General features: G+C 62.2%; 10 protein-coding genes, 1 long non-coding RNA gene and 1 other non-coding gene across 26 annotated transcripts; 5 read left to right on the plus strand and 7 right to left on the minus strand.

Annotated features, from left to right (window-relative positions):
- The first annotated feature begins 2,399 nt into the window (after positions 1-2,399).
- On the plus strand, positions 2,400-8,528 carry RAB26 (RAB26, member RAS oncogene family). Of its 3 annotated transcripts, XM_055341122.1 has the most exons (9): positions 2,400-2,678; positions 3,693-3,803; positions 6,199-6,240; positions 6,327-6,393; positions 6,788-6,840; positions 7,139-7,204; positions 7,305-7,361; positions 7,454-7,530; positions 7,619-8,528. In XM_055341122.1, the coding sequence occupies exons 1-9, from the start codon at positions 2,520-2,522 to the stop codon at positions 7,719-7,721; spliced, it is 735 nt and encodes a 244-aa protein (XP_055197097.1). In that variant the 5' UTR covers positions 2,400-2,519; the 3' UTR covers positions 7,722-8,528. The 3 variants fall into 3 exon arrangements, with proteins under 3 accessions (XP_055197097.1, XP_055197096.1, XP_055197095.1); XM_055341121.1 differs by having other exon boundaries at positions 7,139-7,361; XM_055341120.1 differs by having other exon boundaries at positions 7,139-7,361; positions 7,454-7,697.
- On the minus strand, positions 6,939-9,344 carry LOC129520124 (uncharacterized). The gene is made up of 3 exons (XR_008666492.1): positions 9,217-9,344; positions 8,920-8,993; positions 6,939-7,080 (listed from the first exon to the last, which is right to left on the minus strand). It is a non-coding gene; the product is annotated as an uncharacterized LOC129520124 (long non-coding RNA).
- On the minus strand, positions 9,093-9,176 carry LOC129520345 (small nucleolar RNA SNORD60). The gene has a single exon (XR_008666578.1). It is a non-coding gene; the product is annotated as a small nucleolar RNA SNORD60 (small nucleolar RNA).
- Positions 9,345-9,631: 287 nt separating the features above from the next.
- On the plus strand, positions 9,632-26,905 carry TRAF7 (TNF receptor associated factor 7). Of its 5 annotated transcripts, none has more exons than XM_055339866.1 (21): positions 9,632-9,766; positions 17,099-17,217; positions 17,463-17,520; positions 19,177-19,268; positions 20,818-20,934; positions 21,260-21,352; positions 21,563-21,596; positions 22,283-22,466; positions 22,553-22,687; positions 23,323-23,540; positions 23,616-23,689; positions 23,915-23,963; positions 24,046-24,173; positions 24,349-24,431; positions 25,182-25,221; positions 25,308-25,424; positions 25,512-25,634; positions 25,829-25,948; positions 26,037-26,168; positions 26,256-26,375; positions 26,528-26,905. In XM_055339866.1, the coding sequence occupies exons 2-21, from the start codon at positions 17,137-17,139 to the stop codon at positions 26,540-26,542; spliced, it is 2,013 nt and encodes a 670-aa protein (XP_055195841.1). In that variant the 5' UTR covers positions 9,632-9,766; positions 17,099-17,136; the 3' UTR covers positions 26,543-26,905. The 5 variants fall into 5 exon arrangements, with proteins under 5 accessions (XP_055195841.1, XP_055195842.1, XP_055195840.1 ...); XM_055339867.1 differs by lacking the exon at positions 9,632-9,766 and adding an exon at positions 10,686-11,073; XM_055339865.1 differs by lacking the exon at positions 9,632-9,766 and adding an exon at positions 15,061-15,197.
- Positions 26,906-27,101: 196 nt separating this feature from the next.
- Positions 27,102-43,812, minus strand: CASKIN1 (CASK interacting protein 1). Its single transcript, XM_055339864.1, has 20 exons — positions 43,666-43,812; positions 38,618-38,669; positions 38,402-38,499; positions 38,045-38,190; positions 37,859-37,954; positions 37,610-37,740; positions 37,035-37,143; positions 36,845-36,953; positions 36,646-36,740; positions 36,339-36,456; positions 35,245-35,346; positions 35,054-35,142; positions 34,893-34,977; positions 34,715-34,806; positions 33,857-33,967; positions 33,675-33,776; positions 32,289-32,427; positions 30,174-32,213; positions 29,103-29,517; positions 27,102-28,766 (listed from the first exon to the last, which is right to left on the minus strand). The coding sequence occupies exons 1-20, from the start codon at positions 43,757-43,759 to the stop codon at positions 28,667-28,669; spliced, it is 4,323 nt and encodes a 1,440-aa protein (XP_055195839.1). The 5' UTR covers positions 43,760-43,812; the 3' UTR covers positions 27,102-28,666.
- A 5,805-nt stretch (positions 43,813-49,617) lies between these two features.
- Positions 49,618-53,473, plus strand: MLST8 (MTOR associated protein, LST8 homolog). The gene is made up of 9 exons (XM_055340915.1): positions 49,618-49,662; positions 50,152-50,349; positions 50,509-50,560; positions 50,644-50,806; positions 51,209-51,284; positions 51,367-51,519; positions 52,378-52,502; positions 52,628-52,791; positions 52,901-53,473. Exons 2-9 carry the CDS (start codon positions 50,221-50,223, stop codon positions 53,017-53,019), a joined length of 981 nt encoding a protein of 326 aa, XP_055196890.1. The 5' UTR covers positions 49,618-49,662; positions 50,152-50,220; the 3' UTR covers positions 53,020-53,473.
- Positions 53,394-55,789, minus strand: BRICD5 (BRICHOS domain containing 5). Of its 3 annotated transcripts, XM_055340914.1 has the most exons (6): positions 54,904-55,789; positions 54,613-54,732; positions 54,248-54,403; positions 54,073-54,174; positions 53,692-53,845; positions 53,394-53,593 (listed from the first exon to the last, which is right to left on the minus strand). In XM_055340914.1, the coding sequence occupies exons 1-6, from the start codon at positions 54,952-54,954 to the stop codon at positions 53,499-53,501; spliced, it is 678 nt and encodes a 225-aa protein (XP_055196889.1). In that variant the 5' UTR covers positions 54,955-55,789; the 3' UTR covers positions 53,394-53,498. The 3 variants fall into 3 exon arrangements, with proteins under 3 accessions (XP_055196889.1, XP_055196888.1, XP_055196887.1); XM_055340913.1 differs by having other exon boundaries at positions 53,692-54,403; XM_055340912.1 differs by having other exon boundaries at positions 53,514-54,403.
- A 1,815-nt stretch (positions 55,790-57,604) lies between these two features.
- On the minus strand, positions 57,605-58,793 carry PGP (phosphoglycolate phosphatase). The gene is made up of 2 exons (XM_055340911.1): positions 58,093-58,793; positions 57,605-57,975 (listed from the first exon to the last, which is right to left on the minus strand). The coding sequence occupies exons 1-2, from the start codon at positions 58,730-58,732 to the stop codon at positions 57,650-57,652; spliced, it is 966 nt and encodes a 321-aa protein (XP_055196886.1). The 5' UTR covers positions 58,733-58,793; the 3' UTR covers positions 57,605-57,649.
- A 3,862-nt stretch (positions 58,794-62,655) lies between these two features.
- On the plus strand, positions 62,656-71,796 carry E4F1 (E4F transcription factor 1). 4 transcript variants are annotated; one of them, XM_055341290.1, is made up of 14 exons: positions 62,656-62,908; positions 64,917-65,068; positions 66,011-66,116; positions 68,390-68,583; positions 68,717-68,837; positions 68,951-69,103; positions 69,196-69,365; positions 69,712-69,921; positions 70,040-70,145; positions 70,236-70,453; positions 70,655-70,853; positions 70,937-71,079; positions 71,158-71,220; positions 71,307-71,796. In XM_055341290.1, the coding sequence occupies exons 1-14, from the start codon at positions 62,740-62,742 to the stop codon at positions 71,661-71,663; spliced, it is 2,361 nt and encodes a 786-aa protein (XP_055197265.1). In that variant the 5' UTR covers positions 62,656-62,739; the 3' UTR covers positions 71,664-71,796. The 4 variants fall into 4 exon arrangements, with proteins under 4 accessions (XP_055197265.1, XP_055197264.1, XP_055197263.1 ...); XM_055341289.1 differs by having other exon boundaries at positions 62,657-62,908; positions 70,037-70,145; XM_055341288.1 differs by lacking the exon at positions 62,656-62,908 and having other exon boundaries at positions 62,963-65,068.
- Positions 71,797-72,264: 468 nt separating this feature from the next.
- On the plus strand, positions 72,265-75,108 carry DNASE1L2 (deoxyribonuclease 1 like 2). Its single transcript, XM_055341291.1, has 8 exons — positions 72,265-72,572; positions 72,769-72,961; positions 73,043-73,131; positions 73,235-73,318; positions 73,388-73,488; positions 73,554-73,666; positions 74,209-74,460; positions 74,769-75,108. The coding sequence occupies exons 1-8, from the start codon at positions 72,448-72,450 to the stop codon at positions 74,820-74,822; spliced, it is 1,011 nt and encodes a 336-aa protein (XP_055197266.1). The 5' UTR covers positions 72,265-72,447; the 3' UTR covers positions 74,823-75,108.
- A 1,058-nt stretch (positions 75,109-76,166) lies between these two features.
- Positions 76,167-84,461, minus strand: ECI1 (enoyl-CoA delta isomerase 1). 2 transcript variants are annotated; one of them, XM_055341294.1, is made up of 7 exons: positions 84,443-84,461; positions 83,938-84,051; positions 80,805-80,932; positions 78,696-78,842; positions 78,103-78,224; positions 77,842-78,020; positions 76,167-76,839 (listed from the first exon to the last, which is right to left on the minus strand). In XM_055341294.1, exons 3-7 carry the CDS (start codon positions 80,919-80,921, stop codon positions 76,673-76,675), a joined length of 732 nt encoding a protein of 243 aa, XP_055197269.1. In that variant the 5' UTR covers positions 80,922-80,932; positions 83,938-84,051; positions 84,443-84,461; the 3' UTR covers positions 76,167-76,672. The 2 variants fall into 2 exon arrangements, with proteins under 2 accessions (XP_055197269.1, XP_055197268.1); XM_055341293.1 differs by lacking the exon at positions 84,443-84,461 and adding an exon at positions 84,132-84,226.
- A 5,030-nt stretch (positions 84,462-89,491) lies between these two features.
- RNPS1 (RNA binding protein with serine rich domain 1) lies at positions 89,492-99,094 on the minus strand. 3 transcript variants are annotated; one of them, XM_055341295.1, is made up of 8 exons: positions 98,997-99,091; positions 96,225-96,412; positions 95,830-95,985; positions 94,992-95,183; positions 94,572-94,674; positions 94,137-94,290; positions 91,123-91,264; positions 89,492-90,403 (listed from the first exon to the last, which is right to left on the minus strand). In XM_055341295.1, exons 2-8 carry the CDS (start codon positions 96,293-96,295, stop codon positions 90,304-90,306), a joined length of 918 nt encoding a protein of 305 aa, XP_055197270.1. In that variant the 5' UTR covers positions 96,296-96,412; positions 98,997-99,091; the 3' UTR covers positions 89,492-90,303. The 3 variants fall into 3 exon arrangements, with proteins under 3 accessions (XP_055197270.1, XP_055197271.1, XP_055197272.1); XM_055341296.1 differs by lacking the exon at positions 98,997-99,091 and adding an exon at positions 98,460-98,616; XM_055341297.1 differs by lacking the exon at positions 96,225-96,412 and having other exon boundaries at positions 98,997-99,094.
- Positions 99,095-105,743: the final 6,649 nt, after the last annotated feature.

Consider the following 105,743-nt stretch of genomic DNA (forward strand, 5'->3'; position numbering starts at 1 on the left):
AATTCACTTTATACTTTAGCCCTCTCCTGTGTTACAGGCTGGATTTCCTCCACACAACTGGACCACAGTTTGGCCTCTTCCGCTCAAAATGCCCACTTACTGTCACTGGGAGCTTGCAAGTTTCTCTTCCTCTTCTTCTATTGGACTCCTGTTCAACCTTCAAAGCCCAGAACAAATGCCTCTCCTCCCCGAAGACCTGCTCTCAGTACCTGATTATACAGGCCTTGCCTCACTGCACATTGCAGCACATTCGGCCTCAACCTTGTGTGAGCAATGACGTGTCCTCCTGAAGTGGGGCCCATTTCTAACTCATATTTCTTTCACCAATTTAGTAAGTTTATTGAGGCCTGGAGCCAGCTGCCAGGGATATGGCAGTGACCAAGACAAGCTGCTTCCTGTACCCAGAGAACTTACACTCCCGAGACTGAGACAGATGGCAAACAGAGAAAGCAAGGGACATAATGATCAAAGATTAGGAGGAGTGCTGGAAGGCAAGAGAGGCAAGAGGAATGCCGTGATCCAGGGACCTAGAACTCTCTCTCTTTTTAAATTTTTTTTTGAACTTTCTTTTTTTGAAAGAAATCAGAGACCTAGGTTTTTTCATGTATTCTCCTAGTTTCAAAGGTTTCGAGTTTCAAAGTATTTCTCCTCTGCTGCTCAGCTTCCCTCCTCTCCTGGCTCCCCATGGTCTCTGAAATGCCTGTCTCCTCTTCTCTTCCTGGTCACCCCATTAGCACTAGCCCTCACCCTTGACAGAGGCTGCCTTCCTATAGCCCCCACCCCTAGAGCACTCAAACTCCTTCTGGTTTCCCTTGGGCAGGGGGAAGTAGGGAGCCCAATGCCTAGGACGTGGGGTCAGGGGGTACTGGCTGAGACCCTGGGCCAACCACCCTGAAATTGGCCTTTTGGAGCATAGGACACCTGGAGTCCCCAGGGCCCCGGCAGTGGGAGCTCAACACCCCCACCCCCAGGCCCTCTACCCACACAAGTGGGCATTGGCCAGGAAGGCGGTGGGGGTCAGAGGAGACAAGAAAGGAGGCCAGGGGGTCCTCAGAGGGCTTCCTCAGGTTTGTCTCCCAGCTCCCGAGGACTCCCGGGCCAACCCTGCCAGGGAAGTTCATGTTCTCTGGAGCGAGTTCCCAGGTACAAATCCCGGCTTTGTCACTTTCTAGCCTGGCGATCTTGGACAGCTCCCATCTCCTCTCTGGGCATCAGTTTCCCCACCTGATCCTGGGATCACAGCACCACCCACCTCACACGGTGCTTTTGAGGAAGACTTGTGCCTGACACACAGTGATACGCAAGAAAGGCCAGCTTCCCACGGCCCATCCCACACAGGGCCCCGCCAGACCCTGAGCCCTAGAAGCCCCAGCTTCCATCCATTTCCATTATCGTTATTTCGGCTCTGGGAATGCCAGGGAGAGGGCTCAGGCCTCTGAAAGGGCTCATGTGACAGGTGTCATATCTTGGGGGCACAGCCAGCCCATCCCTCCAGCTGCCAGAGGAGCGTGCAGCAGAGGCTGATCCCAGCACTGCCCAGAAGCACCTACACCTGCTGCTCCGGGGCGTCTAGGCTCACCACTCCCCAGGTTCCAGGACCATCTCAGCCTTATTCTCCAGACCCAGAGACCCGTGGGTGGAAACAGACAGTCCAGTGGAGGTGTCAGGCTATGGAGACTGGTCAGCCAGGGACCAGCATGGGGTTCAGACAGTCAGCACTTTGGCCTCTTCGGGGCGGTCAGAACGGGGCACCAGAAGGTCAAGGGGCTAGCCACATCCTGGGGCGGGGCCTATCGCCTCCTCCTCCTCCCAGACTCCCAAGGGCACAGCTCCAGGGGAGCGGCCCCTCAGAGGGCGGGATGCGGGTGTAACTCGGATTTCCCTTCACCCGAGGATCCTGGGGCTTCAGCTCGGTGGGCAGCTTGGGGGAAGAGCGGCCTGCGGCTCTCGGTTGCTGGCTTGTCCCGCCTCTGGTAACCAGCTGTCAGCTGAGCCGAGCGCCGGGAGCACCCAGTTTGCTTCCTGCCCTACAGGGAGAAGTGGGGGCACAGCAGGCCAGGTGGCGTCTCTGGCTGAGAAGGGCCAGAACCCCCAGGTGTCCGCCCCACGCAGTCCCACTGCCTCAGAGCCCCCGTCCCAGGCCCAGGGGCCATCCCGGGAGGGTCCCCAGGCGAGGGGCAGTGCAGGGAGGGGGCCGCGGAGCCAGGGGCAGAGGCTCCCCACCCCGCGCACCTGGGGCAGTGCCCCGGCCCCGTGACCCCGCCCCCGGACGGCCTGCTCATTTGCATGCGCCCGCCCCCGCGCGCCCATTGGCGGAGGCGGAGGGAGGCCGGGCCTGAGTGGCTGCGGCGCGGGGGCGGGGCTGCGGGCGCGGGGCGCGGGGAGCCGGGCGCCCGCGATCCCGCCGCCGTCGCTGCCGCGGGACGGGCTCCGGTCCGGGTCGCGCTCGGCGGGCGCGGGGAGCAGGGCGGCCCGGGGCGCGGCGGCTGCAGCGGGAGCTCCCTGAGCGCCCGCCCGCTATGTCCAGGAAGAAGACCCCCAGGAGCAAGGGGGCCAGCGCGCCCGCTGCCTCCGCGCCGCCCGCCACCAACGGGTCCCGGCCGGAGCGCCCCATCGGGCCCCCGCCGCCCGCCCGGCCCTCGCTGGGCGGCGGCGACTTCTACAACGTCGCTTTCAAGGTGAGCCGGCCCCCACCCATGCGAGCGCAGCAGGTGGCGCTGGGCCCGAGCGGGGCGCGGAGGGGTCGGCAGGGGACGGAGGGCCCCGCGGGTCCTGGGCCGGGAGCCCGCCCGAGCGGCGCCCCGCAGCTGGCACAGCGCATCGCGTACAGCACAGCTGTCAGACCCGGATTTCAGGGAGCCCACGGCTGGCAAGGCCTGCCCCCTGACGCCCCAGCTGGCGGCGGGACAGGGGGTCCGGACCTGGCCGGGGCTCCCTCCCCGCTCCCTATGCCGCCGCACCCACCCGGCCCCCGGCTCACCGTATCCCATATGCTCCCTTCCCTCACCCCAGGGGCTGTAGGTCTCCTCTTTTTGGGGGAAGGAGGAGACTAGGAAGAGGTCTGCCAGTCTGGTGGGCAACACTGGGGCCTCCTTCGGGCCTAGGCAGATGCCTTTGGATTGTGGAGGGGTTGTGGGGACTGTCTTTGGGTTTTGGGGCCTTTGACAACAGGCTGGGGGAGGGGTGGAGGAGGGGGGCCCTGATTGCCGTTCCTTGTCCCCAAACCAACCTGGGCACCTGCGCACGCCAAGATCTGACCTCACGTGGCAAATTCCTCCAGTCTTACTGGGGTTAGAATAAGCCCCTTGGCACAGTGACCCCCAAAGGCCTCTCAGAAGGTCCCCAGCCCCCAGCCTCTGCTCCCCGCCAAGCCCCAAACGCTCCCCTTCCAGATCAAGCACGGTGTACAGGGCCTGGGGTGAGGTTAGGTAGGGCCCTGGAGGGAGGCAGCTGCCCCCGTTCCCCACTGATGGAGAGAGAGGCACAGAACCTTGTGGAGGTAGACCTGGAGGCCCAGGCCGTCAGGGATCCTGGCTGCCCCAGCGCTCCCACGTCCTTCCTGCGAACCTGCAGGCCTGGGACACTTCTCCACTCCTGCCCAGGCCAGCTCAGGAAAGAGTAGACAGCCTGCTGGGCGGGCCAGCGCCTTGGGCCCCTCGGTCCCTAACACCTGACCCTCCCGCTCGCTCTAGGTAATGCTGGTGGGGGACTCAGGCGTGGGGAAGACGTGTCTGCTCGTGCGCTTCAAGGATGGGGCTTTCCTGGCAGGGACCTTCATCTCCACCGTGGGCATCGACTTCCGGGTGAGAGCAGAGGCTGATGTCCTCAGCGCTGAGCTGACCCAGCTGTGCCCTGGGCCCCTGCCACCAGCTCACGGAGTTCTGACAACACCCCTGGGACACCCACAGGCTCATGGCGGGGGCAGCTCCTGCCTGCACCACCTGGCTCTCAGGCTCGGGGTGGTTGAGGTGGGATGCCTGGAGATGGGTGATGGCTGCATCTGATTGGAGCAGGGGTGGCACCCAGGTGCCTGGGGCTGTATTCTGAGCCTCCGGGTGCCCTGGGTTGCAGCCATCAGAGGGAAACTCAAGGCCTGTGTTCACCTGGGAGGCTAACGTCACAGCCCCACCATACACAGGTGCCAGGCAGCCTGCAGAAGGACCTGAGCTGGGGGGAGGTCTCTGCCCTTGGGCGAGGAGGCTCACAGGAAGTGCTGCCACCTGGCTGTTCCCCCTGCCAGAGCCCCCTCCCATACTGCCCCCAACAGGAGGGCTGTGTCCCTGGGTTTCAGGGCTCCCCACACTCCGACACCCTAACAGCCTGTGGGGTTGGCAAGGAATGATGAGGGCCATAGCCTTAGGCCTGTGGGGCTCCAGCATCTGAACCCCCACCTCTACCCACCAAGTCTGAATTCTGAGTGCCTTGCCAAGGTGCTGGTATGTTCTAGACAAATCCCAAATTTGCATTTTTCTCACCCTTTAATTAGACCCAGTTGGCGGGAGGCTGGGAGGGAGGCCCATCCTAGGAACGGAAAAGGGGCTCCCACCCGTCTGGGGGCCATTTACCCTGCTTGGGGGCCCAGGTCCTCTCAAGTCTTTTGAGATTTAGTAAGGGGTCAGGTGTCCGAAAGGCACAGTGTGGGGTGTGGACAGTTTGCCTGTACTGGCCCCACCTCCCCCCTCTAACCTCCCTCTTGGCTCTGGGGCAGGTGGTGGGGGAGGTGAGGCCGCTCAGTTCACACCCCTGCTCAAGGGTGCCAGTGAAGGCGGGTGTCCTCCCCAGCCTCCTCAGCCTGGCAGATGGCTGTGCCATTGGTTCCTGGGAGACCTAGAAGCACCCGGACAGCAGGAGATTGGGGAAGAGGGAGGTGGTGCCATTCCAGCTGCCAGGAGCCTCCGCTGGGGGTTAACAGGCCCCCACCCCCACCACAGCAGATGGGAACCGTGGGGTTGGGCCACTCCCTGCCACTAGCCCTGAGCTGGGAGGGCCTAGTGAGGGACCATGACCAGCCAGCAAACAAGGAGCACTCACTGCATACCAGGTAGTTTCGGGCTCTGTGGTTACTGCGCTGGGCCCTGTCCTCAGGGTGCTGCTCTCCCCTGGGGAAGAGAGGCCTTTATTTTAAGGTTTGTATTCATTCGTGAGACAGAGAAACGGAGAAACAGGCAGAGGGAAAAGCAGGTTCTCCGCAGGGAGCCCCACGTGGGACTGGATTCCAGGATGGGGGTTCACGCCCGGAGCTGAAGACAGATGCTCAACTGCTGAGCTGCTCAGATGTCCCAAGAGGCTTTTAAATTAGAACAGCTATCATCCTAGGCCAGATATAGTTCTCAATGCTCTGCGCATACTAGCTCATAAAGCCATTGAAACAGCCACGTGCTGGACGCCCTGGTTATCCCCATTTGTGGATGGGGAAACTGAGCCCCACGTTAGTAATGGGCCTGGGGTTACACCACAGTAACTTTAGATTAAGTTGCTCTGGGGGACTGAGCAAAAGGAGCAGCACATGTAGAGCTGTGAGGAGCTGATGGCCCATCAGGGGGGCTGCGGCGGAGGGTCTGTGGTCTGCCAGGGTATAGGGAGTGGGTGTGGTTGGCAAAAGGTGGGTGGCTGGGCCAGACCAAGATAGGTGCTGGGTAAGGGAAGGGAGGGCCAGAGCAACAGGACTCCGTGACTGAGATGGGTGGTGGCAAAGGGCCTATAAAGGCGGTAGAGATGGTGGGGCTGTGTGCCAGGCTTCAAAGGTGGGCAGAGAAAGCACACCTGGCCCAGATAACTGGCCATGAAGGGCAACCACCTCCCAAGTCCATTAGGATGGCCGTCAGAGTGGAGCGGCCAGGTGTCCTCCAGGCCCTGGGCACCAGAAGGGGCTCACCAGGGGGCAAGTGTAGGAGCTGCAGGGGTGGAGAGTGAGGGTGGGGAGAGCTGGATCTCAGGACTTGGGTTCCAGGGGAAGGCTTATTTGTAAGTACAGGGAGGCAAAGGAGTCCAATGGGAGAACCCAGCCAGCTGAGGGGCAGACAGGATTAGAGTGGGCCCCTCAATCTCAGGCTCTGTCCCAGCCTGCTGGTCTCCCCCCCACCGCGGGGGCCCTGTCCCCAGTTGCTGCCTGGGGCAGTGCTGGCGGCTAGGCTCAGTGGAGCTGGCTGGTTGTCTTTCAGAACAGTTTTTTTTTTTTTATTTTTTTATTTTTTTCAGAACAAAGTTTTGGATGTGGATGGCGTGAAGGTGAAGCTGCAGGTGAGAGATGGGGGTAGGGGTGAGGGTAGGTAGGAACACCGAGGAGAGACTGGCAGCCCAGACTCCTGATGTGCCTGTCGCTGCAGATCTGGGACACAGCTGGCCAGGAGCGGTTCCGCAGCGTCACCCACGCCTACTACCGCGACGCCCATGGTGAGCCTGTGGGCGTGGGATGCCAGCCCTGGGGGAAATTGGAGGCTATGCTCTGTGGGTACCCTGTTCCCCTGGCTTCTGCTCAGAGGAAGGTGCCCTTGGGATGCCCAGGTGGCTCAGTGTTTGGACACCTGCCTTTGGCTTAGGTTGGGATCCCGGAATCTGGGAACGGGTTCTGCACTGGGCTCCCTATGAGCCTGCTTCTCCTTCTGCCTGTATCTCTGCCTCTGTCTGCATCTCATGAATACATAAATCTTAAAAAAAAAAAAAAAAGGGGAAGGTACCCAGGGATTGAGCATGTCCTTAAGTGTAGAGGCTGTGATGCACGAGGGTTTGGGTGACAGGAAGCCGCTGTGTGCCCTGGAGATGTCCTCACTGGCCCTCTGCCCCCCAGCACTGCTGCTGCTCTATGATGTCACCAACAAGGCCTCCTTTGACAATATCCAGGTCAGTGGTTTCCTTCCTGGGGGGCGGGCAGAGGCTGAGGATCCTGGGGACAGTGGGGAAAGCTGGCCCCCCTGGTGGCTCAGGGTCCCTGTAGGCTGAACGGGGTCTGGGGACCTTCCAGCTCCATCAGTCCAGCACCTTGGGTAGTAAGGTCTTTGTCAGTGGTGCCTCGAACGTTCCAGGAACTGTGTCTGGGCCTGGCCTGGGAGTCTGAGCCTAACAGGCACTCTGCAGCACAGCCTGGAGGGACAAGGGACAAGTGCCAGCCTCTGGGCTGGTCTCAGCTTTTCCCCCACAGGCCTGGCTAACCGAGATCCACGAGTATGCCCAGCACAATGTGGTGCTCATGCTGCTGGGCAACAAGGTGAGCACCCCAGCCTGTCGTCTCCACCCTGGCTCTACAGAGCAGGTGTGGGGAGAAGAGGGAAGCCCTGGGCCAGCTCTCACCAAAACCCCTATGCCAGGTGGACTCTGCCCAGGAGCGTGTCGTGAAGAGGGAGGATGGGGAGAAGCTAGCCAAGGTGAGCCAGGGTAGGTGGGTGGCCGGGGGTGTCTGTCCCTGGGGCTGCAGGGCTGGGGCTGTCCCCACCAGGCTGGCAGCGGCTGTTTGCAGGAGTACGGGCTGCCCTTCATGGAGACCAGCGCCAAGACAGGCCTGAACGTGGATTTGGCCTTCACAGCCATAGCAAAGTAAGTCCTGGCACTCAGCAGGAGCCCTCAGACCCGGACCCCTTGTTGGGGTAGAGGCTTCTGTTCCACGGTCACCCCCACCCCACAGGGAGTTGAAGCAGCGCTCCATGAAGGCCCCCAGTGAACCCCGCTTCCGGCTGCACGACTACGTCAAGAGGGAGGGCCAAGGCACCTCCTGCTGCAGACCCTAAGCCTGGCTGGGCACTGCCACCGCACATCCTCTGGGAGGCCCCTGCAAGGCCGAATGGAGGGTCTACAGGGTCCCCCTGGTTTAGTCACCCCAGGGTGTCTGTTTCTTGGCTCCCAGACATACCGAGCCTTGCCTTTCCCAGAGCCTCAGTCCCAGTGGGCTTCTAGGAGCCACTAGGTCTGCAGCCCCCCTAACTTGCTGCTGCCCGAGGGCCTGGCCAAGGTTGGGCAGAAGAGCCGCGGTCTTCTGTACCAGGGTTGGGGGTGGGGGCTCGCCATGCACAAACGGTGAGGGGTGCCAGTCCCAAGCGGGGCGCTCTGCTGCCCCCTCCTGGACACGCCCAGCTCCGGAGCCAGGCCCCAGCGCCAGCACCACGTGTGCAGTGCCTAACCCCTTAGAAAGCCATGTCTTCAGCTGCACACTTGCCCAGGCAGGGTAAGGCAGGACTGCTGTCCACGCCTGGGGCAGAAGGCTTCGCCGCAAATCATCGCATTGTGCATTTGTGCCGCAAGGACCAGAGCCATCTGCTCCCAGCTCACCCGCCAGGAGACTCTGGTTCAGACATCAACGGGGTCTTCCTTCCACACGACCTTGAAGAACGCCACAGTTGTGGCTTTGTGATACAGAACAGCATGTGGGAAATCACAGAAAAGTCAGGGAAAACTGCCAGCCCCGGGGAGGCCTGTGCTCAGCGAGGGCAAGCCAGGGGGCTGGTAGCACGCTCCACCTTGTATGGAAATCTTCAAGTCAGTCTTTAGAATAAGAGCCTTTGTTTTCAGTTCTAGTGAATAAAGTTGTGTTTTCTGGACTGCTTGTCTCTTCTGTTGAAAGAAACCTGTCCTAGGCCCCTCAGCAAAGTATGGGTGGCCTTTAACACTCAAGAGTCCGCCCCAGCCCCCATCACTAGACTGCTTGGAACCCCAAAGCGGTCTAGAGAGCACAGGGGAAGAAACAGGACTCCAGCACCGGTTAGTGAGTTATTAAAGAGTTCCTGACCCACCCAAGCCACAGGCGAAACAAAAGGAACAACAACAAAAACCCGTTGTTTTTGCCCTTCGGGACAAGCATGGATTAGTCCCTGTACACACATCCCTCTCTGCCCTGTCTCAGGCCTGCCCAGGGGCGAGCAGGTTCCCCACCCGGTCCCCTGGGGTCAAACGCGCAGGAGAAGAAAGACACCTGCGCGCCCATTGACTCACCACCTTTATTGCTGAGCGCTTCAGATACAGACCTGGACTCTGGGTCAGGGCCTCCAGTCGGGTCACCCGCCGCCCTGGAAGAAAAGAGACAGCGTCCACATGGAGACAGAGCCCATTCCCGGCCTTTGGACAAGGCGCCCCCGGCCCCCTCCCGTCACCCAGGGCACGCCCCGAAGCCTCAGTTTTGCAAAATAATCAGACTGCACGTGCAGTTTTCATACGAGGTGTCAGAAATAAAAAGCGACTCATCACAGGCTCCAAGGGGCATAGGGGACAGCAGGCCCGGCCCGGCCTCACCTGCAGGGAGAAGTAGGTCTGGGGGGGTTCGCACCTTCCGCCGGGACGGGAGAGGCCAGGCCCCGCCGCAGGCTGGGGGAACCTCCCCTCGGACCCACCGGGGGCCCAGCGAGGACACGACCTCAACCCACGGCGCCCACGGGAAAGAATAGGAGGGCGCGAGGCTCAAGCCTTTATAGAAACAGCCCTACTGCTGCGATTGGGCCTTCCTGACGGAAGTACCGCCCCCCTCGCCGCTGATACGCTCCCGGCCCGAACAGAACCGTGAGCGACAGCTGCAAGCAGCCAATCAGACTCCGACCTGCAACATAGAGTGATTCTAAAGCTGCCAATCCCGCCCCTGACGTCAAGCCGCCGGAAGTCGTAGTTTCTGAGGAGCCGCGCGTGAGGCGGCCCCACGGACATTTGCGAGTCGGGGAACTACAAGTCCCGGCGGGCGCCGCGCCCGGGCGCTTCCGGCTCGCACGTCCTGTCCCTTTCCCGGCCGGCGGCCGCGGGGGCACGATGAAGCGGGAGGGTGGCGCTGCCGCTCCCCGGTGGCCGCGGGCGGGTGAGTGTCGGCGAGGCGCGCCTGGCCCGGGGCTCGTGCCTCGGGGCCGCGCGGGGGGCGCGTCGGGGCCCGCGGAGCGGGGGGAGCGGCCTGGGGGGCGGGGCGGGCGCGGGCCCGGGTCTCGCGCCGTCGTTGCTCGTTGCCTCCTCCCCGCCGCGTTCGTGGAGCGGCGCCGCGGCCCCGGTTGGCGCGGGCTTTGCTTCTCCGGCAGCTTTTCTGCGGCCCGCCGCTGTTGACACTGGGCGCCGAGTCTTCCCCGCCGTGCTTCGGTGGACGTGGAGCAGCATCCCCGGTCTCCACCCGCTAGATACAGGGGCCTCCCCCCCACCCCGTGACCACCCGGAATGCCTCCAGGCATTGGCAGGCGTCTCCTGGGGGCTCAAGCCGGTGATCCCGGGTGCGGAGCGCTGGACAGCACCCGCGGAATCCTGAGGAGTTGTGATAGGTGTCGTGGGAGAAGCAGGACGCTGGGGGGGAGCCCTGGGCGCTCCCACCGCCTTGGTGAGGGCGGAGGTTCCTCCCGCAAGCAGCCTGTCCTGGGAAGTTGCTGGAAGATCATGCCTGGCAGAGGGAGCAAGGTGTGCAAAGGCCAGAGTGAGGAGAAGGGGCCAGGTGCACCAGGGAGTGCTGGCAGAGGGGCGACAGGCAAGCCCCTGAGGCCGTCGCAGGGTGGCAGGGAGGCACTCAAGCCACGAGAGCCAGCGTCAGATCCAATTCTAGTAAGGAGCTCCTGGCCATGTGTGGAGGACGGACTGATGTTCCCCGGGAAGCAGGAGATGGTGAGGAGGCTGGCCTGTGCGTGAGGGACAGCGGGCTGGGAGGGGGCTCCCACCCCTCAATGGGTCTGCTGTCTTGACCAGGCAGGGGCATGCAGCTGGGGCTGAGCCTGCAGTTCTGGATCCCACCCTGCTTTGGCAGGACAGGGGTGGAGGCTAGGGCTGGGGATTCCGCCCTTTGCAGCCTCCTCTGCTTGGAGCTCCAGGCTGCCCAGCCTTCTCCCCATCCCACAGGCCTCCCCACGCGCACACAGGTCCCCTCTCCTGGTGTCTGCCCACCCCCCTGGCCTTTGCCAAGCATGTGGCCTCTCTCTTCCTCATTCCTTCTCTTTGGGCCCCTCCCTTCCCACACCCCTTCCCTGAAGGCCTGAGTAGCAGACACCACCTCTGTGTCATAAACCCCTACTTGCACTGCTCTGGGGATTCACGTCTCTCCATGGAATCCCCCAGCCCCGGTGTCTCGAGGTTCCTGTGTGGTATCTCTGCATTATCCCCCCGGCAGCCAGAGCCTCACTGTGAGGGGAAGCGGAGGTAGGTAGGGGCAGCCTGGATGAAGGAGGTAACCAGCTGAGAAGGAGGGGGAGTCCTCCTTCCTGAGGAGTCCCTGTGGAGTAACCCCCACTGTGGCTGTGGGTCATGGTATTTTTAGAAACCAGTGGAACAGACCAAAGCCTGCAGTATTGACTTAGCCGGGACAAGAACCCACAGAAAAGTGCCTACGGGGATCAGTAGTACTCTGGAGCCTCGTCCACCTCTCCTCCCAGGGCCCCCAGCAGCTCCAGCTCACATTCGCGCCCCCTCCCCAGCATGGGGACTGGGCCGTGGTGGCTGTGAACTTGGCCATGGGAACGGCAAGGCGCGATCCGGGAGATGGGAGCAGTGTGTGGAAGGGCCCGTGCTGGCTGGGGGGCCCCAGGCAGGCTGGGCGCCGTGGCTTGGTGGCTCGGGGCACAGCTTGGCCTGGGGCTGCCTGGCCTCAGTGACGGCGGGCTCCTCAGTTTGCTGGCAGAACAGAGGAAGCGAAGCAGGAGGAACAGGGCTTCGTTTGGCCTCCGCGTGGCCTCCTGCGGGCTCTAAGTCCTGGGATGGCCTCTCAGCTCCGTTTCCGGCTCCCGAGAGAGGCTGCTGTTGGTGGGGCCTTAGATGGTGCCTTGAGAAGCGTCTCTCACAGTTCCTTTTGTTTTTTTGTTTTGTTTTGTTTTGTTTGTTTGTTTGTTTTTAATTTTTATTTATTTATGATAGTCCCAGAGAGAGAGAGAGAGAGAGAGAGAGAGGCAGAGGGAGGCAGAGGGAGAAGCAGGCTTCATGCACCGGGAGCCCGACGTTGGACTCGATCCCAGGTCTCCAGGATCGCGCCCTGGGCCAAAGGCAGGCGCTAAACCGCTGCGCGACCCAGGGTTCCCTCACAGTTCCTTTTGGACGTGGGTACATCCACTCCATTTCGGGGCTGGGAAATCGAAGGCCCAGGAGGGTGAGCAGCTTGCCCAAAGTCACGCAGCTGTTGTGTGGCAGAGGTGGGATTTGAATCCAGGCCTGAGTCCCGCGCTCGTGGCCTTGACCGTGATGCTATTCCATCTCCATAAAGGACATTTGCAGGGGTCAGCGCGTGTCCAGCCTTGGGCGGTGTCGGCAGGACGTAACCTGCTCTGAACCTGGGTCCCCACTGGCCTGACCTTGCTGTTGGGTGGGCCGCTGGGGCTTCGCCAGGCGCTCAGGCTGCCTTAGGCAAGAGGGGCCCGCCAGCCCCCCGCAGCCGTCCTGTGTGCTCTGGCCCTGCGGCAGAAGGCATTGGTTTGCTCCGTGGAGGAGTGTGGGTCAGGCAGGCAAACGACAAAGGAAATGGGCCCCTGGGGTGGGGGGGGGCAGCTGGTGCTAATGTCACTCGGGGACCTGCTGCTTGGCCGCCCCCAGCAGGGGAGGCATGCTGTCTGGAAGTCTAGTTGGGGGGTGAGCCAACCCCAGGAGCCCCCAGGCAGAAGGAGCAGCCTTGCAGAACCAGGAGGGAAGGGATGTGCCGGGAGTGGGGTGGACTTCGCATGCACTCCTCGCTTCTGCAGGGAAGCGAGAAAGAGGAAGGCAGAGGGACAGAAACCGCATGGGGAGCGGTGAGAACCGGCCAAGTGGCCTGGAGGTGTAGCCTGGGCCTAAGCCACTGCTGGCCACTTGGCTCTTGGGCACAGGCCCAGGACCCGTCTCCACAGGTTTAGACTCGCTGATCTAAGGCAGCGTGGGACGTGCTGCAGCGTGGGACGCGCTCCCATTTGTACCCCTGCCGCTGGAGGTGGGCCAGACCCTGAGTTGGTGGGAGAGTGTGGGCAGGTAAGAGTGGGCCCTGCAGCCAGGTGCTGACAAATACCACCTTTTCCCAGAATGCTCTCTCCCTGCTCCGGATCTGGCCAGCCCCTTCCTCCAGGAAGCTCTCCAGGAGTACCCCCCAGCCCCGCCCCCCCAGGCTGAGTCTACAGCTTGTATGTGGCCATCCATCCTATGGGAGGGAAAGAGTTGGAGATGAGTCTGGCCCCAAGGGGCAGGTGGAAAGGCAGAGGCATTCCCCTTGCTGAGTGGGGGTTAGAGCCAGGCTGGCCCAGCAGGAGGGATGCTCTCCCTCCAGCAGAGGGGCCTGTGGGTGCTGGAGAGGCTGGGCCTGGATACCCAAGGTGAGAGGCCAGGCGGGGGTGTAAGGACCCAGCATCCCAGGGACAACCTTGGAGCTCCTGTGGATTAGGACTGTGGGTACAGAGACAAGGGTGGCAGGTGAGGGCAGGGAAGCCTGGCCGGCCTCGAGCCAGTGCCTGCTGAGGTGCTGAGGGGATCCCTGACATCACACCCTGCGTGTCTGGGATGGAAAAGACATGCCAAGAGGACGTCAGGGAACAGCAGGGGGAGTGTATGTGGCTCTGCTATGGCAACGCAGCCTGTTTCTATAGGATTTGGCTGCCCCGCTTGGGCTTGGGCCCGGGGGCCCTGGGCAGAGGCTGACCCAGGGGCTGGATGGTCCGTGGGTAGTACGGGGCCTGTGCCTGGAGCTCCGGCTGTAATCCAGCCGGCCACCCACAGCTCTGTGCCAGGCAGGGCTGCGGTGTCCTGAGTCACTGGTACTCCCCCCGGAACCGTCACCACCAAATGTCACCACCAAATGTGCGGCCTGATGGGGTTTCCAGGGCACGCCTACCCCTTTGCTGGCTCAGCACAGGCTGTTTGGGAGACCCTACCACGCCCTCCGCCTGGGGCAGCTGGGGGAGCTGCCTCAGGGTGGGGCTTGGCTCTAGTAAGACCTGCTTCGCCCCCCCCCCCCCACGGGATTCCAGCATGTGTACTGCTCACTCCACTGGCTGCTGGCCACACGAACCACGCTGGGGGACCAGTGTCCCACACTCCCAAGGGTGACACCTTAGCAGATCCCGATGGCTTCTGTCCAGGGCATGAGCTGGGGAGGGGTCCCCCAGAGAAGGGGGCTGGTGGGGGGGGCTTTCCCGGCAAGGAGCTAGGGGTAGGACCTTGTAGGTGGATCTCTGGTTCCCCCTTGGGCAGGGAGTGTACCCCAGAGCCCCAGAAGTCCTTTGGATACAGATGTGGGTGGACAAAGATCCCTGGGCCTTGACCCTAGGCTCACGTGAGGGGCTACAGGGGGGCTGGTTCTGCACTGACCCTGAGCGCACTTGGGTACCACGCCCCCCCCCACCTGAGGCAGACAGACCACCCATCTCCGCCGGGACTTGGGGTCTTGTGTCTCTAAGAGAATTCTCAGGTCCCTGCCCTGGGCTCTGCTGAGACACCTGGAAGAGGCAGGGTAGGGACCTGGCTGGGGAGGGGGAGCTGGTGGGGGGTGTCCGTCTCCTCCCACCCCAGCTGGGCCTGGCAGGTCCAGCCCACACAGCTCCTCCCAGTTTGGGAGAGTCCGGTTGTCCAGTTGACAGCTCCCTGTCAGCCTGCTTACAGGGTAATGTGGAGTGGTGAAGGGGCCAACCCCCGGGGGCTGGGGCACACCCCCAGGACAGCTGGGCGGCCAGGGGGTGTGGAGCTGTGCAGGTCACTTCCCGGGTTTGGCCTGCAGAGCTGGAGGATGCCAGAGAAGACTCTTCTTGCAAGATGCAACCCCTGGGGAGGGAGCAGGGCTGAAAGCTCAGGGCATCTTGCTCAATTCCTGGATGCTTAGGGTAGGATCTGATCCCTGTGTTGGGGGTGCACAGCTGGGCGGGGGCAGTGGCCTGCACCCTGGGGCTGCGTGCCAGCCTGTGTAAATGGGGAAGTGGTTCCCTCCTCCCTACTCTGTCCCTACTTCCGCCCTTTCTGTGGCTGGGTTTTGCTCTCTGCCCCCACCCGCCGCCGCCCTGCTGCCCTGCGTCTGTCGAGGCCGCTATTGGCCGTTGGGGGACTCTCCAGCCCATTTGCATGTTGCCCTGCTAGCCCTGCATGCCTTTCTGTTTACTTCACTCCTGAGCGAGGGAGAGCCAGACGCCTGACGCCTGCGCTCTCAGACTTCAGCAACAGGCACACAGGCCCCATGGGGGCTGGCGGGCTGGCCGGGGTCCTGGGGAGTGTCCCTGCTGGGGTCGCGGCTGCCCAGACCCCGGGTGCTGCTTGCTGGAGCTGGCGGCTGGCCTCTGGGCTTTGGGAGCTTGCAGCAGAGGGAGCAGATGGATTGTAAAATCCAGGTCAGTGTGGGCCAGCCGCCTCCCTGCAACCCACCCCCACCTTCCTCCCAGCTCACCCGTGGTGCTGAGGTAGGAGCCAACCTTGGGCTTCCCGAAAGGTGAGTCCTGGAGCTCCTCTATTTGAGCTGTATGGACCTCACCCCGGCCACAGTGGCCATAATCCAAGCAGGGCAGCACCCAAGATTTCCTGCTTAGCACGGAGACCAGCAGTGGCGCTGGAGGTTGGGCTTCTGGACACGCCACATTCATACCTCTGTCCTCAGGCCTGATACTGCCCACTCCCAGGAGCCCCTGCCTGCCTCCCCCCCCCCCCCAGAGGACAAGCCACTGGAGAGCCTGGTCTGGGACACACAGCCAAGTCCCTTGAGTCACAGCAGGGGGAGTGGTGGGCAGGAGGGGAGGCTTTGGCCCACCTCGTGCGTCCCTCTATCTAGCTGGACCCGTAGGGCACACTGAGCAGGGCTAGCAGTACCTTGTGGGTGCCAACTTGGGGGCTGAGAGTCACCCATTGAGGCCTGAGTCTAGAAGCCTGGGAGGGGAGCTTGAGGGTGACATTTGAAGGGGCAGGCGGGAGAGAACACAGGGTGAGGGCCGGACAGATAGCTCAGGAGCAGTGTGGGGACAGAGCTTGAGGGCCAGCTCTTTCCTGGAGACCGCAGGCTGGGCCCGAAGACCCCTGTGTGGCTCCGGGGTGTGTGAGGCAGACGTAAGTGGCCAGGTGTGCTGGGTCACAAGGGCCTGATGGAGAAGGTGCTGCAGCCAGCTGACCGTGGGAGGGGACAGAGAGCATCCCCTGCCTTCTCCCACAGTGTGGGAGGCTTAGCAGCCCACCCGCCAGGCGCCCTTCCCAGTCCTGGAGGCCTTCAGACCACGGGGTGGGCCCCAGCCTGCCACACCCCCTTCCGTCCCATAGGAGCAAGACCAGCTGGTCTCCCGGATAGATGCTGACACTTGTTCTGGTGGCTGGGCTGGGCAGCTGGTGATGAGCTCATGGTGTAGCATCCCAGGGGGGCTGCTCAGGGGTCTCCCGGGGCAGAGAGCTCATGTCCGCCAGGTGGAGGCAGTCCTGGGGATGCAGCCTTCCTCCTCGTGGGGAGCCTGGCCTGACACTGGGGCCCTGTGGCTACGCTGACTCCGGGCCATGGCAGGAGGTGGGGCACAGGCCACGACTGTGGACCCTGACGCTGGGAGGGCCTCTGGGAAGGGGCAGTGGAGCAGCTCTCCCCGGCCCATCCATGGTCTGGGCAGCCGCTGGCCCTCTCCTTCCAGTAGCCTGTGCTCCCCTCTTCTGTTCTCGGAGGCCCAGGATGGTTCCCACTGTGCCCTCTCCTGCCACCTCCGCCCACGAGTCCTCAGCTAAGCCTGGGGAGTGAGTCAGGGCTCTCATCTCTTGCCCCTGCCCCCAAAATGGCTTTATCTGCATTTCGAGGCTGAGTGTTGGGCGCCAGGTGTGTCATGCATAGGTTCCCTGGGGTGTGGCCATCGTCCCCTGTCCACAGGACGGGGACTACCCAGGGCCTGACACACCTACCCTGGCAGGAAGCCGGCATATGGCTTGATCCCGCCCCGGGCGCCACGGCCCAGTCTCGGCCCCCAGGACAGTTGCCCTCACACCTGGGGGGTCAGATGGCACCGTGGGGGCCTCCACCTCTGGGGCGGAACTAGTGGCTTTTCTGAAGGGCTAGGCCTTAAAGGAAGGTAAAACTCAGGGCCTGCTGCCTGCCTACAGCCGGGGCCTCCTCCCTTCCTGGGGCCTGTGCACACCTGGGGCGGGAGGTGGGCAGGGAGAGGGACTTTGCCCATGTGGCCGCGCCTCGTCAGGACCAGTGGCGGAGAGGCCGAAGTGTGCCTGCGGGGACCAGGCTACTGTCTGAAGCCCACCCCTTATGCCGCCCGCCCAGGAGACGCTGCCAGAGGACCCTAGATGCCTCTCTAGAGCATGAGCTCGGGCAAGAACGCCCGCTACAACTGCTTCTCCGGGGGACCCGCCAACCTTCCCACCCCAGACGTCGCAGCTGGGGTAAGAGGAGACCTCATGGGTCGGGGTCTGCCCTTTACGCCTGCTACACATGCGCGGCCCTCCAGCAGAGCTTCTGGAGCCGATCCCTCCCGACCTGGGTGGTCCATGCATACGCACACATACATGCCCACAGGCACACCGGCATGAAGGCATGTCCGTGTGTGTGTGTGTGTGTGTGTGTGTGTGTGTGTGTCCCCACATCCACTTCGGGGGCTGGGGTCAAACCTCCTGCATTCTCTCTCCAGACCAGGATGGAAACGACCTTTGGGCCCGCCTTTTCGGCCGTCACCACCATCACGAAAGGTGAGTGTGCCAGCCCCAGCCGGTCTGGGCTGGCAAGACTGGGTGGCACTAGCTCCCGCCAGGGTCTGTGGGGTGCTTCCGGTGGGGCAGGAGCGGCACCGGCGTTGGAGGGGGGCTCCCTGCTGCTCTGCTGCTGCTGCGTCCCCGTCCCGCACCCTGGATCCCCCACCCATCCCTAGGGAGCCCTGGCCCGTCCCCGCCCCAAGGTCCTAGCAGCCCCTGCAGGACCGGGACTGGGGACCACCCAGGACACTGGCAGGTGAGAAGGACTCATAGGGTCCTTCCTCCAGCCTGGTTGCACCCCTGGGCCATTTATCGGAGGAGGTCATCAGGAGCAACAAACGGGGGCACAGCCTCTTTCCCGGGTCACGAGGGTCACGAGGGATGTGGGCAGGGGGTTCAGGGGGTACCTTTCTGCTGCACTGTTCCTTGCACAAGTAGCTAGTTTCTCAGGGCTTTTCTGGAGGTTCCTCCAGCAGGTGGCGGGGCTGCCTCGCACATGTGCTCACGCAGGCTCCTCTGCCACTGGGTGACCCAGCCCGAGGCTCTGAAAGGGCCTTTTTTTCTTCTTTGACGTTCAGTCCTGAGCAAAAGAAAAGAAACGTCCCCTGTCATCCCAGCACCTGAGGTGCTCTCCTCAACGCTTCGCCACCCTCAGAAGCTGCAGGGCTCCGGGCCGAGTCTGTCTGGCACTCGCCCCACCAGCACCCTGCTCAGTGGTGGGGAGGGGTCAGAGCTGGGCGTGCCTCACCGGGCCCCTCACAGTACAGATAGGGAAACTAAGGCCCAGTCACAGGCAGCTGCTCAGACCTGGAATCACGAACCCAGGTCTTCGGGGCTGGGCATGACGTCTGGGCTTGGCTGGGGCCGGAGGCTGGTGCCTGCCATGCCAGGGCTTCCCGCTGCTGCCCACAGGGCCTGTGAGGGAGGTTCTCGGGCTCTCACATGGACCCCTGGCCAACACCTTCCATGCAGTGGGCTGAGAAGGCCGGAGGCTGGGCAGGGTTCTGGCCAGGGGAGCAGTGGAAGACGAGTGGACCCCACAGTGGCCTGTCCCAGGCCCCACCACACACCAGCTGAGGGGCCTCTCTGCTTTTGTTACTCCCGGGTGCACGGAAGCCATCAGAGCCCCCGCCCCCACCCTGGCAGGGTCTCCTTGAGGGCAGACAAGACCGTATCCCAGATCCAAGCACATGGCATTGGGTATGATCACTCATGCGTTGGCCTCGTGCTTCAGCCAGACACAGGGCAGCCCCAGGAGCAGGCTGGCAGAGGCGAGAGGCAGAGAAGACCTTCCACCCTCCCTTCAGCCCACCTAGGGAGTGCGAATGTGGGGGCTCCTCCCTTCCTGGACCACCACGGCCCTAGCTGGGGGCTCAGGCCAGCTCATGCCCTTGCCCTTGCCATGCTCCGACTCCTGCCGGGGGCTCCTAGCTGCCCACGAGCCCAGCCCTGGCCCAGTGTCCCTCAGATCAAGAAGGAGGCCAGGGAAGCGGGTGGGGGCAAGGAGACTTGCCAGAGAGAACTAGCCCCATGTCAGGCCCAGCTCCTGTCGCTGCTGGGCCCATCTGCCCAGGGGCCCGCCTCCCACAATGATGGGCCAGGCACAGCCCCGTGACCCCCACTCATGGCATTCCAACCCTCTTTGCTTGGCAGCTGATGGGACCAGCACGTACAAACAGCACCGCAGGACGCCGTCCTCCTCCAGCACCCTCGCCTACTCACCACGAGATGAGGATGACAGCATGGTAGGTCTGTGCCGTGACCACCTCTCCCCACAGCCTCCTGCCGTGCCCCCCTTCCCAAGAGCCTGGTCCCTGGAGTAGCTGAAGAGGGCGGCTCAGCTGCGAGGCATGCCCCAGTGTAGGTCTGCAGTGGGTAGTGGGCCAAGGAGGCAGAGGGCTGGCGTGTCCGGACACCCTAAGGCCTCAGTACCCATGGCTGGACTGCGTGGAAGACGAGTCCAGAGAGGGCAGCTGGGCTGTAGGGTGCAGGGCCTACAAGCTGGAGCGACGGGAACCACGGACTGTTCAGCCCTGCGGGTGACAAGATCAGATTTCCATTTTTAAAGGTGCCTCTGGTGTGGAGTGGAGGATGGGGGGTGGGCCACCGGGTGGAGATTGGAGGCCCGAGCAGGTGCCTGGAGGCTGTGAGGGCTGCACGGGTGCGGGACAGCCAGAGAGCTTCCTGCCACTGGCGCTGCAGAGTGAGGAAGGGGCTTGGGGCAGTGTCGGGTTGGCTGTCCATGCCCAGGCCGTGTGGCCAGCGTCAGGGTGGCTGTGCTCTGCCTGTCTGGGCCCTGGCCCTGCCAATGGAAGGGAGGACCTGCACTGGCCCGGGGGGTGGCTGGGTCCCTCCTGCCACTCGCCTGTCCCAGGCCTTGTTTTCTGCCTTCCCTCGGCGGGACCTCACCGGTGCATGCCTGGCTGACTCCAGCTAGTTCTCCTGCCCTCCCAGCCTCGCAGGACCCACGCCTTCACGTGCTGGGCTGCCACGCCTTGGATTCTATTTAATCCAAAGATAAACGGTGTTTGTACGCATTGAAACGTGCTACATGCTAGGCGTTGCACCAGGCCTTCTCCAAGCACAAAGCAGATGCTTGGCGCCCCACTCCCTGTGGCTGCACCTGCCTCGGGCTCCATGACCCCTGACTCCCCTGTGGCTGGTGGGGAGGGGATTTTCCTGACCTTGTTGAGACAGGGGCAGCCGCGGGCCCATGGGCTGTGGAGGCTGGAGGTCTGTGGTTCATGAATGAGGCCTCTGGGTGAGCCGGGAGTGTGGGGAGCAGTGGCTCTTACAGGATCCCTACTTGTGGGGGGACAGAGCCCCCCCTGGCTCCCCCAGACCCTCCCCCTCTGGCTTAGGCATCTTGGCCCGGGGTCAGCGGGGGCGTCCCTGCCCTCCATGAGAGCCTCAGTGGCCTGGCCGAGGGGACCCAGGGACCCAGGGCCCTGTAGCATCCACCAGCTGTCCCTCCCTCTGGCGGTCTGGGCACTGAGGCTGACCCAGGACTGGCTGATGGAGGCGCCCTGTGCGCAGCCCACACTCCCTCACGGGAAGCAGGAAGCGGACCAGGCGAGCGTGTCCTCCTGGAATTCAATAGCAGGAAGTCTCTCCATTTACACAAAGAAAGTTGGCAGACGTGCGCGGGTGGCCCAGCAACAGGGCCGGGACCGCCGGGCAGGCAGGGGCCCAGGCACCGCACCGGCTTCCCGGGCACACGCGTGAGCGCCCACCGGGACCAGGGGGCCCTGCCCTCCCCGCGGCTGACGGGCTGCCCGCCCCCGTGCCCTGCAGCCCCCCATCAGCACCCCACGCCGCTCCGACTCAGCTATCTCCGTCCGCTCCCTGCACTCAGAGTCCAGCATGTCCCTGCGCTCCACGTTCTCGCTGCCTGAGGAGGAGGAGGAGCCGGTAGGTGTGTCCGCGCGGCAGGGCGGCCCCTCCGTCTGTGGTGGCAGTGGCCGCAGGACCTTCCCCCTTGGGCCTGGTGAGAGGGTGTGATCCCGCCCAGTCCCCCCAGGCACGCTCTTCGCCTTCTCAGCCCGGGCAGTGAGGGTGGATCCCGGTGGGCGGGGTCCCTTCCAGTCTTCATCAGGTGGACGGTACGCACGGGCGGCCAAGGGCGCAGCTAGAGGGACCGTCCCCATCCCCTCCAGTGCAGGCCCAGCCTGGGGCCTCAGCAGGCCCTCCCTGGGCCAGGGCGCAGCAGCCCCCTCACCCGCCCGCCCTGCTCTAGGAGCCGCTGGTGTTTGCTGAGCAGCCCTCGGTGAAGCTCTGCTGCCAGCTTTGCTGCAGCGTGTTCAAGGACCCTGTGATCACCACGTGTGGGGTAAGGCCACCGCATCCCGCCCTGCCCGTCCCTTCCTGACCTGTGCACTGCCACGAGGCCAGGCAGGCTGCCGGCCACTGTGCTGCAGAACTTTAGTCTCAGTCGCGGGCCCAGCAGGTGTGGCTGCCCTGCAGGTGCCCCTGTAGGGGGCCCGGGCGGTTGGGGGGCAGCTCTGTGGCTGTGCTCCAAGCTCACCCGTCATCTCCACAGCACACGTTCTGTCGAAGATGCGCCTTGAAGTCAGGTAAGGCCCTTGCAGGCCCGGGCCCGGCCACCTCGTTACCCAGGGTGGGGTGGGGGTGGGGTGGGGGTGGGGTGGGGGTGGGGGGGGTCCCTCCAGGGGGTCCTATCCCGCGCCCAGCACTGATGGTGCCCCTGCTACACGGGGGCTCCTCCCTCATCCTGCCCCCAGCAGTTCTGCCATGGGCAGCAGCAGCGCCAGGTGCACGCCGGCCAGCCTCTGAACCTGACGGGCAGAGCAGTGAGACCCACAGCTCACAGGCCCCGGGCTCTCTGACGGGGGCTGCCCACCTCACTCTCTCAGCCTTGGCACTCTGGCCCAGGCCTGGCCCCTCTCCACGCTGTGTCTCCAGCTCTCTCCACCCCGTCCCAGACTCCTGAGTCAGCTGAGGGGCCTCTGTCCCCTCCTCCTCACCCAGTGGTCATTCCTGGTGGCCCAGCTATGCACCCCTCCTGTTCCAGGCCTCTCAGCAGGGCAGGTAGATGAGTGGATCAGGCCCCAGACACAGGCTCATTCCCCCAGCGTGGGGAACATGCTCCGGGCCTGCCACACCAGGCCTCAGTTTCCCACCAGCTGCTCACCAGGGAAGAGTCCTCCCCCAGCACAGCCTGGCCACAGTGCTCTGAGCAGAGGTGCCAGGGGAGGGGGTGGCCAGGTGGACCGTGGGGTCAGCACGCCCTTCCCTCCAGAGAAGTGCCCCGTGGACCACGCCAAGCTGACGGTGGTGGTGAACAACATTGCGGTGGCCGAGCAGATCGGGGAGCTCTTCATCCACTGCAGGCACGGCTGCCGGGTGGCAGGAGGCGGGAAGCCCCCAGTCTTTGAGGTGGACCCCCGAGGGTGCCCCTTCACCATCAAGCTCAGCGCTCGCAAGTAAGTACCCTCCACAGCCCCTGGCTCCCCAGCTCCCAGGGTGCTGAGAACCGGCACCCCTGCCCGCCGTGTCCTGCCTCCCCCAGGGACCACGAGGGCAGCTGTGACTACAGGCCCGTGCGATGCCCTAACAACCCCAGCTGCCCACCCCTCCTCAAGATGAACCTGGAAGCCCACCTCAAGGAGTGCGAGCACATCAAGTGTCCCCACTCCAAGTACGGGTGAGTGGGCGGGGGCGGGCGCGCGGGGGCTGCCCTAGGACGGTGGTGGGCAGGCAGGAGGGCAGGGCGTGAGGGCCGGGCTGGCATTCACAGTCCCTCCTTCAGCAAACCTTTGTTGAGATCCACTTGTGTGCTGAGCGCTGGGGAGACAGCCAGGGTCCCCGGGGAGACGGACCCTAGCGGGAGCCACACCACCAGCTGTGTAATTACAACCTGAGGTACAGGTGCTGTGCAGGAGAGACCCAAGCCCTACAGGAACGCAGAGGGGTCGGAGTGGCTGGGGCGCGGGGGGCCAGGGAAGGCGGGCCCTGAGAACTAATGCATGTGCGGGTGTGCGCCAAGGACCAGCACAAGAGCTCTGGGCAGCTGGACCCATGGGGGCGGGGGGGGGCAGCTGAGGTGTGCTGGGCAGGAGGGGCAGGAGCTGGGAGGCGGGCCAAGGGCCCTCGGAGGGCTGCGAGCAGGAGCAAAGTGACTGGATTTCCTTGCAAAGCAGCTGCTGGGTGCTGAGCGGGAGCAGGACACATAGGCGGGGAGCAGGTGTGGGGAGGACTGGACAGAGACTCCTGGGGTGAGGGGCTCCCGCCAAGTGGGCAGGTGAGCCGGTGGGCAGTGCAGCCATCCTGGCCCTCCAGGTGCACGTTCATCGGGAACCAGGACACGTATGAGACGCACCTGGAGACCTGTCGCTTCGAGGGCCTGAAGGAGTTTCTGCAGCAGACGGACGACCGCTTCCACGAGATGCACGTGGCGCTGGCCCAGAAGGACCAGGAGATCGCCTTCCTGCGCTCCATGCTGGGCAAGCTCTCAGAGAAGATTGACCAGCTGGAGAAGAGCCTGGAGCTCAAGTTCGGTGAGGGCATGTCCCAGAGAGGCAGGGTGGCAGCCCCTCCTCCTGGTCCCTGACACCCTCTTCCCTGTCACCCAGACGTCTTAGACGAAAACCAGAGCAAGCTCAGTGAGGACCTCATGGAGTTCCGCAGGGATGCGTCCATGCTGAACGTGAGCAGCAGTCGGGGCCCAAGTGCAGGGGGCAGTGGGGGGAGCGGGGGGGGCTCAGGACTGCCCCTCATGTAGGTCCCAGCAGGAGGCCCATCCCCACTCAGCGTCAGGTGCCTGTGCCAGGGACAGCTGCCGCTGCACCTGCTCTGCCCCAGCTGAGCGCTGCCTGGGGGCAGGGAAGTAATGGAGCCACAGCCAAGTGCCTTCCGCTCTTGCCCTTGGCAGGACGAGCTGTCCCATATCAACGCAAGGCTCAACATGGGCATCCTAGGATGTGAGTACCAGCCTGCTGCTGCCGCTCCTGCCCCTTCCCCCGGGCGCCGCCAGGCCCTCACCAGCTCCTCCCGTCTCCGCAGCCTACGACCCGCAGCAGATCTTTAAGTGCAAAGGAACCTTTGTGGGCCACCAGGGCCCCGTCTGGTGTCTCTGTGTCTACTCCATGGGGGACCTGCTCTTCAGCGGCTCCTCCGACAAGACCATCAAGGTGAGTGGGGTCTTGCCTGGGGGGTCGTCTACAGCCTGGGGCAGGGTGGGCACTGCATGCCAACCTCTCCAGCTCTGGCCTGCCTGTGGCCGAGGCTTTTCCCTGAGCACACCTTCCATCCTTGCTGGCATTGGGCTGACCCTGCTGGGACCCACCCTGACCCTGGTCTCTGCAGGTGTGGGACACGTGTACCACCTACAAGTGCCAGAAGACCCTGGAGGGTCACGACGGCATTGTGCTAGCGCTGTGCATCCAAGGGTGAGTGGAGGCATGTGTGCATCTACTGCCCACAGTGCCCGTGCAGAGCCAGCGACAGGAGACCCCATGCTGCCACCCCGTGGGCCATAGCTCGAGCCTGTGTGGCCCCATGTGTCCTCAAGTGGCTGTGTCTAGCCCTCTTGTGGGGCACCCTCACTCTCGAGCAAGGCTGGATGGCGAGGTGGTGGCACACGGGCCCTCTCTCTCTGAAGACACAAATTCATGACGTATGGAGCTGGTGTGGGGGTGCCTCAGGCAGCCAGAGGGCATGGTGGAGGCGGGAGTTCAGCTCCTGCTCGCTGGCCTGTAGCCAGAGCCCTGGGCACGGTTCAGGGACAGGACAACCGAGTCGCTGTCCTGGCGACCCCCTTGCCCCCAGGGTAGCCCCTTCTAGACCTTTCCTCTTGTCTCGTATCATGAGGTCTCGTGTCATGGCATGAGCGCGAGGCATGGAGAGAGAGAGGCACATGCTCGCTCCCAGAAAGCAGCAGCTTCACTGCCAGCAGCACTGACGGGGTCATTATCTCCCAGCTCACTGTCAGACACCTGCCAAGCAGGTGGCAGGGGTCAGGCTTCCATTCCCAAGGTTCCCTTGCCGAGACAGGAAAACCAAGGACTCAAGAGAGCAGGTGTGGCCCTGGCGCTGGCCCGAGCTGCCGATTCCTGGTGGCTGCTGCTCCCTCGGCCTGGCAGGGCAGTGTCAGCAAGCATGGTGGCTTCTGCCCTGACACCTTGCCTCCGCTCCCCCAGGTGCAAGCTGTACAGTGGCTCAGCGGACTGCACCATCATCGTGAGTGGGGCAGGCAGGTGGGCGGGAGAGGCTGGGGCCACACTGGGGTCTGGGAACCTGAGGCCGCCCGTTCTCCCTCCCACCAGGTGTGGGACATCCAGAACCTGCAGAAGGTGAACACAATCCGGGCTCACGACAACCCGGTGTGCACGCTGGTCTCCTCACACAACATGCTCTTCAGCGGCTCCCTGAAGGCCATCAAGGTCCGGCAGGACATTGCGCATGCACATGTGGGGCAGCGGGGTGCTGGGTGCCTGCCCCCCTGCCTGTGCTCACAGCTGTCCCCGCAGGTCTGGGACATTGTGGGCACTGAACTGAAGCTAAAGAAGGAGCTCACGGGTCTCAACCACTGGGTTCGGGCCCTGGTGGCTGCCCAGAGCTACCTGTACAGCGGCTCCTACCAGACAATCAAGGTATGCCCTGCGTGCTTCCCGTGGGAGGACCGCCCCCTGTGCCAGCACCGCCCAGGCCTGCTCCTGGGGGCTCCATCTCCCCTGTCCCCTCACATATCCTGGGGGATGGGGAGGCTGCTCACGCGTCCAGAGCCTCAGAAGCCCTGGGGGTGAGGTGCCTGGCCGGGGACCAAGTGGCCTGAGCTTGTCCGCAGATCTGGGACATCCGGACCCTCGACTGCATCCACGTCCTGCAGACATCTGGCGGCAGCGTCTACTCTATTGCTGTGACGAATCACCACATTGTCTGTGGCACCTACGAGAACCTCATCCACGTAAGGCGGACGCCTAGGGGCAGGGCCTAACTCTGGGCCCCTGTCCTCCCTCATCTGTGGCTCTGACCTGCCTGTGCCACTCTCTCAGGTGTGGGACATTGAGTCCAAGGAGCAGGTGCGGACCCTGACAGGCCACGTTGGCACCGTGTACGCCCTGGCCGTCATCTCCACACCAGACCAGACCAAAGTCTTCAGTGCGTCCTATGACCGGTCTCTCAGGGTGCGTGCTGCGCTGGCCTGATGCTGCTGGGAGGCTGAGGGTGGGCGGCAGGGCCCGGGTGAGGCCTCATGTTCCGTGTGCCCCCAGGTGTGGAGTATGGACAACATGATCTGCACGCAGACCCTGCTGCGTCACCAGGGCAGTGTAACTGCACTGGCTGTGTCCCGGGGCCGGCTCTTCTCAGGTGCCGTGGACAGCACTGTGAAGGTCAGCACCTTGGCTCGGGCCTTCCCGGGGCTGCACACCCGGAGCAGGGGACGGGGGCTGAAGACCTAGGAGCTAGAGGGCCAGGACGAATGGCAGGTGGTGGTGAGGCAGCAGGGCCAAAGGGCACCTGAGACAGAGCCCTTCCTCTGCAGGTTTGGACTTGCTGATGGAATCCAGGCCAGTGTTGGCTTCCTCTGGGACCTCACAGGCCTGTCCCAAGCAGGCTGGCCATGTGAGGGGCCTTGGGGGAGGGTCTCTGCCTGGCCCATGGGGACAGGCAGGCAGGCTCACTTGGCCAGGCAGTGTCCTCCCCACCCTGTGCCTGGCGAGCCTCCCTCTGCTTGGCCTTGTGATCGTCGCTGCCGGGACCGCGCCCAGCCTCCACTGGTGCCAGGTACGACGCTCGCCCGGCCCACGCTCCATCCCCCCCCAGATGGACTGTGGGCCTTTTTACTCACCTTTTCTACTGTTTTTAGACTGTATATAGATTTGATTACTTCCTGATTGAAATAAAAACTGCACAGACTATGGCTGTGAGTGGGGACAGTCCTTGCAGTGACAGAGAGGCCACCCCAGAATGCCAGCAGGAGGGAGGCTGGGGAGGAGCCACAGAGGGCTCCTCTGGTCAGCCCCATGATGTAGCCCCCTGACCGACTTCCTGCTGCCAGGAGCAAGCTAGACCCCCACTCTCCCCAACACACGTCCCCAAGAAGTGAGCCAGGCAGCTCTGTTTTCTGCTGTTTATTGACAGCTGACAGCAGCTCCCTGCCCGGAACCCCCCTCCCCACTTGCTGGAGCCCCGGCCCGGGCCGCCCACTGAAGAGAGGCCAGGCGCACCCACCTGGGGCAGCATCAGGGCATGACAATTGGAAGGGGCCCCACATGCCCAGATGCCACGTCGGCTGATCCCCTCTGCCCGCCCACATCACAACCGCTGGTTTTCGGCGTTGTTGTTGTTGTTTTTTTTTTTTTTTTTTTTTTTTTTTTTTTTTAAGAAACGTCAAAGTTGTGCCCAACACACGTGGATCAGCAAACACAATAGAGGAGGCCAGTCAGTACTTTTTGGAGAGAGAGGAGAGAGGAAAAGAGAGGGGGCAAGGACCACACGACATAGCCTGGGACCATGAGCAGAAGCGTCTGTGGGAACTTGGATGGGGGAAGAGTCCCGGGAAGGAGGGTTGGGCACCCCCCCACCCTGCACGCGCCACACGCAGCCTGGCATGCACACCCTGCACCCACCGCTGCCCCCGGGCTGATGTGCCCATGTCGCACGCACAGCTGCCCCAACGCCCAGGCGCACCTCCCACCAGCACCCCTGGGAGGGCAGGGACCCTCCCCACCAGCTCCACAGTGTGGAGGACACAGCCCAGCAGCAAGCAAGGCACATCCTTCGAGTTCTTCAGATGCAGAGAAGTTAGGAGAGAGGGAGGGGGAGGCCCTAGTGGAGCATGGACCCTCCGGGACCCCAGCCTCCCGTTTGTGCTACTGGGCCAGGGGTCCTGGACAGAGGGAAGGATGGGCAGACAGACGGCCAAGGCCTCTAACAGCTTTTGTCTTGAGCTAGACTTCAGTGTCCTTACAGTTGGTAAATGGTTTTCTATAGAATCAATAATATTTTTTCTTTCTTTAAATATATATTTGTTAAAGTTATACTTTTTGTTTCTCTGGGGAAATCTGCCTCAGCTCATTCCCAATAAATTAATACTCTCGATAGCTTATATTCTGGGGGGTACAGCGGGGCAGGGCACGACCCCGCCCCAGCCCCTTGTGCTGCGCTGGAGCGGCTGGCAGAAGGTCCCCAAAGGGCAGTTCTGTGCTGGGCATAGGCCTGTGCTCTGCCAGATGGGGAGGGGGCGGAAGAGGCTGCCCCCCTCCTGCTGCCCGCCAGGCAGGCCCTGCCTGGGCTCAGGCAGGGGCCCGGGACTGCCCCTCCTCCGCCCGCAGCAGGCTGAGCCTGGCATAGGTAGGTGGGCGGGTGGCCCAGCAGTTATTGCACGGGGAGCAGCAGACGGGAGCGGGCACCCAGCGGGCAGCAGCGTTCACCCAGAGCCCTTGGGCCCCCTGGCCAGGAAGTCCTCCAGGCCTGCGCCCGGGGGCAGTTGTGCTTGTGCAGGGGACGGGCAGCACGGGCCTGCCGCCCCCCCCCGCTGGCCGGCCGTCCCCTGCGCCTGGCCTCCGCCGGCCGCCGCCCTGCCCGCTCGCGCTGCGCCCAGAGGTGCCCACCCTGAGGTAAAGGTCAGTGTGCGGGCCGGGCCCGGGCGGCGCCGGCAGGCCCGACGTGAGCGGCCGCGTCACTCCAGCATGGCGTCCAGCTGGTCGGCCAGGTCGTCGAACATGCTGCCGATGTCGTCCAGGATGCTGCCGGTGCTCTTCTCCTCAGCGGACGAGGGGCTGCGGGCCGGTGGGCGGGCGTGGGCGGGCGGGGCACCCCTGCCCGCGTCCCCCCAGGACCCGACCGCGACCCCTCTGCCCCCGCCCCTTCCCCGCCGCCCCGCAGACCCCACCAGAGCCCATCCCTTCCCTGCAGGCCCCGCCCCCCGCAGCAGGCCCCGCCCCCGCCCGACCACACCCCTTCCCCGCAGACTCCGCCCCGACCCTTCCCTGCAGCCCCCGCCCCGCAGTCGCGTCTCCCCACAAGGCCCCGCCCCCCGCCGGACCCCACCCCTTCCCCGCAGGCCCCGCCCCCGCCCCCCCTTCCCCCGCCGCAGCCCCGCCCCCCGCACCTACCGCACGCCCTGCGCATCCTCCTGCCGGATCTTTTCCTCTACGGCTTGCAGCGCTGCCGCTAGGCACGCGCTCGTCTCCTCCAGCTTCTGCCGGGCGCTGTCTCCCGGCGAGGCGCCCTCGGGTGCGGCGGGGGCCCCGGCGGCGGCGGCGGCGGCGGCGCGCGGCGGCTTGGCGGGCACGTGCGGCGCGGGCGCACCGGGGGACGGGGGTTTGGCGGGGCTGGCGCTCAGCGAGGGCGGCGTGCTGGCCGGCTTGGCGAGGGCGGCGGGCGGCTGGCGAGCGGGCGAGGGCGCTGGCGACGGGCTGGCACTGCCCGACTGCAGCCCCGCCGCGGCCTTGGCCGGCTTGGGTGCCGTGGGCGGCGGCGGCGGCTTGGGAGACACGGGCGGCGGCGTGCCTTGGGCGCGCTTCACCTCTGCGGGGAGGAGGAGACTCGCACCGGGGGCGGGGGGCGGCGGGACGCACACCTGCCCTCGCGGCGGGAGTCCTGCCGGGGCCCCGCCACCCACCCCACCCCCGCCCCTCCACCTCCCGCCCCCCCCTTCCCCGGACTCCCCGCTGCCGCCAGGGGGCGCGCCCCTCTCTGCGTACCTGCTGGCGCACCGCTTCCAGACCCCTCCCGGTCTGCCCCCCAGCGCCATGCCCCTTCAGGTGTGGCCTGCCACCACCATTGGCCTTTGAGTTGCTTGAATACCGCAGGGCCTTTGCACCTCTGATCCTTCTGCTTGGAAGCCTGCCCCCTCCCTCTGTGCCGGGGTCACTGTCCAGCCTGGGCAGGGTTCTCCGTGACCCAGCATCATGCACCTGTCCTCCCTCCACGGGTGCTGTTATCCATGGCTTTCTGTGCCCCCTTCACTGAGCAAAGTGACCGACATCCACCCTCCTCCCAGTTCTGGGCCGGCAGAGTTGTCCCATGGGTGGGGGGGTGGGTGACAAGGTCTGAGGACCCTTTCCCACCCCATTCTCCCTAGCCTTCCTCCAATTCAAGGAGAGGAAAAGCCCTCAGACCCTGGAATGGGCAGGTGGGGAGGCAGGGGTGGGGGCCCTTCCCCAGCGGGCTCCCGCACCTACCTGGGCTGCCAGGACCTGGCAGCGGCACCTTCTTGGAGGCAGGCGTGGGTGAGCCCTGGATCTTGGGCACAGGCTGGGCCAGCACGGGCTTGGGAGACACTGGCGGCTTGGCTGGCTTCCGGGTGTCGGTGTCAGGCGGGGGCAGCGGGGGCAGGTGCAGCAGGTCGATGGGTGGCGGGGGTTCTGCCGGTGGGGGTGGCGGGGGCAGCTCCGGGGGCCCAGTCTGCTCAGAGGCTGGTCTGCGGCGCACGGTGCCCGTGCCGTTCTGGTACACGGACAGTGGCAGTGGCGGCTCGGGCCCTGCCTCCCGCTCCTTGGCCTTGGGCCGGCGCTTGACCGTGTCAGACTCAGTCAGGATGAACTTGACGTTCTCCTGCTGGCTCTGCTTGGCTCGGATGCGCCTCTTGAGCGTGGCACTGGCCTCCACCCTGGCCAGGGGTGGGCCCTCCGCACTCGCCTCACCCTTGGCTGGACCTCGAGACCGCTGCCGGGTGGCACCATCCTCCACAACGTGGCCATGATCTGCAGGCCCCCCCGAGTCCCCAGGCCCCCGGCGGGCGGCGGCCAGAAGTCCCGTGACGGGCCCACTGAGCGTGCGGCGCCGGTTCACCACCTCCCCATCGGGCCCGATGGCCTCCTTGTGCTTTACTGATGCCAGCACTGTGGCTACCCGGCCCGGCTCCGGGCTGGCAGGGCGAGGCGTGGGGTGGCCCTCGGGGGGCCTGCGGGCTGCTCGGCCCCCACCACCGATGGAGGACAGCTCCAGCATGGCCGCGATGCTCTTCACGCTGCCCGCGCTGCCTGTGTCCACGCTGCCCGCCAGGTCGCTGGCCCGCCGGCGCTGCGCCCGGACCCCTAGCCGGCCGTCCTCGGCCCCAGCACCCTCCGTCTCGGCATCTGGCACCGACTCGTCGGCCAGGTTGGCGCTGGCCATGGCGGAGCTGGAGCGCTTGGGCGGGGGCGGCGGCGGCCCCTTCTTGCGGGGCCGCACGGCAAATGACTGGCTGCGGTTGACGTTCTTGTCGGCGCCAGCGGGGGCTCGCACCGAGTGGCTGCGGCCCACTCGCCGCTGGACGGTGGCATAGGGCCCCACGGCGGCTGGCACCAAGAGCTCGTCCCGCTCCGGCTCGCTGTCGGATGCCGTGTAGCGGTTCAGGCTGTGGGCGCGCTTCTTGGGCCGCCCCGGCTCCACGTCGGCCTCCGGAGGCAGGCACAGGGTGGGCACCGGTGGGGGTGCAGCCGTTGGGGGCGGCGGCCCTGCGTCACTCTCCACAGGCTGGGGTAGCACGTAGGCAAAGCCACGGTGTGTGGGTGACTGCGGCAGCGAACGGGGTGACATGGGCCGCTCCATCGGTGGCAGCAGCTGGGGGGTAGGCTTCACCTTAGCTGTGGCTGGGGTTGGACCCTGAGGCCCCCCCAGGGCCTGAGGGGAGCCTGGCTGGGCCTTGGTGGGCGTCTGAGGGGGTGTGAAGGGGCTGGCACCTGGCGGGAGGACCTGCCGTGGCTTGCCTGGCACTGGGGGCACGCTGGCCCGCTTGACGCCGTGGCCGTGCCGGCTGGGCCGGGTCTCCTTGGGCGGGGTGCCGGGGGCCGGCCCCTCATCCAGCAGGTACTCCTGGCTTCGTGACAGGGGGCTGCCGGGCCCCGGGGGCCCCTCGCCCAGCAGCTCCTGAGAGCTGCTCATGTGCCGTGCCTGTCCACCCAGGCAGGGCTCCTGCCGCAGGGAGGCCCTCGACGTGGGGGGCAGGTGGTTGGAGGGCTTCTCGGCAGTGGTGGTAGGGGCGGAGGCAGCGGCGCCCTCGGCTGGGCCGGTCATGGCAGCCTGCAGCTCACCACTGAGCTCGCTGTCCTGGAAGGTGGTCATCTTAGGAGACTGGCAGTCAGCTGGGGCTGGCTCAGGCGGCGTTGGCGACTCAATGGCCATCACTTCGAGCGACTGTGGGGCCTTCCGGCGCAGGGGTCCCCCCTCATACTTGGCGTACTCTGCCTTCTGCAGCTCTGCCAGTTTCCTCACCGCCAGCATCAGCTTCTTCTGGTGTCCTGGGTGGACAGGGGCAGGTCAGGCCAGGGCAGGCAGCAGGGACGAGAAGACAGGCGGCGGGGCCGGGGCCTCACCCAGCTTAGTGATGCCGATCTCCTGCAGGTCCTCCCAGGTGATGTCGGTGATGAAGTCTATGTTCTCATAGCCGTTGTCCACCAGCACCTTGTAGTACTGGGCCAGGCCGATCATGGACAGCCACACTGCCAGGTTTGCCTGGGGAGCAGAGGGACAGACAGGGCAGCCCCAGCCGTGGCCACACCCTGCCTGCCGCTCAGAGCTTTCGGGGGAGAGGGAGGGGCACCGGGCCAGCCTGGCACAGACAGACAGAAGGACAAATGGACAGGCCAGAGGTGTCAGCTTTGGAGACAGCGTGACCTCAGGAGGAGCCCAAGGCCAGCTCCCACGCATGTGCGAACACACGCAAACACACACACACAGGGATGACCCTATCCTCAGGACACCGTTGGGGAAGGGGAAGGACATGCCTCCTCACCCTCATCTGCTACGGCAGCCACGTCACAGACACAGACACACGGCGCCACTGACCAGATACACGTAGACACGCACCCTGCGTCCCAGCCATACACGAGCAGCAGCACCCTCCAGACACGCTCACGCCCATTTCCACACCATACTGGGCACAGGTCATGCAGGCACAGCACGCACACACGTAAATACCCATGATGCTCTCCACTCACATGAGTCATGTCCACCTTCCACACTCCCAGCTGGACACCCGTCGCTCACTCACCGACACGCAGCACACATGGTCACCCCTAGGTGCCCAGAGCAACGTGAGGCCCATGGGACAGGGACGTGCTCATGGGGAGAGGTGAGCATGAACCTGCCCATCACTGACCCACAGCCCTGGGGGCTTTGGGTGTCCTCGTAGATGCAGCAGGCCTTGGGCCCACCTTCCCCGGGCAGGCCCAGAACCTGTCGCACCACACTGGTGACTGTTGGTGACAGCACAGCGGTGTGTGTGGGTGTGTGCATGCAGTCGTCAGCCGGCACCTTGACTATATTTGGTACACGCGTGCTGTCCGTGTACACGAAGCAGGCACACGTCCTCCCTGGACACGTGCCTGGATGTGTGCAAGCACTTCCCATCAACACGGGGTCCTCTTGGCATGTGGGGGGGGATGCGGTGGGGTGCTGTTGGGTGCCAGGTGGTGTGCCGGTGTGGCTGCCTCAGTGTGGAGGGCCTTTGTGGGAGCATGTACTGGGGGGGCGGCACTCTCCTGGCTTCAGGCTCTCCTTGCCCTGACAGCCCCCAGAGGCTGTCGCCCCTGCCCCTGCCCCAGGAAGGCTGGCTCCAGTGCCCGTGACAGACAAACAGAGGCCAGCCTCTGTTCTCTCCCTGGAGCCCCAGAGGGCAGGTGAGGGCTGTAGCCAGAGGGGCAGTCTGTCTGTCCGTCCGACTACCCTGGGCACAGCCACCAGGGTGCCGGGAGCCTTACGGGTTTGTGCTCTGGGAGCCAGTCGGGGATGCTCAAGCCGCTGATCTCTGCAGTGATCTTCTTCCGGTGGCCTGGCTTGGTGACCCCAATGGCCGTGAGGTCCTGGGAGAGGAGAGGCCCGTGAGCGGGAGGCCGGGGGCCCGTGTCGGCCACAGTGGGCCGCCAGCCTCCGGGCAGCTCACCTCCGGGGTCATGCGGCTGATGGTGGGCAGGTCGTAGCCAGCGCTGATGAAGTTGGAGGCGTAGAGCTGCAGCTGGAACGTGGCGAGCCACTGGCTCACGGCCTCGGCGCTCTGGAAGACACAAGGGATCCGCTGCAGGCTCGCCTGCCCGCTGGCCTGCCAGGCGTGCACCCGGGCCGCTGTGCCAGCTCCTCCTCCGCTCATCCGCTCGGTCTGCCATCCACCGGTGCCCCCGCGGCCAGGCCTGGGACAGCCTGGCCCCCGCGTGCCTCCTCACTCTGCGGTCCCCACTGCCGGTGCGGTGAGCTCCATCGGCGCTGCGACCGCCTCCCGTGGTCTCCGCCGGAAGGGTCCAGCTGCTGTCTGCTGTGTCACAGGCTCCCCTGACCAGCCCCCCTGTTCCCGCACCGGGGACACCCGCGCCAGGGGCTCGGGAACGTGGCCTCCGCTGCGCCGCGCGGAGCAGCCCCCGCCCCCCGGCTGGGGCAGGTGGGCTCCATCCAGAGGTGCGCAGGAGAAGCAGCCAGCCGCCAGCACCGTGCCCACAGTGGGCCCCTCTCAGCCCCACACGCGGCCGGCCTGGCCTCACACACACGCCTCCTACGCACAGCACACGCGCGCACGTGCCCGGCTCGCAGTCACCGCCCACACACAGGCACGTCCCCTGCTCACCTCACGCCCACATCACACTTGCCGTTCGCACCAGCTCACACGCACAACCCACACAAGAGACAACACCTACACGCACAGACTGACAAACGGACAAAAGTATGGGCCTGGCCTGTCAGGGCCCCCCCCCGCCCGCGCCCCAAGCAGGCTGCCCAGGAGCCCCTCCCCGCTGCCAGCCCGGCCCGGTACCTTGCCCTCCGAGGCCGGCTCCAGCTTCCGGGGCGGCTGCTCCCCATACACCTGCCCCGCGTGGGCCGCTGGAGGCTGAGACCGGGCCGCACCTGGAGACAGACGGTGTGCTGGGGCAGGGGTGCTCGGGAGGGGGGCACTCCCCGCCAGGCCAGGGCTGTGGCAGCCTTGCCCTTACCTGTGGAGCCCTCTGGAGGCTTGACAGGGCTGTCCCCGGGGCTGGACTCAGAGACCGACTTCTGTGAGAGCACCGTCGCCAGGAGCTACAACCCAGACAGGCATGCTGGCCGGCGCTGCTCGGTGCCCAGCCACCCCGGCCCTGCTCCCCAGACCACCTACCTTGACCCCTTCGGAGCCTGCGTGCAGGGCGTGGCCCCCGCCACTTCTTGCACCGGCCGCGCCGCTCAGGCTGCCACTGCGGTCCCCACCTGCCAACACAGGGAGCACCCTGAGCCGCTGCTGGCTCTGCCCGCGCGGGGTGCTCCCTCACAGAAGCACTGCCGCCCTGACCTCCAGAGGTCAAAACCTACCTGCAAAAGGCTTCCTCAGCACCCAGATCTCCTCGGGGGGCGCGGAGGGCCCCGAGGAGCTGCCCGCCTGGGGTGGGCTTTGTTCGGCACCTGCTCGAGAACCTGTGGGACAGCACGGCTGCCCTGAACCCCGGGCCGGCCAGGCCTGGGGCCCCCACGTGGTGAGGGGGCATCCTTGGCCTGGCCCCAGACCCTGGGCAGAGCAGGGGCCCCTCACGTCGACGCTGCAGCCTCCTCTGGCCCCGGCTGTCTCCAGGCAGTGGTGAGAGCCCCAGAAGACCCCTCCCTGCCCTCTGCATGTGAGAGCAGGACACCGTGGCGACACTCTGGTCCTGGGTGGGGCATGGGGAGGGCAGGAGGTGCACCTCCTTTCTGCCAGGGGAGAGGCCCCCAGAAGCCTAGATGACCCTGGGTGGGCTTCCCATGCCTCCTGACGGGCCCCCTCTGTCCCCTCCCCTCACCTGTCGACGTCCACATCATCTCTAGGAGGTAACCCATCTCACCAACCCCCCTGTGGCCCGGCCACACGCCTTTCCTGCTCCTCACACTGTGCCAGCTGTGCTGTGTGGGTCTCCTTCAGGCCCTTGACATCGTATGCCCTGTTCTGCCCCAGGGCCTTTGCACATGTGGTTCCCGCTGCCTGGATGCTCTGTCCGGGCCAGCCTCCCCGTCCCAATGCTTTTTCTGACCACCCTGTCTAGAAGCAGGCCTCTGTACACCTGATGAATCACTGCATTTTACTCCTAAAACTAATAAAAATAAGTAAAAAGCAGGCAGGCCTCCGTGCACATTCTCTTTAGCATTAGTTGGCACATTTTTGTATTTACTTCATTGCCATTCTCCCCGCTGTCCCTAGGGGTGAGCTTGAGAGCAAGAATGATGTCCATCATTCTTGGGTCACCATCGATTCCTAGCGGCTGATGCATGACGTCTATTGAATAATTGAAGGAATAGGCGTGGGGAGGCTGACGAGCCGGCCGGCAGGAGCCCACTCTGGACCCCACGCCCAGCCATGGCCCTGCCACCCACCACACATGGCCACGTGCTTCCTTCTGGCCCCCAAGCCGAGGCCCGGGGGGTGGGGGGGGACTTGCCTGCTCGCTTCACAATGGCCTCGCCCAGGGAGGACGGGAAGTAGCCCACACGGTCGTGGCCGGTCCGGTTGTCGTGGATACAGCCCTTCCAGCGGCCATCAGGGTGCTGCTCCAGGACCTGGCCCGAGGTGTCGGGGCGAGCTCAGGGAGATGCCCCTCCAGGTTGGGGAGGGTGTGTATGTGTGTGTGTGTGTATGTGACCCAGGCCTCCCGTCCAGACCCCCGGGGTTCCCAGTAGCCACATGGGGGGCTGCGGGGTGAGCACCTGGGCCCCCCCATCCCCCTGCCCTCCCCAGGCTGGCCTTACCGTGATGATGTCCCCAGCTTTCACGTTGAGGCTGGTCAGGTCGTAATTGTTGCAGTAATCCTTGGTCGCCCGGACCTGCAGAGCCGCTGAGGCCTCTGGGGACACAGGAGGGAGACCCCCCCAGTCCTGCCAGCCACCGGGCCCAGACCCCCCAGCCTCCACGCCTTCCCTGGCCTCCCCGCCCCACCCCCTGGCCCACCTCGCAGCAGTTGCTTGATCTCCTTGCTGGCCTGGGACGTGGTGAACTGGTGCACGATGTCCAGGGCTGTCTGGCTGTAGGTGTTCCTCACGTGGGCATTAATCCCGTTCTGTAGGTGCCAGACGGTGTGGCCTGTCAGGAAACCTCCTGCTCCCTGCCCCCGCCCCAGCTCCCACGGCCCCTGACTCACGTCCAGCAGGAGCCGGACCACTTCCGTCTTCCCACAGAGCGCGGCTTCGTGCAGGGCTGTGCCGGACTTGGTCTGGCGGTTAATGTCAATGCCAGCCTGGAGGAGGAGTCTGGAAGGAAGGCGGCGGTGGCAGCGGGCAGCCCCTGACAGCAGGAGCCACGCTCCTCCGCAGTGGACGGGCATTCCCAGGCCCCGCCTCCTGACTGCAGTGTCAGCCCCTGGCCCAGCATCTGTGGAAGTGACCTCCACAGGGCTGACCCCCCACGGGCTGACCCCAACGGCCATTAGGTCACCCTACCAGGGGCCGCTGCCAAGATACCTACTTCACAGAGGGGAGAGCTGGGTCTCAAAGAAGCTGAGTGTCTCCACAAGGTCAGCCAGCGAGTGGCAGGGCCACGACCTTGCCGGGGCTTGGGGCTGTAGAGGCCGGGGCTCCGGCCTGTCTACTGCATCCTTTACACGGTGGCCAGAGGCGTCCTGCACACCCGGAGGCCTGACCACGTCCCCGGGGCCCCCAGGCCAGAAGCAGGAAGCCCACAGTTGGGCCGCCTCCTCTCGCCCCCACGCGGCCATACCTGATGATGTCAATGTGGCCATTCTTGGCTGCCAGGTGCAGGGGGCTGGTGCCATTGGGGTCGGTGGTATCTCCGGGCCGCGGCTCCAACAAGGCCGCACACATGTTGCTGCTCAGGAGCAGCTGGACCACCTTGAGGGAGGGGCCGGGGCCAGGGCAGAGGGTCACAGCTGTGTCTCCCCACTCCCACCCCTCCTTGGGGGGGGAGGCAGAGCACACGCAGTCCCTTCAGCTCTCCAGGGACACTTACCCCGACACGGCCAAACTCACAGGCCAGGTCTAGGGGTGTCTTCCCCGAGTTGTCCACCATGCACGGGTTGGACTGGTGCTGCAGCAGCATCTCGGACTGCAGGGCCACGGGCTGCCATCAGACCCCGGGGGCGGCCACCTGGCTCCCGCCGCCCCGGCGCCCGGCCACCCCTGACATGCTCCTTACCACATCGTAGTGACCGTGCTGAGCCGCCAGGTGCAGGGGGATGTGGCCCTCGTCCGAGGGGATGTTCACCGCTGAGCCTGCCTTCAGCACCAGCTTCATGGGCTCCTTCCGGCCCTGCCAGGCTGCGTAGTGCAGCGGCCGCATGCCTGAGAGAAGGCAGGGGAGGGTGGGGGTGGGTGGGGGGCACCGTTGGGAGCCAGCCCTCAGCCCTGAACCTGACCCGGCCTACAGGAGGCTGATCCCAGGGGAACCTGCCTCAACCCAGACCGAGACTCTGGGTCGGGGCCTCCGTCGCGGCACCCCCTGCCACTCGCGAAGTGACCCCTGCCCTGGCGCTGGGGTCCCTGACCGCCTTGCCTTTGTTGTCCTTGATGTCCACGGCGGCCTGGGCCTCCAGCAGCAGGGCGATCAGTTCTGTGTTGCCATTCAGGGCCGCGTGGTGCAGGGCGGAGAAGCTGCGGCGGGCGGCAGGCATGAATGGGCGGGGAGGGGGGCACCCGGCCTCCTGCAGCACGGCTACCCACGTCCACCCGGCCCCCGAGCCACCCTGGCCTCTCCCGTCTGCGAACTCACCCATCCGGGTCCTGGAAGTTGACATTTATCTTCTTGGTAGAGCCCAGGAGCTCTAGGGGTGGGAAAGGGACCGTGAGGGCGTCTGTCCTGCCCCTCCAGGCAGCCGCAGAGCTGGCAGGCGCTCTGGCTCACTCCCCGGCAGGCTCAAGAAACAGTTTTTCGTTGGGTCAAGTCTGTCCCCTGCACTCAGCCACAGGTACCAGCTCTTGGGCCCTGGTTTCCCCACAGAACTACGGTGTTGGCAAGTTCACAGAGCCAAGAGCTCCGGGCTCATCCCCACCCAGGGACGGACGCCAGAGCTGTGCACCCACACAGGCACACACATGCGCACATGTACCCCCTCCTTTGGGACGCTGGCTAAGCACCTACCGATGGCGGGAGGGAGAAAGCCGGCACAATCTGTTTCTCAGAAGGACCCAGATGGGGCCGGGGGTGGCCTGGGAAGGCTGGAACGCCCGGAAATTGGGGTATCTCTGGGGGAAGATCTGCATTTTCAGGGTGCAGCCTCCCCCCATTCCCAGTCCTGGGCCTGCCCGTGTGGACGAGTCTCAACTGGCAAGGCAGGAGGAGGGGGAGCCGGGCGGGCGGGCGGGTGCCCCTGAGTGACCACGCAAGAACGGCCACCACAGCCTCAGGGGCCCACCTGGGTCCCAGGATCAGTCCGCCCGAAGCTCAAGGGGCCCAAACCCTCCCTTTGGGGCCCCAGTTTCGTCCGGGGCCTCCCCAGTCCTGGCCTCCACTGCTGAGTGCCGGAGGAAGGGAGCCCACCGATGCCCTCCCTGTGGGCTCAGGGCCAGCCGGACTCAGGCCAAGCCCCTGCCTGTCTGGGCCATGGTTACATAACCCATTTGTGGGTCAGTCACTCTGCGAGGGAGGGGCTGGCAGGACAGAAGCCCCTTTGTGCAGGCCCAGGACAGGGTGGGGGCAGGGGTCCCCAAGAGCAGGAACCCAAGAGAGTCGAGTCACAGAGGGGCTGATCCAGGACCCACTTGGGGACCCACAGCAACCCCGGCTGCTCCAGTCTCGGCTCTCCAGCTGCTGGATGCGGGGTGTGAGGCCCCGCCGGTCCACGGGGCCCACGAAGGCAGATGGACCCAAGTTCAAACTCTCACCGGGCCCTTACTAGTCCTATGGCCTCGGCCTTAGCTCAAAGGGGAACCAACCGTGGGGCCAGGCTCCCAGGCCTAAGGGCGTGTGCATCCTCAGAGCGTGAAGGGTCTGGCGCAGAGTCAGCTCAGCAAGTGGCAATTACTGACATGAGCCCTGTGGGAGCACCAAGCCCACCCTCTCCCTTGAGGGGCTTCTCTGTGCAGAGTGGAGCAGAGGCTCCGGGGAGAGGCATCTCCACCACCCCACGTCCCCCCTGCTCAGACACTGATGGCCATCTAAGGTGGCAGCAGTACCACCCTTCCTCGGTGGTCCATGCTGAAACCTTGGAGTCAGCCCTAAGTACCTTATAGGGTCTGCGCCAGCACATCCTACTGGCTCTATCTTCAAGGCACACTCAGAATCCTACCACTTCCCACCGCTGCCACTGTCACCACCAGGAGCAGACCAGTGTCTCCGATAGGGTCACTGGCATCCCTGCTTCCCCACCAGCTCCCCTTGCCACTCAGGCCATCCTCCATGCAACTGAGGTCAGGGGGACCCTGTGAGAACACGAGTCAGATCCCACTGCCACTGGTCCTCTCCTGAAGACAGCTTCTGTGTCACTGGGGCTAAAAGCCAGCGCTGGACAATGGCCCACAGGACACAGCCCTGCTTCACTTTGACCTTCCCAGCACCCTTCTTCCAGCCACACAAGCCTCCTCGATGATGGCCCCACACACCGGCCGCCCCTGCCACAGGGTCTTTGTGTGTGCTGTGGGTACATGCGGGGTGCTGTTATTCCCAATTATCCCCGTGACTCCCTCCTTCACGTCCTTCAGGACTTTATCCAAAAGTCACCTGCTTGGAGAAGCCCCGCTGGGCTCCCCATCTAGAACGGCAACCCCCATCCCATCCTGCGTCTATCGCAGTTCTCTCTCCAGCTCCTATCACTATCATTTACCTTCTGTGTCCATCTCCATCGCTACAGCACAAGCTCCAAAATGGGCAAGGTCTTTTTTTTTTTTAATCTATTTTGCCCATGCTGTATCCTTGCTGGCTGAAACAGTGCCGGGCGCGTGTGAGGGGCCGGGTATGTTGGCGCCTGAACGGATGTCCTCCCCCCCCCCACACTGCGGTCCCATCATCCCCTCCCCCACCCAGGGCCAAGCTCAGGGTGTTCTCACCCCGAAACACTCAGCCTAGCTTTGATATTTGCTGCCCCTTCTTCTGAGCTCCAGTGTGGCCCCCGTCTCCCCTGCCCCCCTACCTGGCCACACCTGCAGGCACTGAAACTTTGGAGGAGCTGGAGGTCAAGACCCAGGGAGTGGCACAGACACCAGTGGGGGAGGGGAGTCTCCACCCTGGAGCACCCCCTGATGCGTGTGGGGGACCCTGAGCTTCCAGGAGGTCATACGAGGGAAGCCTGCCTGGTGCCAGCGAGGTGCCCCTCGCAGAGACAGGTGCTCTGGATGGAGGTAGACCAGGCATGGCAGGAGCGGCCAGAGCACCTGGGGCGGAAGGGGGCGAGTGGGTGCCACAGGGAAGAGCCCAGAAACTCCTCCAGGAGCCTCCTTCTCTTTCCCACGAGAGCACTAGGTCCTGCAGCCCCCATGTGGGCAATGGACATAAACCTCAGCCCCAACCCACCCCACACCTTTGGCTCTCCCAGCTCCTGCCACTCAGTCCTCTAACCACTTTCCTGGGACCATCCCTGGCCTTGGGGTCAGCCCCAAACTCCAGGCTGCAGAGACCGAGGGGGAGGCGGCCTCGGGCCCTCTCCCCACTGGCCTCTGCCCCCTGCCCAGATGCTCCTCTGCCCCCAAGGCCACTGGTGTGCCAGCCCCACAGAGCTACGGCTGTCCCCCCCCAGGGACGCGGTCCTGGCCTCTGGTGCTGGCACAGGGCAGGGCAGCCTCTCAGCCTCCCCAGGGCAGGCAGGCAGGGCGGTCTCCTCCAAACCCCCCTGGCAGGGAGCTGGGCCACACGCCGCACGGCAAGTATTAGTGGGCCAAGGTGAGAGGACACAGGCATGCTGGACTGCAGTCTGCAGAGAATTTGGGGAAGGGGAGGTGAGGCCCAGAGGAAGGCCGCCCCTCGCCTTGTGAACTCCCTCCAGAGCAGTCTCCTTCGTCTCAAGGGCAGCTGCTGAGGGTCCGGTGCCCAGGCTTGTGAGGGGGGCTCCCTTCCAGGAAGGACGGCAGTGCTAACAGACCCTGGGGCAACTCAGAGGTTGGGGTGCAGGGGGGGTGCCAGCAGGGGCTAGAGGTCTTGGAGACAAGGGTCATGGGAAAACCTCCAGAGTGGGGGGACCCTGAGAGAGCACCGCTGGATGCCCCCCACCCCATGCCCCAAACTCCAGCTGTACTTTGCTGAATCAAAATACATCTTACTCCAAAGCAGGCCAGTGTTACCATGACAACTGAGCTAATTCATGGAGGGATTTCTCTGTCTGATTTATTATGCCCGCCCCTGTGAGTCACAGAGCCCAGATACGGGGGCCAGGGCAGGTGCCTCTCCCAGAAAGCAGACCAGGCAGGGACAGGTGCAAAGATCCAGGTGGACACCAGATAGAGGCACAACCCCCACACCTTCCCTGGATGGCCAGATCCAATGCCCCACTTCCCTGGAGGCCATCCCGGGCTGCCCAAGGAAATACTCCTGGTTAGTACTTCCTGGGCACTTAGGAGGTGCCTGGGCTTCCTGTGCGCTCTCCCGCTGTTCTTCCAACAGTCCTACAAGCAGGGACTGCAAATGTCCCCATCCTACAGATGAGGAAACTGAGGCCCGGAGACCTGGAACCGGCTGTGCCCAAGGTCACTCGGCCACTAGGTGGAAACCTTTACCTAGCCTTCCACCTCTCACTCCCTCCACCTGCTTTCAAGGCTCCTCTACGGCTGCCTCTGCCTGGAAGCCCTCCCTTTCTGAACCCTGAAGCCCTGAAGCTGGTCCCAGGGGGCAGACCACCCCGGGCCTCAGGCGTAGAAGGCAGAGCAGCCTGTATAGGTGATCCTGCCAGGCTCTGGAACTGCACAGAGGGGATGGGGCTGCAGCGGGAGGGGTCTTCCTGGGGCTGGAAGGCCTGCCCCCACCAGCAGTCCCAGGCCGGTGGAGTTCTCAGCAGCCTTCCCCGCGAAAGGGGAGGGGCCTCCCTGGGTTACCTACAGTCCCTGGGGGTGGGGGGGAGTGGGGCACCCGGACCCCACGTGCCATCCTGCAGAGCCCTGCCCGTGCCCGCACAGGTGCCCTGACACACTGACACGGCCCTACGTGCGCAGCCGCACACGCAGCTGGTCCGCACACCCATCCATCCATCTCCAGCGGCCCCCGGGGAGGCTCTGGGCTGAGCTGGGATGAGTGCTGGGATCAGGACTCCGAGCTCCCAGCCCTTCCCAGGGGCCCTCACAGCGCACGCTCAGGATGGCCAGGGGGAGCCCCCTCCCCCCCTCCCAACCCCTTTCCCCGCAGGGAAGCCGGAGCAGCGCGGGGTCCCCGCAGGGTCTGTGTCTGCCTGGAGCCCTGCCCGCGCTGGGCGGGCGACCTTGGGCCTCTGCCCCCCGGGAGTAAAGGGCCCCCAGCGGGCCATGCCTGGGCAGCCACACCCCCAGCATGGTCCTGCCCCCCATTCCCCGCAAAACGTGTTATTAAACGTCGGGCGGGGAGGGGGGCGGACAGGGACCGTCCGCCCCGTGGCCGCCCCTCGCCGCGCGGCCTCCTCCCTCTCTTCGCGGCGGGGAAGGTAGGCGGCCTCGCCTCGCCCTGCGACGGTCCGCGGTCCAGCCGAGCCCTCCGGCCGCCAGCCCGGAGCCGGGAGGGGCGGGGGCGCCCGCGGCCAGGTGCCGGCTCGGGCAGGGGCCGCCCCTCCTCCAGCGCCGGGGGTCCGCGCGCGCCGGCCCCGCCCCGCCCCCGGGGACACGGTCGCGCCCGCACCCCGCGCCCCGTGCCCCGCGCCCCGCACTCACTGGCCTTCCCGGGCCGCGGCCTCTGCAGCAGCCTCTGCGCGGCCCCCACGTCCTCCGCCTTCACCGCCTGCACCAGCTCCTGCTCCTTCCCCATGGCGCGGCCGGGCCGCAGCGACGCGGCTGCGCTCCGTGCGCGCGGCGGGCTCGGCTCAGAGGCGGCGGCGGCCCCGCAGCCCCGGCCGCATCCCCCCGCCTCCCCCACCGCCTCCGCCGCCGCCCGCGCCCCGCGCGGTCCTCGGGCTCGGGCTCGGGCTCGGGCTCGGGCTCGGGCTCGGGCTCGGGCTGGGGTTCGGCTCGGCTCGGGCTCCCGGCGCCGAGGGGCGGGGAGCGCGTCACGGGCGGGGGGCGGGGGGCGGCCCGGGGCGGGGGCGCGGCACCTGGCACCGCCTCCCGGACGCCCGGGTCCCGCTCCTGCGGCCGCCGACCTCCGTCCGCCCGCGCGGCCGCGCGCCCCGCTCGCTGGCTCTGCCCGCAGGCCCCGAGCGCCGGGACGCCCCCTCCCCACGTGCGGGCCCGGCCGGGGCCTCTGCGCGGCCGGGGCGGGGACGGCGGTCGCCGGGGCGGGGGCAGCGCGCGGAGCCCGGCTCGGCGGCGGCGCGAGGCTGAGCCTGCGAGAGGCTTCCAGAGGCTGCGGGACCCACGGGGGAGGGACGCGGCGGCGGCGGCGGCGGGCGGCGGGCGGCGGGCGGGGGACGGGCGCGAGGGCCCGGGCACCCGCCGCGCACGGGAGCCGGCCCGCCAGAGACTGTCAGACATTTCAGCCCGTGGTTCCCGTGGGAGGTGTCGAGGGATGGTGAAGAGGAATCTCCCAATAATGAATTCGGTGTCAGGGAACCCGCACCCCCACCCCCAACTGCCGCTCCTTCCCCTGCAGCCTCCCGCTCAGTCCGTAAACAATGCAGGCCACGGCTCCCCGCCCCCAGCCTCAGTCCGAACCCTAACCCCAGCCCGGCCCCCCAGCGCTCACCGGGGTGCAGCCCCACAGACCTCCCGTCCCCCATCCCCAGCCCCATCCCCAGCTGCAGTCTGACCCCCCACCAAGTCTGTTATCCAGCCGCCTCCAGCCACCAACTGGGTTCCTACTGACCAGTCCCTACTCCCTCCTTCCTGTCCCCCCCCCCCCCCCCCGCCTGCCACACACACACACACACACACACACTCACACACACTCACACACACACACACACAGGTGTCTCACCCCTCTGACCCCTTCAGACCATCACCCCACCAGGGCAAGGCTGGCAGGAGCTTTTGCAGGGGTCTGCACATATGATGGCCTGACACCCCTCTTCCCATGGCCAGACCATCAATCAGGGCCAGGAAGAAGGTGGCCGCCTTGGGGGTGGGGGGAGCAGCAGGCACCAGGACCTCCTGATCCAAACAGCTGATCAGTGCCAACAAGGGGTCTTCCTTGGGATTTAGGGAGCAAACTTAGGTCTCCCAGCACATGCTGGGCTCCCCAGGGGTGGTCCCTAAACACAAAGGCCTGGGCCCCCCCATGCTTTATCGTGACCAATTTCTAGGCATCTGCTGGCTCAGGCACCATGCTGGTCACTTTGCAGATTGTGCCCATTTTACAGATGAAGAAAATGGAGGCTCCAGGAAGCCAAGTGACCTGCCTAAGGTCTCAGAATCTCAAGATCGTGAGTCTGAGCTTTGAACCCCCACTCACCTCAGCATTTGTCCCAGTTCTGCCTTTGACCAGGTTTGTTTTTCTGGTCACGTGGTCTTTCTGAGCCCTGGTTTCCCCTCTGTAAAATGGGGTTGAGAAGGATAGCTTTCTCTAAGTTGTCTGAGGATTAGTCGTGATGCTGCTATCCATAAAGCGCTTCGCAGTAGAGCTTAATAAGTGCTCAATAAATGGCTTTTGCAGATATTGTGATATTCTTGGCTCTCCCTACCTGGGAGCGACTGTATTTTACTCGTCTTTGTAGCTGCAGAGCCTAGCGGTGTGCCTGGTGCACAAGAAGCATTGCAAAAAAGACAAGTGAAAAGACAGCTATCATCCTGACCATTATTTTTATGTTTCGGCTGACTACGGCAAACCACTCCAGCCTGAGCCCAGCATTTGCGGGGCCTGGGGCAAGGGCACAAACAGAGACCCACACACCTGATGTCGAGATATTTCAATGTCATAAACCATGCTAACAACTCATTAAGTAAAAGATGTCCCATCCTCCTACCTTTGCAAATATACCTTCACCATGACCTGAAAGGCTAAGTTCCAAATTAGAATTCTCTAATTCCTCTGGGTGATGAATTGGTCCCGCCGCAGCTGCCCAGCTCCAGCCCTATCTATACCCTGCAAACAGGCACCCCATGGTCACTCCCCAGGCCTACGAGGGGGTACGTTGCTGTGGAGTCCTTCTTCAGGAACACAGACCTGGGAAGAGAGCTCCACAGACTCTGCTAGATTCATTCACTCTGCCACGTGAAGGTAATGGCCTGGGGGGGGGGGTGTCAAGAAGTCCTAGATCTGCCACCAGTCAGCCCAGTGACTTTGGACAAGCCCTGAAACCCCGCCGCCTCATCTGTAAAATGGGCCAGCAGCTCTGCCTGCAGCCCAGGGCCGATGGGAGGGTCCACATGAAAACAGAGATGTGCATCTGCCTGGGGTCCCCCCAGCCTGAGGATGGGGGTTGCATGGCAGGCCAGCCGCCTGGGCTAGGGGATGTAGATGCAGAGGCGTGGGGCTTGGGCAGCGGTCCAGGAAGTCAGGCATCGGAGGATCCCGGGAGGAGGGGCTGCTGAGCCAGCAGAATTGCAGAAGCCCAGCCTGGAGGAGGGCTGGCGGTGCTTCACTGCAGCCCAGGCTGGCCCCCTTCCCAGCTGCATGGCCATCTCCACCGGCGGCCTGCGCCACCCCTGCTCCTGCCCGGCAGCTGGAGATGCCCCTGGTGTTCCTCCCTGGTGCCCCCGCAGCCCCCAGGGCCTGGCGCCTGGCCCCCTCTGTATAAAATGACAGATGTACCCTCCCCAAGGGCTGCTGGGAGCACGCAGCACAGGTTGGCAGGCCGGGCTGTGGTTTCTATTGTTCTCGCAGACGCTGCCCCTGTAGAGCGCTCAGCTGGTGCTTGGTACATAAGAAGGGATCAACAACTGGGCGTCCTGGCCCCTCTCCCCGCCCCAGCAGAGGTGCTGAGGCTGCTCAGGCTGGGTAGGGGGCCCCCGCCCTATCTGTCAGTTAAGCCCAGGCAAGGGACTTGTGCGGTCCCCAGGCTCTACCCAGAGCCCCGCAGAAGAGGCCAACAGCCCAGGGCCTGGCCTCCAGGACACACGTGGGACTGCACAGACATGTGGGAGAGCCTTCCAGCCTTCCCTGAGCCCCCCCTCTCCTGCTCTCAGGCTCTTTTGTGTGTTCGCACTGCTCCGGATGCCCTTCCGATGCTGGGGTGCACAGAGCTCTGACTCTCCCAGCCTTCCGACCCCACATATGCATCAGAGCTGCCTCTGAGCCCAGCAGGGCTCCTGTGCTCAGAAAGGAGGACAAGGAGGAGGACATGCGAGGTGTGGGGGCGGCCCCGAAGGGGCAAGGTCAGGGGAGCTGAGCCAGCAGGATGGGTTCTTTCACGTTCCAGCTGCGTCCTAGAACATAGACTGCACATCTCTGAACCTCAGTTTCCTTGTCTCCAAAATGACGGTGGTTTCTCCTTGGCAGGGCCGTTGTGAGGACCTGGTGCGTAATGCAGTAAAACGTTCAGCACGGTCTGGCGGTTCCTCCAAAAGTTAAACATAGAGTTACCATGTGACCCAGCAGTTCCACTCCTAGTACACGGAGAGATGAAAACAGGTACTCAGAGACACACTCGTCCGGGGATGTTCACAGCAGTATCCTTCGTAATAGCCAAAAGGTGGAAACAAGTCATGTCCATCAGCAGGTGAGTGGGTGAACAACACGTGGTCCAGCCACACAACAGAATATTATTTGGCCACAAAAAGGAATGAAGCTCTGACACCTGCTACCACCTGGCAGTAGCTTGGCGAGAGACCAGACACAAAGGTCACATATTGGAAGGTTCCCTTTCCATGCAACATCTTGAATAGGCGAATCCATAGAGATAGAAAGTAGCTTGGTGTTTGCCAGGAGTTGGGAGGCTAAGGGGGGACAGGTAATGGGGAGAGACTGCATAGAAGTACAGGGTGGGGTGATGAAAATGTTCTGGAACTAGGCAGAGGTAGTGACTGCACAGCACTGCTCATGTTTTAAGTGAATTGTTCACTTTAAAAAGGTGAATTTCAGGGGCGCCTGGCTCAGTTGGGAAGGCATGCAACTCTTGATCTCAGAGTCACAAGTTCAAGTCTCACATTGAACAGATTACTTAAAAAAGTAAATGAAAAAAATGTAAAAGTCATTGATTTTATAGTGTATGAATTTTGCCTCAATTAAAACAAAAACCCCAATGTAATGCTTCCCACAGAATAAACCCTCAAAGTGCTACAAAGGTGCTGACAACCCCGAGTTTTGGCAGGTACAGAGGTATCCGGAAAGCGTCCTCGGCACAGCGAGGGGAAGGGTTCAGGAGGGAGTGTGTGCTGCTGTCGGCTTTCGCAGGATGAAGCACACGGCCTCTGGAGTGGAGGGAGGAGAAAGCTGCAAGGTTGGCAGGGGGCAGGGGTCTGGGGGGTGAAGGGGGACCCATGAAGGCTTCTAGGTTTCTAAAAGACCACTCTGCCATGTGAAGGACAGCCTGGCTGGGGGCAGGGAGGCAGGGTAGGAGGCTGCTCTGGGAGAGGGGGTGATGGATGTAGCTGGATCACCTAGTTGTAACACACGGGGGACACCGGCATACAGAAAGGCAGGCTGTTTGGGGTAGGGCCATATGAATTGTCTCAGCCATGGGAAAGGGAGGGGACTGTGGGGAGTTCAAGGGACAGTGTCTGGAAGGGAGCTGGATGTGAGCGGGAGACAAGGTGGAAGGCCCCAGAACAGGGCTGGTATTGGAAGCCCCGGAGAGGGGAAGTTGAACCCTCAGGGTGAGTGGCATGCAGAGACCAGAACTCTGGAGGGGACGGGCCTCCCAGTGACGGCAGAGAAAGCCAAGTGGCAAGGGAGACTTTCTGGAGCAAAACTGTTGAGCACCACGCAGACGCGTCAAGATGCAGAAAGAGAAGTATCCACTGGTTCGTCTGTGTGGAGTCGCCAGCGACCTTGTGATATTTTCCCTGGAGAGGCGGAACAAAGGATGACAGTGGGCTGGAGAGTGAGAAGCGAGGACTGGGGGTCAGAGACGTGGGCAGACCCGAGCAGACTGCCTGCTGGAGGGGGACCGGGGCGACGGGAAGGTTCCTCCGACCTGGGGCCTGGGGGCCTAGCGGGGCCTAGCGGGGCCTGTGGCCTTGGTGGAGGAGCCAGAGGAGGGGGGGTGCAGCTGCCTGTAAGCCTCTGTGAGAGCCGCGTCGCAGGACAGGGACCGTTTCTCGGTTTAGGAGGGTGCGGCCACTGTGCCAGGTGGGCGGGAGCGCCGAAGGGGACAGGAGGCCCGAGGGCCCAAGGCCGGAGGGGTCGGGAGGGGTCGGGAGGCTGCGGGGGGCCCACGCTGGGGCTGCCCCGCTAGCAAATAAAACCACCGAACAGCCGGCTGCGTTCCGATTCCTCATAGACGACGACTAGCTTTTTAGTATAAGTATATCTCATGTGATCCTTGGGATATACTTAAACCAAAACAATTTTTAAAAAATTATTGGTGCTTCTCTGAAATCCACCTGTTAGCTGGGCGGGGGCACCCTGGCCGCGCGGGGCGGGCCCGGCCTGGAACACGGGGCCGCCAGAGCTGCGGGGCCCGAGCGCGGGCGCAGACTGGGCTGCGGCCCCAAACCCCCAGGCCCCGCCGAGCTCCTCCCGCCCCAGAACTTCGGCCTCGCCCCACCCCCGCCTAAGCCCTGTGGTGTTGCCTTAAGGGCCCATCGATAACTCGACGCTCGGCCACGGCCTCTATCGACTCGCTCTGGCTCCGCTCGCAGTCCTGGGCCGCAGCGGAGCGCAGAGTCGCATGTAAGGTACGGGGGCCGCGGGACGAGGGCCAGGAGACGGCTGCTGGGGGGCCAGGAGGGCGTGCCCGGGCGGCGCTGGCCAACGGGACGGAGCCGGGGCCGCCGCCGGAGCACAGCGGAGCCCGAGGGTTCGGCCACAGAGCGCCCCCTCCCATCGGGCTTCGCCGCCGGCCTGCTACGCATGCGCAGCCGCTGCCTTCGGCTCGCCTCTCCGGGCCGCCCGCCGCCGGGCGCATGCGCGGCCCGCCCCTGCGGCAGAGCGGCGCCCCGGGCGTGACTGCCCCCTGCCGGCGGCGGGTGGGGTGGCGTGACGGCCGCGGGGCGGGGCGGGGGACGGAGCGCGGGGCTTGGAGGTCGCCACTGTCCGCAGGTTGTCACGCGTTCCCTGGATCTGAGCCTGTTTCCCTGCCTCTGAGATGGGAATGATAATGCCCATCAGCACCGAGTGGACCTAGAGCGTATTGGCTAAATACTGCACCCCCTTCTCTTCTGCAGGTGCTCTGACCTTTGACCCCCGCCTCTCCGAAGTCGGGTCCTGTGCAGGCCCCAGCCTTCTTCCCCACCATGAACACGTCCCCGGGCACAGTGGGCAGTGACCCCGTCATCTTGGCCACTGCAGGCTACGACCACACGGTGCGGTTCTGGCAGGCCCACAGTGGGATCTGCACCCGCACGGTACAGCATCAGGACTCTGTATCCTCCACTGGGGAGGTGGGGAGGGCGGTCCTCGGAAGGATGACTTGTGGGGTACAGCACCCGCCAGGGGAGAGGTGCCTGTGGGGGGAAAGGATGCGGCAGCTGAGCCAGATGGCAGGGGCGTCCAGGCTTCATCATCCTCCTTAACAGACCTAGCAGGTGAACGCGCTGGAGATCACGCCAGACCGCAGCATGATCGCGGCTGCAGGTACTTGTGCCCTCAGCCCGACCCCTGCTCTCGGGTGGGCCGACCTGGGCGCAGCCACCCTTCAGTCTAGCCTGTGCCCCTAGGTTATCAGCACATTCGCATGTACGATCTCAGCTCCAACAACCCCAACCCCATCATCAGCTACGACGGGGTGAACAAGAATATCGCGTCCGTGGGCTTCCATGAGGACGGCCGCTGGATGTACACGGGTGGGGAGGACTGCACGGCCCGGATCTGGGACCTCAGGTATGGGGCACCGGGCAGGAGGGGCCTGTTGCTGTGTGGGGGTTGGGACCAGGCCAGGAGACTGTTTCGGGTCAGGGCACTCCAAGTAGAGGCTGAGGCAGGCTTTTCTGTGAGGGTGGCTTATTGAAGGTAGTGACAAAGGTGGGATAGGGCAGGGCCGAAGCACACACAGACAAGCCCAGCCTCAGCCTGATGCCACAGGGAGCTCTGGACAGTGAATTGCATCAGAATGAGTCCCATCTGGAGCAGGGGGCTGTCCCAGGGGAGGGCCGAATCTCCCTAGGGTTTCTGGTAAGGCCGCCGTGATCAGCAGAGGAGCAAGTGAAAATGGCCGGTGGGTGGGTGGGAGCCACATGGTGGGTGCCAATAGCATGCCATACAGCATATATGCCCACCCTAAAGGTCCCGGAACCTGCAGTGTCAGCGGATCTTCCAGGTGAATGCACCCATTAATTGCGTGTGCCTGCACCCCAACCAGGTGAGGGGTACTCACAGGGCCGGGCACCATGGGGCTTTGGAGGGCAGGGGACTTGCCCTCCCTCACCTCCCCTGCACCCCAGGCAGAGCTCATCGTGGGTGACCAGAGCGGCGCCATCCACATCTGGGACCTGAAAACTGACCACAACGAGCAGCTGATTCCCGAGCCCGAGGTCTCCATCACGTCTGCCCACATTGACCCTGACGCCAGCTACATGGCAGCCGTCAACAGCACCGTGAGTCCTGGGACTGAGTGCCCGCTCCCTTATCCTCCTCATTCCCTGCACGTGGCTGATTCCCCAGATGCTCCGTCAGACTCCCCCACCCCCCACAGGCCTGCTTCCTCATCCTGGCTCCAGCTCCAACAGCCACCAAAGCCAGAAAGCTGGGTGTCATTCCTGACGCCCCCCTCACTACTGCCATAGCTCATCCAGCGGGCGTCACTTCCACCTCCAGAACCTCTCAAGTCTGTCTACTTCCCTCTCCTCCCCGCTCCTCCTGGCCCCAGCTTGCCTTGTCTCCCCGCACAGCGGCTAGAGCCTCTCTGTGGCTGCCGTGCCTCCTCGCTGACACACTCTGCCCCCACACCACTCTCCGTCCACTGCCCGCACAGCCTTCAGCGGCACCTGCCTGACGGCCTCATTCCCTGCTCAAACCCTGTGGCGCCCTGGCTCCTCACCATGACCTCAGGACCTCAGGACGCTGCGGTTTGGCCTCGATATTCTGTCTGGCCTCTTTTTCTCCCCTTTAACATCCCTCACATCTCAACGAATCACTTGTACCCTGGTGTCCCCACACTGCCCTCCTGCTCTTCCCTCTATCTGAGGTGCCCTGCTCCCATTGCATCATTCACATTCCTGTTGGCCGGCAGCTTTCTCCACGAAGGCCAGGCGTGGTCTCCTGCTCCCAGCCTGCTGGCTTTTCCCGGCAGGCAGGACTGGGTGTGCCTGCCACATGTCCCCGGCCCCCAGAGCTGTGGTGCCACCCCGTGTTGGAGGGCAGCCCCCCGTACCTGGGGCTAGCCACCAGGGTACCCTTCCCTGTGTGTCAGACTAGAAGCTCCAGGTTTGCTCTGGCGTCCCTCCTACTTGCAGGGGAATTGCTATGTCTGGAATCTGACTGGGGGCATTGGTGACGAGGTGACACAGCTCATCCCCAAGACCAAGATCCCAGCGCACACCCGCTATGCCTTGCAGTGCCGCTTCAGCCCTGACTCTACGTGCGTACAGGGTCTGGGGGGCTGGAGCCTTTGGGTGGCAGGGAGCCTGTCTTGCGGATGGCAGAGGGGTGCAGGGTGGGAGTGGCTGCTGATGACACCCCCACCGCACTCACGCCCACTCCTAGGCTTCTCGCCACCTGTTCCGCCGACCAGACGTGCAAGATTTGGAGGACATCCAACTTCTCTCTGATGACAGAGCTGAGCATCAAGAGCAGCAACCCAGGAGAGTCATCCCGAGGCTGGATGTGGGGCTGTGCCTTCTCGGGGGACTCGCAGTACATCGTCACGGGTGAGCACCACCCCCAGCCGCCCCTTCCCCCCTCCGCCACCTCCCCCCCCCCCTGCATTGCCTGGCCTGGGTCTGTGCCCTGAGCTGCTGCCTACACCGCTCCCCACAGCTTCCTCTGACAACCTGGCCCGCCTCTGGTGTGTGGAGACAGGAGAGATCAAGAGGGAGTATGGTGGCCACCAGAAAGCTGTCGTCTGCCTGGCCTTCAATGACAGCGTGCTGGGCTAGCCTGTGCCCCCCCTGGGACTGCAGGCGGCTGAGCAGGGAGCACCTGTGGAACACATCTGCCCAGCTCAGAGTGAAGCTCCGCGGCTAGCCTCCGCCAGCCTAGCCAGCTGGACCTGACTGGCCTACCCTGGTCCCTCGGCTAGCCTAGACTGGGCAGGCCAGTATGCCCTGGGAGTCTCTCAGCTCCTCCTGGGTGCTTCTGTGGATGTGACAAGGCTCAGGAAGCCCACCTCAGCCAGCCGGCACTTGCTTCAGGAATTCCAGATCCACAAGGCCTAGGGGGTCTGAAGCCGGTGTCCAACCCCCAGCCAGTGCACCCCCCCCCCGGCCCCCCACCCTGCCCATTTCGTGTCCTGAGGCCACAGAGAACAGCATCACGGCCAGATGGAGGGTTTATTAGACCCCGCTGCCAGCCACCCTCTGTGACCGGTGACGGGGCTGGCCAGCTGGCTGGCCTGTGGGGCTGGGCAGGCTGGAACTTAGTCTGGGAGGTAATAAAAGCAGACCGACACGCAGATGTTGCTGGGGAAGCAGATGTCGATGCACAGGTAGATCAGCCGCTGCCTCCGGGGACCTGGAGGAAGGGGCCTCCATGAACCCTAGAGGGCTCCTCGTCCTTCTCTCCAGACCGTTCTGCAGGAGCCCAGGCCTCACACCACCATCCCGACTTACCCTCTGCTCGACGGGCCCAGTAAATGGGAGTTTTCGTGCAAAGGTGCCGCACCGAATCCCCCACCAGGGCAGGGTCCACCTCGTGGTTCCCCAGCACTGCCAGCAGCTCCTGGGCATGGTGGGTGTCGTGGCTGGGGCCGTGAGACCCTTGAGCCTGCGGAGAAGGCTCTGGTGGGCCGCGGCACAGGGGCGTTTGCGTTCCCCCTGGATGTGCTGGCCCAATGCCAGCGGCACGCTCCACTCTTAGCAGACTCAGCCAAGGGAAGACAGAACTTCTGTTCCTTGAAACCAGAGCTCCAGCCCGCCCCAGGCCTGGGCCGTACACAGGACCCTTTGTCTGGCCCCTGACCGTGGGGAGCCTGGCCGCATGGGGCTGCTTACCCTTGAGGTGTTCACCAGCAGCTGTAGGGTCTTGCGATCTCGGGGCTCCATCAGGCGGAGGAAGCAGGCCTGGTGTTCCAGGGGCCGGTAACAGACGCAGCCCTGGGGAGGCAGGCCGGTGAGTCAGGGCCACCCCAACACCTGTGGGTGCTGACCACACCCCCAACCCACTCACGCTCGGCCCATCGAACAGCACTGCCCAGCTGTGGTTGCTCTTCACTGAGGTCACCCAGATGGTTGCCACGTCCCGGGCCGCATCCACCTGGGCAGTTTGGTTGGGCCAGGTTGCCCCAGGGCTTGGGAGGGTCAGACGGAGCATCTGTAGCAGAGGCTGAGATCGGGAAGCCAGAACTCAGCTGGGCAGGCTGGGGCAGCCCCTGACACTCCCCCCAGTTCTACTTGAGGTTTTGGACCCCTCCAGCCCTCTGGTCCTCCTGCCACTGCTCTGAGCCCTGGCTCCAGTGGAGGGTTGCGATGTCCTGCCTCTCCTTCCCCTTCCCACTGTCTGTGCCCCCAGCCAGTTCCCCAGGGGGAACTCACCTTGGGAGGACTGTGCGTGAAGCCAAGAAGCCCTCCAGCCACAGCCCCAGCAGCGGCCAGTGCTAGCAGTAGCAGCAGGCCAGTGGCTCTCCAGCCCCCATGGCAGTGCTTAGTCTTCACCTGGGGGGCACAGTGCGGTCAGTGGGGCCAGAGCAGAGACCGGGAAGCAGGCTGGCTCAGAAAAGCCAAGGCCGAGGTATACACAGTGGCACTGCCCTCCTGTCCCCTGCCCAGGGCAGTGCCCTGGGTCTCTGTTCTAGGAAAGGGTGCTGGGTGGTTGGAGGCACTCACCTGGACAGGCCTGGGCCTGGGGCTCTCCTCACAGCAGTGCCTCTGCTCCATGCTGCAGCCCTGGTGACAATGCGGTGATTGTCTGCTGCCCCTTGGAGTCAGCTAGCGAAACCTTAGTACACCTGCGATGAGCCAAATAACGCTCCCGGCCCCCTCCCCTCCTGACCCCACTGCTTCCCACCAGCCCAGCCACCTGATATCAGGGTTGCAGCCAGGACAGCCCCCCCACTCCTTGGGGTGGGGGTGGGGGGTGCTTGTCGCTGTGCCTAGCTGCCCTGACACCCGGCCTGTGCAGACCAGAGAGCATGGCTGTGTCATGGAAATCAAGTCCCACAGATTGGCACCGAGGGTGGCCCAGGCCCAAGGCAGGACGACTTTATAGTCTGGGAGCAGACTTAATTTTCCTCAGGAGGCTGTTCCAGTGTCTAGAGTTACTTCTAGATTCTGAGGGCTCAGCACATGGCAAACCATCAATAAAAGCGTTTTGTGAATGACGGGTACAGGAGTCCCTGCTGCCTCTGTCCTGTCCTATGTACCTGCAGCCGCAACCCACAGGTCTGAGACCAGAGTGGCTTCCAGGCAGCTGACTCTACACACCTTGGGCTGCATGGTGAGGTCAGCCTTGTCAGCCATCCCCTGCCCTGCCCACGGTGACTTCCCCTGTGGCCCTGCTCCTCACATCTCCAACTTCTTGATGCTGTGGATTCCAAGTCAAGGCTCCCCCTGGCCCTGGCAGCTTGCAGGAGGTGTGCTCCTCACCCCCTTCACCCTGTGGCCCTCTCTTCCTTTCCTCTGTGCCTTGTCTTCCTGATTCTCCTGAACCCAGTCCTCTGTAACGGGCCCAGGATGCTGGAATCCCAGAACTCCTCCTCAGACACCCCTGCCCCCACCCTCACTGCCCCGAGCTGGGCTAGGTGGCCATATAGCCTTTGTGCAAAGGCTGCTGTCAAAACGAGGGCAAAGACGCCAGAGTCAGCGTGGGTTTGAGAGTTTAATATGCATTTGGGTTCACACAGTGCAATGGGGGCAGAGATGGGGAGTGCACGTGGGCTCCCGGGCCACTGCCCAGCAGGAGTGTTACTGCCTGCCACACCTGCTGCGTGCTCCTGGTGTGGGTGACAACGCCCTGACAGGCCTGCTCAATATCCAGACCCACCTTGAGCCAACCTCGCAGAGCCAACGTCAGCACCACCAACCTCACAGGTGCTGGCTGCCCTCACGTTGCCCACAGCAGAGTCCAAACCCCAGACACCCCAGGCCTGGGAAGAGCTGCGGGTTCAGGACACCCTTTATTGCTATGCGAACTTCAAGAATGAGGGAAGGAGTGACCCTGGGGCTAGCAGAGAAGCTTGTGGGCAAATGCCACTGGATACAGAGTGAGGCGCTGGGAAGGAGTCTGCCAAAAGGAACAGCTTCCCAGGCCTTACCCTACAAGTGCAGCTGGACAGTCTGCTTATCAGGTCAGCAACTTCGGGAACAGGCAGAAAAGGCTGGGGCCCTCTGCCAAGAGCCCTTCACTAGCAGGTGGACCCTGCCAGTCTTCCTGCTGGCCTCCAACAAGGGACGCCAGAGCCAAGATAAGTGGCCTCAAGGACCACTGGTGTCTAGCCCCCGCCCCTCCCAACCGAGGGTACAGGAGAACAGGAAGAGATTGGATGCTTTTTAAAAGAATTTCCTGTTCTTGGGGACACCTCTTTCCTCCCCCACCCAGAGGGCAACCCGGGCAACCCGGGCGACAGGCAATTCCTTGGCCAGCACACGCCTTTAGCTGTGTTGCTGGCTGCGGGGCACACAGACTTCTTCAGTGGGATTTTCCCTATGAGACAGAGCACAGCTATTAATTAACACACTTAAGATTCAGTTCCACCGTTTGACAAAAATTGTTCAAAAGTTTTAAAAAAACACAATTTTTGGTACCAATGCTACTCTGAGCTCTCTGCACAGCCGCCCAGAATTCAGCAAAGGCATCCACACCCTCTTGACCGCTCAGCTAACAACATATATGTTTAGTCTAAATCAGCTAGATTTAAACTAAGCTGAGGCTTAGCTGGACTGAGTTTACAGAACTCTGTGACCACATATGAGGTGTGGCAGCCCTGGGTATCTGAAACGGAACAGACACTTTATTATGACATCAGAGTGGTTTTTAAGGAAGTGTGGGGTGGTGGCGGGGAGTTCAGCACCCTGCACCCCAAGAACAGGAAGATAGCACTTGGGAGTGGCCCTGTGCCTCACTTCCACCCCACAGGTGAGGAGTGGGATGCTACAAGCAGGCTCACCTGCAGGTGGCCACACCAATGGGCCTTGGGTCGGTTCGTACAAGTTTCTCACAACTGTCAAAATAATCAGACTGTCCTCCCCTCCAGCCCATAAAGGGGGGGGGGCGATCCCTGAATGAAATTTTCCATAAAACATCTAACATCCCTAGACCTGCCTGGGTCCCACTGGCAGGCTGGGTAACCCCCTGCCCTGAGGTTACCGGAGTCCTGGACAGATGCTAAGCCTGCCCCTGTCAATGGCACCCAATGCCCAGGACCCCCACAATGCCCTCCAGGTTTAAAAGTGCATCTTCAAACAGAAGTGTCTGTAAACAACATCGCCCCCCAATCGTCTACTTACAAGGTTAACAACTAGTGCCTTTACTCTTCGAAGCCACCTAGCTGAGCAGATGCTGAAGCCCCACCTATTAATTTGGGTTAAGTGGTTTTCAATTCGTTTTATTCTGGAGATTAAAGACACTAAATCTTTAACCTTGAAGGGCAGGCAAAAGATCAGCTATGCTGTCAACATAGAAGTCAGGGACCATTTTCTTCTTAGACATGCAGTCACTTTCCTGATTACTCTTCACATCCCCTAGGGTGGAAACTCCGGTGAGGGTCAGGATGGTCTTCAGGCCACAGGTGACGCCCAGAAGGATGTCCGTGTCCAGGCGGTCTCCCACCATGACGGTGCGCTCCGGGTTGATGCCGTACTCCTGGGACACGCAGTCGAAGATGAAGCGGCTGGGCTTCCCTATGATGTCGGCCTGGCGCTGGGCGGCCATCTCCACGGCTCGGACCAGACAGCCGGTACCTGCGGGGCGGACAGGTAGGGCAGGGGAGGAGAGCAGCCCGGTCAGCGCGCACCGAGGGCCAGCGCGCCCCCGCCCCCCGGACCCCGGCCCGCCCCCCGCCCCCGCGCCGCACGGACCCGCGATGAAGCGGCCGTTCTCGAGCGGGAGCCGGTTGTCCATGTTGGTGCCCACGAGCAGGCAGCCGGGCTGCTGCAGGTAGCGCACCGCCTTGGTGAGCTTCATGTAGCTGAAGTGCGGGTCGAAGCCCACCACGACGGCGCGCACGTCGGGGTCGAGCGGCGCGTCCAGCCAGGCGCCCGGGCCGTCCCCCCGCAGCGGCTCGGGCCCCACGCCCACGCAGGCGACGCCCACGGCCTCCAGCTCCGCGGCCAGGGCCTCGCTGCCCAGCACGTAGGCCTTGGGGGCCGGCGCGCCCGCCAGACGCTGGCGCAGGTAGAGCGCGGTGCAGTAGGCCGTGCCGAACACCTCGGGGCCGGCGCCGGGCCCCGCCGGGCCGCCGAAGCCCAGGCGCCGCAGCTTGTCGGCGTAGGCCTGGCGCGTCTTGCTGCTGTTGTTGGTGATGAAGCCCAGGCGCTTGCCGCGGGCCCGCAGCGCCGACAGGGCCTCGGGCGCGCCGGGCACGGCCGTCTCGCCGCGCCACAGCACGCCGTCGCAGTCGAACAGCAGCGTGTCCACGTCGGCCAGCAGCGCCCGGGCCCGCTCGGCGCTCAGCCGCACGCAGCGGGCGTCGTCACCGCCGGCCTCCGCCGCTGCCATGGCCGCCCGCCGACCCCGGCCTCCGCCGCCGCCGCCGCCACCGGCCGCTCCTCCGGCCGCCCGCCGCCGCGCCCGCGCCGCCCCCGGCGCGCTCATTGGCCCCGCTCCTCGCGCGCGCCGCCCATTGGCCGCCGCCTGCGCCAATCCGCCCCCGCCTCCGCGGGCTGCGGGAGCCCGGCGCCAGCCGCCCATTGGCTGCCGGGCCCGGGGCGCCCCGTGATTGGCTGGCGGGGAGCCAACCGGCGCTCGGCCTGGGGCGCTCACTGCGGAAGCGCTGCGGAGGCGCCCGGGCCGGCGCAGGGCCGGAGGCGGCCGCTCATTGGCGGCTCCGCGGCGGCTCGCCCATTGGCGGCGCGCGGTCAGCTTAGGTGACGGGAGCCCCGAGCCGAGTGACCCCGGGCCAGGCCGTCTGCCGATTGGCGGGAGCGCGGCAGGACGTGTTGGCGGGGGAGCCGCGGGCCCCCCCGGGCCAGAGTCAGGTCCTCACCGCTGCCTGGGCGGCGCCGGGCCGTGCTCTCCGCCCCGGACACGCTGCGGACACGGGGCTGGCGCGTGCGCCCGAGGCGGCCGGGGCTCAGGGTCAGCCCGGGGCCTCGGGGCTCCTGTGGTCGGGTAGTGACCAGGCTGTGGCACTCGGTGGTCACGTGACCGAGCAGCGACCGGGCGGAGGGAGCGCCTCTGCGGTGACCGAGTAATCGCCGGCGGCGGGGCTGCCTTCGCAGTCACGTGATCGGCTAATTATAGGCAGCGGGAGCGCCCGGGGTGGTCACGTGACCGGGTAATCACGGGCGGTGGGGGCGCCCTCGGGGTCATGTGACCGGGCGATTACAGGCGGGGAGATTAGTGTCCAGGCGGACACTGCCCAGGACGCAGCGCTCGCCGTCATCATGGTTATCAGGCATCAGGATGAACTTTTATGCAGGCGTGACCCTCGGGAAAGTGAATACACCTTGAGTGTGCAGCTGGATGGAGTTTTTAGGCACCTACACCCCTGCCCTAAGCACACCCCCGCTGCAGCCGGGGCGCTCCCCAACAGCGCCCTCCAGGCAGCACCCTCATCCCTCCTCCGCCGCTTCTCTGACTCCATCACCATAGAGTGAGTCATAGCCTCCTTCCCTGCTCCAGATGGCCTACACCCGGGACCCTTCCATGGGGCCTGCTCCGGCGGATTGACACGGATGTGAGGTCCATCTTGTGTGTGTGTGGTCTTGTGGGCTGTTTGAAGAGTGTGCCTCTTGTCCGTTCTCCAGTGGATCACTGGGTGGATAGTGTGTTGTTTCCAGTTCGGGGGCTTTGTCAATCATACCCGTATGAATGTCATGGGTCCTACACAGTCCTTTGTGGCCATGGGCACTCGTTCCCCTTGGTTGGAGTACACTCATGGAGTCGCCAGCTGGACAATGGTGACTTGGGATTAAACTCAGTTGACTCCAGAACGGAGCTCTGTACACCTGTTTGCTTTGACTTCCCCTGTGAGTTGGAGGGACGGCGCCTGCTGCGTGGGAAAGGTGGAATGGTCAGTAGCAAGAGAGGAGGTGGTTATGGACAAGGTCCATCCTGCAAGTGGCTGGAAGGGACGGTGCACTGAAGGGCAGAGGCTGACGTTGCCCGTGGTGCCCTGTATCTGGGTAGGAGGGGAGCACCTCGTGATCATGGTGTGTTGCTGACACACAGTAGATGCTCAGTGTACACCTGTGAATGGATGGCGCTGGGGTTCCCCCAAATGAAGAAGCCCTGCCTGAGGGCTGAATGGGGCTGGGATGTAGATGGATTTAAATTGTATTAGTGCAACTAGCAACTGAGTCTGTTTTCACAGATGGTTTTGCTTCTAATGAGCCAAGTAAATATGGGAGTCATTGAAAAAGGATTCAAGTGGCAAAAAGAATTTGGAAGCAAACTACATATTCTTCAACATGGGACTGGTAAATCAATTAAAGTACATCCAACAAACGGAGATTGAGTGAGCAGTCCCCATAAAGGATGACAGCACCTCCAGGCTCTGGTCATGGCAAGGTAACACAGTCCTGAGTGTCAGTGGGCAGCTGGAGCCCACGTTGAGGGCTGGTAGGACGGCAGGAAGCCGATGGGTTTTCTTGTTTTCCTCTGGCCGCTCTGCCTTTCAGGGACCTCAGACCTACCCACTCCTGTGCCCACTGGCCTGCTGGGGCTCTAGCTGAGGCAGGACCTGGAAGTCACTGGATGAGGCTGCACCCTGGGAGCCACTAGGCGGGAGCCACGGCCTGCCCCTGAGGTGGCTCCAGAGCACACAGCAGGGCAGGCTCTCTGTCCTCTGGGCCAGCCCCTCCTCATGTTCACCCACACTCAGGCTGTCTCTGCCTTCGAGACCTTTCTCTATTCCATTCTCCTGGAGGCTTCCCCAGTATTCCTCAGCACCACCCTAAGTGAGGTGTTGTCCTGGTCCTCCCTTCCAGAGCCCTCTCCACGTGCCCCCGCCCGTTCTTCCTCCTGTTTGTTCCTGAGCCCATCCATCTGGGATCTCCCTGCTTCTGTGGCTGCGAAGTCCTTTTTCTGCACAGTAGTTAGAGGGGTCCTTTTGAAATGCTGTCACTCCTCTGCATAAACTCATGAAATGGTGAGCTAGCCTCCTGTGGAAAGCAGCCTCATCCTTACCTCAGCGCCCCCTGCAGGGATCTCACCTGTGCTTCACACATCCCAGTTCCTGCCAGGCCGAGGGTCCCCAGGGCCCCAGCGGAGCAGCCCCCGCATGGAGACAGTGTCTGTCTACTTGATGTCCTTCCCAGGGCAGAGCTGGGCCCCTGTGTCTCTGCTTGGTCTTACCTGGAGAATAGCCTTCCTGCAGGAGACCAGTTCTGATTCATCTGAGTCTCTGGCATCCAGCCCTGGGCTGGGTCACAAAATAACTGAGCAAGGACAGCACATCCTGTGGGTTTCCAGCCCATGGCTCTGGACAGACTTTGAGTCTCCAGTCTGCCCTCGGGCAAGCATCCTATCAGTTCTGTGCCTCAGTTTCTTCATCTTTAAAATTGGGATAAGTGATCTCTTAAATGAAGAGTCCTGTAAAGTGCTTAGCTGCAAAAAGTTACCTAAATACTATCTCAGAATAAAATTTGTACATGTGTTCATGGCAGCATTATTCATAACAGTGGAAAAGGTGGAAACGACCCAAAAGCAATGGATGAATAAATTGTGGTCCATCCAGAGAAGGAAGTATTATTATTATTCAGCTATAAAATGAATTGAAGCATGGATATATGCTACAACATAGATGAATCTGGAAAACATTATGCTGAGCAAAACAAGCCAGATGCGAAAGACCACATGTGTAATTCCGTTTATAGGAGAAAGACCAGAAAAGACAAATCCATGCAGAGTGGTTGCCAGGGGCTGGGGGTAGGGGAGGAGGAAGGTGGGTGCTAGGGGACCGGCTTCCTTTTGGAATGGACAAGGTTCTGTAACCAGATGGGGTGATGGTCCCACAACACGGAGAACGCGCTCGATGTCACTAGTGGTAAATACCCCTATGTGCATTTATTAGGACTTAAAAGATAATCGGAAGCGTAAGAGGGTCAGTGAAACCACCCCGAGAGCCAGCCCCAATTCGGGGTTTTCCCTGATACCCAGCAACCAGCAAGGGAGGTTCTGACCCCGAGGCGGTGGGGCCGGGGCGGGGAGCGCCGCACTACTTGTCCGAGCCGGGGCTGTGTCGCGTGGATCGCTCGCAGGCGGGACGCCGCTGTGGGAACTAGCCCTCCGCACTTCCGCGCGGCCACGACCCAGCCACACCAGGCCCCGCCCAGGCCCCGCCCCCGTCCGCGCCATCGTAGTCATGCCCCCCGAGCAGCCCCGCCCTGTGCCTTCTTTCCGGAGTCTAGGGCTCCAGGCTCCGCCCCGCCGCCGCTTGTCCATCAAACCCGCCTGGCCCCGCCCCGTCGTCCTCTCGGCGTTCCCTCTCGCACTCCCCAGCGCGGCCCGTTGTTATGACGACACGGTCGTAAATCCGCCATCTTCCTGCGGCGCGTTGCGACATGGAGGGCGCAATGGCAGTGCGGGTGACGGCCGCGCATACGGCAGAAGCCCGGGCCGAAGCCGGGCGGGAGGCGGGCGAGGGCGGGGTCGCGGCGGCGGCGGCGGCGGCGGCGGCGGCCTTGGCCCCTGGCGGCTTCCTGGGCCTCCCGGCGCCGTTTAGCGAGGAAGGTAACAGGGCCTGACGCGGCCTGACGGGGTCGGGCGCGGCCGGGGCGGGGACGGCTTGGTCCTGGCTGGAGGCGGCCCCGCTGGCCTGAGCCGTGGACGCGCGGACCGCTCCAGACCCCGGTGCCTTGCGGACCCCCGGGGCGCCGTCACCCGGTGGGCCCCACTGCCCGCGCACGGAGGCTCACGGGGGGCCACGGCCCTGCCCTGCTCCGGGCCCCCCCCCCCCCCCGGGGGCAGCCGGCGGCCTCTAGAGCCCCGGCCGCGGTGGGGGCGGGGGGCGGGGCTGGGGCTCTAACCCCAAGCCTGGAGCCTCTTGTTGTTATTCCCGTTTTGTAGACGAGGGAAATGGAGGTTCACAGACGTGAAAGAGACCAGGTCACTCAGCTGACGGTACCGAGGACTGGACCGTGTGACCCCTGGGCTACGGTCCCTGACCTGTGGGCTGTGCTGCCCCGCAGACTGTGGTGACAAGGCAGATGGCTCCCTGGTAACCCGCTGAGAGCAGAGCCGTGGCCGCCCAGGGCCGGCTTACAGCTCACAGCTGCACGGATAGCGTTCCAGACAGAAGTGGGGTCTCTAGCCTCTGAGTTAATCTCCTGAGGCCCCAGCCTGGGCCAGGCAGGCGGGGGCTGACGGGTGACGCTGGGCTGGTCATCCCTGTCTCCAAAGAACTCTTATTCTCACTACGTTCTTCTTTTTGCTCTTTATTCCAGCTGAGGAGGGCAGTGCCACCCTGCAGAGGGACCTCTTTGGAGGTTGCTGTGCCCTGCTGGGGCCTTGCCAGCGCTGTGTGGGCGGGGCATTCCCTCCACTCGCCACTCTGAGTCAGACTCGGGAGCGAGGTGGCATGGTGAAGAGGGTGGTGGGCACCTCAGTGCTTGGCTCGTGACTGAGCCATCCAGAGGGGACTGTGGCCTTCTGTGGGCCAGTCATGGCTGGTGCTTTAGGCTTCATTTGCTCATTTATTCAAAAGACGTTGGCCAGGCTCCTTCTGTGTGCCAGGCCTGGGTTTCACCTTGGTGTGAAGACGGGCACACTTTCCTGGAAGCACAAGGGACATCCCCCCATCCCTTTGTGCGAATGGCAGGGCATCTGGAGCAGACCGTCAGGTTCAGGCTCTGACCTAACCTAACCCCAGCTGGCGGGCCTGGAAACTCAGGTCATTTTTCTGGAATGAGAATACTCATCTTGATTTCTCCAGGGTGCTGGCTGGATTTGGTGACATCCCCAGGGGGGTGCCTGGCACCTAATAGGGATGCGGTGGGAGGGAAGGCTCTCCTGTAGGACCTGGGGCAGGCACTGGCTGGTCCGCCCACATGGTGAGGGGCTCAGGTGTGATGTGCCTGGGGTGTGGAGCTCCTCTGGGAAGTTTCACTCTGAGTGTCTTCAGGAGAACAGGGAGCTCCTGCATATTCAGAACCCATGAAGCAGCAAGTCAGTGAGGAAGGAGGGTCACGGGTCAGGCTGTCCTGCGTCTTCCGTGTTTGCAGAGGGCAGGCCTCTCGGCATGAGCTCTTTGGGCACAAGCCCACTAATCTGCACTACGCTCTGCGCACACGGGGTTGAACCATTTTATGGATGATTAGATGGACCCAGACGTGGTCACTGAGGTGCCCAAGGACACCTGTAAACCCCAACAGTCAATCCCCCATCTTGCACTGTCCTCAAGCTGGTATGGGTGAAGCTCTCCTCCCACCTCCCGGCTGCTCCTTGGGCCTCTGTCCCCTCGTCTCCAAAGTGGGGGCTTGGGGCACAATAGGCTCAGTGGGTCCGCTGTAGCCTCACTGTGTGGTTAGTGCCATCGCCTGCTGGATGCTGCTCTCTCGGGGGTGGGCGCCACTTCTGCAGATCTGCAGAAGATTGGGCTGGCACCCTGGGTCTCCAAGAGTGTCCTCAGCCCCTCTGGGAGGGCTGGGGACAGAGCCTCTGGTTCTGAGAGCACCTTTGGGTGGATTCGGCCTAGGGCTGGAGGCTTTCCCAAGCCCTACTGACCACAGGCTCGTTGCAGATGAGGACGATGTGCACAGATGTGGCCGCTGCCAGGCGGAGTTCACTGCCTTGGAAGACTTTGTTCAGCACAAGCTCCAGAAAGTGTGCCAGCGGGCCCCTCAGGAGGCCCTGCCTGCAACCCCTGCCGCTGGCGCACTGCTGGGCCAGGAGGTGAGCTGCCCATCCTGCCCCCGCGCATCCCCAGGCTCCCCTGACAGCTGGGAGGGGGCGTGTGGGTGCAGCTGGTTCCCTGTGGTGCAGGGCTGGGCAGAGGGCAGGCATCTGATCATGGATCAGGGGGGATCTGGGCCCTACCCCCAGAGCTTGGCAGTGCTCCAGGGGGCCCGGCCTCCTCAGCAGCCTCTGCCTGGATCCTGCGCAATCAAGGTCTTTCTTTTCTTGGGACCTCAGGGTCTACCCTGTACACATAGTTCCTCGGGATCGCACAAAGGGTGGCTCTGAGGGTCCTGCCACCTTGTCATAAGAAAGGCCAACTTTGTTGCGTTGTGTGCATGCTCGGGCTATACACAGTCGCATTAAGGTCCACAGCGCCCTTGCAGCGGGCATTCTCGACATCCTCATGGTATGGAGGTGGGAAAGGAGGCTCTGAGCCTCAGCTCATCACAGGGGGTGGCCCAGAGGGTATGAGGCTCATAGCTTTCTCACTCTGACCCTGTGCTCTTTCCTGGCCCCTCCCAGTGGTGCCCTTCCTCTAGGAAGGCCCCTGATCCCACATGCCTGGAGCTCTTTCCGTTGGTACCTTGTACCCTGGCTGGGGACGGCAGATGTAGGTGCTGACCTTCATCCCTGCACAGCCAGCTGAGCCTCAGGCCAGAGTTGCTGGTCACTTGCTCCTGGAGCTCTCCACAAGGGTGCTCAGTGCTCTGTGTTGGGCCCACGGTGGTCAGAGGCATTTGAGTGATGGGCCAGACCAGTGAGGTCTGGCATGGAGGGACCAGGCTGCGAGTTCAGTGCAGGGGCAGGAGAGGTGTTCAGGGGGATGAGAGGCCCCACCGCAGCCTTCCCCCATGGACGTAAACCCAAGCCTGCCCTCTCTAAGCCAAGGGGGCTCAGGAGCCCTGCAAATGAGTCCTCTCTGTGCCTCCTTGGTAGGTGGTGCCAGCGGTTGCAGGCCCGGAGGAGCCCATCACGGTGGCCCACATTGTGGTGGAGACGGCCACTTTAACGGCAGACATCAGTCACACACCCGACATCGTTGGTAAGCCAGCACAGTCCCACCGAGGCTGTCCATGTGTGCAGCTCTCGGCACAGCTGTTGCTGACCTGGCTGCTGTTTTTGGCAGCACTGGTGGCCAGGGACCCTTGCTGCTTGTGTCCCTCTGCTCTCCTGAGAGCGGGGCCTGGCTGAGGAGGCTGAGGCCCTCAGGAGTCAGCACCAGGCGCCAGGCCCTGCCCTGCACTCAGGGAGTCCTCACTTTGTGCAAAGTCACGAGCTGGTTATTTCTTTCTGCTGCTTCCGCAGATAATTATTCCCTGGTCCTTCTGGAATCTTCCCTATTTTACTCCCACCCCCGGTTCCCACTCCCTGCCCCACAGTCAGCCCTGATGGGTCAGGCTGGGTCAGGTTATGCATGGGATACACTTGCTGCTCCAGCTCAGTCCTGACCTGTGTCTGACCTTGGCTGTCCTCTCCCAGGTGGGGGTGGCGACTCTTGCTCTGATTCTCACCTGGGTTTTATAAGCATACAGGGCCAAGTCAGCCTCCTTAATGGTTTTTTTTTTTTTTTTTTTTTTTTTTTTTTTTTAACGGGTCTTTTTAAGTTAAAGGGCTTTACTGATGTGCATTAGGGGACAGGGTGCTGAGAGGTCTGATTGGGAAAGGGGAGCCTCCCAGGGGCAGCCATGGGCTGGGGCAGGTGGAAGGAGCCGGGGGCGGGGTGTGTACGCCGCAGGAGGGAGGCTGGGTCGGGCCTGCTGCCAAGTTGTGAAGGGAATGGTTGTAACCCGAGGGTCTGTTGGGCAGGAGTCTTGGCAGGTGTGTGAGTGGGTGGCGTGACAGGATGTGGGTTTGGGCAACAGGTAGAGCTTGGCCTTAGGAGGGCCTTGGGACCAGCTGGGGCAGGAGGAGAGGTGGAGGAGAGCTCAGGGAGGCGGCAGGACACCTGTCTTGTCTCCCGGCTGCCCTTCCCCTTGCCTGACATTCCTGTGAGCAGGGATGTTCACCTGTTGCCACTCAGGGATAGGAATGTTGTCATGTGGCAGGTGGGGCCGTGCCTTGGCCTTGGCATGGCGAGTAGTGTCAGATGGAAACAGGTTCCTTGGGTTTGGGCAGCACCCCCGGGTTCCGGACCCCTAGAGAGCCAGGCCCCTTCCCACCACCGCAGCTTCCAACTGGCCCACACCTGCTGCTGGGGCACCCCCTCCCTGTGCTCTGGGCTCCTGCCTCTCTTGCCCCTTGGCAGGTATCCTGGGTGCCCCACATGTCCCCTTGGTGTCAGCTACTCATTGGTCAGGGTAGGCTAGAGTCCTAAACTGCCGCTGGCTGTCATCCCAGGACTAGGGGCATCTCAGTCCTTGCTGGGCCGGGGGCCACCTTGGGGCTAGATACCCGTGCCAGGCCCTCCTGCCTCTTCCCTGGAAACAGACTTGGTTTCATCTCTGGACTCAGGGCAGCCACGTTCCTTTTTCCTTGACTCCTCCATCAGCTGTCTGTTGTGCCACGTTCTAGCCCAAGCTCTCCCTTGCCAGATGTGCCGTCCTTTTGGGAGTTGGCTTCTGGGGTGGAGGAAAGATAGAGCATCAAGCACGTCAGCCAGGGCATGGGCGAGCAACGCCCTTAATTATTTCTGAGTCACGGTACTTCTCTTCTGTTTGGGAGCAGGGCTTGTCAAAACACTGCCCATCCGATTGAGATGCTGCTTAAGAAGTAGCTTTACAACCGTTCCCCACACGTCATTTTTAGGAGCAGAAATTGTGAAGTGTGTTTACAGCTTAGCTTTGCACGTTGTCAGATCTCTTCCTCACCCACGAGAGCCTCCTTCCCCGGCAGCCCCATGTGTCTCGGAGCCCTCCCACCACCACCTGCCTGGAGCCACAGTGGGTGGCCCCCAGAGACCGCTGTTCTATCTGCTTACCTGCCTGTGGGAGCCACGGCAGTGAGTGGGGTGGACGGCAGTGGGCTGCGCTGGCCCGGCCCCCGTCTCTGTGCTGGCACCCAGCTGTCCCCAGCTGTGTGAGGCGGCAGGCCCCTGCACACAACTAGCCCAGTGCTCCTCGGCTTGGGAGGGGGCGCCGGTGTTCGTGGTGGGTCTCCCCACTGCATACATTCTGGGGTCTTGGAGCTCCTCCAGGGAGCCCTGCGGAGTCGGCGGTGTGCCCTGCTTATTGCACTCAGGGAGCTGGTGCGAGGCACTGGGGCCAGAGGGAGGTCAGGATAGCTCCATGGCCCCCTAGCAACCTTCTCAGTTAGGCATCCGAGGCGGTCGCCGGGCCCGCAGCGTCCCGAGGCTCAGGCTGACCTGCCTCTCCTCAGGCGCCGGACACATTAAGGAGGTCATCGTGGCTGCTGAGGCAGAGCCAGGGGACGGCGACATGGCCGAAGCCCCAGACAGCCCCAGCCGTCAGGGGCCCGGGCTCACCGGGGAGGGCGAGCAGGCTCAGGTCAAGCTGCTGGTGAACGAGGATGGTCGCTACGTGTGCATGCTGTGCCATAAGACCTTCAAGACGGTGAGCCTGGGGGCGGCCTGCCGGCCAGGCCGTGCAGCCCATGTACTTGGGGCCGCACTGGATGGTGGGGCCCGGTCTGCTTCCTGCTCCTGCCCAGGACAGTGCTGAGCCCCACTTCTCCCCCCACCCCCAGGGCAGCATCCTCAAGGCCCACATGGTCACCCACAGCAGCCGCAAGGACCACGAGTGTAAGCTGTGTGGGGCCTCCTTCCGGACCAAGGGTTCGCTCATCCGGCACCACCGGCGGCACACAGGTGAGCCCGGCGGGGCTGGGGACCTCAGTGCGGTGCTGAGGCCTCCGCTAGGCCGTGAGGCCGTGGGCCCGGGCCGCTGGCCCTGCCCGGGGCCGACTACGTTCTTTCTGCAGATGAGCGCCCCTATAAGTGTGTCAAGTGTGGGAAGAGCTTCCGGGAGTCAGGGGCGCTGACCCGGCATCTCAAGTCTCTCACCCCATGCACAGAAAAAATCCGTTTCAGCATGAGCAAGGATGTGGTTGTTGGCAAAGAGGATGTGCCTGCAGGTAGGGGCCCCCTGCCTGGCCCTGGCTGCTGGCCTGGGTGCCACCTTGTTTGGGAGGGTTTCTTCAAGGATTCTCTTGGTTCTGCCTTAAAGGGTCTGGCACCTCCACCGTGGGGACTGTTACATCTTCATCGGTGACCAGCGAACCTATGGAGACCTCGCCGGTGATTCACCTGGTGACAGACGCCAAGGGCACTGTCATCCACGAGGTCCACGTGCAGATGCAGGAGCTTCCTTTGGGCATGAAAGCCCTGGCCCCAGAGGTGCGGGCAGGCCAGGGGAGTGGCCTCTGTGCCAGTCTCTGCCCTGGTCTCTGGCTCCAGTGGGAACAGGACCGACCTGGCCCACCTTCCTGGTGCTCAGCCTGGTTGCAGGGGGGACTGGACACCAGTGGCATGCCAGAGGGTGGCGAGGGGTGAGGGACAGGGAGTTGAGGGTGAGGTGCAGCCAGGTGAGGGCAGGTAGAGTGGGCTGTGGGGCTCCCCGAAGAAGCATCCCTCTGGTAGGCACAGTGCCCCTGGGCCCCTTGGGTCTTCCCTGTGTAGTGGGTACGGGTGAGTACGGTGTGCCAGGCTGCCTGGCCAGCTCCCTCCCTCTGCCCGCCCACAGCCCCCGGGCCCCGAGGAGCTGCCCTGTTCCAGCGAGGGTGGCCGTGAGAACCTGCTGCACCAGGCCATGCAGAACTCCGGCATTGTCCTTGAGCGTGTCAGTGGAGAGGAGAGGGCCCTGGAGCCGGCCCCTCCTGCTGCACCCAGTCCGCAGCCCCTGGGAGATGGTCCTCCAGAGCTGCCACTGCTGGAGGTGGAGCCGGTGGAGACAGTAGGTGCCTGCGCTGCCAGCGTGCTCCTTTAGGGGGTGGGGTGGGGGTGCCGTGGCTTGGTTCTCCCAGGGTCCAGCCTGTACTGGGTGCTGGAGGCATGCTGTGGCCCCCCAGCAGGTGGCCAGCGGGGCCTCAGCTGTGCCCAGGACCCACTCGTGCCCTCAGTGCAGTGAGACCTTCCCGACGGCGGCCACCCTGGAGGCCCACAAAAGGGGCCACACAGGTGGGTGGTGGGAGGGTGGGGCAGGTGGGTGGGCAGCAGGCAAGGGGCCCTTGGGTGCTGGACGCAGCCTGACATGGTGTGCGGCCCCAGGGCCAAGGCCATTCACATGCGCGCAGTGTGGCAAGGCCTTCCCGAAAGCCTACCTGCTCAAGAAGCACCAGGAGGTGCACGTGCACGAGCGCCGCTTTCGCTGTGGGGACTGCGGGAAGCTCTATAAGACCATCGCCCACGTCCGTGGCCACCGGCGCGTCCACTCTGACGAGCGGCCCTATCCGTGTCCCGAGTGTGGCAAGTGCTACAAGACCAAGGTGGGCCCTCAGGCCCTGGCCTCTGATCGCACCCCCGATCCACCGGGGCGGGAGGCCCTTCCCTGGGTCAGATCCACCCCATGCTCCCTGCCTTGCAGGCCTCCCTCCCTCCCGCCCCGCCCCTCCCCTCCCCTCCTGCCTGGCCCCCTCGCCCTCGGCCTGAGGTATGACCAGGTTGGCGCTGACGGTGCGGCTCTACAGAATGCCCAGCAGGTGCACTTCCGGACTCACCTGGAGGAGAAGCCGCATGTGTGCCCGTTCTGCAGCCGGGGCTTCCGGGAGAAGGGCTCCCTGGTGCGGCACGTGAGGCACCACACGGGCGAGAAGCCCTTCAAGTGTTACAGGTGCGGCCGTGGCTTTGCTGAGCACGGCACGCTCAACCGGCACCTGCGCACCAAAGGTCAGGGCTTGTGGGAGCCGGGGGGTGGAGGGACCTGAAGGCGGCGGCGTTGACCGAGCCCCCACCGCCACCCCCACCCCCAGGGGGCTGCCTGCTGGAGGTGGAGGAGTTGCTGGTGTCTGAGGAGAGTTCCACAGCAGCTGCCACCGTGCTGGCCGAGGACCCTCACACTGTGCTGGTTGAGTTCTCGTCCGTCGTGGCCGACACCCAGGAGTACATCATCGAGGTGGGTACGGGGCCCTTGGGGCGGCGAGGCTGACCTCTGACCTCAGAGCGGCAGGGCTGATCTCTGACCTCCATCCAGGCCACCGCAGACGACGCGGAGACCAATGAAGCTGCAGAGATCATTGAGGGGACCCAGACGGAGGTGAAGGGCGGGTGGAGCACCGGAGGAGGTGGGGGGAGGGGCGGGCCTCCCCCACAGCTGCCCGCTGAGCCGCGAGCCACCCACAGGTGGACAGCCACATCATGAAGGTGGTGCAGCAGATTGTGCACCAGGCCAGCGCGGGCCACCAGATCATCGTGCAGAACGTGACTATGGACCAGGAGGCAGGGCTGGGCCCTGAGGCCGCAGCGGCGGACACCATCACCATCGCGACACCTGAGAGCCTGACGGAGCAGGTGGCCATGACGCTGGCCTCGGCCATCAGCGAGGGCACCGTGCTCACGGCCCGCACGGGCACTAATGGCGGCGAGCAGGCCACTGTGACCATGGTTTCCTCGGAGGACATTGAAATCCTGGAGCATGCTGGCGAGCTGGTCATTGCCTCACCAGAGGGCCAGCTCGAGGTGCAGACGGTCATCGTCTAGCGTGGCCGCCTATAGGCTCTTGGGCAGGGCTGCCCAGGACCCAGAGAAGAGGGGACACGAGTTCAGGTGTTCAGAGGGGATGTGGGCGTGTAAATAGTTTTTTGTTGCTTTACAATAAAACATGAAAAAGCCACCACTTGTGATGCCACTGCCCTGGCAGGTTCCCCTGTGGCGGCCCCCCCAGATTCGCGTGTCTGGCTACCCCGCCCAGGGCTCCTGCTGGGGCTGGCGCCGCTGCGCTGTGTGGGCGTCTCTGGCATGTGGACAGGCAGCTTGCCGCCGCTGCCCTGCCCAGCTGGAGCTGTGACCCCAGCTTCCCCAGGCCCACGGAGGTGGGGGAAGGGGGCGCTGCCTCACAGCCTCCACTTGGCCCGGGACCCTCAGCCTTTTACTCTGCGGTGACACCGTGAGGGAGAAGCAGCAGCAGAGCCACCGGAAGGGGGCTGGTCTTTATGGAACATGGGGTGCCCCTGGGGAAGGGCAATTCTGGATGACCTAGTTTGGGGAGGGGGGGATAGGGGTAGGGACAAAGATAAGGCCCGGACCTCAGATGGCTGGCCCTTTTACCCAGTCCTGACGCAGTTTGGGGGGCCTAACAGGGTCATTGGAGTCGTGGTTCTGCCGGGCTTGAGGGCGCCAGCTCAGGCTCAGGGTGGATCCCCTGCCTCCGTGGCCCCGGGCTCTCCCTGGGACCTGGAACCCGGAGTCCCAGCATCCACCTTTGCCAGGGGGTGGGGCCAGAGCAGTCCAGCCCCTCCCCGGACAAGGGCCTCAAATACTGCCCATGCCCTGGCGCCCGGGCTGCTGCCAGACCAAGCCCGAGGAGTCTGTCTCGTGCCACAGACACACCCCCAGCCTGGATCTCCGACCTGATCCTGGGCCTCAGATACCGCGACATCCACATCCCAGGTGAGTCTGGGGCCTGGAAGGGATGGGGTCCCTGTATTTGGGCCTCAGTTTTCCCACGGAGCACAAGGGCCATGGTAAGCCTAGTGCACTACCAGGGAGATGGAGACACGGGGAAGGATGCGCCTTGGATCTCCAAACCGAGGTCTTGCGCAGAGGGGTGGGGCACAGAGGGATGGCACGGTGTGTCTGGCTCCAGGTCCGCAATCAGGAGCGTGTCCGGCCCTCCTAGCCACCGGCTCTGCGCCATGGGTGAGCCCCTGGTCCTCCTGGCCGCGCTCTGGGCCCTGGGGGCTACCGGGGCCGCGGCGCTGCGCATCGGAGCCTTCAACATCCAGAGCTTTGGCGACAGCAAGGTGCTGGACCCGGCCTGCGGCGGCATCATTGCACAAGTAGGCCTGGGCTGGGGGCGGGGCCGCAGCTGGGCTTTGCGGCGGATCCACCCCGGCTGACCCTGCCGGCTTCGCCCCCAGATCCTGGCTGGCTATGACATCACGCTGGTGCAGGAGGTGCGAGACCCGGACCTGAGCGCCGTGTCTGCGCTCATGGAGCAGATCAACAGGTGCGGGGGCGGCGGGGGGGAGGGGCAGGGCCCAGCATTGGGGCGCTGGCGGGGATGCGGGCCGCCTGTCGCCTTGACCCAGGCCTGGCCGGTGTGCCCGCAGTGTGTCCAGACACGAGTACAGCTTCGTGAGCAGCGAGCCCCTGGGTCGGGACCAGTACAAGGAAATGTATCTGTTCGTCTACAGGTGAGGGCGGGGCCGGGGCCACGGGGGTGGGGGGGCCGGCCCAGCGCGCCCACCGACTCCATTCCCCAGGAAGGACGCTGTATCTGTCCTGGACACGTACCAGTACCCGGACCCCGGGGACGTCTTCAGCCGGGAACCTTTCGTGGTCAAGTTCTCCGTGCCAGGCTCCGGTGAGCCCCCTGCCCCCGCCCCCACCCCCGCCCCCCGCCCCGCCTCTGATCCGTGCCTCCCGCAGCCGCCAGGGAGTTGGTGCTCATCCCGCTGCACGCGGCGCCGCACCAGGCCGTGGCGGAGATCGATGCTCTCTATGATGTGTACCTGGACGTGATCGACAAGTGGGGCATGGACGTAAGCCACGCCCCGCCCCGTCCCCTGGGCCCGTGCTGGGGGGTGGGGAGGGGCGCGCTTGCAGGGTGTAAATGGGCTGGGCCGGCCCCCCCACCCCTGTGGCTCCGCTGGGGGGGTGCTGGGGGGGTGCTGCTGGGGAGGGTGTGCTTGTGCTGGGGATGTGTGTACTTGCTGGAGAGGGTGCACTCGTGGAGAGGGTGCACTCGTGCTGGGGGGTGTGGTCATGCTTGCGGGGGTGCGCGCGTGCTGGGGACGGTGTGCTCCTGCTGGGGGGCTGCGCTCCTGTGGGGGTGTGCAGTCGTTCTTGGGTGCGGTGGTGCTGGGGGGTGTGCTCATCTGCGGGTGTGTGCTAGTGTTGGGGAGGATGCGCTCATGCTGGGGAGGGTGTGGTCTTGCTGGGGGATTGTGCACTCGTGTTGGGGAGGGTGCGCCTTTGCGGGGGTGTTGGTGCGCTTGTGCTGGGGTGGGGGAGGGTGCCTGCGTGCAGGGTGCTTGTGCAGCCGTCAAGCGGCTGAGCCCCGGCTCTGTGGCCCCCTCTGCAGGACTTGCTGTTCCTGGGCGACTTCAATGCAGACTGTAACTATGTGCGGGCGCGCGACTGGCCATCTGTCCGCCTCCGCAGCAGCGAGGTGTTCAAGTGGCTCATCCCCGATAGCGCCGACACCACCGTGGGCAACTCGGACTGCGCCTATGACCGCATCGTGGTGTGCGGGGCCCGCCTGCGCAGGAGTCTCAAGCCGCAGTCGGCCGCTGTGCACGACTTCCAGGAGGAGTTCGGCCTGGACCAGGCTCAGGCGAGGCGGCTGGGGGGTGGGGGTGGCTGAGGCACGTTGAGGGGGTGAGTAGGGGCTCGCCCCCCCCCCCCCCCCGCCAGCGCTTGTGGAGAGGGGTTCTTTGAGGCTTGGTTCTGGCTGAAAGGATCTTCTGGGATGACAGGAGATGCCCTTTACCTCTTCCCCGGTGGGGTTCCCAGTCCACCTGCAGGCTGCACAGCAGTTTGGAGAGGCCCTGTGGGCTCCATCCCCGGGAGGCCTGGGGGTGTAGCTGAGGGGGGACAGGCTGCCCAGCTGGGCCACTCAGGTGCCACCATCTGTCCCTGCAGGCCCTCGCCATCAGTGACCACTTTCCCGTGGAGGTGACCCTGAAGTCCCGCTGAGAACCTCCGAGGCCTGGTCAGGGCCCCTGCCTGGGTATTCCAGCCAGGAGGAACAGCCCCACAGGGCTCCTTCTGGGTGGCCGCCCCCGGCAAGGCTGCAGGGCAGGGCTGGCAGGACAAGTGGCCACGGAAACATCACAGGGACCACTCGGTTTGCCCATCTGCGAAATGGGCTACTGTATCTACCTCACAAGGTGGTGAGGAGCACCCTGCGGAGCGCCGGGAACACGGCAGTGCTCAATAAACACGAGCCGCGGGACCACACCCTGGTTGGCTTTAAGGCGTCCATGCCCTCTCTTAAGACTCAGTTCCTCTGAGGCGCGAACTTTGGTCCTGCAGCGCAGTCGGGGAGGCCACAGGGCTGGCCTGCCTGCCCATTTCACAGCCTGCTGGGAACTGCCGACCTCCAAACCAGTCTGGCTCTGGAACGCTGCTCCCACGCTTGCTAGTGGAAGTTTGTTGCGTTCTTTGTGCAAACTGAATGCTTCCAACAACTTGTGCTGAGTGCAGCGGGGGATAAATATGCAGGTAGTGGTGACGCATAAGGCCAGCCCCAAGTCCCTTAGGTCCCTCTTGCACCCCGATTCCTGCGTCCTGCAGGCAGGCACTTGTGTGTATCAAGTGTCCTTCCTGCCGAGCAGTGCAGGGGGCAGGCCCCTTCTATGGTGCCACCCTCAGTAGGTCCCTTCTCAGGAGGGCTGGGCAAGGGCTGCTCAGAGACAGCATGGGGTTCAGGGTGTAGCTGATGGGGGCCCAGGGGGGTTTCTGGTTTCGGAACCATCTCCATTTGGTGGGTCTGGGAATTGGCCTGGACCGAATGGAGGAAAAACCTTTGTTTCAAGCACCTGGACCAGTTTTTCTGGTATGACTTTCAGTAAGTAAGTCTGTGGCTTGTGCAGTGAAGACGGCCTCTCCAGTACTTCCTCCCACCCCTCCTCGAGCCCCCCCCCCGCCCCCCTGTCTCTGAAGTGCCTCAGGGGGCAGATGTAGCAGCCAAAGGGCTTTGCTCTGGCCATGGCGGCGGCGGCGGGCGGGGGGGGGGGTCCTGTGTGGGCCACAGGCCCACGACCTGGGGGTGTGCCCCCAGTAGTCAGGAGCTGGGTAGCTAGGGATGTGACAATGCAACGGCTTTATTCCCACTTCTGCTTTGGCAAAGGGGGCGCTCAGTGGTGACTGTCACCAAGCTCCAGAACGGCCTGGCCTGCTGGTTCAGGATTCCCAAATTGAGGCCCTGCCCACTTGCTAGGCAGAACAGGTGCTGGGGGTGGGGGGCAGGGGGCCCAGGGACACTGGCTCCAGGGAACAGGGCCTTCTAAGGAGATCAGTGGAATGAAGAGCTGAAAGTACTTTTATGTATGCATGTATTTATTTATTAATTTTAAAGATTCTATTTATTCATGAGAGATACGGAGAAGCAGAGACACAGGCAGAGGGAGAAGCAGGCTCCTCAAGGGGGAGTGGGACTCAATCCCAGGACCCCAAGGTCACGCCCTGAGCCAGAGGCAGACACTCAACCCCTGAGCCACCCAGGCGTCGCTGAAAGTCTTTTTTTTTTTTTTTTTAATTTTTATTTATTTATGATAGTCACACACACACACACAGAGAGGCAGAGACATAGGCAGAGGGAGAAGCAGGCTCCATGCACTGGGAGCCCGACATGGGATTCGATCCCGGGTCTCCAGGATCGCGCCCTGGGCCAAAGGCAGGCGCCAAAGGCAGGCGCCAAACCGCTGCGCCACCCAGGGATCCCTGAAAGTCTTTTTAAATTGGAAAATACCTTGTTTAAAATCTCAGAATCAGGGCCACAGACAGGCATGTACGGCCACAAGGCCATGTGCACAGCCCAGCCCTTAGCCTTTTTTCTTTTGGAGCTTTTCTATGTACACATGCAGGGACTTCTGGATGGAGTCCCTGGAGATGAAGCTGACAAAGTTCTGGATGTCCGCGTCGCGCTGCTTGAGCAGACGGTCGGCTGTGGCCTTGCGCATCAGGTTCTTGGTCAGCTGCCGGGCGTGGCCTACAGAAAAGTGCCCGTGAGTGAAAGCCCACCGAGACGGTGGCATCACTCCCCACCTTCCCGAGGGAGTTCCAGCAGGAATGTGATAGGAAACTTAGACTCTACAAGTAAACAAACTGAAAATCACCCGTTCCCCACTGTCTACCAATTTCTTTTAGAAACACAATGATACTGAAAATTGCCTTTTACCCCCCTGTTATTTTCATTGAACTTTATCACAGAGGATATTTTCTAGGTCACTATGTGCTCCTTCACAGCACACTCAGGTCTGCAAGCCCGGCCCCCCACGGCCTGTGAACTAAGAATGGGTTTCACATTGTTATATAATTGAAAAAAAGGACATTGTGTGACACGTGACAATTATATGAAATTTAAGTTTCAGTGGCCCTGTTTTATTGAACACACTCGCTGGTTCCCATTGCCGCTGGCTGCCTTGGTGCTCTAGCACCACAGTGTGGCTGAGGCTGAAGTGACCCACAAAGCCGAAAATCTACCTGCCCTTAGTGATGGTCGGCTGGTCCCTGGTCTCTAATACGGTTGATAGAACCAGCCCCAGGTCTGTAAACAGGCACGCGGCTTGTTTCTAATCATCAGTGGCTTGAAGAATGGAGCCTCCCAGACCCAGAGATACACGCAAGTCCTAACCTAGGGTGTCTGTGGATGAAGTTAGGAGGGGGTCATGTTAGATTTAGGGTGGGCCCTAAACCCACAAGGAGTGTCCTAACAAGAGGAAGAGGGGAGGCGGGGAGAAGCCTCTCCTAGAGCCTCTGGGGAGAGCACGGCCCTGCCATACCAGCACCCCTGACCCTGTGGTACTCCGCTACGGCGGCCCCAGCACTAAGGCAGCCTGCTGTTGGAAATGGCACGGTCATGACTTGCACATGGCATGCTGGCGTGAACACCCTCTGGTCTCACGGGGAGCGTCAGGCTGTGGTGGGCGGTGGCTCTGCTGGCCCTGCAGTACCCACAGCTGCCGTGGGCCCCCAGCCCTGGGCTCCTCACCTGGAACGGCCAGCCACTGGGCCATCACCGACCGGGCTGTGCTCTGCACTTGGTCTTCAGGCACCACCTGGTCCACAATGCCCACCTGGAGGGCCTCGGCGGGCGGGAAGAGCAGCCCCAGCTGCAGGGCGCGCTCCGCGGCGCGGTGCCCGATGGTGTTCACCAGGGTGTCTGCGAACCTGGAACACATGCAGGGGCTGGGCTCCCAGGGGCCAGGCAGGCCCAGGGCGCAGCAGGTGCGGGTGCAGCCCCCGGCCTTACCAGAAGGGGGCGACGATGCCCAGCTGAGTCTCATTCAGCCCGATGGTGTACTTGGGGTTGTCCGCCAGGATCCGGTAGTCACAACTGAGGGCCAACAGGCAGCCCCCCGCGGGGCTGACTCCCTGCAGGGGAGAGGGCTGCCTGGGGGCCCCTAAGGGTCTTCCAGAGCCAGGTCCCCGGGAAGGGCCCGCGGGAGGGGTGAGCTCCCAGGTGCGCCCGCGGCCCTCCTCCGGGGTGCCCTGCCCACCCTGTCTGCTGGCACGGGGGTGCCCATGGGCATGGCCCTCGCAGGCCTGGCCTCTCTGCCCAGAACCGGCCTGTCGCAGCAAGCCATCTTTCCATGGCTTTTGCCTGGATGCTAAAAGCCAAACAAGTATTTAGCTGAAACACTGTGATGCGTCACGCGTGACGGGACCCATCTCCGTCCTCAGCCCCTCCCGAGCCCCCCACGGGCCCCCTGCTGGGCCGGTCCCTCCCCGCGTCACCAGGTTACACTGGTCAGTCGTGGCGAGCTCCCTGCTGCACACCTGAACCCCCAGTGCCGGCCCTGGCGAGTCAGTGGGGCGGCTCAGGATCGGGGACGGGACACTCACGTTGACAGCGCATATGAGCACCAGGTGGGACAGGTACAAGCGGAGCCACAGCTCCTGCACGGCCTTCCAGTACTCGGCATAGTGCGCGGGGTCCCTCCCGCACATCTCCATCAGGTCCAGGCCGGCTGAGAAGATCCCGGGGGAGTCCTGGGGGAGCCAAGGAGCCAGGGGCCCAATCACAGTGCATCCCCAGGGCCCAGGGAGCCCATGGGCGCTGCAGAGGCAGTGGCATCGGAGCAGGGACACCCCCGGCCTCCGTTCCTTCTCTGCAGCGGCAAAAAGGGAAAGGCGGGGTCAGGGGTCCCCCCCGTAGACACCGGGCTCTGTGCGGGCCTCTGGGCGCTGTCCTGGCAGAGGGGCTTGGAGGCCTGGCGGGGGACAGGCTGACACACGGAGTGGCAGGGGTGCAGCTTGTGACCCTCAGCAACACGTCCGCGGTGGGCCAGACCGTGTCTGGGAAGAAGACGCCGCCCCGCCCCTCCTGCCGTGCAGGACTCGGTCCACGCAGGTGTGGTGGCCCGTGTGCAGGAGAGCAGGGGTCCTGGAAGGAGGCAGCAGGGGCGCCGGGACCCCCAGCGGCTGGAAGAGCAAGGGGGCCCCAGGAGAGAACGCACCGCTGCTGCCGGGAGCCCTGCTTCGTGGCCCTCTGCCACGTGTCTCTGTGACACCGGCATCATTGGCTGACCCAGCGGGCGGGCCTTGTGCCCGTACACAGTAGGCTCACAGCCAGGAACACAGGGTGACACGCGTATGGGGGGGGGGACAGTCCTGCGGAGGATGTGGGCCGCCCAGGGACAGAGGCCGCCACCCCCCGCCCCGGGGGCCGCGCAGCTCCGAAGCTGGGGAGGCGGCGGGCTACCCTCACTGCGTGGTGGAGGGACAGAGGCTCCTGTCGTCACCGCTCACTCGTTTTCAGAGCACAACAAAGAAAGCGTCACGCTACCAAGCAACATCCTCAACCGGGTGTTTTCAGAAACTATCTGGAGCAGAAAGTTCCCAGGCAGTGGCGACCCGGCAGGTCAGCCACGACTGCCACCCTGGCCCACACCGCGAGCAGCGTGAAAACCCGCTCCCGCACAGGGCTCGCTCCGCCCCGCAGTCCCCAGCTTCCCAGGACTCACTGGGTGCGAGCACGGGACCCGCCCAAGAGCCCAGGAGAGTTCAGAGCTGGGATGACACCACGCCACACCTGGGGCAAGCAAGGCTTCAGGAAAGGCGGGAGCTCGCCCAGCGGACACTCGCAGCCTGGGCGGGGGGGAGCTAAGACCACCCCCCTTTAATAATGGCAGAACCAAGCCGTTCCCGCTGGCCTGTGATGCGGAGGCACTTAGACGGGGGACATTCCTGCTGAGGCTCCTTCTAGCCTGAAAGGTGACCCCAGTGCTCTTCCTGGCCCAACAGAAGGCCCGTTATGTCATGTCCACACAGCATCTCCCTGGCCCGGTCTTAGCTATTTCCTCTCTTGGCAACCCCAGTGCCTGGCAAAGTCTGCTGGAGGCAGGCAGGAGCACGGGAGACCCCGTCCCGTGGGTCTGGGTGTTGAAACCAGCCCAGGCTCCGAGGACCAGCCCCCCAGGCTCATACCCAGTCCCACCCTCCAGGGCCGCAACGACAATACAGAAGCCATTAACCAGCATTTGCCGGCTCCCCAAGGCAGTACTCCCGGAGGCGGAACGAGAGCGGGGCCTCAGCAGGAGCACCGTCACCGGCCCCCAGGGAAGGCACCCAGTAGCCCTCTGTGGGGAGGGTACCCCCGGAATCCAGTGCCAGTCGGATATCCTGTGGACTTCCCTCCACCCATCAGGGCGGCTCGAGGGTACCCCCGCAAGCGCCAGCTGCCCTCACCTGCGTCCTGGCCTGGACTGCGGAACGCGGAGGCTCCCTGGAATCAGGCCTGGGAAGCAGCCGGGGACAGAGCACGCTGGCACCATAGGGGTCCCCCTTGGACCATGCCCAGGACCAGGTCCCCCAGGAGCCTCTTGTGGTGGCACCTACATCTGGGCCTGTCTGGTTCTTCTCCACCACGGAAGTGCCGACCGTGCCTGGGGTGGACTTGGACATCACAGCGGCTTTCCTGTGACCCTGACCCGGGGAGCTAAGAGTACCCACCGACGTGATGATGACGCCCTGGAAGCTCTTATCATTCTCCAGCTTCTCCAGGCTGATGACCAGTTCGGTCAGAAACTCTAGGCTGAGGCTGTTCACCGGGGGTTTCCTGAGCTTCATCACAGCCACTCCTAGTGTGAAAATGAAGAGGTGAGCGCTCGCACCCCGTGGGGTGCCGGGAGAGTGTCCCCAGTCAGCTTCGCCACCGCCGGACACATGGCTCTTGTTTTCTATTCTTTTCTTTAAAGATTTTATTTATTTATTCATGAGAGACACACAGAGAGAGGCAGAGACACAGGCAGGGGGAGAAGCAGGCTTCAGGCACGGAGGCCCGACGCCCCCAGGCGTCCCTGAACTTTTAAATAGCTAATTGACATTAGGTGAATCTCACTTGCATTGAGAATAAGAACCAGGGACACCCTGCCTTCGGCTCAGGTCGTGACCCTGGGTGGGGGGGGGCTGCTTCTCCCTGCACCATGGTCTAGTTGCAGAGCAGGTCTGTTCTAGAGGAGCCTGTGCCCACCAGCAGTTACCACCCGTCCCCGGCCTCTGGCAACCAGGGGTCTCCTTTCTGTGTCTATTGTGGACACTTCACAGGAATCAAGCATCCCACCTACGACCTTTCGAGTCTGGCTTCTTTCACAGAGCGTCATGTTCTTAGGGCTGCCCCGCGCTGCAGGCTGGGACATCGTTCTGTCCCTCTTAGGGTCAAAGGATGTGTGCATGTGTGCGGACCACGTCCTGTGTGTCTGTTCACTTGCTGATGGACACCTGCCTCGGTTCCACCTCTTGGCTCTTGTGAATTACAGTTGTGCCTACATTTTTGTCGATCCTTTCTCCCAAATGCAAGTCCTCTGTCCCCAGGGGAGCAGGAAATGTCCCCAGTTTCTCGAGGAGCGAGTGAGCAATGTGCAAGGACCTCCACAGGTGCGCTCTGGCTCACACCTGGGTGAGGACAGAGGCTCCAAACCTCGGCGCTCTGATGTCCAGAAACTCCACCATCTACTTGTTCATCCTGCCAGCGGCGGGGAAGCAGCGGGGCAGGCCAGCCGGTGGGTGGTGCAGCGCTGGCAGGTGGCAGGAGCCGCTTGGTCTCATTGCCCAAGGACAGACCCTGAGCGCTTCAGAAATGCCACCGCTCACGGAGGTTACAGTTCTCTGGTCAGGACCTTAGAAATCTCCGATGGTGAACACAATTCTCTAGGAGTGACAACAGTCCTGAAGGCTCTTGAGAATTCTGATTTTTGAGAAAGTACTTCTTCACCGGCTCCAGGGACATTTCCGTCCGTGTAAGAAGCAATCAGCATTTCCAGGAGTAAGCTTCTGAACTTGGTTCAGAGTGAAGTTTCTGAGGCCAACTGGATTTTTGAGAGTGTCCATGAGTGCCGGCGGGGGTATGGGGAGATGAGGAGGGCCGGGGAGGGGCAGAGGGAGACAGTCCAGCCCAGCGGAGCCTAGTGCAGGGCCTGACTCAGGGCTGGATCACAGGACCCTGACATCACCACCTGAGCTGAAATTGAGACTTGGGCGCTTACCCACTGAGCCACGGGTGCCCTGAAGCTGACTGGATAGCTACAGAAATCCAGCGGAATCAAGGGCACTGGGGGAAAGATAAAGACCAAAATTGAAAATGAGTTAAGGGGCAGCCTGGGCGGCTCTGCGGTTTGGCGCCTGCCTTCAGCCCCAGGCGTGATCCTGGAGACTTGGGATCGAGTCCCACATGGGGCTCCCATCGTGGAGCCTGCTTCTCCCTCTGCCTGTGTCTCTGCCTCTCTCTCTCTCATGAATAAATAAATAAAATCTTTAAAAAAAAAGAAAACAAGTTAAGAAAGAGGATTTGGGGGCACCTGAGTGGCTCCCTTGGTGAAGCATCTGCTTCTGGCTCAGGTCTGCTTCCGGCTCAGGTCATGCTCCCGGGGTCCTGGCTTGGAGCCCCGTGTTGGGCTCCCTGCACAGCCAGGAGTCTGCTGCTCCCTCTCCTCTGCCCCCTCCACCCCCCTCCCTGCTTGTGCTCCCTCCATCTCTCTCTCTTAAATAAATAAAATCTTAAAAATATAAAGAGGACTTTGGGTGAGCCTGGATGTCACAGGGCAAGCAGACTCGGGTGTCTGGGTGGGGAGGAGGGCTGGGGCTGCGGCCTGTGTTCCGCCAAGCACTGCAGGAGGCCCTCACCAGGAGGCCAAGGGTCAGCTGGGTCAGCCCGCCCTAAGGCCTGGTCGTGGGCTGACCGCAAGTCTTCTCTCGCCCCAGCTTGGGGGCTCTCTTAAGTAGAGGAAACAGGTTTTTCTTTTTTTTTTTCTTCATGTTTTTCTTTCAACAGTGCTTTTTCTACCTTTTCTGTCACCTTTGCAGTTTTCATTTTTTTTTAAGATCATTTATTTATTTATTTGAGAGAGGGAGAGTGTGCACAAGCAGGGGGAGGGGGAGGGACAAGCAGAGGGAGCAGGGAGCCAGGTGGGTGGGAGCTCCAGCCCCAGGGCCCATAGATCCTAATCCCAGCCCGGATCACCATCCCAGCCCCAAGGGACACACTCAACTGACTCAGCCACCCGGGTTGTCTCCCCTTTTAAGAGAATGTTTGATGGGAGTTGGGGGTGGGTTAGGAGTGATTCCACCCGGATTCCCGGCTTTAATTAGTGAGGTATCTGCTAGGTTCTGTGTCACTTTGAAGTATTAAAACAAAGTAAAACATCTTATTCCAAAATAGTTGCAATTATTTTCTATTTCCAAATTTAAGCGTTTGGATAAAGGAGCAATACCCCTCAGACGTTACAAATTGAAACATTTTAATCTTCGTCATAAGCTGGGAGGGCCGCCGCTTCAGGGCTCGCTCCTGGTTTCAGCGGCGTCGCGATCGGGGGCTTGGGCGGCGCCCGGTCAGCTCCGTGCTCCGCGGGACCTGTCTGGGCTTCCCCTCTCTGCTCCCCAGCCCCGAGCGCGCTCTCTAACAGGCGCAGATAAATCTTAAAAACGTAAAATAACCCGGGAAAACCCGCCGTTGAACCGCCTAGACTGGAGACCCCCAGCTTCGAGCGCGGCAGAGATGGTCCGGTCGGGGTAGTTCGGGCTGGGTTTCTGCGGAGCCCGGGACGGGAGTGCGGGCGCGGGGGGCGCGGGGGGCGCGGGGAGCGCTTACCTGCCGCCGGATCCGGCTCCACCAGCACCCGCGGGCTCCCGAAGCAGCGCGCGCCGGGCCCGCCGCCTCCCGCCGCCGGCGTCCGCCCCGGGGCCGCGCTGGGCACCCGGGACCCTGCGAACCACAGCGCGAGGCCGGTGAGCCCCCGGGCCCGGCCCCCGCCCCCGCCCCCGCCCCCCGCCCCGGGCACGCACAGGGTCGCAGCAGGGCACGGGCCTGCACGCGCGCTCCCGCCGCCAGCGCCATCTTGACCTGGCCCGTGGGGGTAGCGGCCCGCTCTGCCCGCTCTGCCCGCTCTGCCCGCCCCGGCCCTGCCCCGGCCCTGCCCCGGCCCTGCCCCGGCCCTGCCCCGGCCCTGCCCCGGCCCTGCCCCGCCGCCCGCTCCTCCCAGGGCCCGGCGCCCGCAGCCCCGCCCCACTTGGCAGCGGCGCCGCCTTGAAGGCCCGGGGGCCGGGGGGTGGGGGGTGGGTGGCTGGCGGCCGCCCGGTGGGCCAGCGAGGCTCACATCAGGTGGCGTGGCGGGGCCTCTGCGGGAGTCCGCGGCCACCGGAGGGCCCGGGGCGGCTTGCCACGCCCTGCCGCCCGCAGCCTCGGGGCCCGGGGGGTAGTCGGGCAGCACGGCAGCGCCAGCTCCTCCGGGGAGCACGAGGAAGGCGGGGTTTACGTGCTGCACCCTGCAAGGTGAGGGACAGGGTACCCAGGAAGCCCAGGCGCCCCGCCCGCCGCGAGGGAGGAGCAGGAAGCCTCGGAGCCGCCGGGCGGGCCGGTCCTTGCTCTGGGAGCCTCAACGCCTGAAGCAGTAAGGACAAAGGTTAGGGCCCACGACACTTTAGCGCCTTACGGGTTCCCATGGCTCCCGTGCGCGGCAGGAAGCAGGTCTGAGGCAGCAAAGGAGCCTTTTCAGGGCTCCCCAGCAGCAGTGGCAAACCGCGGCCACGGTCTGGCTAGGCCAACCCGAAGCTGCTGGGAGCACCCCAAGTCCGCAGTGCCCCAGCGCTCCAGGGGCTGGCCTGCTGCTCCCGCGGCTCAGAGATTTTGGACGTGACTCGGAATGAACTAAAATGCAATTGTGCATTTTTAATTCCCTCGTAACTGAAGGTATCTTTGGGGCCAAGAATAGGAAAGGGGCAGTGAAGCCAGTACTCAATCTGCATTCTAATCCTGTTTATTCAACACAGTCCCTTCACTCTACACAACAAAGTACAAACACAAGGGCACCTAAAATGCTACAAGTTACAAAACTCAAAACAAATTTATAGTACTGACTGTACAATGCCAAAAAAAAAAGTAATGTACACATTGCCAAGGTAACCTGCAAGACTGCCATGACACTGCAGCAGGGGCCTGTGATGACCCTGCAGAGCCGGCTCTCAATTTTCTCACCAATTTCAGAGGGAGACGTGGGGTGTGGATGTGTGTGCATGAGTACACATAAACAGAACCATTCTCGGTAATTCTTGGTAACTAATGATAATTCTTGGGCTGTTTGCGCAGAGGTGTTGGAAGAGGACCCGAGCAGGGCAGCTGGGCCAGGTGAGCAGGAACAGCAGCAGCACAGACGTGCACCCTTTCCTGAGGGACCCTGCAGACCAACAGGCAAGGGCCTAACTGGCCCCAGTCATCTGTGGAAATGACCCCCGGGCTGGGGCCACACTGCCACCTGGAGCCCTGCTTGGTCCCTGCTGGCTTTGCCAATGGATGGGCTGGATGTACTCTCTTAAGAACTGGAAATGTGGGAGCTTTCTAGCCAGGAAATTGGGAGGGCTTTCTTACAGTACAGCCCCAAACCACGAACACTCCTCTGGAACCTTGCCCTCAGAGTTCAAACATCTCAGTTGCTGCCTTCGAAGCCTGCCCTGAGTGAGGAATTTTTTCCCTACCAACCCTCCTCTGGCTAGAGAAGTGACAAAACTGTAGCAAATGGGGTGGAAGTTACAGGGCGCAGAGCTCCAGGGCTCTCCTTATCGGGAGGAGTTGGAGCTGGAGCGGCTCCTGTGGCGGCGGCGGCCAGGGGAGCGAGATCGCCGGCGCACGGGGGACCTGCGCCTTGGGGAGCGTGACCTGTGGGAAGAGGAAAGAGCACATCAGACATGGAGGCCCACATTCCTGACACAGCCCCACGTCCCGGATAGCAGGGGCAAAGCTGGCTTCTTGAGGGAACAATCCTGGACAGTTTCACCCTCAATGCTGTGAGGATGGCACCGACACACGGAGCCCTTGGGAAGGAAAAGACGTCTGTTGTGGGGACCCCATTTTCTGAGGACTATGGAAAGGGCAGCTCGACAGGAAGGCAAGGCTCTGGCCTCTGCCAAGGGACTCGGACTCAACCTCCTCTCCTGACCCTTCCTTTGAGCGTTTAAGATATTTATTTATTTAAGTAATCTCCATACCCAATGTGGGGCTTGAACCCACAAACCCGAAATCAAGCTTCCCATGTTCCTCCCCACTGAGCCAGCCACACGCCCCATCTGTTCTTTTTAGCTAGAAGGAGAAGGGGAACTGCACCCTTGCTCTTACAGGGCCCACACTCCAGGGAATACTGGTACAACCTGCAGGGCGCACCTTCTGCTTGCCCTGCCCCCCAGCAGCAACCCGGCTTGTTCCCCAGCTGGGAGGAAGAGCCTGAGTGCCAATACTGGTGTCCTGCTTCCCTTTCCCTCCGTGCAGCATGCGGGGGGCAGGGATAGGTAGGGTTCCAGAGTCATCACCCTCACACTGTATAAATGAATCAAATCCACGCTGGCCTAAAGCGGTCCCCATGGGATTCCAAACTGACCTACCTTCTTCTCATCCGTGGGGGTGACCCACTGAGCCACGGGTGCCCTGAAGCTGACTGGATAGCTACAGAAATCCAGCGGAATCAAGGGCACTGGGGGAAAGATAAAGACCAAAATTGAAAATGAGTTAAGGGGCAGCCTGGGCGGCTCTGCGGTTTGGCGCCTGCCTTCAGCCCCAGGCGTGATCCTGGAGACTTGGGATCGAGTCCCACATGGGGCTCCCATCGTGGAGCCTGCTTCTCCCTCTGCCTGTGTCTCTGCCTCTCTCTCTCTCATGAATAAATAAATAAAATCTTTAAAAAAAAAGAAAACAAGTTAAGAAAGAGGATTTGGGGGCACCTGAGTGGCTCCCTTGGTGAAGCATCTGCTTCTGGCTCAGGTCTGCTTCCGGCTCAGGTCATGCTCCCGGGGTCCTGGCTTGGAGCCCCGTGTTGGGCTCCCTGCACAGCCAGGAGTCTGCTGCTCCCTCTCCTCTGCCCCCTCCACCCCCCTCCCTGCTTGTGCTCCCTCCATCTCTCTCTCTTAAATAAATAAAATCTTAAAAATATAAAGAGGACTTTGGGTGAGCCTGGATGTCACAGGGCAAGCAGACTCGGGTGTCTGGGTGGGGAGGAGGGCTGGGGCTGCGGCCTGTGTTCCGCCAAGCACTGCAGGAGGCCCTCACCAGGAGGCCAAGGGTCAGCTGGGTCAGCCCGCCCTAAGGCCTGGTCGTGGGCTGACCGCAAGTCTTCTCTCGCCCCAGCTTGGGGGCTCTCTTAAGTAGAGGAAACAGGTTTTTCTTTTTTTTTTTCTTCATGTTTTTCTTTCAACAGTGCTTTTTCTACCTTTTCTGTCACCTTTGCAGTTTTCATTTTTTTTTAAGATCATTTATTTATTTATTTGAGAGAGGGAGAGTGTGCACAAGCAGGGGGAGGGGGAGGGACAAGCAGAGGGAGCAGGGAGCCAGGTGGGTGGGAGCTCCAGCCCCAGGGCCCATAGATCCTAATCCCAGCCCGGATCACCATCCCAGCCCCAAGGGACACACTCAACTGACTCAGCCACCCGGGTTGTCTCCCCTTTTAAGAGAATGTTTGATGGGAGTTGGGGGTGGGTTAGGAGTGATTCCACCCGGATTCCCGGCTTTAATTAGTGAGGTATCTGCTAGGTTCTGTGTCACTTTGAAGTATTAAAACAAAGTAAAACATCTTATTCCAAAATAGTTGCAATTATTTTCTATTTCCAAATTTAAGCGTTTGGATAAAGGAGCAATACCCCTCAGACGTTACAAATTGAAACATTTTAATCTTCGTCATAAGCTGGGAGGGCCGCCGCTTCAGGGCTCGCTCCTGGTTTCAGCGGCGTCGCGATCGGGGGCTTGGGCGGCGCCCGGTCAGCTCCGTGCTCCGCGGGACCTGTCTGGGCTTCCCCTCTCTGCTCCCCAGCCCCGAGCGCGCTCTCTAACAGGCGCAGATAAATCTTAAAAACGTAAAATAACCCGGGAAAACCCGCCGTTGAACCGCCTAGACTGGAGACCCCCAGCTTCGAGCGCGGCAGAGATGGTCCGGTCGGGGTAGTTCGGGCTGGGTTTCTGCGGAGCCCGGGACGGGAGTGCGGGCGCGGGGGGCGCGGGGGGCGCGGGGAGCGCTTACCTGCCGCCGGATCCGGCTCCACCAGCACCCGCGGGCTCCCGAAGCAGCGCGCGCCGGGCCCGCCGCCTCCCGCCGCCGGCGTCCGCCCCGGGGCCGCGCTGGGCACCCGGGACCCTGCGAACCACAGCGCGAGGCCGGTGAGCCCCCGGGCCCGGCCCCCGCCCCCGCCCCCGCCCCCCGCCCCGGGCACGCACAGGGTCGCAGCAGGGCACGGGCCTGCACGCGCGCTCCCGCCGCCAGCGCCATCTTGACCTGGCCCGTGGGGGTAGCGGCCCGCTCTGCCCGCTCTGCCCGCTCTGCCCGCCCCGGCCCTGCCCCGGCCCTGCCCCGGCCCTGCCCCGGCCCTGCCCCGGCCCTGCCCCGGCCCTGCCCCGCCGCCCGCTCCTCCCAGGGCCCGGCGCCCGCAGCCCCGCCCCACTTGGCAGCGGCGCCGCCTTGAAGGCCCGGGGGCCGGGGGGTGGGGGGTGGGTGGCTGGCGGCCGCCCGGTGGGCCAGCGAGGCTCACATCAGGTGGCGTGGCGGGGCCTCTGCGGGAGTCCGCGGCCACCGGAGGGCCCGGGGCGGCTTGCCACGCCCTGCCGCCCGCAGCCTCGGGGCCCGGGGGGTAGTCGGGCAGCACGGCAGCGCCAGCTCCTCCGGGGAGCACGAGGAAGGCGGGGTTTACGTGCTGCACCCTGCAAGGTGAGGGACAGGGTACCCAGGAAGCCCAGGCGCCCCGCCCGCCGCGAGGGAGGAGCAGGAAGCCTCGGAGCCGCCGGGCGGGCCGGTCCTTGCTCTGGGAGCCTCAACGCCTGAAGCAGTAAGGACAAAGGTTAGGGCCCACGACACTTTAGCGCCTTACGGGTTCCCATGGCTCCCGTGCGCGGCAGGAAGCAGGTCTGAGGCAGCAAAGGAGCCTTTTCAGGGCTCCCCAGCAGCAGTGGCAAACCGCGGCCACGGTCTGGCTAGGCCAACCCGAAGCTGCTGGGAGCACCCCAAGTCCGCAGTGCCCCAGCGCTCCAGGGGCTGGCCTGCTGCTCCCGCGGCTCAGAGATTTTGGACGTGACTCGGAATGAACTAAAATGCAATTGTGCATTTTTAATTCCCTCGTAACTGAAGGTATCTTTGGGGCCAAGAATAGGAAAGGGGCAGTGAAGCCAGTACTCAATCTGCATTCTAATCCTGTTTATTCAACACAGTCCCTTCACTCTACACAACAAAGTACAAACACAAGGGCACCTAAAATGCTACAAGTTACAAAACTCAAAACAAATTTATAGTACTGACTGTACAATGCCAAAAAAAAAAGTAATGTACACATTGCCAAGGTAACCTGCAAGACTGCCATGACACTGCAGCAGGGGCCTGTGATGACCCTGCAGAGCCGGCTCTCAATTTTCTCACCAATTTCAGAGGGAGACGTGGGGTGTGGATGTGTGTGCATGAGTACACATAAACAGAACCATTCTCGGTAATTCTTGGTAACTAATGATAATTCTTGGGCTGTTTGCGCAGAGGTGTTGGAAGAGGACCCGAGCAGGGCAGCTGGGCCAGGTGAGCAGGAACAGCAGCAGCACAGACGTGCACCCTTTCCTGAGGGACCCTGCAGACCAACAGGCAAGGGCCTAACTGGCCCCAGTCATCTGTGGAAATGACCCCCGGGCTGGGGCCACACTGCCACCTGGAGCCCTGCTTGGTCCCTGCTGGCTTTGCCAATGGATGGGCTGGATGTACTCTCTTAAGAACTGGAAATGTGGGAGCTTTCTAGCCAGGAAATTGGGAGGGCTTTCTTACAGTACAGCCCCAAACCACGAACACTCCTCTGGAACCTTGCCCTCAGAGTTCAAACATCTCAGTTGCTGCCTTCGAAGCCTGCCCTGAGTGAGGAATTTTTTCCCTACCAACCCTCCTCTGGCTAGAGAAGTGACAAAACTGTAGCAAATGGGGTGGAAGTTACAGGGCGCAGAGCTCCAGGGCTCTCCTTATCGGGAGGAGTTGGAGCTGGAGCGGCTCCTGTGGCGGCGGCGGCCAGGGGAGCGAGATCGCCGGCGCACGGGGGACCTGCGCCTTGGGGAGCGTGACCTGTGGGAAGAGGAAAGAGCACATCAGACATGGAGGCCCACATTCCTGACACAGCCCCACGTCCCGGATAGCAGGGGCAAAGCTGGCTTCTTGAGGGAACAATCCTGGACAGTTTCACCCTCAATGCTGTGAGGATGGCACCGACACACGGAGCCCTTGGGAAGGAAAAGACGTCTGTTGTGGGGACCCCATTTTCTGAGGACTATGGAAAGGGCAGCTCGACAGGAAGGCAAGGCTCTGGCCTCTGCCAAGGGACTCGGACTCAACCTCCTCTCCTGACCCTTCCTTTGAGCGTTTAAGATATTTATTTATTTAAGTAATCTCCATACCCAATGTGGGGCTTGAACCCACAAACCCGAAATCAAGCTTCCCATGTTCCTCCCCACTGAGCCAGCCACACGCCCCATCTGTTCTTTTTAGCTAGAAGGAGAAGGGGAACTGCACCCTTGCTCTTACAGGGCCCACACTCCAGGGAATACTGGTACAACCTGCAGGGCGCACCTTCTGCTTGCCCTGCCCCCCAGCAGCAACCCGGCTTGTTCCCCAGCTGGGAGGAAGAGCCTGAGTGCCAATACTGGTGTCCTGCTTCCCTTTCCCTCCGTGCAGCATGCGGGGGGCAGGGATAGGTAGGGTTCCAGAGTCATCACCCTCACACTGTATAAATGAATCAAATCCACGCTGGCCTAAAGCGGTCCCCATGGGATTCCAAACTGACCTACCTTCTTCTCATCCGTGGGGGTGACCGGCGCCACATGGGAGGTGGTGGCAGCATTCTCCTGGGAGGGCTGAATCGCCTGGGGGGCGGCCTAGGCCAGGGGGCCAGCACAGCGGTGGCAGTGATCTCCTGGCCATCAATTTGTCCTGTTGAAACAGGATCAAGTCACAAAATATCTGATAAGCACCTACCCTAGGTTAGCCCATGCCAGATGCGGGCCTGCCGTGGTAAGCAAGACGGACAGGAGTAGAATTAGAACTAAGCAGCTCACAGAAATACTGATGTAGTTATTACTACTGGAAGTTTCATCAGGAAATCTGCAGGGGAGCATGGAACCTCAGAGGGAACCCCATCCCACTGCATGGGGCACCTGATGCACTACTTCCAGGAAGAAGTGGCCTTTAAGTGAACACCTGAATCCACCCAATGAGGGAAACGGCTGTGCACTGACCCTGAGCTGCCTCCTCTAGAACAATGGGAAGGGCCAGACAGGAGGAGTGGGGACATTTTGGGGGTTTCGCAGGATTGAGCTGAGGATGAAATTTAAGAAGTCCAGAAGGACCGCTCTGGAAGAGGCCTCTAAGCAGGAAGCCTGGTCCTCTCTCTCCTGTCAAAGGCCCTCACCTGGTACCTCCCAGGTGACCAGAAGGCAGTCTCAGGGTGTGGTGGAGGGGTCCCCAGGAGGGCAGTGTCCACTGTGACTTGGCTACCAAGTCACTAAAGCTGGGTGGTGGGTGAGCTATGATTACATCATGGCTCAGGAAGAAGAAAGGCTTCTGGGGTGGGGGAACAAAATAAAACAAGGTTCAGGTGTCAATTCTGTCTGAAGAGTTTGGAAAAAGTGCTTCAGACCAAAAAACCAGATGTGTAAATACAACAGAATGAGAGTAGTGAGGTAAGGCAACTCAGGATGGAGGCCTGAGGAATCTTCAGGGCCTCAGGAAAAGAACAAAGAAAGGCAAGGTGCAGACCTAGGAGTGCCGGGGTAGCATGCAGCCTAGCGCCAGTCCAGGGACTGCTCAGGGGACCAAGGCTGCTCAGGGCAGCCTTGTGTGCCCCCAAAGGGTGGAGGGTTCTTTTATCTGCTCAATTCCTACCCTCAAGGCAATAGCAAAGGTATTGAGGGAATAATTTGGGCACATAGACCTGTGTTCAGAATATATTCAAAAGACAAATAAATGCAGCCTAAGGTCCCCCTGCCCCCGCCCCGGGCCCACTGCCAAAGCCAGCCCAAATTAGCAATCTCAGGGGCACTGACCATAGAGCATGAGAACAAAACTATCTTTTGGCCAGGTGCCTGGAAGGGCCAGGCCCTTCCACTTCCCTTCTGGAGATAACATGGAGCTATCCCATTCGGTGGTATGCAGCACGATATGTGGACACACACACAGGTCCTACTACAATCTTAGTAAGTGTGAAATACGTATAGCAATGTACACCCTGGATATGCCCAAGTGTTCTTATTTTCAGCAAGTGCTCTAACTCTCAGAGATGCACGACTAAAGGTCTCTAAAATGAAAGTGTGATTCCTAAGGTCAAGAGATGCTGTGTGCAGGAACCCCTGGGTGGCTCAGCGGTTGAGTGTCTGCCTTTGGCTCAGGTCATGATCCTGGGGTCCCGGGATCAAGTCCCGCACTGAGCTCCCTGCATGGGGCCTGCTTCTCCCTCTGTCTCAGCCTCTCTCTCTAACTCTCATGAATAAATACAATCCTTAAAAAAAGAAAAAAAAAAAAGGGCTGTGTGCAGCCTGATGGGCCACGGTTGATGCTGAACTTCTACAAGACTTCAAAGGGATTTAAGTAGACTGAAACAGTGTTAGCCTAGTGGGTAGGAAATTTTCCTAGTATCTGAGCTCCATCAGGGCTCAAGGGCAACTACTCAAACTGCTGCACTATTTTTTTTTTAAAGATTGCATTTATTTATTCTTTAGAGACACACAGAAAGAGAGAGAGAGAAGCAGAGACACAGGCAGAGGGAGAAGGAGGATCCATGCAGGGAGCCCGATGCAGAACTCGAACCCAGGACTCCAGGATCACGCCCTGGGCCGAAAGCAGGCGCTAAACCACTGAGCCACTCAGGGATCCCCGCTGCACTATTTTTTAAGTGCATAATAGGTTCTGGTGTTCAGACTCTCCTTTGTGGCCTAGTAGCTCACACTGTGCTTTGGGCAGTCCTGGCTTTTGGCCTCGTCTGTCTAGATTACTACTGCAGCGAGCTGGTGCAGTGACAAATTCTAAGCTCCTTAAAACACTGACATGAAGACAAAACCAGAACTGGACATCCAAAACTATTCACAAGTGTTCAACTGTTATTAATACCATCTGCTCAATGTAGAACAGCTATAAATGTCACAAACAGTTAAGATACAAACTTTAGGGAAATGGGTTAAAATGTGTGAATTCAGGAAAGTAATCCTAAAAATGATGAAATGTTAGCACAACAGAAAATGACTCTCAGAGAGAATTAAAGGAAACACTCCCATATAAAAGCCAAATGCTTCATTGTTCATACTCATGTATTCTTTGTAAAAATAAGACAAAAACTCTTCATTTAATCCTTAAACTTTCAAAGATTAGGAAATTCTAGAGATGCTAATATATTCATATTTGCTGGTCTTTTTCCAAGAATTGTATCCTATAAAACTTTTTTTTTTAAATTTTTTTTTATTTATGATAGGCACACAGTGAGAGAGAGAGGCAGAGACACAGGCAGAGGGAGAAGCAGGCTCCATGCACCGGGAGCCTGACGTGGGACTCGATCCCGGGTCTCCAGGATCGTGCCCTGGGCCAAAGGCAGGCGCTAAACTGCTGCGCCACCCAGGGATCCCTAAAACTTGTTTTTGATACACACACACACACACCCCCACTGGTTAAGAACCAGAATCCTAAGAGCTCCAGGGAGACTGTGATGTGCAGCTACGTTGGAAATCAGTTCTAAAGGTCCCTATGTGTGGCAGGTAGCTCGTCCTGCATAGGGAATAGAGAAGGGAGCTCAGAGAGGGCTGGCAAGGTCACCCACCTCCATCCATGTGCTTCAGTGCCTTCTCGGCTTCATCTGGATTCTCAAACTCCACGTACGCATAGCCTTTAGAAAGATGGGGGTGCATCCTTTCTACAGGCATGTCAATCATTTTAATCTTCCCATAGGTGGAGAATATCTCCATGATATGGTCCTAGAGCAAAGACAGGTCACTCTGATGCATACTCACAACTACCCATGTGGGAACTGAAAATGCACGACACATCAATAGCCTTGGTACCTGGGGTTAAGTCTCTCACACAGGGTCACCCTGAGGGAGTTACTGCTCCACTTGACAAACCCTCCAGTCAGGCCCTGGAAAGCCTATGCCCTCAGTTCACCTGTGGCTGAGGCCTGCTTCTCTAGTTTTCCATTTAAAACATATGTAGAATAGACATATCCCACTGTCCACTGGACAGATCCAGGATCCCTCACCTTGGTCACATTCCTGGTGAGCCTCCCGATGTGTACTTTGGTGGGTTTAGGGGAAGGACTCCGCCTTTTCCTTTCCTTTTCATCTCTTTTGGGTGGTTTGGATCTGATTGAAGAAACAAAACACCAGAAAACAATCAATTTCTGTCAAAATTTCTTTTAGTAGGGCTGCTAACTGCTACTAAGATAGTTTTTATAAGGAAGCCTTCCCCTACCAGTTTATGTATTTCATATTATCTCTGCTTCAGAAATCCTACTAAAATAGAAAGACTCCTTTTTAGATCTACTTCTATAGTAACAAGAATAACTTTATCGTCCCCCATTTGTGAACTTAGTTTCCCAGATAATTCACAAGTTTTGAGGGCAATCCCTTCCCAACCAAGGCACTCCCGAGTTGAGAAGAGGTGCCGGAAAGGAGCTTACTTGGAGCGGGAACGCCTCCTGTTGTCATGCCTACGCCTAGAAGGACTGGGTGAGCCAGAGGAGCTGCTGGAGCTGGAACTGCGAGATGTGCTGGAACTTCCTGAGCGGCTAGAGGCTGAGGAAGAGCTGGAGCCACTGCTGGAGCCTGTGCTGGTGCTGGACCCTGAGCTGGAGGTAGAGCTGGACCGGGACCTGACAAATGAGACGGTGAGGTCAGGGGCAACAGTGCACGAGAGTATTTCTTCCCACACATGAGCCCATACTTGCTCCTATTCCCAAGAGGAAACTGTCCTCCCATTTCCAAGCTTCAATGTCTCCCCTCCTCGGAGAGCCCCACTCCTGCCCAGCTGAAACCCCAGGTAGGGACAGAAAATCACACTGTGCAGTGACAGGAAAGAGCCACCTCCTAGCCATACAGGAGCCTCACCTACTGGGAAGCACAGACAGAGTCTGGCAAACCAGAAGCACCAGCCCTGCCTGGAAGGTAGCTACCCAGGGACTCGGGCTGGTTTTCAACTGAGGGAAAAATAAGCTTTAGGCTAGAGCAATCCAATCACAACTCTAAACAAAAAAACACTCGAGAGAAACTTATACCCCAAGATGTCCCAGTCTTTAACATCTCCAGAAAACACCTCAACACCATCTTCCATATGTAACCAGAGCAAACTCAAACCACTCTGCCATAATCCAGGCCTTGATGAACCACCTCAGAGTATGTTGTGTAAATTACGAAGACCACAGAGCACCCTGCCGGCTCCCCGGGAAGGGAAAGGGGGCGTGGCAACAGAAGAAAAGCCCTCTCGGGTGCTCAGGGGTGCTCTGTCCTGCCGGGTCTCACCTGGTGCTGCTGCTACCACTGGAAGCGCTGCGCCTCTTCCGAGTTTTATCCCTGCCACGATCCTTCTCACTTGACTCCTTGGTGGCCCCTTTATCTTTAGAACGATCCTTGGACTTCTCATCAGAGCGGTCTTTGCGTTTGGTAGGAGAAGGAGCCCTGGATGGTGAGGAAGAGTGTGAGATCGCATGCCCCTCTGACCAAACCCTAAAACAACATTACCCAAAAGAGGGGATCCAAAGGGCTATAGAGATCCCAGGTGATCACAGAGCAAAAGGATCTGTGGCTTAAGACACGTCACTGTAGAACGTAAGTCATTTCCAATCTTCCCCTTGCTGAGGGTCCCTAGTAATGAGCACCCCCAAAGTAGCACTAGAAAAATCTGATAGAAGGATTACCTAGTGCTGGACTTTTTATTATTTTCTTTGACTCCTAGCAAGCTCTTCTTTTTCACTCCTGATAAATCCATTCTCCCCTTCTGAGGTGTTCAAAGCAGCAATGGTGGCCTCACTTATCTGAACTCTCACTTCTAACTTGAGTCTGAGAAACGATCCCTAATCGATTGCAATTTACGCCAAAGTGCAGCCTAATAACAAGATAAAAGGATTTACAGAGTGAACGAGTTGGCAAGGCAACAAATCTACTTTGCAGTCAAAAGGTGAGCACACAAGATGGCAAGGAACACAGTAAGCAGAGAGCGTCCACAAAGCCAGGAACATACGGGATCTCCTCCATTTCCTCAGGGAGGGTCTCGCCCCCACAGGTAGACCTTCACCTCACCTTGTTGTTTTTTTCCTTAAGGAAAGGGTGGTAGTGCCTGTCACTGTTCTTTTACAGGTGGTACAATACCTGTTTTTCACTCCTAAGTTTGATAAGCCCTTTACCATTCCCTTAGAAATGTTACAACACCACATTTGCATGCAGAACAGAAGAGCCAAGCGTGGCTCTCCTGATAGGATTACTGGTGTGATTAGATCTCAGGTTTTACTGCTGCAATTTCTTTGTAGGATACATCGAACATACCATGACTGGAATCAAAAACCATTTCAAAAGTGACTAGTACCAGCATCTAAACATTAACACCCAAATGCAAACAGATAAAATGTCCCATATGAACACTGAAAAAGCAGTAAAATAGTTAAGTTAGAAAGCAGTCATTGCAAATGCTGAACTTTAATTAATGATATGCACATGGAAGCGTCATGGGGAAAGTACACCAAAGCCTGCTATTTACTTCAAAATGCAACAAAAAACATGGATGGGCGATCTGTTCTATGATAAAGCAAATATGGCAGAAATGTGACTTGTAGGTTCTACATGGTGGTTATGCGGGTATTCACTGGAACTGGAGGGCACTGCTCCTAAGGGTCTCACCAAGTGCCCGCACCACAGCATGAGCTGTGAGTGGTCAGTGTAACAACCAAACCATTATGTGCCTGGTCTCCTGGGGGACTCGCGACCTTCATTTTTTTCAGGGAGGTTTTTCTACAATTTGCTTGAGCTGCAAGCGAAGATTGCAGAATGGTGGTGTCAACTCCTCCTGTCTCATCTTCAACAGCCTGTCAGTAACCTCGACATGGCAACCACCCGGGATCCTGTTCTCACACGTGAAGGGGTGCGCAAAATGCTAAATGAATGTCGTGACTCAAGAAAGGAGGCCAGCTTTGGACAATCAAATTAGAGCAGAAGCAAGCAGGGTGTCACCTTTGAGGCTCCTCTCCAGGCTGGTACAATCTTTTAAGACGTTTTGCCTTGGAACAGTAAGGTAGTAAGCAAGCAGCACTGGATGGAGTCAGTGGCCTTGGACAACCAGGAAGTACGGTCCCGTGGGCAGGAATCTGGAGTCAGCCTGCCTGTCTGATTCCAAGCTCTGCTTTGGGACCGGGTCTAAGTCCCACAGCCGTTCTGAGTCTCCACCTCTCATCAGCGTTTCGGGTACGATACAGCTCCTACACCTCCGTAGTTACCAAGATCACCAACCCAGTTTACTCACATGGAAGGAAACTTGGCATCTATTTAGGGCTCAGTGAAATGTCCACTCATGTTACAAGACAGGGGTGCTCCTCCCCGTGTACAGGCTTTCCCCTACATAAACTCTTGTTTCCCAAAGGCCCACATGGTCTCCTGAATGCTGGACGGGCCGTTAAGAGGATCACCCAGGGCGGCCCTAGCCCAGGAGAAGAGCGTGAGCTGCCGGCACGTCCTCAAGCACTCCAGCAGCCCCGTTACACAAAGAGGTTAAGGAGGGGTCCAGCCAAGTATTGACACCCCACGCCCCCAATACCATCTCTCTAACGTACAGGCAGTGAAGACCCACCCGTGGTACACTTACTCCCCCGCGGGTGCCAGACCTCTCCAACACCTCCACCCGGCCCAGGCCGGGCCGCCCGCCTAACGGGGCAGCACCCACCGCAGGGCGCACCCCGGGGCCCCACCCCAGGGCCCTCCAACCACCAGCACCACCCGAAGCCCCGGACTCTAAGCGCTGCGGGCGCGGCCGGGCCTGGGGAGCAGAGCCCGCGGCGCTCTGTCCACACAAGTTCGGGTCGCGGCACAGGACCTGGGTTACCTCCCCCATCCTCCGGACAGGTGCGCGTCCAACAGCCAGAGAGAGAGAGAACAGTTAGTCACACCTCGAGCAGATGGCGTTCGGCCCCGTCCTCGGGGCACCTTTCCCACTTAAAAAGCACGTTTTCGGCACAAGTCATGCGACAGCCAAGAAGGGCCGCGGCCTCCCTTCCTTCCCGCGCCCCCCTCGTGGGGCGGCCCGCCCGCCCGCGCGGCAGCGGCGCGGTCCCCGCGCCTCCGGGGCCCCCCACGGGGCAACTCCGCCCCCGCCGCCCCCGTCCGCGGGCGCCCGCAACTCCCAGCCCAGGGCCGGCCCGAGCGCGGCTCCGAGTCCCGCGGGCCTCGCCAGGGCCGCCGCAGGGGGAGGGGGCCGACGTGAGCGCCTTCCGCCCGCCGCGGCCCCGACCACTTCCGGGCCGCGGCCTCGGCGCCTCCCACTCCGCCCGCCCCGGGCCACACTCTTTCTTCTCGCGCCCGCTGCCGCGCCGCCGGGCCGCCGTCCCTACCAAGAGGCCGAGGGGCGGGCCGGCTCCACCACGCGCCCCGCCGAGCCTTGCGGACGGCCCCCGGAGCTCGGATGGGGTCGGATTCCCCCAACTTACATCTTCCCGCCGCCGCCACCTCCTCCCGCTCTCCTCAGCCTCGAAGGCCGGCGCCGCTCTGGCGTCAGGATTAGGGAGCGGGAAGGCGCTGCTCTCCGGCGCGCCGCGATGACGTAACCGCCTCAGCCAATGGAGGGAGCGAAGGGAGTGTTAAAGGGCCCCGGCCGTTCCCGGCGGGCCGCGTCGAGGCCTCGTCTTCTGTCTCCCCCGCGGGGCGGGGATCTGGGGCGACCCTGGGCCGGCTGCGTGCCGCATGGGGCCGGCCGACTGCTGGGGGCGGGAGGGCCGCGCAGGGCGGGCGGCTCCGGGCCGGCGCCGAGGGGGTTAACGCAACGGTGGCCCCCGCCCCCCTGTTGCGCGTGCGCACTGGACTAGCAGCCCAGGTTCCCGCAGCAGCGCGCGGGGCGGCGGGGGCGGCGGGGGCAGGGCGGGGACAGTGCGGGGGCCGGCGGGGGCAGTGCGGGACAGTGCGATGGCTGGCGGGGACCGGCGGGGGCAGTGCGGGGACCGGAGGGGACAGTGCGGGGACCGGCGGGGGCGGTGCGGGGGTGCTGAGGGCTGTGTGGCCTCTGGCTGCGGACCGTGGGGTCCCGCGGGGCGCCAGCTGCCCAGAGAGCTGGGCAGGAGAGGTGCGGAGTGCCCACGCGGTCGCTGGCCCTGAGCGTGGACAGGGGCAGTGCTGCCATCGCAGTGGGGAGCGAAAGACCGGATAGAAGAGAAGTTGCGAAAGGGCAAGCACCCCGGAGGAGGAGGGGACACTGCGGCTGGCTGGCCAAGACCCGAGGGGAAGGAGGCGCCCGGTGGGGGAGCAGCAGGTGCAGGGGCACGGAGGGGGCTCGTCGAGGGGAGGCCAGGGGGCGGCTCGCAGGCCAGGGCCGGGCAGGTGAAGTTCGGGTGCCTGTGTGGGAGCCTGTGCAGCACCCCCCCAACCCCCACCCCACACCTCGCGGGGGACCGTGCAGGCAGGGAAGCCGACTCCTCTGGTGAAGTATGGCCCCGGGGCCAGGCAGGAGGCTGGGAAGAGTAAAAGCCGCCCTGAGAGGGCCAGAGCTTTCGGGGTGTGTTCCCCGAGGTGTCTCCCACGGCGTCCCTGCCCCAGTCTGGCTACCGGTGGTTACCCCAGGACTGAGTGTGAGGAGGGAAGGTGCACCCTGCCCCAGTGGCTGTCTGCACAGGTAGGTGCATCAAGGAGGAGAAGGGAGCAGATCTCTTGGAGGAAGGAGCTGCGGTGACTTGGAGATGGATTAGCTGCCGGGGCAGGGGCAGGAGAGTCCGGGTTGCAGCATGGTGATCAGGGATGGATGGACAGACTGTGGACACCGTCTGCAGGCCATTGCTCTCTGCTCTGTATGGTTTTCCCAGCACATGGATGGTGACGGCCTTTCCTGTGCAGCTCCTCTAGCCTGGTCTGGTGGGTCAGTGTACCCCTATACCTGATGGAGGGGTGTCTGAGAGTCACCAGCAAAAGAGCAGGGAAAAAGCAGTTGCCTCCTGAGTCCCTGTTTGCTAAGACACCAGGATGCTCTTGGAGAATGAGCTGGGTTGGCAGGCAGAGTGGGTCTGGGTGCAGGTCTTCCCTTCGGATTTAGATCTGCCCTGGAGTAGTGGGGGTCCATTTAGAGCAACTTAAATTCTCTGCCTCATTGTCACCGCTGCCATGGCCAGGTGTGGAGGAGTAAGTGGGAATGGGGGACAGTCCTGGCTCGGCACTGCAGCAGTGAAGGGGCCCAGAGGGTCAGCACTGGGGGTGGGGTGGCCTTGGTGGTCCAGGCCTATAGCCAGTGGAGGTCTGTGAGGAGGCCGTGGCAGCCTGTAAGCCGCACATGCCTGCCCCAACCATCGGCGTGTTCCTGAGGGCCTTGACCCGGAGCCTTTGCCCAGCCCTGCGTGGTGCCAACACCCTAGGTGGGGGAGCAGGCCAGGGGCCAGGAGCTCCATGTGGCCATATGGGGGTGGGTACAACCAGCTGGGCTGACAACCCCTTGTGTCTTTTTAAAATGTGCCAAACTGATAGAACTTGGCATGCATGTAAATTTTAACATGTTTTATATTAAATCTAAAGCATGATCTATTCAGACACATAAATTTAATTATATTTGTTTCTAAATATTACAGATCTTTATCAAGTGTGTTATCAGCTATTGAGCTTTAAAACTTGAGCATCTTGTCTTTTGCCATTTTGAAGATGAACAGAATGTGTTTGGAAGAAACAAGAAGTAAAAACTGGAGGCCCTGACCCTGGCTGTCCAGGGGTTCTGGCTTCCCCCTTCCTATGCCCCTGTGCTAACCCACCCAGGCCCTGGGGGGGAGGACTGGGAGGCTGGGTCCCCTAGGAAGCTCTCTCTCTTTTTTTTTTTTCCAAGATTTTATTTATTTATTCATGATAGACATAGAGGGGTAGGGAGCAGAGACACAGGCAGAGGGAGAAGCAGGCTCCAAGCAGGGACCCTGATGCGGGACTCGATCCAGGACTCCAGGATCACTGCCTGGACCAAAGGCAGGCGCCAAACCGCAGAGCCACCCGGGGATCCCCTCCCCGGGAAGCTCTGAAGGTCTGTGGAGCAGGTGTGATGGCGGGGCTGGGGCAGGGCCCTGCGGACGGGACGTTCAGCAGCCAGCCCAGGCCTGGAGCGCCAGAGCATAGGTATCTGCAGGCTCTGCCGGTGTCCTGAGCCCCGGGGCTGAAGGCCACCTGTTGGCATGTGGAGCTGGTCTCACTTTGGAATCAGAATGTTCTGTCGGCCTGCATTCTCTGTGGGCCTGATGGGTTCTGCAGTGCCTGTCCTTGGAGGCTGGTGACCTGGGACACAGCGTTCAGTGGTTACCTGGATTGTTCTGGAGGTTACGGTGGGGTATCCAGGAGTCACGTGGGCATCGCATTCCCTTGTAAACCACGTCAAGAAAGCATGTCTACCTATCACTAAGAGTCTGCTGAGGGCAGCGGTGGCCCAGCCAGGCCGCACAGAGGGGTTTGGGTGGCTGCAGGGAGCTGGTGATGGCTTGGTGACCTTGAGGGAGGCATTAGGAGAGGAGGTGGATCGCCAGGCCTTGGCGATGACAGAATGAGTGCCTGCAGCCCCTGAAGGAGCCCAGGAAGAGGCACTGGCTGGTCCTTCTGGGTGGCCAGGCTGGTGTTAAAGGGCCAGGCCACCAGTTAGGGTCTGAGTCGTGGGGAGGCTTCTCCAGCTCTAGGCTTGTGTCTCCAAGGTGTGGGGGGTCAGGTCCCGAGACCTCCCCTCTCCCCCTGCCAGCGGGCAGCAGACACCTCAGGACTCTCCTAGGGGCTGCTGAGCAGTGAGCTTAGGGGCTTGTGCTGGTTTTCATGCCCAAAGCCCGGTGTTGGTTTCTGCCCCAGGGAAGTCAGGAATAGTGACGGCACAGCTGTGGTGGTCACAGGGAGAGGGTGGGACCCCGCCAGAGCTGGATATGGGGCAGTCTAGCTGGGGTGCCGTAGCACTAGGTGAGCTGAGGGCCTTGTGGCAGCGTTGGCTGTGGCCAAGCCACCTTGGCCCCTGTCCCTGCTCCACGGGCCCTCGTTGCGCCATCCACAGCCAGTTGACTTGGAGCTTCTTCGGCCTTGGAAGTGTCTGGTGCCAGCATCCGTGGGGTGTAGGCCGGGCCCTGGGAGCGGGGCCTGGGCAGCCCTGTGTGTTGAGGAAGGAAGGCAGGGCCCCCGCTCCCCGGGCCTGACCCTGTGGCTTCAGCTCCTCCACATGCTGCTTGCGGCCTAGGCCACGTGGGCCTGTGCGACAGGGATGGGACTCGGGCCCAGCATCTTGCTTCCTGGTGCTCTCCTGAAGGGTGGTGGGGGCCGAGACCTCTGCCTTCTTGGGGAGCCTCTTGGCCCACCTGCCCTGAACCCCCTCGTGCAGTAACCCAGGGGGCTTTGCCCTCCTTTGGGAAAGGGAGATAGGGACTTGAACCTTCCAGGGTTTGGAGTTTGGACCTGAGCCAGGGTTCAGGGAAGGGGCCTTGTGTCTGTAGAGTGCAGGGTCACGTGTGTCCTGATGGCCTCCGCTGCGGGGTGGGAGAGCGGCCTGGGCCTGACTTTGGTGTTTGGGGTGCTTCTTAGAAACTCTGGGGGTCACCTCCTTGATGCAGGAGCAGATTGGGGATTAAGCGCTCTGGGTCCAGGTGGAGCCCAGGCTGTCTACCCAGGGATGTCCCTCTGTGTGCAGGGAAGGCTCAGGCTTTTGTTGTGGTCACAGGGTCTGGGCGAGCAGAGGCAGCCCTCCCTTCACACTGACCAGTCCGTGTGGGAGTGGGGGTCTCAGGGGACCCACTGGTTCCCAGAAGTGAGCCAGACAGCAGCTGGTGTGGGGTGTCGTGAAAATGCAGCAGCCTATTCGGTTGCCCCGGCCGGTGGTCTAGCCCTGGGCCGGTCATTTGGAACCCTCCCCGTTATGACCAGGCTCTGGCTCTGTAAGTGTTGGGTTTGAGTGCTCTGGGGCTTTGGGCCTTTGCTGTCTCTGTGTGGTCGAAGAAGTGCCTGAGTTCAGCTGGGCTCACGTGGGGCCAGGCCAGGCAGAGTGGTCATCCCCAGGCGGCTGTGGCCACCCCTGGGCCAGCCTTCCAGCTGCTGGCCTTGCCTCACTGCTCTATCGGCTGCCTTGTGAGACTGGGCTGAGGGTCCCTGAGATGCAGCTGACCTTGGCTCCCCCTGGAGCTCGACTGAAGATCTGGGATTGGCATTTGCTCAGCAAAAAACTGTGCGGTTTGCTCTTCGGTGGCCTTGCATCCAAAGGCCCAGGACACGCCATGGGGGGCAGAGGGGGTCCCGAGGGTATGGTCACTTCTGTTCTGTGGGGCTCCGTCAGTGACGCAGGCAGCAAAGGCACACATGGCGGGGACCCCTCGAGGACACTGCAGTCGTGGTGGACACCGGGATTGTGTCCTGGAACCTGGCTTGTATCTGGGGTCCCCAAGCCCAATGCCGGGTGCAGCCGTGCACCTGTGTTCCAGGCAACACAGTCTGACCTCTGGGAGCTATGCCCTGTGGTTCCCTCTGCCTGCTGATTTATTTGGAGCCTCGAGGGCACCTGGAACCCCCACCTGGACAGAGCAGACAAATAGGATCTGACTCCTCGAGGCCTGGACTGCCTCCTCTGAACTTTGTCTTCGGCGGATAAATAAATGCCTGTGTTTCTTTAAAGTGCTGCTGCTGGGCCTTCTGGTGTGCGCAGGGTCCTCGTTGCACAGGAGCTGCCGCTGTGGCCCCGGGGTGGGGGCACCTGCACCCCCAGCCTGCTGGCTGTCCTGCTCTCCCAGGAAGCCCAAGGGCACCCGCCAGGTCGCCACCCTCCTCCCCGTCAGGCCACGTCCTGAGCGCAGCTGTCCTGCTAAGGGACGCCCCCCACAGTGCTGGACAGGGGCAGGATTTTTCACAGGCTGCCTCAGCCCTCTAGTGGGTTTCAGCCCCTTGGGAACCCCCCCCCCCAACCAGGCCACACGGGGCAGGGCAGGCGCGACCTTGGCTTCTGGCTTTGGGGGTCTGCAAGCTGCTACGGCAGAGGGGCGGCAGTCCAGCACACACAGCATCTCCAGGGACCCCCTGGGCCCCAAGGTCTGGAGAGGAGTGGGATGGGCTGGGAGGGGGATGAAGCAGACCTGCATCCTGTTGGGGTGTCCAAGGCTCCTCCGCCTTCCCTGGGCCTGGAGCTGCCTCAGCTCAAAGCAAACCAGCTGGGCTGGGGCGGGGTGGGGGGGGGGTTCTGAGGTCCCACTCCTGGCTGCTTGGCTGGGTGTTTGGCAGCCTGGCGGCAGCCTGGTAAATGACCTGGGGATGCCGCAGGGGTCCTTCCGCTGCTCCTGGGGCCCCTTCTGCCCGACTGCAGTCGCCCTAGCTCCAGCTCCTCCCACACACCCTGGCCTCGCGCTCCCCCGGGCTGTGCTGGGCAGGTACCTGCCCCTCTGGGCTGCGCTGCCCTCTCCGCAGCCACCAGGTAGTCTCCTGACAAGGGTGTGTCAGGACCACCTCCACTTCCATCTGCCTGTCTCCACGGCCAACCCTTTGCTCCCTCGCCCTCCCCCCAAATGCACCACCTCTGCACCAATGCAATCTGATTTCAGCCAGGTGTGCCTCGCATACGCTGGTCCTTCAGTCTTGAATGCCTTTCCTTGTGCCCTCGAAGGAGAGAAATGAAGACTTCTGAATCTCTAACACGCGAGCTTAGAAGCCAGCCCGGGACATCCTGCAGTGGGACTGCTGGGGTGGCCGTGTGACCGGGCTTCTGCTCCTCCCGCTGCCACACACCCAGCAGGGACTCAGGCCCACCTCCCAGAAGACACTTTCCATGGGGAGTTTCTGTTTTAAAACCTGGAACTAAAGGATGAGAGTGTAAAGGATTCTAAAGGGGACCGACAGCTACAGGAGACAACCTGTTGCTTCAAAAGCTTGGAGAGGGATCCCTGGGTGGCGCAGCGATTTGGCGCCTGCCTTTGGCCCAGGGCGCGATCCTGGAGACCCGGGATTGAATCCCACATCGGGCTCCCGGTGCATGGAGCCTGCTTCTCCCTCTGCCTGTGTCTCTATCTCTCTCTCTCTCTCTGTGACTATCATAAATAAATTAAAAAATTAAAAAAAAAAAACAAAAGCTTGGAGAGACCAATAAAAACGCAAATGTGAGACCTTCCTAAAGGAATCAAAGTGATAAGGCGAGTTTTTTCTAGAACTATGAATTGTAAGTGAATATAGAAAGCAGAGATTGAAATCATGGGAATTTGGAAAAGTAAGAAAACGGGGCACCT

The sequence above is a fragment of the Nyctereutes procyonoides genome, unplaced genomic scaffold (genome assembly GCF_905146905.1).
Source record: "Nyctereutes procyonoides isolate TBG_1078 unplaced genomic scaffold, NYPRO_anot_genome, whole genome shotgun sequence".
Lineage (NCBI taxonomy): Eukaryota > Metazoa > Chordata > Mammalia > Carnivora > Canidae > Nyctereutes > Nyctereutes procyonoides.

Excerpts from the sequence above, each read along its gene's own strand:
- MLST8 (XM_055340915.1), top strand. The coding sequence starts at position 50,221 with ATGAACACGTCCCCGGGCACAGTGGGCAGTGACCCCGTCATCTTGGCC. Across the intron at positions 50,807-51,208 it reads GCCCGGATCTGGGACCTCAG|GTCCCGGAACCTGCAGTGTC; the intron begins GTATGGGGCACC and ends CCCACCCTAAAG. Across the intron at positions 52,503-52,627 it reads CGCTTCAGCCCTGACTCTAC|GCTTCTCGCCACCTGTTCCG; the intron begins GTGCGTACAGGG and ends GCCCACTCCTAG.
- PGP (XM_055340911.1), bottom strand. The coding sequence starts at position 58,732 with ATGGCAGCGGCGGAGGCCGGCGGTGACGACGCCCGCTGCGTGCGGCTG. Across the intron at positions 57,976-58,092 it reads GAACGGCCGCTTCATCGCGG|GTACCGGCTGTCTGGTCCGA; the intron begins GTCCGTGCGGCG and ends TCCGCCCCGCAG.
- E4F1 (XM_055341287.1), top strand. The coding sequence starts at position 64,721 with ATGCTGCTCTCTCGGGGGTGGGCGCCACTTCTGCAGATCTGCAGAAGA. Across the intron at positions 66,117-68,389 it reads TCACACACCCGACATCGTTG|GCGCCGGACACATTAAGGAG; the intron begins GTAAGCCAGCAC and ends GCCTCTCCTCAG. Across the intron at positions 69,366-69,711 it reads TGAAAGCCCTGGCCCCAGAG|CCCCCGGGCCCCGAGGAGCT; the intron begins GTGCGGGCAGGC and ends GCCCGCCCACAG.
- DNASE1L2 (XM_055341291.1), top strand. The coding sequence starts at position 72,448 with ATGCCCTGGCGCCCGGGCTGCTGCCAGACCAAGCCCGAGGAGTCTGTC. Across the intron at positions 72,573-72,768 it reads CCGCGACATCCACATCCCAG|GTCCGCAATCAGGAGCGTGT; the intron begins GTGAGTCTGGGG and ends GTCTGGCTCCAG. Across the intron at positions 74,461-74,768 it reads TCGGCCTGGACCAGGCTCAG|GCCCTCGCCATCAGTGACCA; the intron begins GCGAGGCGGCTG and ends CTGTCCCTGCAG.
- TRAF7 (XM_055339866.1), top strand. The coding sequence starts at position 17,137 with ATGAGCTCGGGCAAGAACGCCCGCTACAACTGCTTCTCCGGGGGACCC. Across the intron at positions 24,432-25,181 it reads CTAGCGCTGTGCATCCAAGG|GTGCAAGCTGTACAGTGGCT; the intron begins GTGAGTGGAGGC and ends CCGCTCCCCCAG. Across the intron at positions 25,425-25,511 it reads GCTCCCTGAAGGCCATCAAG|GTCTGGGACATTGTGGGCAC; the intron begins GTCCGGCAGGAC and ends CTGTCCCCGCAG.
- BRICD5 (XM_055340912.1), bottom strand. The coding sequence starts at position 54,954 with ATGGAGCAGAGGCACTGCTGTGAGGAGAGCCCCAGGCCCAGGCCTGTC. Across the intron at positions 54,733-54,903 it reads CCAGGCCCAGGCCTGTCCAG|GTGAAGACTAAGCACTGCCA; the intron begins GTGAGTGCCTCC and ends TGTGCCCCCCAG. Across the intron at positions 54,404-54,612 it reads TCACGCACAGTCCTCCCAAG|CCTCTGCTACAGATGCTCCG; the intron begins GTGAGTTCCCCC and ends TCCCGATCTCAG.
- RNPS1 (XM_055341295.1), bottom strand. The coding sequence starts at position 96,295 with ATGGATTTATCAGGAGTGAAAAAGAAGAGCTTGCTAGGAGTCAAAGAA. Across the intron at positions 95,986-96,224 it reads AATAAAAAGTCCAGCACTAG|GGCTCCTTCTCCTACCAAAC; the intron begins GTAATCCTTCTA and ends CTCACCATCCAG. Across the intron at positions 94,291-94,571 it reads TCACCAGGAATGTGACCAAG|GACCATATCATGGAGATATT; the intron begins GTGAGGGATCCT and ends TCTTTGCTCTAG.
- CASKIN1 (XM_055339864.1), bottom strand. The coding sequence starts at position 43,759 with ATGGGGAAGGAGCAGGAGCTGGTGCAGGCGGTGAAGGCGGAGGACGTG. Across the intron at positions 33,968-34,714 it reads AGCCGGCCTCGGAGGGCAAG|AGCGCCGAGGCCGTGAGCCA; the intron begins GTACCGGGCCGG and ends TGTGTCTTCCAG. Across the intron at positions 32,428-33,674 it reads GGCTCCCAGAGCACAAACCC|GCAAACCTGGCAGTGTGGCT; the intron begins GTAAGGCTCCCG and ends TCTGCTCCCCAG.
- ECI1 (XM_055341293.1), bottom strand. The coding sequence starts at position 84,183 with ATGGCGCTGGCGGCGGGAGCGCGCGTGCAGGCCCGTGCCCTGCTGCGA. Across the intron at positions 84,052-84,131 it reads CCGTGCCCTGCTGCGACCCT|GGTCCCGGGTGCCCAGCGCG; the intron begins GTGCGTGCCCGG and ends TGTGGTTCGCAG. Across the intron at positions 78,843-80,804 it reads AGGGCGTCATCATCACGTCG|GACTCCCCCGGGATCTTCTC; the intron begins GTGGGTACTCTT and ends TGGCTCCCCCAG.
- RAB26 (XM_055341120.1), top strand. The coding sequence starts at position 2,520 with ATGTCCAGGAAGAAGACCCCCAGGAGCAAGGGGGCCAGCGCGCCCGCT. Across the intron at positions 6,394-6,787 it reads CTACTACCGCGACGCCCATG|CACTGCTGCTGCTCTATGAT; the intron begins GTGAGCCTGTGG and ends TCTGCCCCCCAG. Across the intron at positions 6,841-7,138 it reads CCTCCTTTGACAATATCCAG|GCCTGGCTAACCGAGATCCA; the intron begins GTCAGTGGTTTC and ends TTTCCCCCACAG.